Source organism: Zea mays, chromosome 3 (genome assembly GCF_902167145.1).
Source record: "Zea mays cultivar B73 chromosome 3, Zm-B73-REFERENCE-NAM-5.0, whole genome shotgun sequence".
NCBI classification, from domain to species: domain Eukaryota; kingdom Viridiplantae; phylum Streptophyta; class Magnoliopsida; order Poales; family Poaceae; genus Zea; species Zea mays.
The window spans coordinates 51,266,919-51,383,446 of NC_050098.1; the positions used below are offsets into that span (position 1 = coordinate 51,266,919).

The 116,528-nt window shown below is 48.5% G+C and overlaps 1 protein-coding gene and 1 pseudogene across 4 annotated transcripts; one reads left to right on the forward strand and one right to left on the reverse strand.

Annotated features, from left to right (window-relative positions):
* Nucleotides 1-12,724: 12,724 nt before the first annotated feature.
* Nucleotides 12,725-29,960, forward strand: LOC103650075 (nuclear envelope-associated protein 2). Of its 4 annotated transcripts, none has more exons than XM_035966212.1 (6): nt 12,725-13,217; nt 13,289-13,396; nt 13,712-13,978; nt 14,057-14,140; nt 14,229-14,320; nt 29,734-29,960. In XM_035966212.1, the coding sequence occupies exons 1-6, from the start codon at nt 13,020-13,022 to the stop codon at nt 29,735-29,737; spliced, it is 753 nt and encodes a 250-aa protein (XP_035822105.1). In that variant the 5' UTR covers nt 12,725-13,019; the 3' UTR covers nt 29,738-29,960. The 4 variants fall into 4 exon arrangements, with proteins under 4 accessions (XP_035822105.1, XP_035822106.1, XP_035822103.1 ...); XM_035966210.1 differs by having other exon boundaries at nt 12,738-13,217; nt 14,229-14,270; XM_035966213.1 differs by lacking the exon at nt 13,289-13,396 and having other exon boundaries at nt 12,733-13,217; nt 14,229-14,270.
* Nucleotides 29,961-32,210: 2,250 nt separating this feature from the next.
* On the reverse strand, nt 32,211-114,244 carry LOC103636861 (uncharacterized; annotated as a pseudogene).
* Between the last annotated feature and the right edge of the window lie 2,284 nt (nt 114,245-116,528).

Below are 116,528 nucleotides of genomic sequence, written 5' to 3' on the forward strand. Positions count from 1 at the left end.
GCTGAACCGGCCCGGGACAGGGGGGGGCGCGACCAGGGGCCAGGGCGGGCGGCGGGCGCGGCCAGGGGGCCGAGCGGGCGGCGGACGCGGCCAGGGGGCCGAGCGGGCGGCGGGCGCGGCCAGGGGGCCGGGCGGCGCGGCCAAGGGCCAGCGGCCAAGGGGAGAAGGAGGGGAGGGGGAAGGAGAGAGGAGGGAGAAGGGGGAGGGGAGGGGGCTCACCGGCGAGGGGGGTGGCCGACGGCGAGGGCGCGCAGCCGGGGTCGGGGCAGCGGCGACGGCTAGGGCAGGGAGGTGGGTGGGGGCGGCGGCTTGGGTGGGGAGGGAGAGAGGGAGAGAATGAGGGAGAGGGAGAGGGGATTTGGGGAAAAAGAGGGGGGGGTGGGGGGCGGCTGGGCCTGCTTCGGGCCCAAGAGGGGGGGGCGCAGGGGGCGGCTGGGCCGGCCGGGGTCGGCCCAGGGCGCGGGAGAGAGAGAAAAAGAGGAGAGAAAAAGAGAGGGAGAAAAAAGAAAGAAAAGATCTTCTCCACATTTTCGAAATCCGATCTTTCTACATGAATGCATTTGCACTTTCAAAGCAATCAAAAGAAATGCAAGGTTCGGCATGGTGCATCAAACAAAATAAAGCATTTAGGGTTTTTATACGTACGGGAATTCCAAACCGAATCCCGCTAGAACTTTGGAAAAGGTCAAGGTTTAGCGAGGGGAAAAAGAAAAGGAAAAGGTAACGCCCGAATTTTGGCGAGTAAAGAAAAGAAAAAATTCAACTGCAAAATTCGGGGCGTTACAAACCTATCCCCCTTAAAAGAATCTCGCCCTCGAGATTCAGGGCTGGCTAGCAAAGAGCTCCGGGTACTTGGCCATCAAATCGTCTTCACGCTCCCAGGTTGCTTCTTCCTCAGAGTGGTGACTCCATCTGACTTTGCACATTCTGACGGTCTTCCTTCGGGTGACTCTATCTGCAACCTCAAGGATCTGAGCTGGCTTCTCAACATAGGTCAAGTCCTCCTGGACTTCCAGACCTTCCACTGGCAACTGCTCTTCTGGCACACGCAAGCACTTCTTCAACTGAGACACATGAAAGACATCATGCACAGCAGACAAATTCTCTGGCAAACTGAGCTGATAAGCCACTTCTCCTCGTCTTGCAAGAATCTGATACGGACCAATGTAGCGGGGTGCTAGCTTGCCTTTCACTCCGAATCTTCTGACTCCTCTGATCGGTGACACCTTCAGATAAACAAAGTCTCCGACTTCGAAACTCAGCTCTCTTCTTCTTGTGTCTGCATAGCTTCGCTGCCTTGATTGCGCTATCTTCAGATTCTCTCGGACCATCTTGATGTTCTCTTCGGCTTCAAGCAAAATATCTGGCCCGAACACCTGCTTCTCTCCAGGCTGATCCCATTGCAACGGAGTTCTGCAACTCCTTCCATACAGCGCTTGAAACGGTGACATCTTCAAACTGGCCTGATAACTGTTGTTATAGGAAAACTCTGCATAAGGCAATCGCTTGTCCCATCCGGACTGATCTTGCAACGCACAGGCTCTCAACATATCTTCAAGAATTTGATTGGTTCTTTCAGTCTGACCATCTGTCTGCGGGTGATAAGCTGAACTGAAATTCAGATGCGTGCCCAAGGCTTCATGCAGCTGCTGCCAGAAATGAGAGGTGAACTGCGTTCCTCTGTCTGACACTATCTTCTTTGGCACACCATGAAGACAAACGATCCGAGACATATACAATTCTGCCAATACTGCACTGTTGTAGCTGGTCTTGACAGGTATGAAGTGGGCTGACTTGGTCAAACGGTCCACTACTACCCAAATGGAATCGTAGCCGGCTCGAGTGCGAGGCAATCCGACTATGAAATCCATACCAATTTCATCCCATTTCCACTGAGGGATCTGCAACGGTTGCAACAATCCAGCTGGTCTCTGGTGTTCTGCCTTAATTCTTCGACAACTATCGCACATAGCCACATGCTCTGCGATTTCTCTTTTCATTCCGTACCACCAGAATTTCTTCTTCAGATCCTGATACATCTTCTCACTGCCAGGGTGAATCGAATAAGCTGTCTCATGAGCTTCCTTGAGAATCAACTCCCGAATGGACTGGACATTGGGAACACACAAGCGGTCTTTGAACCATACCACACCTTCTGCATCTTCTCGAAAATCTTTGCCTTTGCCTTCTAGAATCAGTCGCCGGATCTCACTGATTTTCTCATCATTCTTCTGCGCTTCTTTGATTTCGCGCTCCAAGGTAGGTTCCAATTCAACTGTGACTCCTCGCGAATTGTTCAGAAATCCGAGACTCAACCTGTCAAACTCCTTGGCCAACTCATAAGGCATCGGATGAGCGACCATCAGATTGACTTGACTCTTTCTGCTCAAAGCATCTGCCACTACGTTTGCTTTGCCTGGATGGTAATGAATCTCCAACTCATAGTCTTTGATCAATTCTAACCATCTTCGTTGCCTCATGTTCAATTCTGACTGAGTGAATATGTACTTCAGACTCTTGTGATCTGTGTAAACATCGCACTTCTGTCCATACAGATAGTGCCTCCATGTCTTCAGTGCGTGAACCACTGCTGCCAACTCTAGATCATGGATTGGGTAATTCTTCTCATGAACCTTCAACTGTCGGGACGAGTAAGCCACAACTCTTCCCTCTTGCATCAACACACATCCCAAACCTGTGTAACAAGCATCGCAATACACCGAGAAGGGCTTGTGCACATCAGGCAAGACTAGGACAGGCGCTGTAGTCAACTTCTCTTTCAGCGCTTCAAAGGCCTCTTGGCATTTCTGGGTCCACTTGAACTCAACCTTGTTGCCTAGCAACGCTGTCATTGGTTTCGCAATCTTCGAAAACCCTTCAATGAATCGCCGATAATATCCGGCCATTCCAATGAAGCTCTTGATTCCTCTAGCATCTGTTGGCGCTTTCCAGTTCAAAATGTCTGCCACTTTCTTCGGATCCACAGCCAATCCTTCTTTGTTGATTATGTGACCCAAGAACAGGACTTCACTGATCCAGAACTCACACTTGCTCAACTTTGCATACAACTGGTGCTCTCGCAATCTCTGCAATACCATCCTCAAATGATCTGCATGCTCTTCTTCACTTTGAGAATAAACCAGAATGTCATCAATGAATACCACCACGAACTTATCAAGATAATCCATGAATACACTGTTCATCAAGTTCATAAAGAACGCTGGCGCATTGGTCAAACCAAAAGACATCACTGTGAACTCATATAAACCATACTTGGAAATGAATGCCGTCTTCGGAATGTCCGAAGGTCGGATCCTGAGCTGATGATAACCTGACCTCAGATCAATCTTGGAGAACACACTGGCTCCTCTCAACTGGTCGAACAGATCTTCTATTCTGGGCAAAGGATACTTGTTCTTGATCGTGACCTCATTCAAAGCTCGATAATCGATACACATCCTCTTGGTGCCATCTTTCTTCTCCACGAACAAGACAGGGGCGGCCCAAGGCGAGGTGCTTGGCCGGATGTAACCTTTCTCTGACAACTCATCAATCTGCTTCTTAAGTTCATCCAACTCTGGTCCAGATATTCTGTAAGCTCTCTTGAAGATAGGGGCGGTTCCAGGAAGAAGCTCTATAGCAAACTCAACTTTTCGCTCTGGTGGCATACCCGGTAAATCCTTTGGAAACACATCTGGGAATTCAGACACAACCTTGATACTCTCAATTGGGTCTGCTTCACTGCTATCAACAGCCATCTGATAACAACTTCCTTTCTTTCGCTCAGGCGGGACTAACTCGGTCACCACTTCCTCTCCTAGTGGGGACACCAACTTGATTGTCCTTTTATCACAACTGATGACTGCCTGATACTTATCTAACCAATTCATCCCTAGGATGACATCTATTCCCTGAGTACCCATTACTATAAGGTTGGCGGGAAATGCTATCCCCCTTATTTTCACACTTATATTCAAACAAATGCTATCGGCTCGAATTCTACCACCGGCTGAGTCAATTTGAATAGGGGTTGACATGGTAGTAGTTGGAAGATTATGTGCTTCTACCCATGATGCAGTAATGAAAGAATGCGTTGCTCCAGTATCAAATAACACTTCTGCAATATGGGAGTCGACTGGGAACATACCTACTGTCATGCCGGGGGTCTCCTGAACTGCTTCAGCCTCCAAGTGATTCAATCTTCCATGATTATAGCGCTGCTGAGAGCGATTGCCTGCTCCAGACTGAGACACATTCTGCTTTGCTGGGGCATTGGGGCCTGACTGCTGCTGGGCTGCCTTCTTCGGACATTGCATCACCCAGTGGCCTTGCTCTCCACAGTGGAAACATGCCCTGTTTCCAACTTGAGCTGGTGCTGCCTGACTGTTCTGCTGATTTGCTGGGGCAGGAAGACGAGGTGCTTGCTGATTCTGCTTTTGAAACTGACCTCCTGACTGATTGCTCTGACGGTTCTGGTACTGATGCTGAGGATACTGCCTTTGGAACTGCTGATACTGCTGACGCTGCTGATGCTGCTGAGGTGGACGCTGGTTCTGCCTGAACTGCTGAGGTTGATTGCCTGAGAAACGAGGACGGCTGCTGCTTCCAGGTTGGGGTCCACTGATCTTGCGCTTACGATCTTCCATCTCCTTGCGCTTCCTTTCTGTCATGATTGCTCTGTCAATCAGGTGCTGGAATGTCGGGAAGGTGTGGTTCATCAGCTGATACTGCAGAGGGTCAACCAAGCCTCTCAGAAAACGGTACTGTCGCTTGGCGTCGGTGTTGACATCTTCAGGAGCATAGCGAGACAATTGCAGAAACCTGTCTCGATACTCACTGACAGACGATGACCCTTGCTTAAGAGCCAGGAACTCCTCCTTCTTCACTGTCATCAGACCTGCAGGCACATGATACTGACGAAAGCTACTTCTGAATTCTTCCCAGGTGATGGTGTCGGGGTTGGCATGGGTGGCGAGGTAAGACTCCCACCATGACTGGGCTGCTCCTCTCAACAGACGGGGACCATACAAGACTTTCTCCCTGTCATCGCACTGAGCGGTATGCAACTCCCGCTCCACAGTGCGCAGCCAATCTTCAGCATCCATGGGGTCAGAAGAGTGAGCGAACGTTGGTGGATGACCTCTCATGAATTCAGCACGCTTGTCTCTAGGCATCTGAGGCATCTGAGGCTGGGGTGGTGCTTGCTGCTGTTGCTGCTGTTGCTGCTGCTGAATGGCGGCCAGAGTCTGACCGATGGCTTGAACTGCCTGAGTCTGCATCAGAAACATCTGCTCAATCGACATCGGGGGCGGGGGCGGCAGGTGCTGCTGCTGGGGCACCTCATCCTGCGGAGCGGCTCGCTCCTGCTGAGCACGCCTTCCTCCTCTACGCCTGTTCTCTGACATCTGCAGAACGCAACCATACATCAGAACTGATCTGGCAAAGCTTGCAGCATAAGAAAAGAGTATAGAATTCTCCAACAGCACTGAACAGATGAGCATCTTCACTGATCTCCAACACAGACCACACAGCTTCTCAGATAAAGAGGAAAGTAGAATAATGGGTTTCCCAACTATATAACTAACTTTATTGACATAGTATGTAAACCAAAATGCAGGGGATACCCACACTCTGGTGACAATCATTACAAAGATCCAAACCAAACATAGTTCATCATGACAAACATAAATGCACAGGATATAGCAAACTACCCTGTCTAACTGAAACTAACTAAGACCGAGACTAACGCTAAGACTGAAGCTTCCATGTATATATTTATTTCGTATTAATTACAAGATCCAACTCTAACGATCTATGGTTCTAGATTTATCTTGGTCTTGCAGGCGGGATTGCCATAAGACTGGTGTCCACGCTGAGGTGAGCGGTACGGGTGCTGAGTCCCAACGGGAGCGGGGGAACCACCGTCCAGAAAACGACGTTCCGCGCGCTCAGCCCGCAGCTGGGCGATCTCAGCACGAGCCCTACTCAGCTCGTCTAATGCATGGTCCAGCTCCGTGTTTAGCACGGCGGCTAGGTTGACTGTGCTGCTCAACCTAGGATTGCTCTCACCGACGGGTGAGACAATCACGCCTCCTGTGCTGCCAGATGAACGGCGGGGGTAATACTTCAGGTCAAGACCGTCAGCTGCCCCACCGAAAACCGAGCAGTAGTGCGAAAGCGCACGCCGTGCAGCATCTTGCATGGCTGCCTCAGCTGAGTCCCGCTCAGAGATAGAATAGTGCTCTGAACAGGCCTCTGCACCCTGGAGACTGTCCTCCGGGCAGCGCACCAAGCAAGTTGCCTCCCAGCGGTCCGGGTAGACCCCGCGACTATGCTGGTAGACCACACAGCGATACTCGACGGACCAAGTATGCCGGTCAAATGCCCGACGTAGCAGGGTGTCGAGCGCATCATGGAAGTGACACCCGCGAGCAGCGTCGCGAGTGATGGGTCGAGCAACCCATCCTTCCGGCTCAGGGTTAGCAGAGAAGTCGGTGTCGTGGCTCGAGCTGTCGTCGCCATCTCCGTCGTCTGGGTCTCCTCCAGCAGCTACTCCAGAAGCTGGGGCGCCCAGTGGTGGTGCAGGGGGCGGCTCCAGAGGAAGCACAGGGGAGCAGCTCCTCACAGACTCTATCTCCTGGTGGAGCGAGAGGGAAGAGCTCTGCTGCTCCTGTCGTCGACGCTCCTGCTCCTCACGCAGGCGGTGGTGTAGTCTCTCCAAGTGGCTGGACTGTCCGGCCACGGGACGGCGAAGCGGATGCTCAGCAAGGCGGGAGGGTAAGAAGGGGATGACTGACTTTCGTGCAGTGTGTCTAAGTCGAGCCATCTACAAAAGACATCGCAAGCAAAAGGGTGAGAACAGAATTAATATGACCAGCAAGTAATGAATCATAAGTAGATGAAGGATTAGAATAAAACATGATTTTCAGCAAGGTATAATATATAGTAGAACATAGGTTTGGTCGGTAGGACCAACTTTTGAAGGGATATCAAAGTCAAGGAAGAGACAGAGATCTATAATCCTTAGAACGACCATTCTACTCTAGGTTAGCGGTCCTACAGTCAGCACGGCTTTGATACCACTTATGTCACACCCGGTTTTAGAAGGCAAACCGAATGCGAACCATGTACGTGCCAGGATCAGTTATTCACGTACACAGCAGTTACATAATATGGACATCATCACACAGTGCTCAAAATAGTATTAATAAGGGAAATAGTCGATTACATCATACGTCTGAGACGTCCATATAGTTCTTACAATAAATCAAAGTGCGGAAAAGAAACGTAGATAACGCGGCCTTCACAGGCAGCCGACTGGGGGTTGCCGCTAACCCACACCTAGAACTCGTCGTAATCTTGGAACTCCTGGAAGTCTCCTTCCACAGCTTCATCTTCGCCTGAGCAGTGGTTGCAATGCTGACAACCTGGGGGGGGGGTTTGGTGTGTAGAGCAAGGGTGAGTACACATCAACATACTCAGCAAGTATCCTGTTTGGCTGTAGTGGACTAGCTTTATGTGGGGATAAGTCAAGCGGTTGCTTTTAGTTGGTCAGGTTATTACTTACTAGTAGAAAGCCAGGTTTTAACATTAACCCAAGTTGTTAACCCGATGTACCCTTTCCAAACGGAAAGAATACCACTTACCAATACCATAATCATAACCAGAACCATCAATCTCATAACCACCTGTACCACAATGTCTCTGATCAAGTACCACTAATCACTGGAGCTCCCTTGGCCGCTCATAACCGCGAGCACGGCTGATATATCAGTTTCATAACACTCTGCAGAGGTTGTGCACTTTACCCACAAGCCGTGATTCCCTCTCTAGCCCGGGCTTGCAAGACCCTTATTCACTCCCGAGGTGAATGGCCAGGGATTCACTACGAAGCCTTTACAAAGATTCCCCGGGGCTGTAGCCACCCGTTAGGTTTCCTAAATGCACCGCACTCCTCCCCAAGGGGCGAACCCAAACTTGGCAGAGCGAGCCGCATACACTGAGCCCCATTGACGGCACGACGGCTAAGTGAACTACACCCCGGATCCTCTAATTATTCAGCTAAGGGCACCCCATTCCACCCTCATGGTTGCACTGTTTTCCCGGGCGGTCATCCATAGAACAGGTCCTTACGGAGAGGCACTCGAGAAACCGCTCGAGTCCCCTTGAAAACCACAAGTATAATCATAAAGAAGAACGGGAAAACAGCGTATCATAGATAATCACATCATGTTCATTGATTAGAGTTGAGCAATAGCATCAGACTAAGTAGTAATAATCCGACCCAAATAGGTAAACAAGGACATGGATAACAAAAGCTAGTCAATCCTTAGGTATAAATGTGTAATGCGGGAGGTGAATTAAAGAATGAATAGGACATAGATAGGTCAAAGGACACTTGCCTCCACCAAACGACTGCTGCTCAGGGGCTTCTCCTGCGAATTCCTCGGGCTCTTCGACCGGATCGTTCTCTATGCGAGCGCAAACATACATACATACATCCACATATTTAATACAAAAGAACAGTACACCATACAAGATAACCAAATAAGCGAATATGCATCAAGTATGACATTCGATAACGCATTTGTTATGGTTAGAAAGAAACGGGAAAGGTCTCGCAGGGGGGTTAAATCTTATGCACTAATGACACAATTGGTTTTTAACAAAATAATTCTGTTATACATATTTATATATACTAATGGAAACCTAATCACTTTTAGTTGATCAACATTGCACAGGGTAAACAATTAACTACGTGAATCAATAGCATAACGGAATTTTAAATTAAACTTCCTATTTTCCCATAGCATGAACAGTGATTAGCCTACTTAAAATACGGTAATTATGATCACAGAAAGTAAATAAAAAAAAATAAAAAAATAAAAAAAAAAACAGAAGGGGGGGGGCGGTTGAACCGGCCCTAGGGCGGTTGAACCGGCCCGGGGGCAGGCGGCCGAGCTGGGGCGGCCGAGCGCGGGGGGGGCGGCCGAGCTGGGGCCGGGGGCGGCTGAGCCGGGGCCGAGGCCGGCTGAACCGGCCCGGGACAGGGGGGGGGCGCGACCAGGGGCCAGGGCGGGCGGCGGGCGCGGCCAGGGGGCCGAGCGGGCGGCGGACGCGGCCAGGGGGCCGAGCGGGCGGCGGGCGCGGCCAGGGGGCCGGGCGGCGCGGCCAAGGGCCAGCGGCCAAGGGGAGAAGGAGGGGAGGGGGAAGGAGAGAGGAGGGAGAAGGGGGAGGGGAGGGGGCTCACCGGCGAGGGGGGTGGCCGACGGCGAGGGCGCGCAGCCGGGGTCGGGGCAGCGGCGACGGCTAGGGCAGGGAGGTGGGTGGGGGCGGCGGCTTGGGTGGGGAGGGAGAGAGGGAGAGAATGAGGGAGAGGGAGAGGGGATTTGGGGAAAAAGAGGGGGGGGGTGGGGGGCGGCTGGGCCTGCTTCGGGCCCAAGAGGGGGGGGCGCAGGGGGCGGCTGGGCCGGCCGGGGTCGGCCCAGGGCGCGGGAGAGAGAGAAAAAGAGGAGAGAAAAAGAGAGGGAGAAAAAAGAAAGAAAAGATCTTCTCCACATTTTCGAAATCCGATCTTTCTACATGAATGCATTTGCACTTTCAAAGCAATCAAAAGAAATGCAAGGTTCGGCATGGTGCATCAAACAACATAAAGCATTTAGGGTTTTTATACGTACGGGAATTCCAAACCGAATCCCGCTAGAACTTTGGAAAAGGTCAAGGTTTAGCGAGGGGAAAAAGAAAAGGAAAAGGTAACGCCCGAATTTTGGCGAGTAAAGAAAAGAAAAAATTCAACTGCAAAATTCGGGGCGTTACACTGAGGCCGACCTCCCTTGGCGCACCGGACACTGTCCGGTGTACACCGGACAGTCCGGTGAATTATAGCCGAGTCGCCTCTGGAAATTCCCGAAGGTAGCGAGTTTGAGTCTGAGTCCCCCTGGTGCACCGGACATGTCCGGTGGCACACCGGACAGTCCGGTGCGCCAGACCAGGGGTGCCTTTGGTCGCCCCTTTGCTCCTTTGTTGAATCCAAAACTTGGTCTTTTATTGGCTGAGTGTGAACCTTTTTACACCTGTATAATCTATACACTTGGGCAAACTAGTTAGTCCAAAGATTTGTGTTGGGCAATTCAACCACCAAAATTATATAGGAACTAGGTGTAAGCCTAATTCCCTTTCACTAACATACCACCAAACTTACCTTCCAACTAAGCCCTTCAATCCACACTACTGCTAGACATCTCGGTTTTTTCACAGATTGATGATGAACCAGAGATCCGATGGACGAACTCAAAGCGCGATGACGAAGCTCTCGTCGAGCCGGACACGGCGATATTCTGGGTTACCCCGAAAGATGAACGGATGAAGAGAAATTACTCGTCGGATTTGTTGTTAGAGTTGGGAAAAAACTTGAACTTCGATGGACTATTGCAGGGTTGTAGATGGAATCAGAATAAACTGTTTTATGTTTTAGGATGGGAAAGCGAGACATATATTTATAGAGATGGCTTGGGTTTATCTAAATTTAGGATAAATTCAAATTTTAAAGATTTTCTATTTTCAGAAAATATGGAAATTCATTTTTAATGCCAAAAAATGTTCAAATGGCTCCAAAAACTTTAGGAAAATTCCTAGAAATGTTTTGGCACCCAACAAACACAAATAAAATATTTTGAGGTTATAAATTTTTTTAAATGTCTCTAATAAATAGATTTTTGCTTTTTGAAAATAGGAAAAGTAATCATAAAATAAGAAAAATTATCGGGCACTTCTATGAGGTTTGTTATCATGTTTCAAATAGGTTTTGCATCTAGAAACACTATGCAACGACATGAATGCAAGAAAGCAAGTTCAACCTTATATTTTGTTTTAATTATTTTATAATAAAATAAAATACTTAAAACTATAACTTGTGATTCTAAACCACTCATATCTTAATAAATCAAACTAAATCTTGGAAATTTTTATTGGTTCAAAAAATTGGGTGTTACAAAGAGCTTCAAAATAGAGGAGATTATATCTAGAGGAAGAAGAAAAGGTAACCTGTGTGGACTGCCTTAGAGCCTCTCATGGCAAAAAGAGCACACACCAAAACAAATCAAAGATCGCCAGGAAGAAATATTTGAGATCCTGTCTCACTGATCTCTCCTAGTCTACAAGTCTCTACTAATCACCTGTGTCTTTCATCAGACCTTGGCGTTAGCGTCGATCTGGGCAATGCGAATCACTAGAGTGTACTGCCTGGCGGTGCTCTCTACGACGGCGTGGACAATTCGTGACTCTAGGCTGAACGGTCCGCGACCTGAGCGCAGGAGCGACGCCTTTCCTGCGTCGCACCAGACGGTCCACGCTCTGGGCCGGACGGTCCGTGATGGCGCAGGGTCGTCTTCCTTCTCGCAGGAACCTATATCTCGTTCCATATGAGAGAGATCTTAGGGTGCTCCGAGTTGACAGGTCACCCGGGGCGTCCACAGACGACGTAGAGTCGCCTATAAATTAAGAGATCAACTCGAGACAGAGATCTCTTGGAATGACAATCAGATCTTGTCCCTAGGAGAGGTAAGATCTTAGGGTCTTCTTAGAGTCGGCAGGCCAACCAAGACGGATCTAGACGACGTAGAATCGAATATGGGTGGAGGTGGATATGCGGAAATCTATAAGTACAACTACGCTACATCTACTTTTAGGGCAAAAATGATAAAGAAAGTAATTGGTTCGATTGGAATATGTTCGGGGTTTTCAATCAGCCATACTCGTTCAGATATATACGGGGAGGTCTGGACACATCCTTAGACGATAGCTAACAAATCCCACGTAATTAGATGCATAATCACGCATAAGATAAGGATAATCGTCCGAGTTAATCTGATCGTAACCGTCCAGGCCCTAAGGCTAAACCGTGGGCCACTTTTGGTGTTCAACACTTGACTTAGCTAATTGATCGTGCATGCAACTATAGTCGATCTGGCTCGACGGTTGAACAAGACCGAAGTGTTCGTTCCGCGATTGAGGGCTTGAGGCGAACCCAAGAAAAGGGACCCTCTCCTTCTTGGGACAATCGAGCGTAGCACTTGGATTTGATGCTAATTGTCATCTTAATTTGGAACAAGGTACATCTTAATTTAACAAATCTCTTTTTTTGGAAGCCTTAACCGGTAAAGATGATTGTGGGGATGGAAACAGATACTTATTCCAATATTTTTTTTGTTTTTTAATTATGAATAAATAAGATATAAATTATACTATATAAATACATATTCTTATTTTTAGTTTGTAAAGATTAATAAAAAATAAACCTTAAAATCATCATATATCTTTTCAAATAATAAATATAAAATTCGAAAAAATTTAGATATAAATATTTTTTCTATTTTTTTTGGTTGTGGGATAAATAATGTATAAAACAATTTATATAAATTTTTCTTTTTATTTATAATAATGTGCTTTAATATTAGCATAAAATTTTATACAAATTTATTTTAAAATATAAAATTTGTTATAACAATTCGGATACCCACATTTATCTCTAACCCTAGCTAATAATGTATAAAATCCTATCTTGTGATATATGTTACTGGATCATATGATTTTTATACTGATATGTCTTGACTCCCTCACCGATCACCACCGCCACAGGATTTCTGAAATGGCTAATGAAAGCAACATATCGGTCATTTAGTAGAAATTGTCCGGCTCCACACAAGTTCGTGGCCTTGATCGAAAGAAAGCGAAGGGTCTCAATTCAGAAGCTTTAGCACAACTACAGCACGATGCTTGCAGCAAGCACAAAACTAGACTGCAGTCTGCAGTGGCCACTGGATGAGAAAACTAAGATGAGTTCCTTGCAGACCCAACATGCAGCGAGTGAAGACGCATCCGTTTGATCAAAGCAGAGTTCAATTCTCTGCTGTCTTTATATTAAGTCTTGCTGCCATGATGCTGAGACTTGTTACTTCCGAGAGCAGTCTTTGTGTTTGATATCCTTCCTGTTGGGTCTGCAAAAGTCCAGCCTTTGGGTGATGCTAGTTTCAGAGAGTACAGCAATTCCTTCATCGTTGTCATGCTCACTTGAGTTGGATCCACTACTGAGGGATCTTGTTGAGAAGAAACTAAGCCTGAAGAGGAATGTGACTGCAATGGCTACCGAGCTCAGGGATGCCAGGAACAGGCTTGCTTCACAGGAACTGTTGCTGGCTCAGGAGATAGAAGCCAGAAAGGTACGTTTCTTTCTGTGTAGTTGGTAAGACTCTGGTGCTCTGTGTCACCATGGATTGGAAATTGTTAAAAGGTTGCTGAGCTAAAGACGAGAAATTTGGAGGATGAGGTGAGCAAGCTGCAGAAATGCTTAGGGGACAAAGATGAGCAGTTGCGTGCATCGCTATGTAGCGCAGATCAGGTCTCCTCCCCTTGCGCTCTCTCCACTTCCTTTGCTTTTCCAGCAGTTACACTTTAAGAAATCATTTTCTCATGTAGTTTTAAATTTAGCGCTTAATAGATTAGCTTCTGGTTAAATGACCATCTGCTATTCAATGATCATGTAGCTTTCACATTTACATACATGACCTAATATTTAATAATGGTGGTGTACTGATCACTTCATGTAAATGTCCAATACCCAGTTTGGATCTATTTATGTTCCTAGTCATTGCTTTTCAGTTAATATTCAAATCAGCGGACAACTCCCATGATGAATAATTCTTCTCATGTGCAGTTCCGCAATGAGTTGGATGGTTTCAGATCACAACTTCCAGTGATGACAACGCTGCTGCACTGCTCATATTTGTTAGGAAAGCTGAATGATAGGAACAATTCGATGAGTGAGGGTGAATTTCCGGTGAACAATTTAGCAGAACAGCTCAATCATCTTGAAAAGTGCCTCGAGAGCAGGGATCCCACACTAAGACAATTCAAAGATTGTTACTCTTTGAGAACCGAGTCTGACATCACGGATGCCTTTGCCAGAGTTGCATTTGATAACGTAAACGAATTCTGAAGATCCATTCTGATGTCCGATCGAAGGAACAGCGAGAACATTGACGAGGATTTGATTTTTCAGGATGATGGTGTGGCCAAGCCGGGAGAGGATATAAGGGCGCTATCTGCTCACTGGGTAAACAGAAGCAAGGAACTGGAATCACAGGTAGACCTTGAGTCAAGAATGCTTCTTCAAAATGTCTCACTTTTAGTGTGAAATATCTCTGTAATATCTAAATTGTGTTGACAAATAGTTGGATCAGCATCGGAGGACAGCCCAGGAGCTGAAGAGGAGGGTAATGAGACTTGAACTCTGCATCCTAGAACCATATGGAAACTCCATAGGGTAATTTTTTTCTGTTTTTTTTAAACATCTAATCAACAAATGACGCAAGTGTTCCTCAAACATAAATCCACAACTCAGGGGTGGTTTAGTGATCAGTGAAATTGAGAGAATCCATGGAGAAAAAATCTCCTTGCTACTCAGTTTAGGATCTATGGGACAAATTGAATAGCAAAGACTCCATCGGAACAATAGGGCCGTTATGTTTATTACTAAACTTGTTGAAGAGATGAAATAGAACCAAGGTCTATCTTTTTTTATCATATCAGAAGAAAATTTAGGTCAAAAATTGTCGGCGTTTCGAACCCGGGGGCCCTGGGCCGACGAGTAAATTGTCGCCACGTGCCCCAGCCCAGATGAGTCGGCGCGAGACGGAGCGCGAAGGGGGGAAGAGAAGCCGGAGGGAGACAGGCGTAAAAGGGGAAACCCGAAGCCTTCGTGTTTGTCCCGCGCCCAGGTCGGGTGCGCTTGCAGTAGGGGGTTACAAGCGTCCGCGTGGGAGAGAGCGAGAGGCTTATGCGCGCCGTCTCGTCCTTCCCCGCGCGGCCAGCCTTCTGTAAGAGGGCCCTGGACCTTCCTTTTATAGGCGTAAGGAGGGGGTCCAGGTGTACAACTGGGAGATGTAGCAGTGTGCTAACATGTCTAGCAGAGAGGAGCTAGCGCCCTAAGTACATGCCGTCGTGGCACCCGGAGAGGTTTTGGCACCCTGTTCGTGTGATGTCGTGGCCGTCGGAGGAGCGCTGGAGCCTCGCGGAAGGACAGCTGTCGGGGCTGTCGAGTCCTTGCTGACGTCTCCTTGCTTCCGTAAGAGGGCTGAGAGCCGCCGTCGTCATGGAGCAAGCGGGGCGCCATCATTACTTGTTTACCGGGGCGAGCCAGATGGGACGCCGATCTTGTTCCCCGTAGCCAGAGCTAGCTAGGGGTAGGGTAATGATGGCCCCACCTGTGACGTGGTCGGTCCGAGCCCTAGGTTAGGCGAGGCGGTGGCTCCTCCGAGGTCGAGGTCGAGTCCGAGCCCCTAAGTCGGGCGAGGCGGAGACCGTCGGCTGAGGCCAGGGCTGAGTCCGAGCCCTGGGGTCGGGCGAGGCGGAGTTAGTCGTCTTCCGGGGCTGAGCCCGAGTCCGAGCCCTGGGGTCGGGCGAGGCGGAGTTTGTCTTCTTCCGGGGCTGAGCCCGAGTCCGAGCCCTGGGGTCGGGCGAGGCGGAGTTCGTCGTCTTCCGGGGCTGAGCCCGAGTCCGAGCCCTGGGGTCGGGCGATGCGGAGTTCGTCGTCTTCCGGGGCTGAGCCCGAGTCCGAGCCCTGGGGTCGGGCGATGCGGTGTTCATCGTCTTCCGGGGCTGAGCCAGAGTCCGAGCCCTGGGGTCGGGCGAAGCGGAGTTCCCTATGGCGCCTGAGGCCGGACTTGGCTGCTGTCAGCCTCACTCTGTCGAGTGGCACAACAGTTGGAGCGGCGCAGGCGGCGCTGTCCTCTTGTCAGGCCGGTCAGTGGAGCGGCGAAGTGACTACGGTCACTTCGGCTCTGTCGACTGAAGGGTGCGCGTCAGGATAAGGTGTCAGGCCACCTTTTCATTAAATGCTCCTGCGATACGGTCGGTCGTCGTGGCGACTTGGCCAAGGTTGCTTCTTGGTGAAGACTGGGCCTCGAGCGAGCCGAAGGTGTGTCCGTTGCTTAGAGGGGGTCCTCGGGCGAGACGTAAATCCTCCGGGGTCGGCTGCCCTTGCCCGAGGCTGGGCTCGGGCGAGGCGAGATCGTGTCCCTTGAGTGGACCGATCCTTGACTTAATCGCACCCGTCAGGCCTTTGCAGCTTTGTGCTGATGGGGGTTACCAGCTGAGATTAGGAGTCTTGAGGGTACCCCTAATTATGGTCCCCGACAGTAGCCCCCGAGTCTCGAAGGGAGTGTTAATACTCGCTTGGAGGCTTTTGTCGCACTTTTTTGCAAGGGGGACAGCCTTTCTCGGTTGCGTTTTGTTCCGGTGGGTGCGCGCGAGCGCACCCGCCGGGTGTAGCCCCCGAGGCCTCGGAGGAGTGGTTTGACTCCTTCGAGGTCTTAATGCATTTCGCAATGCTTCGGCCGGTCTGGTTGTTCCCTCATGCGAGCTGGCTGTAGCCCGGGTGCACGATCAGCTCCCAAGTTCTCGGGCTGGTATGTTGACGCTGTCAACGGTTTGGCCGGAGCCGGGTTTGCGAGAGCAGCCCCCGAGCCTTCGCACAGGGCGAGAGGGCGGTCAAGGACAGACTCGACTTTTTTACATATGCCCCTGCGTCGCCTTTCCGCAAGAAGGAGGGGGGGAAAAGCGCCATGTTGCCCTTGGAGGGCGCCGAACATGGTGTCTCCAGTGAGCTGCTGACGGGTAATCCGAGTGGACGCTCGTGCCCCATTTGTTAGGGGTCGGCTAGAGGCCCGGAGGCGCGCTCCAAAAGTACCTGCAGGTGATCTGCCGGACCTGGTCCCCTTTTGACGGGGTCCGAGGGCTCGATGCCTCCCTCTGATGGGATTCCGTCACAAGATCGTTCCCGCTGGTCTCGGAAATGTCCTAGGGTACCTCGGGAGCGTAGCCCGAGCCTTGGTTATGTATCGAACGTACCCAGGGTCATCCCTCGCTCTGCGTCTGAGGCGGCTGTGAACCCTTCGAGGGCCCGCCTACGAACCCCTGATCAGTAGTGGGCGCGGAGCCCGAGTGGCCTGAGGCGGCCGTTGAACCCTTCCGAGGGGCCGGCCTTCGAACCTCTGACCAGTAGTGGGCGCGGAGCCCGAGCGCTCTGAGGCGGCTGTTGAACCCCTCCGAGGGGCCAGCCTTCGAACCTCTGATCAGTAGGGGGGCTCGGGGCCCGTTTCCTTCGCGGGGAAGGATCCCTTTTGGGGTATCCCCTTTCCCGATCCCTATTGTAAGAGAGAGAAAGAGGAAAAGGATATGAAATCGAAATGACGTGGCGCACCTTTTTTTGACGTGGTCATTATGGCGAAGGCGAAGCGTCGCCTGCTTCTCCTGCCAAAGGTACCGCCTGTCCTGCCGCAGAGTTAATGCGACGGGACGAGTGGTTCACGGGGTAGCCGTTGCGCGCGTGCGAGCCGTTCGAGGAACGGAACACGGGCGCGCCGTCTTCACGCCGCGAGAGAGGGTTCCCTTGCTGTCCCTAGATGGGACGTGAGCTTGGCTAACGACGTGACCGCTGCTTTCGCCCGTCTGCCACCGCCATTACTGCCGGCCCATTTTTGGTCGTATTGGCCGTCGCGCCTTCTCCCACAGCTGACTGACCCGTGACCGACGTGCCTGGCTGGCACTGTTGGGTCATACGCAGGGTTGCCTCGAGTCACGGTACTAGTTCCGCAGTCGAGGAGGCGCGGTAGTGGCGCGAGTGGCGGTGCAGTTGCTCGCACGTAGCAACCGGCGCGCCGGTTGCATGACGTGTGGGCCTGGGCCTCCATGTTGGGCGTGTTGGAGTTGAAGGGGTGTGCCCACTTGGCGCGGTTGCATGCCGCCTGCATGGCTGTCCGCCCTTTCACCCGTTGGTCTGGGCGAAAGTGGAGGAATGCTTGTAACCGCTGGGCAGTTGCGCGCACCGCGCGCGGCGGTTTGGCTTCTTCTGCCCTGGGCCAGCTTGCATGACGCGTGGGACCTAGCCCCCGGGTCGTAGGGGGAGGACCTTGGAGCGTGTTGGAGAAGACTCAGCCCGCGATGGCTGAGGACGCAAGTGGGGAGAGTTGCCTTTAAAAGGAGGGTGACCCCCTTGAAAGGCAACCATGTCTTCGCGCTCCCTTATGCATCGCGTCTTTCCACCTTCCGAGCCCCCGGATGGGGAACACCCTCGATCCTTCCGCTTTGTCGTTGGAGGAACACAACTTCGCGGAAGTTGGTACCTTTTAGCCATCGTTCGGCTTCAAGGATTTTCATCAGGCAGCCCGGCCGCATCCCCTCGCCGGTGGTCACCCAAGACGGTGACCACCAGCCCCTGGGTGGGGAGAAGCAAGCCGGGCTGCGGCCTCTGCCCCTCCCTCAGCTTCAAGGATGTTCATCATCAGTGCTAGGGAGGGGAGTGCGCCGAGTTGGGGTCGGTTTTCGTGCTACCAGCGGCCCGCTCCTCAGCGATCGGGGGGAAGGGCGTTCGCCGTTCGTGGCGCTGGCAGCTGCCGCATGTTCGGCTCTCCAGCCCGAGCGGCTTCGACGCTGCTTCCGGTGCCACCTTCCGCCGCGGCAGCCGGAAGAGGTTTCTCCGCCGACGAGATAATCGGTGCCGCCCGTGGACTGACCTCCAACTCTACGGCCTTCTGCTCGTCCTCGCCTCTCGAGTGAGGACGTGGGTGAGGGCCTTATGGCAGCAGCATCCACCCTGAGGTCATCGCTGCTGCTGTTCGGCCCCTCGGAGCAGAAAGTCATCGTCGTCGCTGTTGGAGCGGGCGGCGGCGAGCCATCCGTCGGCCTTCTGTTGCTCCGCAGGCCCCCCAATCGTGTGGGGTTGTTCGTACCTGCGGAGGCAGAACCGGAGTTCCGTTTGTAATGGCACCTTGAGCGCTGGTGTCTGTTCATTATGGCTGTCGGGGCCTGAACGTGTATGTATTTTCGGCATGGAGCCTTGTTTTTTCCTCATTTCGAGCACTAAGACTCGCTTGTTGCCTATCTGAACCGCTTCACCAAGCGTGAGTTGCCTCGTGCGAAGGTGACGAGTGAGGTATCCGTATCCCTGAGGCGTAGGAGTCCCTCAGCTCGGTCAGCCTTGCCGCCCGAGGCTTCTCTTGCTTAGTTAAAGGAACCCCTCGGCCGCCCTTCGATGAGCCGAAGCCGGAGGTAGCGGTGTCAGCATGGACAGAGGCAGAGTTGGCTCGAAAAAGAAGATTTGGTCGGCCGGAGCCTGGCCGGGTCGTCCACTGGCGGGACCGACGCCAGAGTCGAGTTGCCGAGGCCACGAGCCGGGCTGATGTCCTCGGGGGACAGCTGGCTGAGGCTTCGGGGTGGCCGGCCGAGCGGTCTGCTCGAGCCGGATTCCTGAAGAAGACCCTGGCGGCGATGGCCCAGGCGTGGTGCTGATGTCGTCCTTCGGGGTGGAGATCCTCCGACCGCGTCGCCGTCCGAGGCTAGGCCGGACTTTGCCGAAGGTGTAGTTGACGCCGAGGGTGCTGCTGCTCCCTTCAACTATCAAGGTCCGAGCCTGCAGGATCGGGTCATCTTGTAGTGTATGTTTTCTGCGGCCGCCGAGGCCCAAACATACTGTCGTCGTGTTGTAAAGCTGCGTTTCTTTTCCTCTTGTTTCGAGTATCTGGACTTATTTGTCGGTAACAGAATTGTTTGTCCGAGCGAGAATTACTTTTCACGAAAGGTGATGAGTGAGGTATCCGTATCCCAGAGGCGTAGGAATCCCTCGGCTCGGTCGGCCTTGCCGCTTACATGTACTCTTACTCGTCCGTAGGATTCTGCTGTCGATGTAGCCGAGAAGGCCCGAAAAATCGTTTCGGCAGAAGAATTTTCGAGCGTGAAGACTTGTTCGGTCCGCGGAATCACTTATCCGAGCGCGAGTTACTTATCGCAGAAGGTGATGAGTGAGGTATCCGTATCCCGGAGGCGTAGGAGTCCCTCGGCTCAGTCAACCTTGGCTGCTTACGTGTACTCCGTCGTTTTCAGGATCCACTTTCGAAGTAGTCGAAAAGCACGAAAGACATTCTGGCAGAAAAGATCTTTTTCCGAGGAAAATTTTGACGCAGAGGGGGTTCCCCCCTTTTAGCCCCCGAGGGAGGGTCGGGATTTGCCGAGGCAAGGCTGACCCTTCCTTGATGACTAAACTTTGTGCGTGAGCGAGGTGTATGAACGACTTGAAAGCATCTTAAGGGTAGAAGCGACGTAGCTGTCGGATGTTCCAAGCGTTGCTGTAGACCTCGCCTTGACTGTTGGCCAGCTTGTACGTCCCGGGCTTCAGAACCTTGGCGATGACGAACGGCCCTTCCCAGGGAGGCGTGAGCTTGTGCCGCCCTCGGGCGTCCTGTCGCAGCCGAAGCACCAAGTCGCCCGCCTGAAGGTCTCGAGACCGGACCCCTTGGGCGTGGTAGCGTCGCAGGGACTGCTGGTACCGCGCCGAGTGTAGTAAGGCCATGTCCCGAGCCTCTTCCAGTTGGTCCAGTGAGTCTTCTCGGTTAGCTCGAATGCTTTGGTCGTCGTAGGCCCTCGTCCTCGGGGAACCGTATTCTAAGTCTGTGGGCAAGATGGCCTCGGCCCCATAGACTAGAAAGAACAGTGTGAAGCCCGTGGCTCGGCTCGGTGTCGTCCTCAGACTCCAGACCACCGAGGGGAGTTCCTTCATCCATCGCTTGCCGAACTTGTTGAGGTCGTTGTAGATCTGCGGCTTGAGCCCTTGCAGGATCATGCCGTTGGCACGCTCTACTTGCCCATTCATCATGGGGTGAGCCACGGCGGCCCAGTCCACCCGGATGTGGTGATCCTCGCAGAAGTCCAGGAACTTTCTGTCGGTGAACTGGGTGCCATTGTCGGTGATGATGGAGTTCGGGACCCCAAAGCGATGGATGATGTTGGTGAAGAACGCCACCGCCTGCTCGGACCTGATGCTGTTTAGGGGTCGGACCTCGATCCACTTGGAGAATTTGTCGATGGCGACCAATAGGTGCGTGTAGCCCCCGGGTGCCTTATGCAAGGGGCCGACGAGGTCCAGACCCCACACAGCAAACGACCAGGTGATGGGTATGGTCTGCAGAGCCTGAGCGGGCAAGTGGGTTTGCCTTGCATAGAATTTACTCCCTTGGCAGGTGCGAACAATTCTAGTGGCGTCGGCCACCACGGTCGGCCAGTAGAAGCCTTGTCGGAAGGCGTTTCCAACAAGGGCTCGAGGTGCTGCGTGATGGCCGCAAGCCCCCGAGTGAATCTCTTGTAAGAGCTCCTTGCCTTCGGCGATGGAAATGCATCGCTGGAGGATGCCTGAGGGGCTGCGGTGGTAGAGCTTCTTCTCATCTCCCAGTAGGACGAACGACTTGGCGCGCCGCGCCAACCGCCGAGCTTCGGCTCGGTCGAGGGGTAGCTCTCCTCGATGGAGATATTGCAGGTACGGGGTCTGCCAGTTTCGATTAGGCGTGACCCCGCTCCGCTCCTCCTTGACGCGCAGTGCCTCACCCTCGGGGGCCGAGGGTACCTCGGGCCGAGCCAAGGGTGCCTCGGGTCGAGCCGAGGGTGCCTCGGGTCGAGCCGAGGGTGCCTCGGGCTGGGCCGAGGCCTTCTCGGGCTCGGGTGTGTCGTCGGTCTTGACGGAGGGTTGATGCAGGTCTCGGGAGAAGACGTCCGGGGGAACCGTTGTTCGCCCCGAGGCTATTTTAGCCAGCTCGTCCGCAGTCTCGTTGTAGCGTCGGGCGATGTGGTTGAGCTCGAGCCCGTAGAACTTGTCTTCCAGGCGCCGAACCTCATCGCAGTAGGCTTCCATCTTCGGGTCGCGGCAGTGGGAGTTCTTCATGACTTGGTTGATGAAGAGCTGCGAGTCACCGCGAGCGTCGAGGCGTCGGACCCCTAGCTCGATGGCGATGCGCAACCCGTTGACCAGAGCCTCGTACTCGGCCACATTGTTGGACGCCGAGAAATGGAGGCGTAGCACGTAGCGTAGGTGTTTCCCGAGGGGCGAGATGAAGAGCAAGCCTGCACCTGCTCCTGTCTTCATCAGCGACCCGTCGAAAAACATGGTCCAGAGTTCCGGTTGGATCGGAGCTGTTGGGAGCTGGGTGTCGACCCATTCAGCCACAAAGTCCGCCAAGACCTGGGACTTGATGGCCTTCCGAGGGGCGAACGAGATCGTTTCGCCCATGATTTCCACCGCCCACTTTGCAATTCTACCTGAGGCCTCTCGGCACTGGATGATCTCCCCCAGGGGGAAGGATGACACCCCAGTTACCGGATGAGACTCGAAGTAGTGTCGCAACTTCCGTCGCGTCAGGATCACCGCGTACAGCAGCTTCTGAATTTGTGGGTAGCGGATCTTGGTCTCGGACAGTACTTCACTGATGAAGTATACTGGTCTCTGGACGGGCAATGCATGCCCCTCTTCTCGTCTCTCAACCACAATCGCGGCGCTAACCACCTGAGTGGTTGCGGCGACGTAGATCAAGACGGCTTCTCCGGCAGCGGGGGGCACCAAGATGGGCGCGTTCGTGAGGAGCGCTTTCAGGTTCCCGAGGGCCTCCTCGGCCTTAGGGGTCCAAGTGAAGCACTCGGCCTTCCTTAAAAGGCGGTACAGAGGCAGGCCTCTTTCACCGAGGCGCGAGATGAAACGGCTCAGAGCCGCAAGGCATCCCGTGACCCTTTATACGCCTTTTAAGTCCTTGATGGGCCCCATGTTGGTGATGGCCGCGATTTTCTCCGGGTTGGCCTCGATGCCCCGCTCGGAGACGATGAACCCCAAGAGCATGCCTCGGGGGACCCCGAAGACACACTTCTCGGGGTTGAGCTTTACGCCTTTCGCCTTGAGACACCGGAATGTCGTTTCAAGGTCGGAAAGGAGGTCGGAGGCTTTCCTCGTCTTGACTACGATGTCATCGACGTAGGCCTCGACCGTTGGACCAATGTGTTCGCCGAACACGTGGTTCATGCACCGTTGGTAGGTCGCACCCGCATTCCTCAAACCGAACGACATGGTAACATTGCAGTACATGCCGAAGGGTGTGATGAAAGAAGTCGCGAGCTGGTCAGACTCCTTCATCCTGATTTGGTGATACCCTGAGTAGGCATCGAGGAAAGACAGGGTTTCGCACCCAGCAGGGAATCCACGATTTGATCGATGCGAGGCAGAGGGTAGGGAACTTTCGGACATGCTTTGTTTAGACCAGTGTAGTCTACATACATCCGCCATTTCCCTCCTTTCTTTCTCACAAGCACAGGGTTGGCAAGCCATTCGGGATGGAATACCTCTTTGATGAACCCTGCCACCATTAGCTTGTGGATCTCCTCGCCTATGGCTCTGCGCTTTTCCTCGTCGAATCGGTGTAGAGGCTGTTTCACGGGTCGGTCTCCAGCTCGGATATCCAGCAAGTGCTCGGCGACATCCCTCGGTATGTCGGGCATGTCCGAGGGACTCCACGCGAAAACGTTGGCGTTTGCGCGGAGAAAGTCGACGAGCACTGCTTCCTATTTGGGATTGAGCTCAGAGCCGATCCGAATCTGCTTGGAGGCGTCGTTGCTGGGGTCGAGAGGGACGGATTTAACCGTCTCCGCTGGCTCGAAGTTGCCGGCGTGGCGCTTCACGTCTGGCGCTTCCTTGGAGAGGCTCTCCAGGTCGGCGATGAGGGCCTCGGATTCGGCGAGGGCCTCGGCGTACTCCACGCACTTCGCGTCGCATTCATACGTGTGTCGGTACGTGGGGCCGACGGTGATGACCCCGTTGGGGCCCGACATCTTGAGCTTGAGGTAGGTGTAGTTGGGGACGGCCATGAACTTGGCGTAGCATGGCCTCCCCAGCACTGCGTGGTAGGTTCCTCGAAACCCGACCACCTTGAACGTGAGGGTCTCCCTTCGGAAGTTGGAGGGCGTCCCAAAGCAGACGGGTAGGTCGAGTTGTCCGAGGGGTTGGACGCGTTTCCTAGGGATGATCCTGTGAAAAGGCGCAGCGCCTGCCCGGACCGAGGACAGATCAATCCGCAGGAGCCCGAGGGTCTCGGCGTAGATGATGTTGAGGCTGCTGCCTCCATCCATGAGGACCTTGGTGAGCCTGACGTTGCCGATGATAGGGTCGACAACGAGCGGATATTTCCCCGGGCTCGGCACGCGGTCGGGGTGGTCGTCTTGGTCGAAGGTGATGGGCTTGTCGGACCAGTCTAGGTAGACTGGCGCCGCCACCTTTACCGAGCAGACCTCCCGACGCTCTTGCTTGCGGTGCCGAGCCGAGGCGTTCGCCACTCGCCCACCGTAGATCATGTAATAGCCGTGGACCTCGGGGAACTCTCCTGCCTTGTGATCTTCCTTCTTATCATCGTCGCGAGCCCGGCCACCCTCCGCGGGTGGCCCGACCTTGTGAAAGTGGCGCTGAAGCATGGCGCACTCCTCAAGGGTGTGCTTGACGGGCCCCTGATGATAGGGGCACGACTCCTTGAGCATCTTGTCGAAGAGATTGGCACCTCCGGGAGGTTTCCGAGGGTTCTTATACTCGGAGGCGGCGACAAGATCCGCGTCGGCGGCGTCGCGTTTCGCTTGCGACTTCTTCTTGCCTTTCTTCTTGGTGTCGCGCTGAGTTGACGCCTCGGGGACATCTTCCGGTAGGCGGCCCTGGGGCTGCTTGTCCTTCCGGAAGATGGCCTCAACCGCCTCCTGGCCGGAGGCGAACTTGGTGGCGATGTCCATCAGCTCACTCGCCCTGGTGGGGGTCTTGCGACCCAGCTTGCTCACCAGGTCGCGGCAGGTGGTGCCGGCGAGGAACGCGCCGATGACATCCGAGTCGGTGACGTTGGGTAGCTCGGTGCACTACCTCGAGAATCGCTGGATGTAGTCCCGGAGAGACTCCCCCGGTTGCTGGCGGCAGCTTCGGAGATCCCAGGAGTTTCCAGGGCGCACGTACGTGCCCTGGAAATTGCCTGCGAAGGCTTGGACCAGGTCGTCCCAGTTGGAGATCTGCCCCGGAGGCAGGTGCTCCAGCCAGGCTCGAGCGGTGTCGGAGAGGAACAGGGGGAGGTTGCGGATGATGAGGTTGTCATCGTCCATTCCACCCAGGTGGCAGGCCAGCCGGTAGTCCGCGAGCCACAGTTCCAGCCCTCGTCTCCCCCGAGTACTTTGTGATAGTAGTCGGGGTTCGGAACCGGGTCGGGAACGTCGCCCGTCGTATAGCCCGGTTGAAAGCCTGTGGACCGGGTGGTTCGGGCGAGGGACTCTGATCCTCCCCGCTGTCGTAGCGTCGCCCACGCCTAGGGTGGTAGCCTCGGCGCACCCTCTCGTCGAGGTGGGTTCGACGGTTGCGGTGAGGGTGCTCGTTGCCGAGGCGTCCCGGGGCCGCAGGCGCTGTGTTGCGCGTGCGCCCGGTATGGACCGAGGCTTCCCGCATGAATCGAGAAGTCGCGGCACGATGTTCCGAGGGGTACCCCTGCCTTCGGGAGGCAGAGCTTTCGGCCCGTCGGACCGCGGCATCCTCTACGAGATTCTTGAGCTCTCCCTGGATACGCCGCCCTTCGGTGGTTGATGGCTCCGGCATCACACGGAGAAGTATTGCCGCTGCAGCCAGGTTCTGGCCGACCCCACTGGAAGTCGGTGGCGGCCTTGCCCTGACGTCATCGGCGAAGCGGTGCTGGATGCCCTGGGGTAGATGACGCACTTCTCCGGCGGGAGGATGACCCGCCCATTCCTGCCCAATGTCCCGGCGGAACAGCTCAAGTGTTCCTGCTCCCTCGTCGAGCCTGGACTGCATCTCGTGGATTTGCTCGAGCTGTGGGTCATGACCCCCCAGGACGGGGACCACAGCTAGCTCCCAAAGGATGTCAACGCGAGGCACAGGCCTAGGGGGATCACCGTTCTCCGGCATACCAAGATGGTTGCCTTCGTCGGGACCCCCTAGATCGACGTGGAAACATTCACGACTTGGGCCGCAGTCCTCGTCACCGAGGATGCGACTACCGTCGGAAAGGCAGTAGTCGCATGCGGTCATAAAGTCCCGCATGGCACTGGGGTTACCAAGCCCGGAGAAATCCCAACTAAAGTCGGGCTCGTCATCTTCCCGGAGCCCGAGGGCCCGTAGGTCGAGACGGCTGTCAGCCGGTCCCAGGGTGTCCGCATACGATACCCAGGGGGGTTCGGACTTGCCTCTACGAGAGCGTCCACCGAAGCGAAGTCGCTTGGTGGGTCGAGGCTGAATCCGAAAGGCACGAGATGGGAGTCGGTCGGTACCTCTTGGTCGACGGGCGGTGATGAAGTCACGTCAGGGGTAGACTGCACCGTCGTCTCAGGTACAAGGGTGACGCCCAGCAAGTCCCTCGCGAGCATGCTGGTGTCGTCCGTCCGCTTGGAGTTGGCGTGTCGCGGTGAAACGGCGCTCGTCTTCGTCTCAGACGCGAGGTCGATGCCCGACGTGTCCCCCGTTGGGGCGTCGGCGCCGTCGACTCGCTCGACAGCCGATGAGGTGCCGCCTCCTGCTTGGCCTTAGTTGCCCCGCCTCCTCCTCCGTCGGTGGGGGAGGCGACGGGACAAGCCCGAATGTTGTTCTTCCGCCATGTGGGGAAGACATCGTTGATTCCGCCGCCGGCGGGCGGGTTGTCGGCCGCCATTGTCGCCGTCGTGCGGCGGGGGAAGGAGTATCATGTCGTAGCTGCCGTCGAGGGACATGAACTCAAGACTCCCGAAACGGAGCACCGTCCCGGGCTGGAAAGGTTGCCGGAGACTGCCCATCTGGAGCTTGATGGGAAGCTGTTCGTCAACACGCATCAGGCCCCTACCTGGCGCGCCAACTGTCGGTGTTTCGAACCCGGGGGGTCCCTGGGCCGACGAGTAAATTGTCGCCGCGTGCCCCAGCCCAGATGGGTCGGCGCGAGACGGAGCGCGAAGGGGGGAAGAGAAGCCGGAGGGGGACAGGCGTAAAAGGGGAAACCCGCGGCCTTCGTGTTTTTCCCGCGACCAGGTCGGGTGCGCTTGCAGTAGGGGGTTACAAGCGTCCGCGTGGGAGAGAGCGAGAGGCTTATGCGCGCCGTCCCGTCCTTCCCCGCGCGGCCAACCTTCTGTAAGAGGGCCCTGGACCTTCCTTTTATAGGCGTAAGGAGGGGGTCCAGGTGTACAACTGGGAGATGTAGCAGTGTGCTAACGTGTCTAGCAGAGAGGAGCTAGTGCCCTAAGTACATGCCGTCGTGGCAGCCGGAGAGGTTTTGGCACCCTGTTCGTGTGATGTCGTGGCCATCGGAGGAGCGCTGGAGCCTGGCGGAAGGACAACTGTCGGGGCTGTCGAGTCCTTGCTGACGTCTCCTTGCTTCCGTAAGAGGGCTGAGAGCCGCCGTCGTCATGGAGCATGCGAGGCGCCATCATTACTTGTTTACCGGGGCGAGCCAGGTGGGACGCCGGTCTTGTTCCCCGTAGCCAGAGCTAGCTAGGGGTAGGGTAATGATGGCCCCCCTGTGACGTGGTCGGTCCGAGCCCTAGGTTAGGCGAGGCGGTGGCTCCTCCGAGGTCGAGGTCGAGTCTGTCTTCCGAGGCCGAGGTCGAGGTCGAGTCCGAGCCCCTGAGTCGGGCGAGGCGGAGACCGTCGGCTGAGGCTAGGGCTGAGTCCGAGCCCTGGGGTCGGGCGAGGCGGAGTTCGTCGTCTTCCGGGGCTGAGCCCGAGTCCGAGCCCTGGGGTCGGGCGAGGCAGAGTTCGTCGTCTTCCGGGGCTGAGCCCGAGTCCGAGCCCTGTGGTCGGGCGATGCGGAGTTCGTCGTCTTCCGGGGCTGAGCCCGAGTCCGAGCCCTGGGGTCGGGCGATGCGGAGTTCATCGTCTTCCGGGGCTGAGCCCGAGTCCGAGCCCTGGGGTCGGGCGATGCGGAGTTCGTCGTCTTCCGGGGCTGAGCCCGAGTCCGAGCCCTGGGGTCGGGCGAAGCGGAGTTCCGTATGGCGCCTGAGGCCGGACTTGGCTGCTGTCAGCCTCACTCTGTCGAGTGGCACAGCAGTCGGAGCGGCGCTGTCCTCTTGTCAGGCCGGTCAGTGGAGCGGCGAAGTGACTACGGTCACTTCAGCTCTGTCGACTGAAGGGCGCGCGTCAGGATAAGGTGTCAGGCCACCTTTGCATTAAATGCTCCTGCGATACGGTCGGTCGTCGTGGCGACTTGGCCAAGGTTGCTTCTTGGTGAAGACTGGGCATCGGGCGAGCCGAAGGTGTGTCCGTTGCTTGGAGGGGGTCCTCGGGCGAGACGTAAATCCTCCGGGGTCAGCTGCCCTTGCCCGAGGCTGGGCTCGGGCGAGGCGAGATCGTGTCCCTTGAGTGGACCGATCCTTGACTTAATCGCACCCATCAGGCCTTTGCAGCTTTGTGCTGATGGGGTTACCAGCTGAGATTAGGAGTCTTGAGGGTACCCCTAATTATGGTCCCTGACAAAAATTAGGATAAATTCTTAAGAAAATAAAATTTCCACGGAAGAGAAGCAAATAAAACGTTTACATAAAAATTCTCGTAGAATCGAGAATTAAGTTTCCATTTTGTATATGCTAGATCATGAATTAGTAATTGCAACCAATCTCCGAAAAGGCCCGATTGTTTCGATTTTTGGAATTAGATATTTACAGAATCCCATGAAGAGGAGCAAACCTTATTCTATGCTATTTTTATAAGATTCTTATTTCTTATTCTTAAGCAATCCCGCGAGAGGGCTTAGTTGATCATGATTTTTGTTTTCTTTTTTTTCCTTTTTATTTGTTTTGAAAAAGATATCGTCCTATATTATCCTTATATTGATTCTTTTTCTTATGTATCCCCTCCATTTTATTGGTCACCAAATCAGCTCTCAGTGTTAGGGGTGGATAACGAGCTAGCTCGGCTCGGCTCGTTAAGGTAACGAGCCACAGGGTCAGCTCGGCTCGGCTCGTTTACGAGCTCGAGCTGGCTCGTTTAGCTCGCGAGCCATAGCAGAAAAAAAATAAATTGTACATAATAATTATTTTTAGTTAATTTTAAACTAATTTAACAATAGAAAATAGTAATTATACTCATAGTTTCACAAACCACGTCAATATAACACCAAATTAGCACAATTCACATACATGTTCATCAGTTTAACCCATACCTATATTTGCATAAACCAAATTAACATATAGATATAGTTCATTAATCATTAGTTTAATTCATAGGCCATAGACAACTCACATATATATAACATGTTCATTAATTATTCTGTAAATGATATACATATAGTTTCGTTTTGTTGCAATATGGTAGCTCGTTTAGCTTGCGAGCTGGCTCGTTAACGAACCAAGCTAGGATGTCAGCTCAGCTCGTGAAAAAAATCAAACGAGCCGATCCGAGCCGAGCCGAGCTGACCATGAACCAAGCGAGCCACGAGCATTTCGTCCAGCCCTAATCGGTGTGAGTCAGTGGAACCCAATAGCGCATAATGAGGTTCAGGTACTATTTGGTTCATGAAATGTAACGTAAATGTTAATGATAATGATTCACACTTAAATTCCAACTTTAATAAGTTTGAATAGGTTGGTATCATTTTCTATTGTGATATCTGATTACGGTTAGACTTAATAAATAAATATGATTTAACGTTATCAGTTACCCATTATGTTACAAATATATGAACCAAACAACACCTCAATGTTCAAGTTAAACGGCGGATGCTGACATCCTGCAGCAATGTTCACCGTTGAAACCTTCAAACATACATGTGCCATTTCTACAAACTTGTCAAATTTATCATGTTCACTGCTGCAATGCAAGGTTAGCACTGTCACACTGTATTATAGAAGGGTCTTCCAACTGCATTTTTCTTTGTGCAGCTAAGAAATCAGATGGCCGTGCAGCAGCCCACTTGTAGTGGCTCAGGCGAGAAGCGCAATCTCTGGGAGAGCTCAGCCTTCAAGCTCATAGCATCCGTGTCAATGTTGGTCCTATTTACACTTGCAAACCGATGAGCTCTCACGGTCTCGCTTTTGCGTACAGAAAATATAAACGTTCATGTTTGAATGTTTGAATTGCTGTGAAACGGACATTTGTTCTCAACATCCATTCATGCTAGTTACGTCCATAACAATAAAAATGAATTTCTAGGTCCTTAAGCTTGTTAAGTAGCGCATCACAGTGGTCGGTATAGTCCCAAAAATAGGCTTGCAGTGCACCATTTTTATAAGTTTAGAGGATGTGGTACATCACTTAACAAGTTGAAGTGTCTAGAAATGTATTTTCAAAGTTTGTGGACCTAAGTATCATCCTTTGACGACTTTAAAGGGCCACTGATGCAACTAACTCTTTTTAATACGCGTATGTTTAAAACATACATTTATATATGTATATACATTTTAGGGATCATTAAAAATTACCGTTCTTTTAATCACTTGTTCATTCACTTTTCACTTCAACACATTATCAAAACTTTTCCTCTCAAGAACAAGAGAATAACATAGGCACAAAGGCCTATGTAGTCCTAGATATGTTCAAATACTGGGTCAGGTCGTTGGTTGTTCGGACAATCCATGTTCATCTAGTGTCAGGTCGGGTTAGCCTATGTCTTCTTATTGGACACGTTGGTTTAAGTTTTTTTTGAGTTAGGTCGAGTTTTTTTAGCTTTGGGCTGAGGTTTTTTCAGGTTGTGTTAGATTTTGGGAAAAAATCATGGTTTGTATCCGGTCCGTTAATTATCGCGGGTCAAAAACTATGGCCCTTGCCCGCCCGTTGTATTAGTTTTTTTGGGCGAGTTGGTTTAGGTTGGTCGGGTCGTGTGGCCATGCTCAGGACTGTGTACCATTGTTAAGCATTATGTTAAGAATCGATTTACCTTCTTGGTCAGTGCCCGTACGTTGCAACTGGATCATATAATAGCTCGATAATTTATATATACAAATGTGTGTTATACTGTTATGAGATGGAGAACGACATCCACGAGCCGTCCGGGATGACGTTGAAAAGAAACTCGGGCCTGTGACGCACGAGCACTCTGAGTAGTGTAGTATACAAGATTTAACAAGACAATTTAAAGGCAAAAATTCAAGAATGATCTTTCATAGAACATCATAGTTTAGATATTCAAATCAATAAATATAAAATAAACATAAGCATAATTGTTTATTTAATCTATTTTTTCCATAATAGCTTGAGGTACTCTTGTATATTTCCATAAATGTTAAATCGCGAGGGGAATGGAATGGGAATGGCGAACGCACGAACGTGGAGAGGGCGACAAATGAAACCGTTGCCAGAGAACGACATCATCGGTTGGGAGAAGACTTTGAGCGTCCCTAGCGATGCGGGTGGGCCGCGGGTGGAGGTGGTTGTGGCTGGCGGAGCAAGGATTGCGCGTGATTGATTCAGAGCTTGAAGGCTACTGGGCGGCGGTCAGCTGTGGGCCCATGTGATCGGACGGTCCAGATTGACCGAAGGCAGAACAACAGAACCAGAGAGACAGACTACCCTTGCAGCCTTAATAAGTAGTAGAGGAAAACAGGTGCAGTCTTAGTGATATCCAGAGCAGCTCCATTCTTTAATCATATATCCATCAGAGAAATTATACAATGAGTCAATAACATCATTTCTGTAGGAGTAATGTTGCAAGATGCAAGAGTTTAAAACGAACACCACTGCCTCGTATTAATATGATAAGAGCATGCTGGAAAAATATATAAAGATACATGAGTAGGAAGCTCGTTTCAATGAAGGATTTCCAATATTCTGTATAACATCCCATTTGAAATTGCTAGAAGATATGTAAGTAATCTGAGCATAATATGAGAGGTAACAAATTTAATTTAATAATCAATGTGTTAATAGATGAGGCTCGTGCGTTGCAATGAGAACATATAATATCACAATAACTCATATACAAATGAGTGTTATACTACTATGAGATGGAGGACGACAGAGTTGAGACCTTTGACTCCGATTGTAAATACACGAGTCCATACAGAAAGCAAAAGTGTCGACAACAACACGGCGTCACTTCGTCGCATGACACTATGACAGCAGGATCCGATTCCTCCGGCTAAGAGCAGGCACTCTGTATTGGAGGGATCAGGCTCTGTTGAATCATGATCTTCAGGTTCAGAATAGCATGAATGAAGGTTTGCAAGGGGCTGCATTCTTTGATATGAAAAAGCAAACGCATACATCAAATGAAGGTAAAGCTAAGGTGAAATTCTGTAAAAAAATCTTGAAATGCCTCATGTAGCAACAAAATGATGGAATGGCCAAACAAGGAGTACCACCTAATACTTGCATAACTTGGTAATACACAATGTTATTGATATACACAAATTGAATTGTGCGGCAATCTTATGGAGCTTACATGTATCGAATGTCACTTGGTCAAAGGGGTACATTTAAAAAGGTGAGTCTCTCCTTAGTCCTTACCCTCTGGAGAGCCCAGTATTTCATGAGCTGTACACAACAGTATTTCATGAGCTGTACACAAATTGAAAATAAAAATATTGTACAAGGGTGCATTTCGTGGCATACAAAGTCACATTGATTCTAGAGCTCGTGGTTCTTGCATATATATCTTAACAAGATGATGGATCCATCAACTTCACGAATGTAGTTGTATACTTGGTTGGCTGTACCAATCACGAACTGACAGGTTCCCCTTAAATCAGCATATAGTGTGACACTGTAGTACTCAAGATGATCTGCTACGCTCATCCCATAGACCCACTTTTTCAAGAAAACACAAATAATATGAAACACACATAGGAAATAAATGTCCAAAATAGATAGACTGATATGTACCTGCTATAGGTCGGGTCCTCACCAGAATCATCACATACAATCTCATTTCTGGCAACTACATTTCCATCTATGCTCTCATGAAGTCAAACCTAAAGATAAATAAATACAGAAGAAATGGATGGACGCTAATCTAGGAAAAGTATGCATCTCTATAAATTCTTTTTGATTATAATCAAATACATAGCTCTCTAGCGAAGTGTTGGTATGTCCATTCACTTAGGTAATAATAATACGGTGGTAATTGCGGCACAATATCGTTCTGATGGGTCACATGGATTGTTCTTGGGACTTGTTCGCCAAGGCATACAGCAAAAGCAGGATTGCTTATTCGAGGCTGTCCAAAAGTCATGTGCTCAACGTCCTATGATCCAAATTTAACATGTAAAAAATGTAGAGATATCAATGAAGCCAACCATCTGATATATTAACAATACATGCGATGGTATCACAAAACAAGTATAGGTTATTTGTAGAGCATATATTGAAATTTGGTATAATAAATCAAGTACATTAAAAATACTTACAAATAGACCAAGGGCACAAAATGAAGCTAGATCCCCTCCAATGGAGTGTCCCACAACATTTATATGTAGATTTCCATATGTTTTTCTTGCCCATTTAATAGACTTCAGGATCTCATATAGCAGAGTTGTATTATCATATGCAGAATAAAACCTATGATGGACCTGCAACATTAGACAGACAAGCAACAGGCAAACACAAGTCTGGCATAGGAAAAATGATAATAAAGAGTGACATATTCAAAGATGCATATATGCTATCCCAAACCATTCGGTTTTTCCAAGGGACTCCATGTATGGCACAGAAAAAACTTCACAAGTGTTAATCTTTTGTCATCACTTAGAGCAACTATACATGTGAGAACGATTCTGTTTCCATGCTTAGCACATATCACCACCGTGAAATCTGCACATCACATCGTCTATTACCAGGAGTTGGCATCAGGACTAAAGAGTGAAATACTTGACAAATTGTTAGGCCTAAATGTGTTAAATTTTGTTATGAGTCCAGTCAAGGTTAGTAGCCACTCTGCACATAGACAGAAACATGACCCCCATTCACCTCTACTGGGCAAAATAGTTATACTGACTCCGTCAAAAATTAAAATTTGTTTTACCTTTAAATGAATTAATACAATAATTAATGTATGTGTTTCATATATGTGTCTAGATTCATCATCGTCCTTTTGAATATAGACATAAAAAACAAGAGCTACAACGACTAATATTTTGGGATGGAGAGAGTATTTGTCTTGGTTTAGAAGAACTACGGATGGCAGACTCAAACTCTGAAGCAGTGAAGCCTCGAGGAGGGTGTTCATTGCTCTGTTATCTGGATCATTTTGAATGAAACTACGATAGAATTGAGCCTTCCAATGTTCGGGGTTTCCTAACCACAATCGTGTACTGCCTTACAATCCTCTCTAGAGCAAGGAGGGCCTCTCGGTACCAAAACATCCCATATAACATTAGCTTTCAAGGCAAAAAATATATTTTCCTTCATAAGATAAAATGATAGTAACATTACACAAAGAACTCACAAGGCAGAAGGAGCAACGATAATAGCATACGTGGCCCAATTTATTGTCTTATTTTGCTTTTATATTACTTTGTGTTGATCTTCTACAACTACTTTTGTGTGATATATCATGGCTTATCAACTCAAGGCAAGAAGCAAGGCAGAAGGAAATCAGTGCAGCCTAGCAGTAGCAGCTCTAATGTTTTAAAATATCATAAGTTAATGTCAAGGATATTAGCTTTGACATGCTTGAAGTTTTATAGACCAATATAAGATTATCAATCGTGAGCTTGTGATGAAGTTAGAAACTAATTTCACCTGATGCATTTGATTGTTGTCCTCAGCAGCAGGCTCACTACTTCCATCACCCATATAAAAAGCCCAACAACCTGTACAAATAATGTTGTTTAGGAATTCAGACATATATAGAGGTCAAATAGAGGAATCTCAGACAATGAACAATTATCATCATCAATAAGCTAGAGTTCAAATTCTTAATATATGAACTTGACATATAATAGTGCCTCTAGTAGTGTCGCCTTAGTTTAAAAGCAGTAATATGGCATAGAGAGGAGTGGAGAGGAGAGGAGAGAAGAGAAGAGAGGAAATAAACAATATCTATTGCTTTCCATATAAACTCACAAAGTTATATATATTCCAATCCCATGGAGAGATGAGGGGAGGAGAGCTACAAAAACCAATCCTGTTATGTTTCTCCTTTCAGGCCTAACCCTATGCAGCAGCATATTCATCCAAGAAACCAACAACCTGTAACATATCCCTTATTATCCTACCCATTACAAACTTGTCATTAAAATTAAATTCAGTACTGACTAATATTATCTTGATCAATCTTCAAGGACATCGAGCTCGATTTTGCTATGCCACAGAGAATGGTGCATGTGGACCCTTCTTCCTTATATGCATCAGGTGGTCTAAAGTTGGCTTTAACCTTTAGCCCACCTTACATTAGAGATTTGGACATCAAAAGAAAGCTGTCGGCGTTTCGAGACCGGGGGGTCCCCGAGCCGACGAGTGAGTGTGTCGCGTGCCCCAGCCCAGATGGGTCGAGCGCGTGGGCGAGCGCGACTCTCCCTACGTGCGCCCCCAAACGCCACGGGCTGAGTCTTCTCCAACACGCTCCAAGGCCCTCCCCTGCGGCTCGGGGGCTGGGTCCCGCATGTCATGCAAACCGGCTCAGAGCAGAAGAAGCCAAACCGCCGCGCATGGTGCACGCGATCGCCCAGCGGTTACAAGCGACCCCCCACTTTTGCCCAGACCAACGGGCGGAAGGGGCGGGCAGCCATGCAGGCGGCATGCAACCACGCCAGGTGGACGCGCTTCTCCGACTTCTGACACGCCAGCTTGGAGGCCCAGGCCCACGCGTCACGCAACCAGCGCGCCAGTTGCTGCATGCAAGCAACCGCACCGCCACTTGCACCACCGTCGCACCTCTTCGGTTGCGGAACCTATGCCGCGACTCGAGGCGACCCAGCGCACGACCCAGCAGCGCCAGCCTGGCGCGACGGTCAATGCGGCCGAAAGTGGGCCGGCAGTAATGACGGTGGCAGGCGGGCGAGAGCAGCAGTCACGTCGTCAGCCAGGCTCACGTCCCATCCAGGGACAGCAAGAGAGCCTCCTCCCACGGCGTGAAGATGGTGCGCCCGTGATCCGTTCCTCGAACGGCTCACGCACGCGCAACGGCCGCCCCGCCAACCACTCGCCCTGTCGCATTAACTCCGCGGCGGGACAGGCGGCGCCTCTGGCAGGAGAAGCGGACGACGCTTCGCCTTCGCCGTAATAACCGCGCCAAAAAAGGTACGCCACGTCGTTCGATTTCGTATCCTTTTCCTTTTTTCCTCTTTCTCTATCTCTTGCATCAGGGACCGGGAAAGGGGGATACCCCGAAAAGGATCCTTCTCTGTGAAGGAACCGGGCTCCGAGCCCCCCCTACTGATCAGAGGTTCGAAGGCTGGCCCTCCGAAGGGTTCAACAGTCGCCTCAGATCGCGTGGGCCCGACACCCACTACTAGTCAGGGGTTCGAAGGCCAGCCCCCCGAAGGGCTCCATGGCCGCCTCAGGCTACTCGGGCTCCGCGCCCATTACTGATCAGGGGTTCGAAGGCTGGCCCCCGAAGGGTTCACAGTCGCCTCAGACACCGAGCGAGGGATGACCAGGGGTACGTTCGATACATAACCGAGGCTCGGGCTGCTCCCGAGGTACCCTAGGACATTTCCGAGACCAGCGGGAATGATCTTGTAATGGAATCCCATCGGAGGGAGGCATCGAGCCCTCGGACCCCGTCGCCAGGGGACCGGGTCCGGCAGATCACCCGCAGGTACTTTTGGGCGTGCCTCTGGGCCCCTAGCCGACCCCCAACGAACAGGGCACGGACGTCCACTTGGATCACCCGCTTGCAGCTCACCGGAGACACCATGTTCGGTGCCCATCGAGGGTAACATGGCGCTCTCCCCCCCTCCTCCTTGCGGAAAGGCGACGCAGGGGCGTATGTAAAAAAGCCGAGTCTGTCCCTGATCGTCCTCTCGCCCTGTGCGGAGGCTCGGGGGCTGCTCTCGCAAACCCGGCTCCGGCCAGACCGTTGACAGCGTCAACATACCAGCCCGAGAGCTTGGGCCCCGACCGTGCACCCGGGCTACGGCCAGCTCGCATGAGGGAACAACCAGACCAGCCGAAGCATTACGCAAGGCATTAAGACCTCGAAGGAGTGAAACCACTCCTCCGAGGCCTCGGGGGCTACACCCGGCGGGTGCACTCGCGCGCACCCACCGGAACAAAATGCAACCGAGAAAGGTTGGTCCCCTTGCAAAAAAGTGCGACGAAAGCCTCCAAGCGAGTGCTAACACTCCCTTCGAGGCTCGGGGGCTACTGTCGGGGACCATAATTAGGGGTGCCCTCAAGACGCCTAATTCTCAGCTGGTAACCCCCATCAGCATAAAGCTGCAGAGGCCTGATGGGTGCGATTAAGTCAGGGATCAGTCCATACGAGTGACTCGATCACGCTTCGCCCGAGCCTAGCCTCGGCCAAGGGCAGCCGACCTCGAGGGACTTCCGTCTCGCCCGAGGCCCCCCTTTTAACGGCAGACACATCTCCGGCTCGCCCGAGGCCTTGGCTTCGCTAAGAAGCGACCCTGACTAAATCGCCGCACCGACTGACCGAGTTGCAGGAGCATTTAACGCAAAGGTGGCCTGACACCTTTATCCTGACGCGCGCCCCCCGGCAGAGCCGAAGTGACCGCCGTCACTCCGCCGCACCACTGACCGGTCTGACAAAAGGACAGCGCCGCCTGCGCCACTCCGACTGCAGTGCCACTCAACAGAGTGAGTCTGACAGGCAGTCAGGCCTTGCCAAAGGCGCCATAGGAAGCTCCGCTCCGCCCGACCCCAGGGCTCGGACTCGGGCTAAGACCCGGAAGACGACGAACTCCGCTCCGCCCGACCCTAGGGCTCGGACTCGGGCTAAGACCCGGAAGACGACGAACTCCGCTCCGCCCGACCCCAGGGCTCGGACTCGGGCTAAGACCCGGAAGACGACGAACTCCGCTTCGCCCGACCCTAGGACTCGGACTCGGGCTAAGACCCGGAAGACGACGAACTCCGCTCCGCCCGACCCCAGGGCTCAGACTCGGGCTAAGACCCGGAAGACGGCGAACTCCGCTCCGCCCGACCCCAGGGCTCGGACTCGGGCTAAGACCCGGAAGACGACGAACTCCGCTTCGCCCGACCCCAGGGCTCGGACTCGGGCTAAGACCCGGAAGACGACGAACTCCGCTTCGCCTGACCCCAGGGCTCGGACTCCGCCCGGGCCTCTGCCGAATGATCTCCGCCTCGCCCGACCCGGGGGCTCGGGCTCGGCCTCGGCCACGGAAGACAGACTCGACCTCGGCATCGGAGGAGCCCCCACGTCGCCCGACCTAGGGCACAGGCCCGCCACGTCAACAGGAAGCGCCATCATCATCCTACCCCGAGCCGACTCGGGTCATGGAGAACAAGACCGGTGTCCCATCTGGCTAGCTCCGCCAGATGGGCAATGATGGCGCCCCACAAGCTCTGTGACGACGGCGACTCTCAGCTGTCTTACGGAAGCAGGTCGACGTCAGCAAGGACTCGACCGCTCCGACAGCTATCCCTCCGCCAGGCTCCGTTGCTCCTCCGACAGCCACGACATCACGCCAACAGGGTGCCAAGATCTCTCCGGCTGCCACATTGGCATGTACTTAGGGCGCTAGCTCTCCCTCTGCTAGACACGTAGCACTCTGCTACACCCCCATTGTACACCTGGATCCTCTCCTTACGCCTATAAAAGGAAGGACCAGGGCCTTCTTAGAGAAGGTTGGCCGCGCGGGACGAGGACGGGACAGGCGCTCTCTAGGGGTCGCTCGCTTCCCTCACCCGCCTGGACGCTTGTAACCCCCCTACTGCAAGCGCACCCGACCTGGGCGCGGGACGAACACGAAGGCCGCGGGATTTCCACCTCTCTCACGCCCGTCTCCGGCCACCTCGCTTCTCCCCCCTTCGCGCTCGCCCACGCGCTCGACCCATCTGGGCTGGGGCACGCGGCACACTCACTCGTCGGCTCGGGGACCCCCGGTCTCGAAACGCCGACAGTTGGCGCGACCTGGGCGCGGAACGAACACGAAGGCCGCGGGATTTCCACCTCTCTCACGCCCGTCTCCGGCCACCTCGCTTCTCCCCCCTTCGCGCTCGCCCACGCGCTCGACCCATCTGGGCTGGGGCACGCGGCACACTCACTCGTCGGCTCGGGGACCCCCCGGTCTCGAAACGCCGACAAAAGCTAAAACATTCTAAAGCTTTTAGATCTCTAAGTTTAGAAGAGGGAGGCAAACATGCCCTAGAATATTGGAGATCACAGCTGCTGCTATCACCAAGTAACACACTAAGATATCGAAGACCGCAACTGCTGCTATCACCGTTTAAAGTACAGGATTCAGTGGTGGTGCTTTTGCTTCTACCTTAACAACTAAGATCTCAATCCATCTTAATTTGTCCAACCAAACTCTGAATGAAAAAAAGGAATCGCATTTCAGGAATGATTGACGAGTTAGCACAATGCAGGTTCAGAACCTTTGGTTATTTCCAAAATAAAGACTTGCATGTATGGCTATAACAATTTATACTTTTAAAAATGGATACTTATTGAGACCTGATAACCACATTTAGCTAGCTTAGCAGGAGGGAGCATGCTAACTAATAATGCCTTGTAATTATTGAATACTGATGAACCAACAGAGCCATACCTCATTGATATCCTCAAGTAGCTCTGACAAACAAATTAGGGGACATGACAAACAAATTAGGAGACACTACCTCTGCGTATTTGCACAAGGGCCCAAGAGAGGTGGGGCCCGGTCATAGGAACGGAGCTCTCAGCTCCCACACCGTGCACCAGTGAATGCGAGCAGCTGGTCTGGCCTTCCAGTAATCCGATCTGCATGTAGGGTGATCTAGGATTCACGTGGATAAGGATGAAATCAAGAGAGCGCTAGCTAGGATCACACGCCAATAGCACAAGGAAGGAAGGAATGAGCGAGCGAACCTTGAGGAAAACATCGCAGACGAGCTTCTTTGTGTGGCTCTCCGTCGTTGGTCGCAACCCCCGCCACCGCCCTCACTCGTCGCACATCGCGCTGTGGTCACGGTCGGGGCTGCCCTTCCGTCCGGTCGACCGGTCGAGCATGGGGCGATCAAGCAGGACTCGAGGAGGAGGTAGCAGATTTATGGCGACGGATCGGGGTAGCGGGGCCGAGTGTGGGTTGTTGTCTTGTTGCGCCCATGGGCATGGCAGGCGGGGGTGGGGGCGGGCGGAGGGATCATGAGCTAGAGGGGGAGATCGTGGAGGGAGTGGGCAGTTTGGAGGGAGATCGTGGGGGATTCCTTTGCGCGGGCGTTTGGGAGTGAGCGGGTGCTCCTGAGATGGCTGAGATCGACGATGAACAGGAGAGCACGGGACGGAGACGGCGCTAGCAGGAAGAGCTAGAGGGCGAGGGCTCGCTGGGCAGAGAAAGCAAGGGAGACTGACCCTAAAGCCAAGCTGGGTCAGGGTAAGAAGCATGCGGCCTCCTGGCAGCTACTTGGGCCGCACCAAAGAAACACAGCCCACACGACCTATGTCATCGTCACAGCTTGCACATTTTTATGACCATACCGGCCAGCCAACATAGCTTCTACCGGCTTATAAGCCTTCCTTCTTCAAAGAAAGCAATCGTGGTCAAATGCTCCTGCCAGTGTCAAATTGAGGCAACTTTTTGCGCGAGCAGACGTGGGTCCGGTGTGTGCAAAACTAAGGGTGGCTGTCACGTGGCGCTCGTAGTCTGCAATGTGGGCCCAACGTCCGGAGTGTGTGATGGCTTGCACGATAGGAATGACTGAATGGGAATGGGGGATTTTGTCACATGGGACCGGAGTGCCCCAAGTCAGGAGTTGCTCGACGTCCCGCGTCACAGAATGTGATGGTTTGCCGGACAGCAGCGGTGGAGGAGCCATTATGGCTTAGTGTGGCATCAGCCATATCTTACTTTTAATAACTCTCATATCTTCTACTGTAACAACAAAATAAGATATGGTGTGGTGGATATGTTGTCTCTAATCTAGCAACGGGTCTTGAGTTTGATTCACAATTCTTGCAAATTTCATTTTTTGAGTGCCGGACAGGGATGAGGGCAAAACAGGAAATGAAAAAAGGTAGAACAGAAAATGACAGGCTACTCTTACCGCCTTAATAAGTAGTAGAGATGTGTCATTTCTATAAACTTGTCAAATTTATCACGTTCACTGCTGCAATGCAAGGTTAGCACTGTCACACTGTATTATAGAAGGGTCTTCCAACTGCATTTTTCTTTGTGCAGCTAAGAAATCAGATGGCCGTGCAGCAGCCCACTTGTAGTGGCTCAGGCGAGAAGCGCAATCTCTGGGAGAGCTCAGCCTTCAAGCTCATAGCATCCGTGTCAATGTTGGTCCTATTTACACTTGCAAACCGATGAGCTCTCACGGTCTCGCTTTTGCGTACAGAAAATATAAACGTTCATGTTTGAATGTTTGAATTGCTGTGAAACGGACATTTGTTCTCAACATCCATTCATGCTAGTTACGTCCATAAACAATAAAAATGAATTTCTAGGTCCTTAAGCTTGTTAAGTAGCACATCACAGTGGTCGGTATAGTCCCAAAAATAGGCTTGCAGTGCGCCATTTTTATAAGTTTAGAGGGTGTGGTACATCACTTAACAAGTTGAAGTGTCTAGAAATGTATTTTCAAAGTTTGTGGACCTAAGTATCATCCTTTGATGAGTTTAAAGGGCCACTGATGCAGCTAACTCTTTTTAATACGCGTATGTTTAAAACATACATTTATATATGTATATACATTTTAGGGATCATTAAAAATTATCGTTCTTTTAATCACTTGTTCATTCACTTTTCACTTCAACATATTATCAAAACTTTTCATCTCAAGAACATGAGAACAACATAGGCACAAAGGCCTATGTAGTCCTAGATATGTTCAAATACCGGGTCAGGTCGTTGGTTGTTCGGACAATCCATGTTCGCCTAGTGTCAGGAAGGGTTAGCCTATGTCTTCTTATTGGACACGTTGGTTTAAGTTTTTTTGGGTTAGGTCGAGTTTTTTTAGCTTTGGGCTGAGGTTTTTTCAGGTTGTGTTAGATTTTTGGCAAAAAATCATGGTTTGTGTCCGGTCCGTTAATTATCGCGGGTCAAAAACTATGGCCCTTGCCCGCCCGTTGTATTAGTTTTTTTGGGCGAGTTGGTTTAGGTTGGTCGGGTCATGTGGCCATGCTCAGGACTGTGTACCATTGTTAAGCATTATGTTAAGAATCGATTTACCTTCTTGGGTAGTTCATTATATGTTTTTCTCCCCCCGGGTAGCGTCTCCCTTCCCTTCGGCGGCCGGCGGCCCCGCACCCCATGCTCGCGACACTGACGGCCGGCTTGGCCCCCTCCTCTCCCCTCTCCCTCGCATGGTTGAGAGGAAGTAGAAGCAGGAGGATGAAGAAGATGGAGATTTTGCGATTAGGTCTCTGTTTTTTTAATTTGTACGCAGAAATTTGTTTTAATTTAAAAACGCGATAACTTTTGCGTTTTAAATTCGATTCACTCCGTTCAAGTTGTGTTAGATTTATATTAAAATTTTCTACATGTTAGAAGTAATATTCTCTGTTGTTGCATATTTTATTTAATTTATTTAGACGTTTGTTTGACCGAAGGTTAATAGGATGACGTTTTATTTTGAATCTAATCTAGAATTTTAATTTGCGCATTTATAAATCCACATCAGTGTGGTTAATCTTAACTAAATTATTCTTTATTAAATACTTGTTTAGTTTAATCATGCTATAGATTAATTAGTTCTCGCGTGTAGCGTCGGCCTGTGCGTCGTACGCGTGTTGTGCGTGTACCGTACACGTGCTGTCGTGCTGTTTTCGCGTTGCATTTTTCGTCTCACGCTGTTATTTCGTCTCGTTTATAGTCGCTAACGTTATTTGAATTATTTATCTAATTGAAAGTTGTCGACATAGCAAATTAATTAAAAACTAGGCGATATCTTTAGTTGCATTTAATAAAGGTTGATTAATGCGGGTATGTCGAATTAAATGTTCTATTTCATATTCGTATAACGTAGACGCAATAACTTCTCAATCGTTGTTTCGATCTCGGCGTTTCTTTCTCTCTTGTGACCGTAGAAGCGAGCGCTATTTTGTATTGCACATGTTTTCCCTTGTATGGTGTACTGTTTCTTTCTGTTCCAAAAATATTGAATGTATGTCCGCACTCGCTTAGATAACGTTCCATCCATGGAGGCCATGAAAGTTGCAGAAGAGGCCCCTGAGCAGCAACAGTTTGGTGCAGGCAAGTGTCCTCTAACCTATTATATCATATGTACTTTATAATTCATTGTCTCGCATACTATGATTAACCTAAGAATTGACTAGCTTTTTACTTATCATATCCTTGATCACCTTTTTGGGTTGGGTTATTATAATTAGCTACTTCCTAGCGCTTTACCCTAATCAACGAACATGATGAGAATTACTTTATGATACTATAATTTATTATGATTATGATTATGAACTTGTGTCATTTTAGGGGGCTCGGGCGATTTCCTGAGTGCCTCTCCGAGTAAGGGCCTATTCGTTGAGAGACCACCCTGGACAACAGTACAACCATGAGGGTGGAATGGGACGCCCTTAGCTGATTAATTAGAGGAACTTGGGGGTGTAGTTTGCTTCGTCGTTGTGCCGTCAATGGGGTCTGGGGCATAGTGCCTGTCCCGTCAAGGGTGGGTGCCGAGGTTCATTCGATTTGGTTTTGTTAGTCACCCACCTTAGGGAGGAGTATTGTGTTTGTACGACTGACGAAACCTAACGGGTGGCTACACACCAGAAGAATCTTTGTAAAGGCTACATAGTGAATTCCTAGCCATTCACCTCGGTAGTGAAAATCGGGTCTTGCAAACCCAGGCTGGAGAGGGATCACGACTCGTGGGTAAAGTGTGCAACCTATGCAGAGTGTCAAAATTTGGTATATCAGTCGTGCTCAATGTTAAGAGCAACCTTGGGATCCTCTTTGATTAGAGTTACTCTGGATTCATTTATGTTGATGGTTTAATAATGATGGTTATAATTATGTTATTTGGTACTTTCCACTTGGAGGAAGTGCTCTCTTTTGGGAATATCAACTTGGGTTTTATGACACAACTTGGCTTCTATTAATGATAAATACCTGACCAACTAAAAGCAACTACTTTGAGCTTAACCCCACATACAGCTAGTCCACTTCAACCAAACGGGACATTTGCTGAGTACGTTGATGTGTACTCACCCTTACTTAAACACCAAACACCAGGTTGTCCTTATTGCAACCATTGCTCAGGAGAAGATGAAGGAAATGCTGAGGATTTCCAGGAGTTTCAGGACTTTGAGGAATTCTAATCTAGACTAGCGACAACCCCCCTTGTCGGCTGCCTGTGAAGGCCTTATCTTACTACGTTTTGTTCAGCACTTTGATTTATGTTTAAGTTAATGATTATGCGGATGTTTTGGGCATCATGATGTAATAAAGTTATACATAGTTCCGCTGTTATTTGAGCATTGTGTGATGATGTCCAATTATGTAATCGATGTATACATGAATTTCTGATCCTGGCACGTACATGGTTCGCATTCGGTTTACCTTCCAAAACCGGGTGTGACACAAAGAGACTAGACTTAGGCACTTTGGCGGCCTGGTGCACCAGACCGTTTGCAACGAACCACTTGTATGGTTGAACTTTGAGGCCTCATGATTTTATTTTTAAAATCACTGGGCCAATATTGTAGACAGTCCGGTGATGCACTGGACTGCCAAGTAACGACTATCTCCAAGTGCCAACAACTACTTCATGGGGAGGCAACACGTGGCAGTCTGATGGTGCATGAATCCAGTATGATGTTCTCCCCAGATGTAAGGAGGATGTCAGGATCTCGGAGAAGGTACACAGACTGGTCTGGTGCCCTCGCAGACAACAGACTTTCAATACCATTTTAGAAGGAAGGGGCAACGATTATGGGGCCTCTTGGGCTATAAAAAGGACCCCATGACACACTCCTTCAGCACCCAAGCACTCAAAGAGCAATACTTCACTCTGACACTCTGCCACAATATGTTCTAGCGATTCTAGTGAGATTTGAGCGTTGTCTGACTCGTTCTTGTTCTTTTATAAGACCACACTCTTGTGATCTTGATTCTAGGTTGTGTGACTGAATTTGCTCTTGTGTGTGTACTCTCTCCTCGCTCTTGTGTTGTGCTTTGAGTTGTAACTTTGATTTCTATGTACGACTACAAGAAACTCCAATTTGTGGAGATTCCTTGCGAGGAGATTACTATTGAAAGGAAGAACGTGGCACCCAAGTTGACAATAGGATTGCTTGAGAGGGGTTGAGAGCAACTCTTGTCCATTGGGACACCACAACATGGACGTAGGCAAGCATTTCATGCTTGGTCGAACCATGGGATAAAAGCTCTTGTCTCTCTTGTGCATTTACTTTCTTGCGATTTTATTCTTCCTCTCTCTCTCTAAATTCTATCGTTCACTTGCAATATTGGTCTTAGTTCATTATTATCTTGGAAGAGGAATCAAGTGAAGAGAACTTATCTCTACATTCTCACTCCAACTTGGTCTTATTTTGTACTAACTCTTAACTAGAACTGAGTTTGTGTTTAAAGTTGTGTTTTATAGGCATCTCCTATTCACCCTCCTCTAAGAGACCCTCAATTGGTATGAAAGTAGGTCTCTTCATTTTGGATCTAACAACCCGAAGGGATGGCAGGATAAGACACCAAATGGAAGGGGAAGGTGGCCGACATACACGACGAGAAGGAGAAGATCCCCATCGATGATGAGCCCAAAGACGAGAATCGTCGACTTATGATCGAACAACAAGGAGGGCAAGAAGAAGAAGCGCATCAAGAAGATCATCTACTACAAGAGTGACACTTCTTCTTCGCAAAAGAACGACGACTCCTCTTCTTCCAAACAAAAGACGATAAAAAACACATTCAATTGCACTCCTTTTAATTATTCGTGCATTTCTGTAAGGCCTAAAATTGGTAGAGGGAAAAATGATATATCATAAAATAATAAAATAAAGGAATAAAAATATCTATGATAGTGGTTCTAGATTTTTTGAAACATTTGAAATTTGGTAGGACATTTTCTTTTCATAATCAATTAATGGTACTAAATTAGTTAAGTAACCAACACATAGATAAAGAAAGGTTGATCTCCTACTAATGATTTTTGTGGTAATGCACTTTATTGAAAACATGAACTTGACCTCAATTTATAAATTAAAATATAAAATAGAAAATGAATGACAAGGAAAGAAGAAAGAATATACACTATATATAAAAATATTCTTAATGCAAATAGTAGAGTTTAAATTCCCATTAGGATTATGTTTGATTTTTGGATCTGAAAATTCAAAACAGAAATTAAATTTGAAATAAGAAGTTATAAAAATACAAAAAAAAGAGAAAGAAGAGAAACAATCTGAAAAATACAAAAGAAAAGGGGCAACAAACCCTGTACTGGGCCCAAATTCGTTGCTCGGCCCATCTCCCGCACTTAAACCGCACGGGCCACCTTCCCATTTCCGCACCGCGCTCAGCCTCTGAAAACCAGATCCCACGTGCCATTGACGCTGTGACACACCCCACTCCGTTCTCTCACTGGCAGGCGGGTCCTACAGCCGACTCCCCTCTCTCGCGTACACTGGCGCTGATCCGTGGGTCCTAGTGGTCAGCATCGCCCCCAAGCTCTATACCGGGATGCCGAGGTTACCACGGGGATCTCGGGCCCAATCCCTTGAGTCGCGCTGGCTCGGATCCAAGCCCGTCTTTGGCTATAAAAGGATAGAGCCCCGGGCACCTATTTTATCGGTGGCACCAACCCAATACTTGGCCATGAGGAATAGAGGCCACCGGTGAGACAGAGGGGGAAGTCACTGTCGCCGCAGAATTGTTGTTGTGCTGCGCCTCCGCCCTTCAGTGGAACATCTAGAGCATTGTCGGGTCACGGCAGAAGGGTATACACACTCGCTTTAGGAAAACATCAGCCAGTGCTCCGGGAATTGGTCACCAGAGATTGCCTCCACGATCGCACCGCGACCAGCGTCTCCATCAGTGTAATCCTTGGTAAAAAACACACTCCCTAGCTCCGTCGTCCTCTCTTATACGCTTAGAACGCATCGTCTGACCGATTTTGGGCCGGTATCGCCGGTTGACCGCATGCCGGCCATGGCGTCGCCGCGGGCACGCGTGCGCTACCGCCCGACTATGGCCGGGATGATGGAGGGGGGTCGACCATCATTTGATCAGCTGGGTACGGCTAAGATTGATCCCTGGGTACCAGTTCGGCCAGGGCCCTTCTTGGTCGTTGATCCCGGGATGGGCGATCGCGTGTAGAAGATGGATCCGGGCCATGGATCCTCTGGTGGACGGTGCAGATTAGGGGATCCCATAACCGTTTGGGTTAGATATGGATCGTGCATGCTTAATCTAATGGATCTAGTGCAAGTGCGGGTGTATAAAATCTAAACCTTAGATCCCAGATCAGGCGGCTGCGAATCGATGCCGAGCGTACCCCTTCGGCTTATGATTTGTGCCGCGTACGTCCAATCCAACGGCCTAGATCAGCCCATACCTCTTCGTTGTGGCGTTTTCGCATAAGAGACCCTAAGAAAAGAGGGTAATACTCCGCCATCCACACATGTGTAGGGAGTCTTGCGCATAGGTCCTGGTATAGTGGTATTTGTAGATTTGACCCTGGTATTCTAACAAATTGCAGCCGCAGTCCATACACCTCTAGATATGGATAAATTAATTCAAAATTGATTTTTAAATGCAAAAGGAATTCTAAAACCTTAGAAAATGCATAACTAATTCGTGTTAAATCCTTTTTGATCCATTCCAGTTGCATTAGATCCATAATAATATCGTGTATCCCTTGGTAGCTTTATTTTGTTATCAAACCTAAACTGAAATTATGTGCTTACTTTCTTTTGTACCCCACTCCTAAATCTTTAGAAAATCATAACTTCATAATCGTAGCTCCGAATTTAGCGGTTCTCAAACCTACGATCTCGTCACGACACGTAGAGTATTATTATGCAGTTTGTGCTTATGTTTCGTGTGATGTTAATTTTGTTTATACCATGTTTGTTTGTATTGCTACGAATAGCAGTGAGGTCATAGGAATCTGAAGATCATCCTGGTGCCTGGAATCTCAAGCCCCAGGCAAGTTGTGCCCTTGACCACTTCTATTTACCAAATAATGTTCTTGTTAATCATAATGATCTGCATAGGTTAATTTTGATAGGACCCAATAGGTTACCCTAGTGTGGCTATCTTTATACCTTGTTTACCACTAAATTTTTGGGTAGTACCTGCTATTGCTTTATGTGGTTTTGGATATTGAGATACACATTATTCCTGATCATGCTTTTATTATAAGTTTGTTATTTACTGTCCATGATAAGATCATTATGTTAATTCGAACATGGAGCGACCACCCGGGAAAACAGTGCTACCACAAGGGTAGAATGGAACGCCCTTGGCTGACTAATTAGGAAAGCTAGTGGATGACTACTGAAAGGGAAATGGGCTTAAAACATTTCCTATAAACGATTTTGGTGTTTGACGTCCATCACAAACAATGTGGACTAACTAGTTTGCCTACATGTCATTTATGTTAGGTTCATAAGGTTCAACATAAACCAAGAAAGAAATTAAGTTGGGGAAGTCTACAAAGATTGGAGCAAAGACTAGCAATGGTGCTGCCAATGGCGCACCAGACACTGTCTGGTGTGCACCGGACAGTGTCCGGTGCCCAGCCCAAGCACCTCACGAACTGGCCACTCTCGGGTTTCTCTGGGAGACGCTCCGCTATAATTCACCGGACTGTCTGCTATGCACCAGATATGTCTGGTGAGCCAACGGAGCAACGGTCATCTGTGTGCAACGGTCGACTGCGATGAACAGTAAAAGCGCACAGCAGAAGTCAGAAGTCAGAGCTACGAAGTCAGAACGCACCGGACTGTCCGGTGCAGCAAGAAGACAAAAGACTTCAACGGTCAACTGCTCCAAACCCCAATGGTCTACTGACGTGGCAGGCACCAGGCAGTGAACAGTGTCCTGTCCGGTGCACCACCGGACTATCCGGTGTGCCATTGACAACAACAGCTAGAATAGTGGTTGGGGCTATAAATACCCCCAACTACCTCCATTCAAGCCATCCAAGTTTTCTGAACTTCACATTCAATACACAAGAGCAAAAACATTCACTCTAAGACACATCCAAAAGATCAAAACCTCTCCAAGCCTCAAAATCAACTCAATCGCTTAGTGACTTGAGAGAGGGTGTTTTGTGTTTCTTTTGTTGCTCTTGTTACTTGGATTGCTTTCTCCTTCTCATTCTTATTCTTCTAAGTTCTTTGTAAAGCTAGCAAGAGACACCTAAGTGTGTGGTGATCCTTGAGGGGTATTAGTCACCCAAGTCATTAAGGAGAAGCACTCGACCGATCTATGTGACCGATTGAGAGAGGGAAAGGGTTGGAATAGACCCGGCCTTTGTGGCCTCCTCAATGGAGACTAGGTTCTTTGGAACCGAACCTCGATAAACAAACCATCGTGTTCACTTGTGTTGATCTCCACTTAATTTGTTTCCCCTTCTTTCCTCTCTTTAAAAGTTCCCTTGCTCATATTAATTTGAGTTGGCTCCCAAAGTTATCCACATTGATTGAGCAACTCATAGCAAGGAGAACTATCTTTCACACACTGAATTATTTCTAACCCTAACCCCGAGCATAGTGCGTGTTTAAAGTTTCTAAATTTCGGGTTTCGCCTATTCACCCCCTCTAGGCGACTTTCAATTGGTATGAGAGCCTAGTGCTTCATTAGAGTCTAACAACTCGAAGTGATGTCGGGAGAACACGCCAAGAGGGTGATGGTCACCGACGAAAAGCTTTAAGGCTTGGGAAGGAAAAATGAGGAATGGACTCCATCAAAGGAGATCGGCAACAAGCACAAGGATGAATCTGCTTCTTCCATCAAGTCACATAGGAAGGGTGATAAGAAGAAAAAGAAAATGAAGAAGGTGGTCTACTACGAGATTGACCCTTCATCACCTTCCACATACGGTGCCGAGTCCACCACTTCGAAGCGCCAAGAGCGCAAGAAGTATAGTAAGATGCCTCTACGCTATCCTCGCATTCCAAAACACGCTCCTCTACTTTTCGTACCCTTTAGCAAACCACCATATTTTGATGGTGAATATTATTGTATGTGGAGTGATAAAATGAGGCACCATCTAACCTCACTCCACGAAAGCATATGGGATATTGTTGAGTTTGGAGCACAGGCACCACAGGTGGGCGACGAGGATTATGACTCTGATGAGGCTGCCCAAATAATGCATTTTAATTCCCAAGAAACTTCTATACTCCTTGCCTCCTTGTGTCGAGAGGAGTATAATAAGGTGCAAGGGATGAAAATGCCAAAAAAATTTGGGACGTCCTCAAGACGGCGCATGAAGGGGACAAGGTGACCAAGATCACCAAGCGAGAAACGATCGAGGGAAAACTCGATCGATTTGTCCTCAACGAAGGAGAGAAGCCACAAGCAATGTACAACCGGCTCAAGACAATGGTCAACCAAGTGCGCAACCTCGGGAGCACCAAGTGGGATGACCATGAAATGGTCAAGGTTATTCTAAGATCTCTCGTTTTTCATAATCCTACTCAAGTTCAATTAATTTGTGGAGATCCTAGATACAAACAGATGTCCCCTGAGAAAGTAATTGGCAAGTTTGTGAGCTTTAAACTTATGATCAAAGACTCCAAACACATTGTCAACTTGGAGCAAGGTGCCACCTCCACACCCAAGGTACAACCCATTGTATTCAAAGCAACGGAAGAGAAGAAGGACTGAAGGAGTCTACACCAAGTAGACTACCAATTGACGCCTCCAAGCTCGATAATGAGAAGATGGCTCTTATCATCAAGGGCTTCCAGCAAATCCTCAAGCAAAGGAAGGGGAAGGACTATAAACCCTGCTCCAAGAGGGTTTGCTACAAGTGTGGTAAGTCTGGTCACTTTATTGCAAAATGTCCATATACAAGTGACAGTGACAGTGCCAGGGACGACGACAAGAAAGGGAAGAAGATGAAGAAGAAAAGATACTACAAGAAGGGTGGCGAGGCACACATGGGGCAGGAATGGGACTCCGACGAGAGCTCCACCGACTCCTCCTCCAATGAGGACACCGCCAACATCACCATCAACAAGGGCCTTCTCTTCCCCAACGTCGGCCACAAATGCCTCATGGCTAAGGATGGCAAGAAGAAGAAGAAGGTACATTCTAGAGATTCCCCTAAATATACTACATCTGATGATGAGGATAGCTCTAGTGATGATAATGATGATTTAACTTCTCTTTTTGCAAAACTTACCAAGGATCAAAAGAAGAAAATAAATGAATTGATAGAAACCATTAACGAGAAGGATGATCTCTTGGAATGCCAAGAGGACCTGCTCATTAAGGAAAATAAGAAAAATTTTCAAATTGAAAAATTCTTATGCTCTAGAGGTAGACAAATGTGAAAATTTATCTAAAGAGCTTAATATGTGCAATGATTCAATTTCTTGTCTTAGACTTGAGAATGATAATTTGATTGCTAAGATTAAAGAATTGAATGTTTGCAAACCATCTACATCTACTATTGAACATGTCACTATTTGTACTAGATGTAGAGATGTTAATGTTGAAGCTATAGATGATCACCTTGCCATGATTAAAAAACAAAATGATCACATAGCTAAGTTGAAGGCTAAAATTGCCGAGCATGAATTAGAGAATGAAAAATTTAAATTTGCTCGAAGCATGCTTTATAGTGGGAGACGTCCTGGCATTAAGGATGGCATTGGCTTCCAACAAGGGAGTCAAAGCAACATCAAGCTTAATGCCCCCAAGAACAAACTATCTAATTTTGTTAAGGGTAAGGTTCCTATGGTTCGGGATAGAGAGGGTTACATTTTATATCCTGAAAACTATCCTGAGCATAAGATTAGAAGGATACATGCTAGAAAACCTCATTCTGTTTCTCATCATGCTTATATGTATAGTAATGAGGCATCTAGCTCTAAGCATTCAACTCATATCAAAATGCCTAAAAAGAAAACTGTCAATGCATCAAATGAACATTGCATTTCATTTAAGACTTTTGATGCATCTTTTGTGCTAACTAACAAATCAGGCAAAGTAGTTGCCAAATATGTTGGGGGCAAACACAAGAGTCCCAAGACTTGTGTTTGCATACCCAAGGTGCTTGTTTCTGATGTGAAAGGACCTAAGACCGTTTGGGTACCTAAGAACAAGGCCTAAACTTGTTTTGTAGGTTTATGCATCCGGCGGGTCAAGTTGGATAATTGATAGCGGGTGCACAAACCACATGACAGGGAAGAAAAGGATGTTCTCCTCATATGAGAAGAATGAAGATCCCCAAAGAGCAATCACATTCAGGGATGGAAATTAAGGATTGGTCAAAGGTTTGGGTAAAATTGCTATATATCCTGACCATTCAATTTCTAATGTTTTTCTTGTAGATGCTTTAGATTACAACTTGCTTTCTGATTCTCAATTATGCAAAATGTGTTACAACATTCATTTTACTGATGTTGGTGTTACAATCTTTAAAAGAAGTGATGATTCAATAGCTTTTAAGGGAGTGTTAGATGGTCAGCTATATTTAGTTAATTTTAATGATAACAATGCTGAACTAGACACTTGCTTAATTGCTAAGACTGATATGGGCTGGCTCTGGCATCACCGACTTGCTCATGTTGGGATGAAGAATCTTCATAAGCTTCTAAAGGGAGAACACATTTTAGGATTAACAAATGTTCATTTTGAGAAAGACATGATTTGTAGCGCATGTCAAGTAGGGAAGCAAGTTGGAGCTCATCATCCGCACAAGAACATCATGACGACCGCTTATATAAGCATCTGCGGGAGTAAGTATTGTCTTGTTATTGTGGATGATTATTCTCGCTTCACTTGGGTATTCTTTTTGCAGGAAAAATCTCAAACCCAAGAGACATTGAAAAGATTCTTGAGACGGGTTCAAAATTGTAACGCCCTGAATTTGGGGGTAGATTTTTTTCTCTTCTTTTCTCACACCAAATTTAGGCGTTACCCTTTCCTTTTCCCTTTTCTTCTCGCTAAGCCTTGATCTTTTCCAAAAGTTATAGCGAGAATTAGCTCGACATCTTGTGTAAGCAAAACCTAGAACTATTTTTGGTTGTTGCATCATGCCGGATTATGCACTCTTTTATTTGTGGTTGAGTGAATTGAAGAGTTAGGCATATAAGAAAATATAGAAATTAGAAAAAGAAAAGCCTTTTCTTTTTCTCTCCCCCTTCTCCCTTTTGGCCCAGCCGCCCCATCCCCCTTCGCGGCGGCCCAGCCGCCCCCCTTCCCGTGTGGGCCCCGCGGCGGCCCAGCCGCCCCCCTCCCCTCCCGCCATGGGCCGCCCAGCCGCTCCCCCTCCCCCCTTTGGGCCCAGCTGGCCTAGCCGCCCCCCTCCCCACCCCTTTTTTTCTTTTTTCAAAATTCCCTCCCCGCGGGCCCCGCCCGTCATTCTCCCTCTCTCTCTCCCTCTCCCTAACCCTAGCCGCCGCCGCCCTAGCGCCGCCGCCGCGCCCTCCCCCGCCCCCGGTGAGGCTCCTCCCCCTTCTCCCTCTCCTCCCTCCTCCTTCCCCCTCTCGTCGGCGCCCTCCCCCGCGCCATGGGCGCGCTCGCCCGGCCCCAGCGAGCTCGGCCGCCCGGCTCGGCCGCTCCGGCGAGCCCGACCCCGCCCTGTCGCGCCCGCCCCGCGCCGTCCCGCGCCCGCTCGGCACCGCCCCGCCTCGGCCCCGGCGCCCCGCCCCTCCCCGCGCCCGGCTCGGCCGTCCCCCGGCGAGCCCGCCTCGGCCTCGCCTCGCCGCGCCCGGCCGCGCCTCCGGCGAGCCCCGCCCCGCCCCGACCCCGCCCGGCCCCGGCTCGGCCGCCCCCAGCCCGCCCCCGCGCCGCCTCCCTCCGGCGAGCCCCGCCCCTTATCCGCGCTCGGCTGCCCCCGTCGCGCCCCGGCTCGGCCGCCCGCCCCCGCGCCCGGCCGTGTCCTCGCCCGGCCGCGTCCTCTCTCGCCCGTGCTTGCTTGCCCGCTCGCCCCGCTGTGCCTTGCTCGCGTCGTGATGGCCCCGGCGTGGCCTCGAGTTCGGCCCAGCGTGCCCATGGCGCGCGGCCTTGAGCTCGGCTAGCGCACGGCCCCGACGTGCGCACTGCTAGTTCGTGGCGTGTGCGTGCGGCCTCGCGCGCGTGCTCGCGTAGTGCGCGTGCCTTGGCACGACCCGTCGTGCCCCCGTCTACCCCCCCCTGTCCTATGCGCGCTAATCACGTGTTTTTATTAATAAGGTAGGAGTCTCAGTTTGGAAATTGGTTACGTTAGTTAATTTGTATAGCTAATCGTCTATCTCATTCAATGTTAATCTACTAAAAGTGGTCACGTTTATATTAGTGCATGTCGCTAATTCTTTTGTTAGAACCAATTGGAACTAGAGCACGTAACGTTTAGTTATTCGTTTACCCGTAGTGCGTCTCGGGCATAAGCTTTATCTCTCGCGAGACCTATCACCGCCTCTTTCTAACCATGGTGAATTCATTATCGTATGTGATATTCTATGCATATTTACTTTATTTGTTCTCTTGTATGGTGTACTGTTTGTTTCCTAATTTGAATGGATGGATGTATGTATGCTTGCAATCGCATAGAGAACAATCCGGTTGAAGAGCCCGAGGAACTCACAGGAGAAGCCCCTGAGCAGCAGTCGGTTGGTGGAGGCAAGTGTCCCTTGACCTATCTCTGTCCTATTCATTCTTTAATTCACCTCCCGCATTACATATTTATGCCTAAGGATTGACTAGCTTTGTTATCCATGTCCTTGTTTACCTATTCGGGTTGGATTATTATTGTTTAGCTTTATGCTATTGCTCAAACTCTAATCAATGAACATGATGAGATTATCTATGATACGCTGTTTTCCCTTCTCTTATTATGATGTTGTACTTGTGGCCTTTAAGGGGGCTCGAGCGGTTTCTCGAGTGCCTCTCCGTAAGGACCTGTTCTATGGATGACCGTCCGGGAAAACAGTGCAACCATGAGGGTGGAATGGGATGCCCTTAGCTGAATAATTAGAGGATCCGGGGTGTAGTTCGCTTAGCCGTCGTGCCGTCAATGGGGCTCGGTGTATGCGGCTCGCTCTGCCAAGCTTGGGTTTGCCCCCTTGGGGAGGAGTGTGGTGCATTTAGGAAACCTAACGGGCGGCTACAGCCCTGGGGAATCTTTGTAAAGGCTACGTAGTGATGCCCTGCTAGGCCACCTAGGTAGTGGTCAATGGGGAGTAGCTCTCTCCGGGCAGAAAGGGAATCACGACTTGTGGGTAAAGTGCACAACCTCTGCAGAGTGTTTGAAAACTGATATATCAGCCGTGCTCGCGGTTATGAGCGGCCAAGGGAGCTCCAGTGATTAGTGGTACTTGATCAGAGACGCTTTGGTTTACAGGTGACAATGAGACTGATGGTTTTGGTTATGACTATGGTGCTGGTAAGTGGTATTCTTTCCGTTTGGAAAGGGTACATCGGGCTAATAACTTGGGTTAATGCTAAAACCTGGCTTTCTATTAGTAAATAATAATCTGACCAACTAAAAGCAACTGCTTGACTTATCCCCACATAAAGCTAGTCCACTACAGCCAAACAGGATACTTGTGAGTATGTTGATGTGTACTCACCCTTGCTCTACACACCAACCCCCCCCCATCCCTAGGTTGTCAGCATTGCAACCACTGCTCAGGAGAAGATGAAGCCGTGGAAGGAGACTTCCAGGAGTTCCAAGACTACGACGAGTTCTAGGCGTGGGTTAGCGGCAACCCCCAGTCGGCTGCCTGTGAAGGCCGCGATTATCTACGTTTCGTTTTCGCACTTTGATTTATTGTAAGGACTATATGGACGTTTCAGACGTATGATGTAATCGACTATTATTTCCCTTTTTAATACTATTTTGAGCACTGTGTGATGATGTCCATGTTATGTAACTGTTGTGTACGTGAATTACTGATCCTGGCACGTACATGGTTCGCATTCGGTTTGCCTTCTAAAACCGGGTGTGACAAAAATGAGTTTAGATTGAGAATCAAAAAGATCAGAAGCGACAATGGAACGGAGTTCAAGAACTCTCAAATTGAAGGATTTCTTGAGGAGGAGAGCATCAAGCATGGGTTCTCTTCTCCCTACACACCTCAACAAAACGGTGTTGTGGAGACAAAGATTAGAACTCTATTGGACATGGCAAGGACCATGCTTGATGAGTACAAGACACCGGATCGGTTTTGGGCGAAGACGATTAACACCGCCTACTACTCCATCAACTGACTCTACCTTCACTGAATCCTCAAGAAAACATCATATGAACTCCTCACCGGTAAAAAGCCCAATGTTTCTTATTTTAGAGTTTTTGGGAGCAAATGCTTTATTCTTATTAAGAGAGGTAGAAATTCTAAATTTGCTCCTAAAGCAGTAGAAGGTTTTTTACTTGGTTTTGACTCAAACAAAAGGGCATATACAGTCTTCAACAAGTCCACTGGATTAGTTGAAGTTTCTTGTGACATTGTGTTTGATGAGACTAATGGCTCCCAAGTGGAGCAAGTTGATCTTGATGAACTAGATGATGAAGAGGCTCCGTGCGTCGCACTAAGGAACATGTCCATTGGGGATGTGTGTCCAAAAGAATCTGAAGAGGCTCCACAAGCACAAGATCAACCATCATCTTCCATACAAGCATCTCCACCAACTCAAGTTGAGGACAAGGCTCAAGAAGAAGAGGATGAAGATCAAGACGATGAGCCACCTCAAGAGGAGGACATTGATCAAGGGGGAGATAAAGATAATGAAGACAAGGAAGATGATCAAGAGATTCAAAATCAAAGAACACCACACGCAAGAGTCCACCAAGAAATTCAAATAGATCACCCCGTCAACTCCATACTTGGTGACATTCACAAGGGGGTAACCACTAGATCTCAAGTTGCTCATTTTTGTGAACATTACTCTTTTGTGTCCTCTATTGAGCCATACAGGATAGAGGATGCACTAAGAGATCCGGATTGGGTGATGGCAATGCAAGAGGAGCTCAACAACTTCACGAGGAATGAGGTATGGCATTTAGTTCCACGTCCTGACCAAAATATTGTAGGTACCAAGTGGGTATTCCGCAACAAACAAGATGAGCATGGTGTGGTGACAAGGAACAAAGCACGACTTATTGCAAAAGGTTATTCACAAGTCGAAGGTTTGGATTTTGATAAAAACTATGCACCAATAGCAAGGCTTGAGTCAATTCGTATACTACTTGCCTATGCTACTTACCATGGCTTTAAGTTATATCAAATGGACGTGAAGAGTGCCTTCCTCAATGGCCCTATCAAGGAAGAGGTATATGTTGAGTAACCTCCCGGCTTTGAAGATAGTGAGTATCCCACACATGTGTATAAGGTCTCAAAGGCGCTTTATGGGCTCAAGCAAGCCCCAAGAGCATGGTATGAATGCCTGAGAGACTTTCTTATCACTAATGGCTTCAAAGTTGGTAAAGCTGACCCTACTCTCTTCACTAAAACAATTGCTAAAGACTTGTTTATATGCCAAATTTATGTTGATGATATTATATTTGGGTCTACTAACAAGTCCTCTTGTGAAGAGTTTAGTAGGATCATGATACAGAAATTTGAGATATCTATGATGGGGGAGTTGAAGTATTTCCTTGGATTTCAAATCAAGCAACTCCAAGAGGGCACCTTCATCTGCCAAACTAAGTACATTCAAGACATACTCAAAAAGTTCGGAATGAAGAATGCCAAACCCATCAAGACACCCATGGGAATCAATGGGCATCTCGACCTCGACACGGGAGGTAAATCCATAGATCAAAATGTATACCGGTCGATGATAGGTTCATACTCTATTTATGTGCTTCACGATCGGATATAATGCTTTCAGTATGCATGTGTGCAAGGTTCCAGGCAAATCCTAAGGAAGTCCACCTTTGGGCCATGAAAAGAATTATGAGATATTTAGTTTACACTCCTAAGTTTGGGCTTTGGTACCCCAAGGGATCTACCTTTGATCTAATTGGGTATTCCGATGCTGATTATGTCAGATGTAAAATTGACAAGAAGAGCACATCAGGGACTTGTCAATTTCTAGGAAGATCTCTGGTGTCTTGGGCTTCAAAGAAACAAAACTCAGTAGCTCTATCCAACGCCGAAGCTGAGTATATTGCTGCAGGACACTGTTGTGCGCAATTACTCTAGATGACGCAAACCCTTAGGGACTATGGCTTCAAGTTGAGCAAAGTCCCTCTCCTATGTGATAATGAGAGTGCAATCCGCATGACGGATAATCCCGTTGAACACAGCCGCATTAAGCACATAGACATCCGGTATCACTTCTTGAGAGATCACCAACAAAAGGGGATATCGAAATTGCCTATGTTAGCAACCACAACCAATTAGCCGATAACTTCACCAAGCTCCTAGATGAAAAGAATTTTAGCAAACTTAGGAATGAGCTCAATATTCTTGATTCTCAGAACTTTGATTGAAACATGGCACACATTGCTAATTTATATACCTTTGATCATGTCTCTTTCACTTGGTACAAATACATATCTCTTATTCTTCTTATGCCAAGGCTAAGACTAATATATTTCCATGAGTATCTCTATAGTTAGTCTTAGATTGAAAGGAAAATGGAGTATTCGGCAAAGGCAAGACTTCCACTTCAACTCTGTCGGTATCATTTATCCTTTGCCTTACTCATCAACTTCCAATTGGTATGTACTTTCACTCATATCCTTTTACCCAAGGGGGATAAAATAGGCCTCAAGGGGGAGAATTAGTGGTCTCTCATGTTTCTTTGTTTTTGGCGATCAATGCCAAAGGGGGAGAAAGTAATTAGGCCCAAAGCAAAAGGACCGCACCACCATTTTCAAATTTAAAACTATTTCACAAAATGAAAGAAACTATTTCAACTGGTATCTATTTCACAAAAGGGAAGAAATCATTTCAATTGCAAAAACCTTCTTGACAGCTAAGGGGAGAACCTGTCACACCCGGTCTTGGAAGGCAAACCGAATGCGAACTATGTACGTGCCAGGATCAGAACTCACGTACACAGCGATTACATAAATGAACATCATCACACAATGCTCGAGTAATAACATAAAAGAGTACTTGTTACATCATAGAGTCATAGACATCCACATAGTCATTGTCTTAACAAGTAAATCAAAGTGCTAGCGAAACGCAGTAAAGATAAGGCCTTCACAGGCAGCTGACTGGGGGTTGCCGCCAACCCACACCTAGAATTCATCGTAATCTTGGAACTCCTGGAAGTCTCCTTCCACGGCTTCGCCTTCTCCTGAGCAGTGGTTACAATGCGGACAACCTGGTGTTTTGTGGTAAAGCAAGGATGAGTACACATCAACGTACTCAGCAAATGTCCCGTTTGGCTGAAGTGGACTAGCTTTATGTGGGGTTAGGCTCAAGCAGTTGCTTTTAGTTGGTCAAGTATTTATCATTAGTAGAAGCCAGATTTTAGCATTAACCAACCCGTGAACCATTTCCTCATTGAGGAACAACACCATCATAGTCGAACCAAAACCATAACATAATCCTTGTATCTCGAACCATCTGTATCTCTAATCAAAGAGGATCCCAAGGCTGCTCTTAACCGTGAGCACGGCTGATATACCAGTTTCACTACCCTCTGCAGAGGTTGCACACTTTACCCATGAGTCATGATTCCCTTTCTACCCGGGGAGAGCTAATCCCCATTGACCACTACCTAGGTGGTCCGGCAGGGCATCACTATGTAGCTTTTACAAAGATTCCCTAGAGATCATAGCTGCCCGTTAGGTTTCTCCAGTTTGATAAACACAGTACCCCTCCCCGCAGGAGAGTGACTAACAAAGAGCAAAACGAAAGAACCTCGGCACTCAGCCTCGGCAGAGCAAGCACTGTGCCTGGACCCCATTGACGGCACGACGGCTAAGCAACTACACCTCTAGTTCATCCAATTAATCAGCTAAGGGCATCCCATTTCACCCTCATGGTTGCACTGTTATCCCGGGTGGTCTCTCAACGAACAAGTCCTTACGGAGAGGTACTCAGGAAACAGCCTGAGCCCCCTAGAGTATCACAAGATCATCAACATCATCAGGATAACAGTATCATAAATAGTCACATCATGTTCATTGATTATGTTAAAGCAATAGCAAAGTGCTAACCATAATAGCCCATAAGGTCATCAAGGATAAAGTAAAATGTAAAGCTAGTCAATCCTTAGGTTTCGAGTAAGTAGTGCGGGGTAGTAAGTTATAAATGAATAGGACATAATGGGACAGAGGACACTTGCCTTCACCAAACTGCTGATCCGGGACTTCCTCTGCAACCTCCTCGGGAAACAAAGACTGCTCGTTGTCTACGTAAAGTAATCATTCACACTATGCACTTGGGAAAATAACAAACAGAAAGCAACATACCAAACATATGCAGCAGAGAGGGATCACAAGTTCATAGCAGAAAAGGATGGGCACTCTGGTGTTCCTTAGGTCTGGGGTAGAGGACTATACAAAGTGATTCACTATCCACTAATCAGGTTTAAGTCAATGGTGGGATTAAATTATTACATGGTTTTAAGTTACTAAACTTAAGTGTTTAAGTCCATAAAGTTAAGTAATCCAACTTTTATTAAAGTCTACCAATTTCTAATTATCTCAAATAGGGTTCCAATAGCCTTAATCCTATCCTGGTGATTAACTTATTAATTGGTACATGGAAACAGCAGAGAAACATTGTTTGAATAGATAGACAAAAACATCATGAGCATTTTGCAATTTGAAGCACCTAATTTGGAGTTCATATGACAAAGTTATGAATTTTACAAGTTTGGGGATTAAAAATATACCCTAAATACCTATTTTGAATTAAATAAAAGGTCCAGGGACTTATCTGCGAGAAACCAGGGACGGCGGGTTCAAATTCCAGAAAACCGGGGGTCTCTTTAAGAAAACGCGCGGGCGAAGGGGTATCGGGCTACTACGGCCGTCAGATCTAAAGCGAACGGCCAGGATTAGATCCTGCGGGCGGGCGCGCGAGCGCGCGGCGGCCTGGGCGACTGACAGGCGGGACCGGGCGGGCAGCGCGGGGCGCGGGCAGGCTGACAGGCGGGGCCGGCGGGTAGAGCGCGCGTGCGGGCGGGCTGACAGGCGGGGCCCAAACGGCAGGGAGACGGGGTGCAGGGAAAGTGGGCCTGGGCCGCTGGATCTCCGGCGGACGGCCAGGATTGGGTTTGGCCTGATTAAAACGGGGCCGCCCGATCTGGGACGGACGGTGGGGATCGGGTGGCCGGCCTGGGCTTATCCTACGGCTAGCTGGGGCGGCGGCGCTCGTCCCCGCGGCGGAGAACTCGCCGGAGACGAGGGGCGCGGGCGTTTGGCGGGGCTCCGAGGCGACCTGAGCGGCCGGGAAGGTTGGGGAGGGCACGGGGAGTCCTCTGGTGGGGTCTGGGTCGGGGCAGGGGCACCGGAGGGGGGCGGTTCACGGCGGAGCGGCTCGGCGGCGGGATTACTCTACTCCGGCGAGGAATTACACGCGGCAGAGAGCAAAACAAAGGTCGATAGGGGCGGGAGAGGTTCCTTACCTCAAGGCGGGCTCCGGGGACTCCTCGGTGGCGGGAATGGCGCGACGGTGGCCCGGGGCGACGGTGGCGGACCTCCGCGGCTGCACGGGGAACGGCGGTTGAGCGCGGGCAGAGAGAAATAGGGAGGGGAAGGGGGAACTTGGGCGTGTCCCGGGTTGCGGACGCCGGGGCGAAGCTCACCGTGGCAACGGACACGGCGGAGCTCCAACGGCGGCCGAGAAACGAGCTCGGGACGGCGGGGATTCGTGGCGGCGGCGCTCTGGCGTGCGCGCAGCGAGGGAGAGGTGGAAGAGGGGTCCGCTAGAGCGCAAATGGGGGAGGGGGCGAGGGCGAGTGGGGCTCGGGGCTCAAGTGGCCAGGGGCGGGTCAGTTGTGAGCTCCACGCGCGACGTGGGCGCGGAAAAAGCGGGCGCGCGCAGCTCGGCGGCGGTTACGCGGGGACGACGGGGCTGACAGCCTGGGCCCGCGAGCAGAGAGAGAGGGGAGAGCAGAGGCGGGCGCGCGAGAGGCGGCTGCGCTGACGGGCGGGACCAGCAGGGCAGAGAGAGAGCGGGGGGGGGGGAGAGAGGCGCGCGCGCGGGATGGGCTTAGTGGGCCGAAAGGCCGAGGGGGCGGCGGGGTTGGGCTTCTTTCCTTTTCTTTTTATTCTGAAATTTGTTTTCTCTTTTCTTTTTTATTTTCTCTATTTGATTCAAATCCAAATGAGCCACAAATTCAAATTAAACTTTCCAAGAATTATGCACCAAGCAAAAGTGAAATCTAGGGTTCAACATGATGCAACCATTCATACTCCCTTAGGGTTTAACATATTAAACTATATTACAAATAAAATAAGCCCTTTTCTCCTATAAAAATGAGAAAGAAAAGGGTGAGGAAGGATGAGAAAAGGGAAGTAACACCTGAATTTGTGAATATGAGCAAAGAAATTTTATACCCCCAAATTCAGGGTGTTACAAACCTATCCCCCTTAAAAGAATCTCGCCCCGAGATTCAAGGTTGGTCAGCAAAGAGTTCAGGGTATTTGGCCTTCAGATCATCTTCTCATTCCCAGGTTGCTTCTTCCTCAGAGTGGTGGCCCCATCTGACTTTGCACATCCTGATGGTGTTCCTCCGGGTGACTCTGTCTGCAAACTCCAGAATCTGCATTGGCTTCTCTATGTAGGTCAGATCCTCCTGGACCTCCAAACCCTCCACTGGCAATTGTTCTTCTGGTACTCGCAGACACTTCTTCAATTGTGACACATGGAACACATTGTGCACTGCTGACAAGCTCTCTGGTAGGTCAAGCTGGTAGGCCACTTCTCCACGCTTTGCTTGAATCTGATATGGTCCGACGTACCGGGGTGCTAACTTGCCTTTTACTCCGAACCTTCTGACTCCCCTGATAGGTGACACCTTCAGATAGACGTAGTCTCCCACTTCAAAACTCAGTTCTCTTCTCCTTCTGTCCGCATAGCTTCGCTGTCTTGACTGGGCTGTCTTCAGGTTCTCCCGAACCATCTTGATATTTTCTTCGGCTTCAAGCAAAATGTCGGGGCCAAACACCTGTCTCTCTCCAGGCTGGTCCCAATGCAGCGGAGTCCTACAACTCCATCCATAGAGCGCCTGAAACGGTGACATCTTCAAGCTGGCCTGGTAACTATTGTTGTAGGAGAATTCTGCATAAGGTAACCTTTTGTCCCATCCTGACTTGTCTTGCAACGCACAGGCTCTCAACATGTCTTCTAGGATCTGATTAGTTCTTTCAGTCTGACCGTCTGTCTGCGGGTGATAAGCTGAGCTGAAGTTGAAATGCGTGCCCAAAGCTTCTTGTAGCTGCTGCCAAAAATGAGAGGTGAACTGCGTTCCTCGATCTGACACTATCTTCTTCGGCACACCATGAAGGCAGACTATCCGTGACATGTATAACTCAGCTAACGTTGCTCCGGTGTATGTTGTCTTCACAGGTATGAAATGGGCCACCTTTGTTAAGCGGTCCACAACCACCCAGATGGAATCATAACCGGCGCGGGTATGAGGTAGGCCAACTATAAAATCCATCCCGATCTCATCCCACTTCCACTGAGGGATCCGCAATGGCTGCAACAATCCGGCGGGCTTCTGATGCTCTGCTTTGGTTCTCTGACAGCTATCACAGATGGCGACATATTCCGCGATCTCTCTTTTCATGCCATACCACCAAAACCTTCTTTTTAAGTCCTGATACATCTTCTCACTTCCAGGGTGTATGGAGTAGGCTGTCTCATGAGCTTCCTTGAGGATCAGCTCCCGAATAGGTTTGAGGTCAGGGACACACAATCGGTCCTTGAACCATATTACTCCCTCTTCATCCTCTCGAAAGTCTTTGCCTCTTCCTTCTAAGATCAGCTGCCGGATCTTGTTGATGTTTTCATCATCCTTCTGCCCTTCTTTGATCTCCCGCTCTAGGGTGGGCTCTAATTCCACTGTTACTCCTTGCGTACTGTTCAGGAAACCGAGGCTCAGTCTGTCGAACTCTTTGGCTAACTCGTACGGCATCGGGTACGAGGCCAACATATTAACTTGACTCTTCCTGCTCAGAGCATCTGCAACAACATTGGCTTTGCCTGGATGGTAATGTATCTCCAGCTCATAGTCTTTGATCAATTCCAACCATCTTCTGCCTCATGTTTAACTCTGACTGGGTGAATATGTACTTCAGACTTTTATGATCTGTGTAGATGTCGCACTTCTGCCCATACAGGTAATGTCTCCAGGTCTTTAAGGCATGAACCACTGCTGCCAACTCCAGGTCATGTGTGGGATAATTTTTTTCATGGATCTTCAGCTGTCGGGACGAGTACGCTACAACCCTTCCTTCTTGCATTAGCACACATCCCAATCCGGTGTACGAAGCGTCGCAATACACTGAGAATGACTTGTGAACGTCAAGCAGGACTAACACAGGAGCTGTAGTCAATCTATTCTTCAGTTCTTCAAATGCTTCCTGACACTTTTGGGTCCACTTAAACTCAACTTTCTTCGCTAGCAACGCTGTCATTGGTCTAGCAATCTTTGAGAAGCCTTCAATGAAACGCCTATAGTATCCGGCCATTCCGATGAAGCTCTTGATCCCACGAACATCCTTCGGTGCTTTCCAGCTCAGGATATCTGCTACTTTCTTTGGATCCACTGCCAACCCATCTTGGTTTATGATGTGACCCAGAAATAAGACTTCATGAATCCAGAACTCGCATTTGCCCAGCTTGGCATACAACTGATGCTCTCGAAGCCTTTGCAATACCATCTTCAAATGCTCCACATGATCTTCCTCACTTTGAGAGTATATGAGAATGTCATCGATGAACACTACCACAAACTTGTCTAGATAGTCCATGAACACGCTGTTCATCAGATACATAAAGAAGGCTGGCGCATTTGTCAATCCAAAGGACATAACTGTGAACTCATATAACCCATACTTGGTGATGAATGCTGTCTTCGGTATGTCCGAGGGTCGGATTCTGAGTTGATGGTAACCAGATCTCAGATCTATCTTCGAGAATACGCTGGCACCTCTGAGCTGGTCGAACAAATCTTCTATCCTTGGCAGGGGGTACTTGTTCTTGACAGTGACTTCATTCAAGGCTCTGTAGTCTATGCACATCCTTTTGGTACCATCTTTCTTCTCTACAAACAACACTGGAGCGGCCCAAGGCGAGGTGCTGGGCCTGATGTAACCCTTCTCTAACATCTCATCTATCTGCTTCTTGAGTTCCACCAATTCTGGTCCAGACACTCGATAGGCTCTTTTGGAAATGGGGGCGGTACCAGGGATAAGCTCTATGGCAAATTCGACTTTTCTCTCGGGTGACATGCCCGTTAGCTCCTCGGGAAACACATCCGGAAAGTCTGACACAACCTTGATAGCCTCGAGCGGGTTGGGCTCTTTACTATCCACTGAAATCTGGTGACAGACTCCCTCTTCTGATTTAGGCATCCATAGCTTGGCCACTACCTCTTCTCCTGACGGGGACTTCAATGTTACGGTCCTCTTGTCACAACTAACATTTGCCTCATACTTCATTAACCAATTCATCCCTAGAATAACATCTATCCCAGGGGTGTCTATTACTATTAAGTCACTGGGGAATCCTATCCCCCTTATTTCCACCATTATACTTGAGCATATTTTATCTGTTTGCACTTTGCCACCAACCGAATTAATCCTCATGGGCGGCATCATTGCCTCTACTGAAATATTATGCAATTCTACCCATGTTGCAGTGACAAAGGAATGAGTTGCACCAGTATCAAATAGCACTTTCGCGGGATGAGATTCGACTGAGAACATACCTACTGCCACATCTGGTGCATCCTGGATTGCTTCGGCCTCCAAGTGGTTCACCTTTCCACGGTTGTACGCTTGGTTACGATTGCCTGTTGCCGGCTGCAGTACACCTTGCCTTGTTGGAGCATTGGGGTTGGTCTGCTGCTGCGCCAATTTCTTGGGGCACTGCATCGCCCAGTGGCCTTGATCTCCACAGTGGAAACATCCTCTGCCTCCTCCTTGTGCTGGGGCTGCTTGGTTGCTCTGATTTGCTGTTGGGGCAGGAAGGCGAGGTGCCTGGTTGTTCTGCTTCTGATACTGATTACCTCCCTGCTGGCTGTGCTAACGATACTGCTGCTGCTGCTGCGGGTACTGCCTCTGAAACTGCTGCTGATGCGGACGCTGATTCTGATTCTGATGTCCCTGTGGGTGACCAGGCCTGCCTTGCTGAGACGAACTGCCTGAGAAACATGGACGGCTGATGCCTCCGGTCTGGGGTCCACTCATCTTGCGCTTCCGATCTTCCATATCCTTACGCTTCTTCTCAGACATAACTGCCCTATCGATCAGGTGCTGGAAGGTGGGGAAGGTGTGATTCATCAGCTGGTAATGCAGGGGATCCACCAAACCCCTCATGAACCTGTACTGCCTCTTGGCATCAGTGTTGACATCCTCAGGTGCGTAACGAGACAGCTGCAGAAACTTGTCTCTGTACTCACTAACAGACAGGGGTCCCTGCTTCAGAGCCAGAAACTCCTCCTTCACGATCATCAGTCCCTCTGGCACATGGTACCGACGGAAACTCTCGCTGAATTCCTCCCACGTGATGGCTTCAGGGTCAGCATGGGTGGCGAGGTAGGACTCCCACCAGGACTAGGCTGCTCCCCTTAGCTGGCGGGGACCATATAGAACCTTCTCCCTGTCGTCACATTGGGCGGTGCGCAGCTCCCTTTCCACTGCGCGCAGCCAGTCTTCTGCATCCATGGGGTCGGCAGAATGGGCGAAGGTAGGAGGGTGCCCTCTCATGAACTCACCACGCTTATCTCGTGGCATCTGGGGCATCTACACTTGCAATTGGGGTTGGGGTTGCTGTTGAGCCTGCTGCATGGCTGCCAGAGTCTGCCCAATGGCCTGCACTGCCTGGGTCTGCATCAAGAACATCTGCTCCACTGACATCGGGGGTGGTGGGGGAGGCTGCCTCTGTTGTTCCTCCTGCTGGTCATGCTGCTCCTGCTGAGCACGCCTGTTGCATCGGCGCCTGTTGTCAGACATCTGTGGAATACATTCATACATCAGCATTGATCTTACAACCCTTCAGCATAAGAAAAGAGAATACAGAATTCTTCATGACACTGAGTGAACAAAGAGCTTCACTGATCCTCATTCATGATTCAACACAGCTTCTCAGATAAGAAAGGAAAGTAAGAGTAAAGGGTTTCCCAACTAAACAACTGACTTCATTAACATTACTAGCTAAGCCAAACTGCAGGGGAAACCCACATGTTGGCTACAGTCATTACAAAGATCCAAATCCAACACAGGTTCATCATAACAAGCATGCGAACAACTGATAAGCAAACTAAACTAAATGGAAGCAACTAATAAGCAAACTAAACTGACTACCTAAGACTGAGACATCTAACTTAAGAATTATTACAAACTCCGACGCTAACGATCTAAGGATCTAGATCTATCCTGGTCTTACAGACAGGGGAACCATAAGTGTGGTGACCACGTGGCGGGGAGCGGTAAGGGTGCTGAGTCCCAACAGGTGCGGGAGAACCACCCTCCTGGTGATGGCGCTCTGCCAACTCAGCACGCAACTCCACAATCTCCGTTCGAGCCCTGCTTAGCTCGTCCAGAGAGTGGTCCAGCTCAGTGTTAAGCACTGCGACTAGGTTGACTGTGCTGCTCAACCTAGGGTTACCCTCACCAACAGGTGAGACAACCACACTCTCTGTGCTGCCAGTAGGGCGGCGGGGGTAGTACCGAAGGTTAAGACCGTCGGCCACCCCACCGAACAAAGAACAGTACTGGGAGAGTGCACGTCGTGCTGCATCCTGCATAGCCGCCTCTGCAGTGTCCCTCTCGGAGATGGAATAGTGCTCCGAAACGGCCTCCGCACCCCGGAGGTCATCCTCTGGACGGCGAACTAGGCAGGTAGCCTCCCAGCGGTCCGGGTACCTCCCGCGACTGTGCTGGTAGACTACACAACGATACTCGATCGACCAGGTGTGCCGGTCGAAAGCCTGGCGCAGCAAGGTGTCGAGTGCGTCGTGGAAGTGACAACCGCGAGCGGCGTCACGGGTGATGGGTCGGGCGACCCATCCTTCCGCCTCCTGCGGCTCAGAAGACTCCGTGTTGTGGTCTGAGTCGTCGTCGTCGGGGTCTCCTCCAGGAACTCCACCAGTAGCTCCTCCAACAGCCGGGACGTCCCACGGTGGTGCAGGGGGCACCTCTAGCTGGGCCACAGAGGAACGGGGCCTCACAGATTCCACCTCTTGCTGGGGTGGGGAGGAAGAGCCCTGCTGCTCTCTGTGCTGACGCCGGCGTTCCTGCTCCTCACGCAGGCGGTGGTGCAGCCTCTTCAGGTGACTCGACTGACCAGACACGGTGCGGTGCAGAGGACGCTCCGCAAGTCGAGACGGCAGGAAAGGAATCACCGACTTACGTGCAGTGTGTCTAAGACGAGCCATCTACAAAAGACACCGTAAGCACAAGAGTAAGAGCAGAACTAATATGACAAGTGAATAAACCAAAGATAGAATAAGATAAAAAATTTTAACAAGGTATAGTGTAGATAGATAGTAAAACATAGGGTTGGTCGAGGTGACCGACTTTTGAAGTAACAACAGAGGTCAAGGTGAGAGGGAAGGTCAATAGTCCTTAGTACGACCAGTGCTACTCTAGGTCAGCGGTCCTACAGTCAGCACGGCTTTGATACCACTTATGTCACACCCGGTCTTGGAAGGCAAACCGAATGCGAACTATGTACGTGCCAGGATCAGAACTCACGTACACAGCGATTACATAAATGAACATCATCACACAATGCTCGAGTAATAACATAAAAGAGTACTTATTACATCATAGAGTCATAGACATCCACATAGTCATTGTCTTAACAAGTAAATCAAAGTGCTAGCGAAACGCAGTAAAGATAAGGCCTTCACAGGCAGCTGACTGGGGGTTGCCGCCAACCCACACCTAGAATTCATCGTAATCTTGGAACTCCTGGAAGTCTCCTTCCACGGCTTCGCCTTCTCCTGAGCAGTGGTTACAATGCGGACAACCTGGTGTTTTGTGGTAAAGCAAGGATGAGTACACATCAACGTACTCAGCAAATGTCCCGTTTGGCTGAAGTGGACTAGCTTTATGTGGGGTTAGGCTCAAGCAGTTGCTTTTAGTTGGTCAAGTATTTATCATTAGTAGAAGCCAGATTTTAGCATTAACCAACCCGTGAACCATTTCCTCATTGAGGAACAACACCATCATAGTCGAACCAAAACCATAACATAATCCTTGTATCTCGAACCATCTGTATCTCTAATCAAAGAGGATCCCAAGGCTGCTCTTAACCGTGAGCACGGCTGATATACCAGTTTCACTACCCTCTGCAGAGGTTGCACACTTTACCCATGAGTCATGATTCCCTTTCTACCCGGGGAGAGCTAATCCCCATTGACCACTACCTAGGTGGTCCGGCAGGGCATCACTACGTAGCTTTTACAAAGATTCCCTAGAGATCATAGCTGCCCGTTAGGTTTCTCCAGTTTGATAAACACAGTACCCCTCCCCGCAGGAGAGTGACTAACAAAGAGCAAAACGAAAGAACCTCGGCACTCAGCCTCGGCAGAGCAAGCACTGTGCCTGGACCCCATTGACGGCACGACGGCTAAGCAACTACACCTCTAGTTCATCCAATTAATCAGCTAAGGGCATCCCATTTCACCCTCATGGTTGCACTGTTATCCCGGGTGGTCTCTCAACGAACAAGTCCTTACGGAGAGGTACTCAGGAAACAGCCTGAGCCCCCTAGAGTATCACAAGATCATCAACATCATCAGGATAACAGTATCATAAATAGTCACATCATGTTCATTGATTATGTTAAAGCAATAGCAAAGTGCTAACCATAATAGCCCATAAGGTCATCAAGGATAAAGTAAAATGTAAAGCTAGTCAATCCTTAGGTTTCGAGTAAGTAGTGCGGGGTAGTAAGTTATAAATGAATAGGACATAATGGGACAGAGGACACTTGCCTTCACCAAACTGCTGATCCGGGACTTCCTCTGCAACCTCCTCGGGAAACACAGACTGCTCGTTGTCTATGTAAAGTAATCATTCACACTATGCACTTGGGAAAATAACAAACAGAAAGCAACATACCAAACATATGCAGCAGAGAGGGATCACAAGTTCATAGCAGAAAAGGATGGGCACTCTGGTGTTCCCTAGGTCTGGGGTAGAGGACTATACAAAGTGATTCACTATCCACTAATCAGGTTTAAGTCAATGGTGGGATTAAATTATTACATGGTTTTAAGTTACTAAACTTAAGTGTTTAAGTCCATAAACTTAAGTAATCCAACTTTTATTAAAGTCTACCAATTTCTAATTATCTCAAATAGGGTTCCAATAGCCTTAATCCTATCCTGGTGATTAACTTATTAATTGGTACATGGAAACAGCAGAGAAACATTGTTTGAATAGATAGACAAAAACATCATGAGCATTTTGCAATTTGAAGCACCTAATTTGGAGTTCATATGACAAAGTTATGAATTTTACAAGTTTGGGGATTAAAAATATACCCTAAATACCTATTTTGAATTAAATAAAAGGTCCAGGGACTTATCTGCGAGAAACCAGGGACGGCGGGTTCAAATTCCAGAAAACCGGGGGTCTCTTTAAGAAAACGCGCGGGCGAAGGGGTATCGGGCTACTACGGCCGTCAGATCTAAAGCGAATGGCCAGGATTAGATCCTGCGGGCGGGCGCGCGAGCGCGCGGCGGCCTGGGCGACTGACAGGCGGGACCGGGCGGGCAGCGCAGGGCGCGGGCAGGCTGACAGGCGGGGCCGGCGGGCAGAGCGCGCGCGCGGGCGGGCTGACAGGCGGGGCCGGCGGGCAGAGCGCGCGCGCGGGCGGGCTGACAGGCGGGGCCCAAACGGCAGGGAGACGGGGTGCGGGGAAAGTGGGCCTGGGCCGCTGGATCTCCGGCGGACGGCCAGGATTGGGTTTGGCCTGATTAAAACGGGGCCGCCCGATCTGGGACGGACGGTGGGGATCGGGTGGCCGGCCTGGGCTTATCCTACGGCTAGCTGGGGCGGCGGCGCTCGTCCCCGCGGCGGAGAACTCGCTGGAGACGAGGGGCGCGGGCGTTTGGCGGGGCTCCGAGGCGACCTGAGCGGCCGGGAAGGTTGGGGAGGGCACGGGGAGTCCTCTGGTGGGGTCTGGGTCGGGGCAGGGGCACCGGAGGGGGGCGGTTCACGGCGGAGCGGCTCGGCGGCGAGATTACTCTACTCCGGCGAGGAATTACACGCGGCAGAGAGCAAAACAAAGGTCGATAGGGGCGGGAGAGGTTCCTTACCTCAAGGCGGGCTCCGGGGACTCCTCGGCGGCGGGAATGGCGCGACGGTGGCCCGGGGCGACGGTGGCGGACCTCCGCGGCTGCACGGGGAACGACGGTTGAGCGCGGGCAGAGAGAAATAGGGAGGGGAAGGGGGAACTTGGGCGTGTCCCGGGTTGCGGACGCCGGGGCGAAGCTCACCGTGGCAACGGACACGGCGGAGCTCCAACGGCGGCCGAGAAACGAGCTCGGGACGGCGGGGATTCGTGGCGGCGGCGCTCTGGCGTGCGCGCAGCGAGGGAGAGGTGGAAGAGGGGTCCGCTAGAGCGCAAATGGGGGAGGGGGCGAGGGCGAGTGGGGCTCGGGGCTCAAGTGGCCAGGGGCGGGTCAGTTGCGAGCTCCACGCGCGACGTGGGCGCGGAAAAAGCGGGCGCGCGCAGCTCGGCGGCGGTTACGCGGGGACGACGGGGCTGACAGCCCGGGCCCGCGAGCAGAGAGAGAGGGGAGAGCGGAGGCGGGCGCGCGAGAGGCGGCTGCGCTGACGGGCGGGACCGGCAGGGCAGAGAGAGAGCGGGGGGGGGGGGGAGAGAGGCGCGCGCGGGGGATGGGCTTAGTGGGCCGAAAGGCCGAGGGGGCGGCGGGGTTGGGCTTCTTTCCTTTTCTTTTTATTCTGAAATTTGTTTTCTCTTTTCTTTTTTATTTTCTCTATTTGATTCAAATCCAAATGAGCCACAAATTCAAATTAAACTTTCCAAGAATTATGCACCAAGCAAAAGTGAAATCTAGGGTTCAACATGATGCAACCATTCATACTCCCTTAGGGTTTAACATATTAAACTATATTACAAATAAAATAAGCCCTTTTCTCCTATAAAAATGAGAAAGAAAAGGGTGAGGAAGGATGAGAAAAGGGAAGTAACACCTGAATTTGTGAATATGAGCAAAGAAATTTTATACCCCCAAATTCAGGGTGTTACAGAACCTCTTCAGGGGGGAGCTTTTTATTTAGCCAAAAGAAAAGCATTTGAAACAGGGGGAGAATTTCCAAAAATCTTGAAAATGCCTTTTGAAATCATATTCTTATACCATTGGCTATTTGCAAAAGGATTTGAAAAAGACTTTTCCAAAAGATTTGCAAAAACAACCTAAGTGGTGCAAATGTGGTCCAAAATGTCAAAATAGAAGAAAGCAATCATACACATGTAGAAATCATTTCAATTGGTTTGATTCTAAACAACTTATGCACATCTGTCTCAATTGCAAACTAGTTACATTTTTTTACTTTATATTTGCTTTAGTTTGTGTTGGCATCAATCACCAAAAAGGGGGAGATTGAAAGGGAAATGGGCTTAAAACATTTCCTATAAACGGTTTTGGTGTTTGACGTCCATCACAAACCACGTGGACTAACTAGTTTGCCTAGTTGTCATTTATTTCAGGTGCATAAGGTTCAACATAAACCAAGAAAGAAATTAAGTTGTGGAAGTCTACAAAGATTGGAGTAAAGACTAGCAATGGTTCTGCCAGTGGCGCACCAGACATTGTCTGGTGTGCACCGGACAGTGTCTGGTGCCCAGGCCAAGCACCTCGCGAACTGGCCACTCTCGGGTTTCTCTAGGATGTGACAGAACCTCTCAAGTCATTAGGCTCACCTACAGTTGTCCTTGTCCAACGGACCTTGGACAACCATGTAGATGCACATAATCACTCGACAAGTTCGATCTCTGTTTTCCTTGCCCAAGAGCGTTTCACCCGTCACATAGATATTACAACACATCGGAGGAACGAATAAGCGGAAGCGAATTACAATAACTTAATTTACATTCATTAAAATATAGAAAGAGTATTATTATTACATCACTAGTTCATAAGAGTGCATAAGTATTATTATTACAAACTTGGGAGGCAAAAACCCCTCCCGCATAAAAGTATATTGTTTTTCAAAAGAGAGGCCATCATCCTCCCGCAACCACTTCATTGTTGAGGTTCGTCCTTGGGCACCACCTTAGTGCAAAAACACCAAAAGTATGCTGTTTCCTCACCTACAACAACATGGGTTCGAAAACCCTGAGTACGGAGTGTACTTTCGCAAGTCTTACCCATCAAAATAAAAGACTCTCAAGGATATGCTGGCTTTAAGGGAGTCAAGGTAAGGCTGATCAAGTAGCAAAGACTCTGTTTGCAAAAATGCTTAATAAAAGTGGATCCTTAAAAATCCAGTTTTATTAGCAAGTTAAGTCATTACCTGTCACTAGAGTTCTTTCTACCCTAGTTCAAGCACTTGGCCTATACTAGCCATCCTTTTATCAACCCCTTCTTATTTACTGGAATGCTACGTGTAAGTCAGTGACCAAGTCTTCATGTCCGAGAAGTAATGGTGATCCGAATAGATTAATACCCAGCTGGGGATCTCCAATCACATGACATATGTAGCACTTAACCCTTGCATATGTCAACTCGCCACCGGTTTTCTTAAGACCAGACCGGGTTCACGCCAACCGAGAGCACGGATACACCACCGTCCAGCCTCTTGCCACAGAGGGTACACGCTACTCTCGCCATCTCTCCACTCCCATTGCGTGTTGGCCTTTCTGGTATTAGTCTGCCCGAGCCAAAGCTTACCCATGATGAGGCATGTGACCAGTTAAAAGGTCCTCGATCATTAGGCCTACATCGACAAGGTCCTTAATCGACTCAGACGGAGACACTACACCGAGACTCTCTTCTCGTGCAAGTCACCCGCCCGGTCTCAGCTTTATCATTTAAAACCCAAAGTTTGGTACCTAACAGAGGTACATCTTTTCCAATGTTGAACCCATCATGTCCATGATGGATCCACCATCAAGTTTTATTTTTGAAAACATCCCATCCATTGTGAAGCATCACCTTTTGTTTTAAAACAAAACATTTGTTTTTCTAAAGCAGGACTAAGCATCAGAAAACCTTTTAATAAAACAGGCAATCAAGGAATGGTAAATAGATCCAAGGAAGGAAATGCAGCAATTGGTTTAACACACAACTCCTATCACCTAATGCATCATTCAAGTGATAAAGAGTTTAAAACAACAAGGAGGTGGCAAATGCACCGGGGCTTGCCTTGTTTTGTAGGTGAGTCGGGCTCTATTCCACAAATATCAAAATAGAAACAGTTCTCGGTAGGTGGATTCTCTGTCGATGGAGTAGTCTCTTCCTCTTCAACAATCACTTCTTCTTCGTTTTCTATATATAACCATATATAACCATGAATGCTCATGTAATGCTTATGAAAATGCAATAATAGAAAAGATGTATCAAATTGTATCTTGAATACAACTTTCCTTCATGGAGCTTTAGGGAAACTAAGGTCTTCTGGGTCAACACCCTAGTAGGGTTAGATAGTTTTACCCTAAGGAGCTAGGGTTTTTGGTTTAGGCATCAAACAATGTCCAAAGCATATCAAACTTTACCCATGGGTTCTAAGTACCAAAATAAGTTCACCCAAAAAGTTTTATGATTTTTGGAGTCATTATATAATTTCTAAAATTCCAAGAGACTAGGTTTTAGTCTTTTTAAATACTACATAATTCCTAGTTTAGACTAAAAATCTTGGAACTATTTGTATTCGATACTGGAGAAATTTGTCCGACAAAATTGGTCTCATATTTTTATCATTTTTCTATAATTTTCTATGGATGTCCTAAGTCTGGTAGAAAAAGAAAAAGGAAAAGCATAAACAGTAATGGGCTCAATTTAGCCCGAGCCAGCCCATTACATGCAGAACGCGCCCGCGTTGCCAGATTTACACAGGGGACCCTGGTGATTTGAAAAACCCGTAAAGAGTCATGTGCACTATTCCTATGTGTCACTGACACTTTGCGTCGAGGCCCTTCACTTTCTAATCCTTCACGAATTGAAGTCCTCGACCGTGGACGGCGGAGCAGTGGCTCCGGCGAGCCCATACCGACCGGAAAACACAATAGCTATGCTTCTCCATTGCACAACACCTAATTCTACCCCTAATGACCATTTCCCTTCGATCAATTGCAGGGTTCTAGCTCCTAATTTCTCTGCCCACGGTGAAAGCGCGAACAACGGACAAATCGAGGTGTTCCCGGTGATCCTATGTGTTCTAGCTCAATTGGTTGGACCGATGAGCATCAAGAGCACACAGGAATGCTAAAACAAGAGCGAGGAGGGCATGATCAGACCTGTGGAGAGCTGGCCACGGCGAGCTCACACACTGCGGTGTTCTGGACAGAGTTGGGGGAATCCCAAATTAGAGCTCTCTGGTGGACAATCCGAGACACGAGTGGGTGCGCTGGATGCGTGACTACCTAGCAGAGCTGATGGCACGCTCAATTTATAGGGCCCGAGGGCGGTGGCTCTTGAATTTGGCATGGCGCGCTGGCGGCCAGAGAAGAAGAAAGTCACTGGCGCAAAGGATGCATGGCCTTCACCGTGGCAAGGTCACCGGCGACGAACGGACACACTTAAGACGAGTTACTGCGACGTGGTAGAGCACCTAGGCACGTGGCATCCGATCGGCAGGTGGCCAACTCCGGCGAGCTTATCTGAACCGGCCGTAAGGCAAGGGGGGTACGGCGGCCAGCCCGATGACCACGCCCAGGTTTATCCAACGCCAAGATCTTTTCACCACCGTCAATATCTGCACATCGAGCGCACAAATCGCGACATCGGCGAGGATCACGGTGCGGAGCTCACCGGCGGCACGTTCACGGCATCTGAAGATCTTTTGTTCACTGTACCATTAGGTTCTTATTCAGTCTTCCTGATAGAGCAATTTGCAAGGCGATTTGCTCCAAAATTCATGTAGTAACTTGACCATCTCTCTGTATCAAAGTTGTAGCTCTATAAACCAGCTACAAATCGACTATAGAGATCTAGCTCATTTACTTACTCCTTTGAGCTTGAATCGAGTCCAAAGTTGAGCAGATCTCACTGTCAGTAAAAATTCAGACTATAGGGGTGAATAACAGCAATACTTTGAGTCCATCTAACTCCAACTTTTGTACAGCACTTATGTCTGATGACTTTAACAAAGTTATACTCCTTTAGTAGCTCTATAAATTTTATGTATTGACCCTAGACAAATTCCTTGTAGATTTAAAAATATAGAGCTCCAAAGTCAGCCCTATTCAACTGAATTTGGACTTAGGCATATGAATTGCATGGGGTGCCTTTTTGCAATTAAGCCCAAATCCCACGATTTGACTTGCAAATCCTCAAATGTGAGAAACACATGATTTGTGGTGTTCTATTACTTTGGTATTTGCACTTGGGTCCAAAAGTGCACAAAATTTACACTTAACCCCCTAGGGTTCCAATTTAGGGTTTTCCAGGGGTCTTTTCAGGGTTTTTAGCACTTTAGGGTTTTGGTGTAACTAAAGTCCATCGAAGATGATATCTTATGATCATTTCTCATGTATTTTGAGGTTTTCACATATTTGGGCTTCACTTTCACCCATAACCCCTAAGTTAGGGTTAAGCACTCTGTCCTAGGGTTTATCACACATCAAGTTACATCAGTACAACTTGTTTGAAATTTTTACCTAGTGAATGCACTCTAGGTGTAACAAACACATGATATGCCAATGCTCATGATGTTATGCTCAAGTTTTAGTGACAGTAACTGAAAGTCGCCTAGAGGGGGGTGAATAGGGCGAATCTGAAATTTATAAACTTAAGCACACTACAAGCCGGGTTAGCGTTAGAAATATGAACTAGTCCGAGAGAGAGGGTGAAAAACAAATCGCAAGCAAATAAAGAGTGAGACACAAGGATTTGTTTTATCGAGGTTCGGTTCTCGCAAACCTACTCCCCGTTGAGGTGGTCACAAAGACCGGGTCTCTTTCAACCCTTTCCCTCTCTCAAACGGTCACTTAGACCGAGTGAGCTTCTCTTCTCAATCAAACGGAACACAAAGTTCCCGCAAGGACCACCACACAATTGGTATCTCTTGCCTTGATTACAACTGAGTTTGATCACAAGAAAGAATGAGAAAGAAAAGAAGTAATCCAAGCACAAGAGCTCAAATGAACACAATTGTCGCTCTTTCTAGTCACTATTTGATTTGGAGTGATTCCGAACTTGGGAGAGGATTTGATCTCTTTGGTTGTGTCTAGAATTGAATGTTATAGCTCTTGTAATGTGTTGAAGGTGGAAAACTTGGATGCCATTGAATGTGGGGTGGTTGGGGTATTTATAGCCCCAACCACCAAAAGTGGTCGTTGGGAGGCTGTCTGTCGCATGGCGCACCGGACAGTCCGGTGTGCCACCGGACACTGTCCGGTGCGCCAGCCACGTCACCAGGCCGTTAGGGTTCGACCATTGGAGCTCTGACTAGTGGGGCCTCTGGGCTGTCCGGTGGTGCACCGGACAGGTCCTGTAGACTGTCCGGTGCGCATCCTGCACGTGCTCTAACTCTGGCGCGCACTGTAGCGCATTTAATGCGGTTGCAGTCGACCGTTGGCGCGAAGTAGCCGTTGCTCCGCTGGCACACCAGACAGTCCGGTGTGACACCGGACACTGTCCGGTGCTTCACCGGACAGTCCGGTGAATTATAGGGGAGCGGCCTCCCATTTTCTCGAAGGTAGCGAGTTCAGCGTCGAGTTCCCTGGTGCACCGGACACTGTCCGGTGGCACACCGGACAGTCCGGTGCGCCAGACCAAGGTGCCTTTTGGGATGTCTTTAGCTCTCTTTATTTGAACCCATCTTTGGTCTTTTTATTGTCTTGTTGTGAACCTTTGGCACCTATAAAACTTATAGACTAGAGCAAACTAGTTAGTCCAATTATTTGTGTTGGGCAATTCAACCACCAAAATCAATTTAGGAAAAAAAGGTGTAAGCCTAATTCCCTTTCAATCTCCCCCTTTTTGGTGATTGATGCCAACACAAACCAAAGCAAATATAGAAGTGCATAATTGAACTAGTTTGCATAACGTAAGTGCAAAGGATACTAAGAATTGAGCCAATATAAATTTTTCAAAAAATGTGCATGGATTGTTTCTTTATATTTTCAACATTTTGGACCATGCTTGCACCACATGTTTTGTTTTTGCAAATTATTTTGTAAATTCTTTTCAAAGTTCTTTTGCAAATAGTCAAAGAATAAATGAGTAAGATTTTGAGAAGCATTTTCAAGATTTGAAATTTTCTCCCCCTGTTTCAAAAGCATTTTGACTAAACAAAACTCCCCCTCATTAAAATCCTCCTCTTAGTGTTCAAGAGGGTTTTAAATATTAGTTTTTGAAGAGGGTGTTCTAATTTGAAATTCTATCAAAAATAAGATACCAATTTTTGAAAAATTCATCATTTCAAAATCTTTTCTTAAATTTTGAAAATTGGTGGTGGTGCGGTCCTTTTGCTTTGGGCTAATACTTTCTCCCCCTTTGGCATGAATCGCCAAAAATGGATACTTGAGTAAAATATAAGCCCTTTTAATCCTCCTTTGGCGAACAAAATATGAGTGAAGATTATACCAAAGTTGGAGAGATGCTCGGAGCGACGGCGAAGGATGAGTAATTTGATGGAGTGGAGTGAAAGCCTTTGTCTTTGCCGAAGACTCCAATTCCCTTTCAATCTATGACTTGGGTTGAGATATACTTGAAAACACATTAGTCATAGCATATAAAAGAGACATGATCAAAGGTATATTAATGAGATATGTGTGCAAAACATCAAAAGAAATTCCGAGAATCAAGAATATTTAGCTCATGCCTAAGTTTGTTAAAAGTCTGTTCATCTAATGGCTTGGTAAAGATATCGGCTAATTGTTCTTTGGTGTTAATATAAGTAATCTCGATATCCCCCTTTTGTTGGTGATCCCTAAGAAAATGATACCGAATGGCTATGTGTTTAGTGCGGCTATGCTCAACGGGATTATCCGCCATGCAGATTGCACTCTCATTATCACATAGAAGAGGAACTTTGGTTAATTTGTAACCATAGTCCCTAAGGGTTTGCCTCATCCAAAGCAAATGCGCGCAACAATGGTGTCACACCCGGTTTTAGAAGGCAAACCGAATGCGAACCATGTACGTGCCAGGATCAGCAATTCACGTACACAGCAGTTACATAACATGGACATCATCACACAGTGCTCAAATAGTATTAAAAAGGGAAATAGTAGTCGATTACATCATATGTCTGAGACATCCACATAGTCTTTACAAATCATCAAAGTGCGAAGAAGAAACGTAGATAAACGCGGCCTTCACAGGCAGCCGACTGGGGGTTGCCGCTAACCCACGCCTACAACTCGTCGTAGTCTTAGAACTCCTGGAAGTCTCCTTCCACGGCTTCGCCTTCTCCTGAGCAGGGGTTGCAATGCTGACAACCTGGGGATGGGGGGGTTTAGTGTGTAGAGCAAGGGTGAGTACACATCAACATACTCAGCAAGTGTCCTGTCTGGTTGTAGTGGACTAGCTTTATGTGGGGCTAAGTCAAGCAGTTGCTTTTAGTTGGTCAGATTATTATTACTAGTAGAGAAAGCCAAGTTTTAGAGTTAACCCACGTTATTAACCCAAACGTACTCCTTTCCAAACGGAAAGAGTACCACTTACCATTACCAGAGTCAAAACCAAGAACCATCAACCTCGTTGCCACCTGTAATCCGACCATCTCTGATCAAGTACCACTAATCACTGGAAATCCCTTGGCCGCTCATAACCACGAGCACGGCTGATATATCAGTTTCAAACACTCTGTAGAGGTTGTGCACTTTACCCACAAGCCGTGATTCCCTTTCTGCCCGGAGATCATGACTCTCCATTGATCACTACCAAGGTGACCGAGCAGGGTTTCACTACGTGCCTTTACAAAGATTCCCCAAGGCTGTAGTCGCCCGTTAGGTTTCCTAAATGTACCGCACTCCTCCCCAAGGGACAAATCAACCTTGGCAGAGCGAGCCGCATACACCGAGCACCATTGACGGCACGACGGCGAAGCGAACTACACCCTGGATCCTCTAATTATTCAGCTAAGGGCACCCCATTCCACCCTCATGGTTGCACTGTTTTCCCGAACGGTCATCCAACGAACAAGTCCTTACGGAGAGGCACTTGAGAAACTGCTCGAGCCCCCTTAAAGGCCACAAGTATAACATCGTAATAAGAAGGGGGAAAATAGCGTATCATTGATCATTCTCATCATGTTCATTGATTAGAGTGGAGCAATAGCATAAGACTAAGCAATAATAATCCAACCCAAATAGGTAAACAAGGACATGGATAACAAAAGCTAGTCAATCCTTAGGTATAAATGTGTAATGCGGGAGGTGAATTAAAGAATGTATAGGACAGAGATAGGTCAAGGGACACTTGCCTCCACCAACCGGCTGCTGCTCAGGGGCTTCTCCTGCGAGTTCTTCGGGTTCTTCAACCGGATCGTTCTCTATGCGAGCGCAAACATACATCCATCCATCCATTCAAATTAGGAGACAAACAGTACACCATACAAGAGAACAAGTAGATTAAACATGTATAGAATATGACATACGATATTACATTTACCATGGTTAGAAAGAAACGGGGGAAGGTCTCGCAGGGGTTAAAGCTTATGCCCGAGGCGCATTACGGGTAGACGAATAACTAGACATTACGTGCTCTAGTTCTACTTAGCTCCAATAATAAGGATTAGCTACATGCACTAATAGAAATGTGACCACTTTCAGTTGATCAACATTAAATGAGATAGACGATTAACTATATGAATTAACTAATGTAACCAATTTCCAAATTGAGTTTCCTATTTCATTAACATGAACAACGTGATTAGCGCGCATAAAATATACGGGGGGTAGACGGGCACGTCTAGGGGTAGACGAGGGCACGGCGAGCCGTGCCAAGGCACCGCGCGCATCACGCGAGCAGCGCGCGCGCAAGGCCGCACACACGCGCCGCGAACTAGCCATGCACACGTCGGGGCCGCGCGCTGGCCGAGCTCAAGGCCGCGCGGCATAGGCACGCTGGGCCGAGCTCGAGGCTGCGCCGGGGCCATCACGACGCGAGCAGGACACGCCGGGGCGGGCAGGCGAACACGGGCGGGCGAGCACGGGCGGGACGGGCGACGCCGCGGGCAGGGGAGCGCGCGCGGGCGGGGCAGGGCACGTCGCGCGGGCGCCATGGCCGGCGAGGCCACGGCCGGCCACCACGCCGGGGCAGGGGACGGCGCGGGCGCGACGGGCAGGGGCCGCCATGGCCGGGGCGGGCGCGGCCGGGGGCGGGCGCGGCCAGAGTTGGGCGTGGCCAGGGACGGGCGCGGTTGGGGACGGCGCGGCCGAGGGCGGCGCGGCCGGGGCAGGCGGGGTCGGGGGCCGGCGAGCGTGGCCACGCCGCGGGGAGAGCGCCGGTGGGCGGGGGAAGGAGGAGGGAGGGGAGAGAGAAGAGGAGAGGGGGAGGGAGGGGCTCACCGCGGGCGGGGAGGGCGGCGGCGGCGGTTTCGGGCGAGCAGGGGGGTCGGGCGGGTTGGACAGGGGAGAGAGAGATTTGGGGGAGGGGAGGGGGATGATAGGCGGGGCCCGCAGGGGAGGGTAGAGAGATTTGGGGGGGAGGGGAGGGGGGCGCGGCTGGGCCGCTCTTGGGCCCAAAGCGGGGGCGCGAGGGGGGGGCGAGGCGGGCCGCGGCCACGCCGGCCCGCGCCGCGAGGGGAAAGGGGGCGGGGGCAAGGCCGGCTGGCTGGGCCGGGCGCCAAGGGGGGCGGCTGGGCCAAAAAAGGGGGAGGAGAGGGAGGGGAGAGAAGAAAAGATTTTCCTTTTTTTGATATCTATTTTCTATATGAATGATTTCACACTTTCAAACAATCAAAGAAATGCATGGTTCGGCATGGTGCAGCAATCCAAAGAAAATAACTCTAGGATTTACTATTGTCACATGACCTAAAGTTTTGAAGACGGGTGAGGTTTTAGCGAAAAGAAATGGAAAAGAGGGATAACGCCCGAATTTAGCGAGCGATAGAGAAAAGAAAAAAATCAACTTGAAATTCGGGGCGTTACAAACCTATCCTTCTTAAAAGAATCTCGCCCTCGAGATTCAGGGTTGGCTAGCAAAGAGCTCAGGGTATTTGGCCATCAGATCATCTTCACGCTCCCAGGTTGCCTCTTCCTCAGAGTGATGATTCCATCTGACCTTGCAGATTATGATGGTCTTCCTTCGGGTGACTCTGTCTGCGGTCTCAAGGATTTGTGTTGGCTTCTCAACGTAGGTCAAGTCCTCCTGGACTTCAAGACCTTCAACTGGCAACTGCTCTTCTGGCACACGCAAGCACTTCTTCAATTGAGACACATGAAAGACATCATGCACAGCAGACAAATTTTCTGGTAGGCTGAGCTGATAGGCCACTTCTCCACGCCTTGCGAGAATCTGGTACGGACCGATGTAGCGGGGTGCTAGCTTGCCTTTCACTCCGAACCTTCTGACTCCTCTGATCGGTGACACTTCCAGATAGACAAAGTCTCCAACTTCGAAACTCAGCTCTCTTCTTCTTGTGTCTGCATAGCTTCGCTGCCTTGATTGTGCTATCTTCATATTCTCTCGGACCATCTTGATGTTCTCTTCGGCTTCAAGCAGAATGTCTGGCCCGAACACTTCCTTTTCCCCAGGCTGATCCCATTGCAACGGAGTTCTACAACTCCTTCCATAAAGCGCCTGAAAAGGTGACATCTTCAAACTGGCCTGGTAACTGTTGTTATAGGGGAACTCTGCATAAGGCAATCGCTTGTCCCATCCGGACTGATCTTGCAACGCACAGGCTCTCAACATGTCTTCAAGAATTTGATTGGTACTTTCGGTCTGACCATCTGTCTGCGGATGATAAGCTGAACTGAAATTTAGATGTGTGCCCAAGGCTTCATGCAACTGCTGCCAGAAATGAGAGGTGAATTGCGTTCCTCTGTCTGACACTATCTTCTTTGGCACACCATGAAGACAAACGATCCGAGACATGTACAACTCTACCAATACTGCACTGTTGTAGTTGGTCTTGACAGGTATGAAGTGGACTGACTTGGTTAAGCGATCCACCACTACCCAAATGGAATCGTGGCTGGCTCGAGTGCGAGGCAATCCGACTATGAAATCCATGCCGATTTCATCCCATTTCCACTGGGGAATTTGCAACGGTTGCAACAATTCAGCTGGTCTCTCGTGCTCTGCCTTGATCCGCCGACAACTATCACACATAGCCACATGCTCTGCGACTTCCCTCTTCATTCCGTACAACCAGAATTTCTTCTTCAGATCCTGATACATCTTCTCACTACCAGGGTGAATCGAATAGGCTGTCTCATGAGCTTCCTTGAGGATCAACTCCCGAATAGACTGGACATTGAGAACACACAAGCGGTCTTTGAACCATATCACACCTTCTGCATCTTCTCGAAAATCTTTGCCTCTGCCATCTAGAATCAGTCGCCGGATCTCACCGATCTTCTCATCGTTCTTCTGCGCTTCTTTGATTTCCCGCTCCAGGGTAGGTTCCAACTCAATTGTGACTCCTCGCGAATTGTTCAGAAATCCGAGACTCAACCTGCCAAACTCCTTGGCCAACTCATAAGGCATCGGACGAGCGACCATAAGGTTGACTTGACTCTTCCTGCTCAAAGCATCTGCCACTACGTTCGCTTTGCCTGGATGGTAATGGATCTCCAACTCATAGTCTTTGATCAGCTCTAACCATCTTCGTTGCCTCATATTCAACTCTGACTGAGTGAATATGTACTTCAGACTCTTGTGGTCTGTGTAAACATCGCATTTCTGTCCATACAGGTAGTGCATCCATGTCTTTAGTGCGTGAACCACTGCTGCCAACTCTAGATCATGGATTGGGTAATTCTTCTCATGAACTTTCAGCTGTCGGGATGAGTAAGCCACAACTCTTCCCTCTTGCATCAACACACATCCCAAACTAGTGTAACAAGCATCACAATACACCGAGAAGGGCTTGTGCACATCAGGCAAGACTAAGACAGGCGCTGTAGTCAACTTCTCTTTCAGCGCTTTGAAGGCCTCTTGACATTTCTGGGTCCACTTGAACTCAACTTTATTGTCTAACAACGCTGTCATTGGTTTCGCAATCTTCGAAAACCCTTCAATGAATCGCCGATAATATCCGGCCATTCCAATGAAACTCTTGATTCCTCGGGCATCTGTTGGCGCTTTCCAGTTCAAAATGTCTGCCACTTTCTTTGGATCCACAGTCAATCCTTCTTTGTTGATTATATGACCCAAGAACATGACTTCATTGATCCAGAACTCGCACTTGCTCAACTTTGCATACAATTGATGCTCTCTCAATCTCTGCAATACCATCCTCAAATGATCTGCATGCTCTTCTTTGCTTTGAGAATAAATCAGAATGTCATCGATGAATACCACCACAAACTTATCGAGATAGTCCATGAATACACTATTCATCAAGTTCATGAAGAAGGCTGGCGCATTGGTCAAACCGAAAGACATCACAGTGAACTCATACAAACCATACTTGGTAATGAATGCCGTCTTCGGAATGTCCGAAGGACGGATCCTGAGCTGATGATAACCTGACCTCAGATCTATCTTGGAGAACACACTGGCTCCTCTCAACTGGTCGAACAAGTCTTCTATTCTGGGCAAGGGGTACTTGTTCTTGATTGTGACTTCATTCAGAGCTCGATAATCGATACACATCCTTTTGGTGCCATCTTTCTTCTCCACAAATAGCACAGGGGCAGCCCAAGGCGAGGTGCTTGGCCGAATGTAACCTTTCTCTGACAGCTCTTCAATCTGCTTCTTAAGTTCAACCAACTCTGGTCCGGATATTCTGTAAGCTCTCTTAAAGATAGGGGCGGTGCCAGGAAGAAGTTCTATAGCAAACTCAACCTTCCGCTCTGGTGGCATACCCGGTAAGTCCTTTGGAAACACATCTGGGAACCCGGACACAACCTTGATACTCTTAATTGGGTCTACTTCACTGCTATCGACAGCCATCTGATAACAACTTCCTTTCTTTGGCTCAGGCGAGACTAATACGGTCACCACTTTCTCTCCTAGTGGGGACACCAACTTGATTGTCCTCTTATCACAACTGATAACTGCCTGATACTTATCTAGCCAATTCATCCCTAGGATGACATCTATTCCTTGAGTACCCATTACTATGAGGTTAGCGGGAAACGCTATCCCCCTTATTTCCACACATACATTCAAACAAATGCTATCGGCTCGAATTCTACCACCGGCTGAGTCAATTTGAATGGGGGTTGACATGGTAGTTATTGGAAGATTCGGTGCTTCTACCCATGATGCAGTAATGAAAGAATGCATTGCTCCAGTATCAAATAACACTTCTGCAATATGGGAGTCGACTGGGAACATACCTACTATCATGCCGGGGGTCTCCTGAACTGCTTCAGCCTCCAAGTGGTTCAGTCTCCCATGATTATAGCGCGGCTGAGAGCGGTTGCCTGATCTAGGCTGAGACACATTCGGCTTTGCTGGGGCATTGGGACCTAACTGCTGCTGGGCTGCCTTCTTCGGACATTGCATCACCCAATGGCCTTGCTCTCCACAGTGGAAACATGCTCTGTTTCCAACCTGAGCTGGTGCTGCCTGACTGTTCTGCTGGGTTGCTGGGGCAGGAAGACGAAGTGCCTGCTGATTCTGCCTCTGAAACTGACCTCCTCCTGATTGATTGTTCTGACGATTCTGATACTGATGCTGAGGATACTGCCTTTGGAACTGCTGATGCTGGGGTGGACACTGGTTCTGCCTGAACTGCTGAGGTTGATTACCTGAGAAACGAGGACGATTGCTGCTTCCAGGCTAGGGTCCACTGATCTTGCGCTTACGATCCTCCATCTCCTTACGCTTCCTCTCTATCATGATTGCCCTGTCAATCAAGTGCTGGAATGTCGGGAAGGTGTGATTCATCAGTTGGTACTGAAGAGGATCGACCAAGCCTCTCAGGAAACGATACTGTCGCTTGGCGTCGGTGTTGACATCTTCCGGAGCATAGCGAGACAACTGCAGAAACCTGTCCCGGTACTCACTGACAGACGATGACCCTTGCTTGAGGGCCAGGAACTCCTCCTTCTTCACTATCATCAGACCTGCAGGAACATGGTACTGACGAAAGCTACCTCTGAATTCTTCCCAGGTGATGGTGTCGGGGTTGGCATGGGTGACAAGATAAGACTCCCACCATGACTGAGCTGCTCCTCTCAACAGACGGGGACCATACAGGACTTTTTCCCTGTCGTCACACTGAGCGGTATGCAACTCCTGCTCCACAGTGCACAGCCAGTCTTCAACATCCATGGGGTCAGAAGAATGAGCAAACGTTGGGGGATGACCTCTCATGAATTCAGCACGCTTGTCTATGGGCATCTGAGGCACCTGAGGCTGAGGTGGTGCCTACTGCTGCTGCTGCTGCAGAATAGCGGCCAGAGTCTGACCGATGGCTTGAACTGCTTGAGTCTACATCAGGAACATCTGCTCGATGGACATCGGGGGCGGGGGAGGCAGTTGCTGTTGCTGAGGCACCTCATCCTGCTGAGCGGTTTGCTCCTGCTGAGCACGCCTTCCTCCTCTGCGCCTGTTCTCTGACATCTGTAGAATGCAACCACACATCAGAACTGATCTTGCAAATCTTGCAGCATAAGAAAAGAGTATAGAATTCTCCACAACACTGAACAGACGAGCATCTTCACTGATCTCCAACACAGACCACACAGCTTCTTAGATAAAGAGGAAAGTGGAATAAAAGGCTTTTCAACTAAATAGCTAACTCCTTTAACATATAACAGGTAAACCAAAATGCAGGGGATACCCACACTCTGGTGATAGTCATTACAAAGATCCAAAGCAAACATAGTTCATCATGACAAACATAAATGCACAGGATACAGCAAACTATCCTGTCTAACTAAGACTAACTAAGAGCGAGACTAACGCTAGGACTGTAGCTTCTACGTATATATTTCGTATTAATTACAAGATCCAACTCTAACGATCTATGGTTCTAGATTTATCTTGGTCTTGCAGTCGGGATTGCCATAAGACTGGCGTCCACGCCGAGGTGAGCGGTACAGGTGCTGAGTCCCGACGGGAGCGGAGGAACCATCATCCAAGTGACGACGTTCCGCGCGCTCAGCCCGCAGTAGGGCGATCTCAGCACGAGCCCTACTCAGCTCGTCTAGCGCATGGTCCAGCTCTGTGTTTAGCACGGCGGCTAGGTTGACTGTGCTGCTCAACCTACGATTGTCCTCACCGACAGGTGAAACAATCACGCCTCCTGTGCTGCCAGATGGACGGCGGGGGTAATACTTCAGGTTGAGACCGTCAGCTACCCCACCGAGCACTGAGCAGTAGTGCGAAAGCGCATGCCGTGCGGCATCTTGCATGGCCACCTCAGCTGAGTCCCGCTCAGAGATAGAATAGTGCTCTGAGCAGGCCTCCGCACCCTGGAGACTGTTCTCCGGACGGCGCACCAAGCAGGTCGGCTCCTAGCGGTCCGAGTAGACCCCGCGACTATGCTGGTAGACCACACAGCGATACTCGATGGACCAAGTACGCCGGTTAAGTGCCCGACGTAGCAGGGTGTCGAGCGCATCGTGGAAGTGACACCCGCGAGCAGCGTCGCGAGTGATGGGTCGAGCAACCCATCCTTCCGGCTCCTGGTCAGCAGAAAAGTCGGTGTCGTGGCTCGAGCTATCGTCGCCACCTCTGTCGTCTGGGTCTCCTCCAGCAGCTACTCCAGAGGCTAGGGCGCCCAGTGGTGGTGCAGGGGGCGCCTCCAGAGGAAGCACGGGGGAGCAGCTCCTCACAGACTCTATCTCCTGCTGGAGCGAGAAAGAAGAGCCCTGCTGCTCCTGTCATCGACGTTCCTGCTCCTCATGCAGGCGGTGGTGCAGCCTCTCCAAGTGGCTGGACTGACCGGCCACGGGACGGCGAAGCGGACGCTCCGCGAGACGAGAGGGTAAGAAAGGGATGATAGACTTCCGTGCGGTGTGTCTAAGACGAGCCATCTACAAAAGACACCACAAGCAAAAGAGTGAGAACAAAATTAATATGACCAGCAAGTAATGAACCATAAATAAATGAAGGATTAGAATAAAACACAATTTTCAGCAAGGTATAATATACAGTAGAACATAGTTTTGGTCGATATGACCAACTTTTGAAGGGATATCAAAGTCAAGGCAGGGACAGAGGTCTATAATCCTTAGAACGACCATTCTACTCTAGGTTAGCGGTCCTACAGTCAGCACGGCTTTGATACCACTTATGTCACACCCGGTTTTAGAAGGCAAACTGAATGTGAACCATGTACGTGCCAGGATCAGCAATTCACGTACACAGCAGTTACATAACATGGACATCATCACACAGTGCTCAAATAGTATTAAAAAGGGAAATAGTAGTCGATTACATCATATGTCTGCGACATCCACATAGTCTTTACAAATCATCAAAGTGCGGAAAAGAAACGTAGATAAACGCGGCCTTCACAGGCAGCCGGCTGGGGGTTGCCGCTAACCCATGCCTAGAACTCGTCGTAGTCTTGGAACTCCTGGAAGTCTCCTTCCACGGCTTGCCTTCTCCTGAGCAGGGGTTGCAATGCTGACAACCTGGGGATGGGGGGGGTTTGGTGTGTAGAGCAAGGGTGAGTACACATCAACATACTCAGCAAGTGTCCTGTCTGGTTGTAGTGGACTAGCTTTATGTGGGGATAAGTCAAGCAGTTGCTTTTAGTTGGTCAGATTATTATTACTAGTAGAGAAAGTCAAGTTTTAGAGTTAACCCACGTTATTAACCCAAACGTACTCCTTTCCAAACGGAAAGAGTACCACTTACCATTACCAGAGTCAAAACCAAGAACCATCAACCTTGTTGCCACCTGTAATCCGACCATCTCTGATCAAGTACCACTAATCACTGGAGCTCCCTTGGCCGCTCATAACCGCGAGCACGGCTGATATATCAGTTTCAAACACTCTGCAGAGGTTGTGCACTTTACCCACAAGTCGTGATTCCCTTTTTGCCCGGAGATCATGACTCTCCATTGATCACTACCAAGGTGACCCAGCAGGGTTTCACTACGTAGCCTTTACAAAGATTCTCCAGGGCTATAGTCGCCCGTTAGGTTTCCTAAATGTACCGCACTCCTCCCCAAGGGACAAATCAACCTTGGCAGAGCGAGCCGCATACACCGAGCCCCATTGACGGCACGACGGCGAAGCGAACTACACCCCGGATCATCTAATTATTCAGCTAAGGGCACCCCATTCCACCCTCATGGTTGCACTGTTTTCCCGGGCGGTCATCCAACGAACAAGTCCTTACGGAGAGGCACTCGAGAAACCGCTCGAGCCCCCTTAAAGGCCACAAGTATAACATCGTAATAAGAAGGGGGAAAACAGTGTATCATTGATCATTCTCATCATGTTCATTGATTAGAGTGGAGCAATAGCATCAGACTAAGCAATAATAATCCAACCCAAATAGGTAAACAAGGACATGGATAACAAAAGCTAGTCAATCCTTAGGTATAAATGTGTAATGCGGGAGGTGAATTAAAGAATGTATAGGACAGAGATAGGTCAAGGGACACTTGCCTCCACCAACCGGCTGCTGCTCAGGGGCTTCTCCTGCGAGTTCTTCGGGTTCTTCAACCGGATCATTCTCTATGCGAGCGCAAACATACATACATCCATCCATTCAAATTAGGAGACAAACAGTACACCATACAAGAGAACAAGTAGATTAAACATGCATAGAATATGACATACGATATTACATTTACCATGGTTAGAAAGAAATGGGGGAAGGTCTCGCAGGGGTTAAAGCTTATGCCCGAGGCGCATTACGGGTAGACGAATAACTAGACGTTACGTGCTCTAGTTCTACTTAGCTCCAATAATAAGGATTAGCTACATGCACTGATAGAAACGTGACCACTTTCAGTTGATCAACATTAAATGAGATAGACGATTAACTATATGAATTAACTAATGTAACCAATTTCCAAATTGAGTTTCCTATTTCATTAACATGAACAACGTGATTAGCGCGCATAAAATATACGGGGGGTAGACGGGCACGTCTAGGGGTAGACGAGGGCACGGCGAGCCTTGCCAAGGCACCGCGCGCATCACGCGAGCAGCGCGCGCGCAAGGCCGCACACACGCGCTGCGAACTAGCCGTGCACACGTCGAGGCCGCGCGCTGGCCGAGCTCAAGGCTGCGCGCCATAGGCACGCTGTGCCGAGCTCGAGGCCGCGCCGGGGCCATCACGACGCGAGCAGGACACGCCGGGGCGGGCGGGCGAACACGGGTGGGCGAGCACGGGCGGGACGGGCGACGCCGCGGGCAGGGGAGCGCGCGCGGGCGGGGCGGGGCACGTCTCGCGGGCGCCATGGCCGGCGAGGCCACGACCGGCCACCACGCCGGGGCAGGGGACGGTGCGGGCGCGACGGGCAGGGGCCGCCATGGCCAGGGCGGGCGGGGTCGGCGAGAGCGGCCGGGGCGGGCGGGGCCGGGGACGGCGAGCTCGGGGCGGGCGCGGCCGGGGGCGTTGCGGCCGGGGGCGGGCGCGGCCAGGGCGGGCGGGGTCAGGGGCTAGCGAGCGCGACCACGCCGCGGGGAGAGCGCCGGCGGGCGGGGGAAGGAGGAGGGAGGGGAGAGAGAAGAGGAGAGGGGGAGGGAGGGGCTCACCACGGGCGGGGAGGACGGCGGCGGTGGCGGTTTCGGGCGAGCAGGGGGGGTCGGGCGGGTTGGGCAGGGGAGAGAGAGATTTGGGGGAGGGGAGGGGGATGACAGGCGGGGCCCACAAGGGAGGGGAGGGGGGCGTGGCTGGGCCGCTCTTGGGCCCAAAGCGGGGGGGCGAGGCGGGCCGTGGCCACGCCGGCCCACGGCGCGAGGGGAAAGGGGGCGGGGGCAAGGCCGGCTGGGCCGGCTGGCTGGCTGGGCCGCGCGCCAAGGGGGGCGGCTGGGCCAAAAAAGGGGGAGGAGAGGGAGGGGAGAGAAGAAAAGATTTTCCTTTTTTGATATCTATTTTCTATATGAATGCTTTCACACTTTCAAACAATCAAAGAAATGCATGGTTCGGCATGGTGCAGCAATCCAAATAAAATAACTCTAGGATTTACTATTGTCACATGACCTAAAGTTTTGAAGACGGGTGAGGTTTTATCGAAAAGAAATGGAAAAGAGGGGTAACGCCCGAATTTAGCGAGCGATAGAGGAAAGAAAAAATTCAACTCGAAATTCGGGGCGTTACAAATGGCATGCGGCAATATACTCGGCTTCGGCGGTAGAAAGAGCTACAGAATTTTGCTTCTTTGAAGCCCAAGACACCAAAGACCTTCCCAAGAACTGGTAAGTCCCTGATGTGCTCTTTCTATTAATTTTACACCCCGCCCAATCGGCATCCGAATAACCAATTAAATCAAATGTGGATCCCCGAGGGTACCAAAGCCCAAACTTAGGAGTATGAACTAAATATCTCAAGATTCGTTTTACGGCCGTAAGGTGAGCTTCCTTAGGGTCGGCTTGGAATCTTGCACACATGCATACGGAAAGCATTATGTCCGGTCGAGATGCACATAAATAGAGTAAAGAGCCTATCATCGACCGGTATACCTTTTGATCGACGGATTTACCTCCCGTGTCGAGGTCGAGATGCCCATTGGTTCCCATGGGTGTCTTGATGGGCTTGGCATCCTTCATCCCAAACTTGTTTAGAATGTCTTGAATATACTTCGTTTGGCTAATGAAGGTGCCCTCTTGGAGTTGCTTCACTTGAAATCATAAGAAGTACTTCAACTCCCCCATCATTGACATCTCGAATTTTTGTGTCATGATCCTACTAAATTCCTCACAAGTAGATTCGTTAGTAGACCCAAATATAATATCATCAACATAAATTTGGCATACAAACAAATCATTGTCAAGAGTTTTAGTAAATAAAGTAGGATCGGCCTTTCCGACTTTGAAGCCATTAGTGATAAGAAAATCTCTTAGGCATTCATACCATGCTCTTGGGGCTTGCTTGAGCCCATAAAGCGCCTTAGAGAGTTTATATACATGGTTAGGGTACTCACTATCTTCAAAGCCGGGAGGTTGCTCAACATAGACCTCTTCCTTGATTGGACCGTTGAGGAAGGCACTTTTCACGTCCATTTGATAAAGCTTGAAGCCATGGTAAGTAGCATAGGCAAGTAAAATGCGAATTGATTCTAGCCTAGTTACGGGTGCATAGGTTTCACCGAAATCCAAACCTTCGACTTGTGAATATCCCTTGGCCACAAGTCGGGCTTTGTTCCTTGTCACCACACCATGCTCATCTTGTTTGTTGCGAAAGACCCACTTGGTTCCTACAACATTTTGATTAGGACGTGGAACTAAATGCCATACCTCGTTCCTAGTGAAGTTGTTGAGCTCCTCTTGCATCGCCACCACCCAATCCGAATCTTGTAGTGCTTCCTCTACCCTGTGTGGCTCAATAGAGGAAACAAAAGAGTAATGTTCACAAAAATGAGCAACCCGAGATCTAGTAGTTACCCCCTTTTGAATGTCGCCGAGGATGGTGTTCATGGGGTGATCTCGTTGGATTGCATGGTGGACTCTTGGGTGTGGCGGTCTTGGAACTTGTTCATCCTCCTTATCTTGATCATGGGCATCTCCCCCTTGATCATTGCTCTCCTCTTGAGGTGGCTCAACTTCTTGATCTTCTCCTTCATCATTTTGAGCCTTATCCACATCTTGAGTTGGTGGAGATGTTTGTGTGGAGGAAGATGGTTGATCTTGTGCATGTGGTGGCTCTTCGGATTCCATAGGACACACATCCCCAATGGACATGTTCCTCAGTGCGACGCACAGAGCCTCTTCATCACCTATGTCATCAAGATCAACTTGCTCTACTTGAGAGCCGTTAGTCTCATCAAACATAATGTCACAAGAAACTTCAACTAGTCCAGAGGACTTGTTAAAGACTCTATATGCCCTTGTGTTTGAATCATATCCTAGTAAAAAGCCTTCTACAGCCTTAGGAGCAAATTTAGATTTTCTACCTCTTTTAACAAGAATAAAGCATTTGCTAGAAAAGACTCTAAAATATGAAACATTTGGCTTTTTACCGGTTAGGAGTTCGTATGATGTCTTCTTGAGGATTCGGTGTAGATACAACCGGTTGATGGCATAGCAAGCGGTGTTGACCGCCTCGGCCCAAAACCGATCCAAAGTTTTGTACTCATCAAGCATGGTTTTTTGCCATGTCCAATAGAGTTCTATTCTTCCTCTCCACTACACCATTTTGTTGTGGGGTGTAGGGAGAAGAGAACTCATGCTTGATTCCATCCTCCTCAAGAAAGCCTTCAATTTGAGAGTTCTTGAACTTCGTCCCATTGTCGCTTCTAATCTTTTTGATCCTTAAGCCGAACTCATTTTGAGCCTGTCTCAAGAATCCCTTTAAGGTCTCTTGGGTATTAGATTTTTCCTGTAAAAAGAACACCCAAGTGAAGCGAGAATAGTCATCCACAATAAGACCAACTCCAGCAGACTCCCTCTCCGTATCCCTAAAACGCGCGGCCAACACATTCTCTCTCCTCTCCGTATCCGTCTCCGTTTCCAGCAACACTCCCCATCCCACTCCGCATGCAGTCTATGACACCTGGGGCCCGCGAGCAGCCGCGCGCGCACGCAGAGAGCTGCGGAGAGGAGAGAGAAAGCGTGGAAATGGGGAGTGCAGGGACACGGCGTCTATTTTGCGGAGACGGATGCGGAGCCTGCTGGAGAGCGCAATAGTGCCTCAGACCGTGCAAAATGTGGATGCGGAGTGGGATGGGGAGTGTTGCTGGAGTTGGTCTAACTATACAGTACTTACTCCCGCCGATGCTTATGTAAGCAATCGGGCCAAATAGGTCCATGTGTAGGAGCTCGAGTGGCCTGTCAGTCATCATAATGTTCTTGTGTGGATGATGAACACCAACTTGCTTCCCTGCCTAACATGCGCTACAAATCCTGTCTTTCTCAAAATGAACATTTGTTAGTCCCAAAATGTGTTCTCCCTTTAGAAGCTTGTGAAGATTCTTCATTCCAACATGTGCTAGTCGGCGATGCCAGAGCCAGCCCATGTTAGTCTTAGCAATTAAGCAAGTGTCGAGTTCAGCTTTATCAAAATCTACTAAGTATAGCTGACCCTTTAACACTCCCTTAAATGCTATTGAATCATCACTTCTTCTAAAGATAGTAACACATGTATCCGTAAAAAGACAGTTGTAACCCATTTTACATAATTGCGAAACTGAAAGCAAGTTATAATCTAAAGAATCTACAAGAAAAACATTGGAAATGGAGTGGTCAGGAGATATAACAATTTTACCCAATCCTTTGACCAAACCTTGATTTCCATCCCCGAATGTGATATCTCTTTGGGGATCTTGGTTTTTCTCATAGGAGGAGAACATCTTCTTCTCCCCTGTCATATGGTTTGTGTAGCCGCTATCGATGATCCAACTTGAGCCCCCGGATGCATAAACCTACAAAACAAATTTAGTTCTTGATTTTAGGTACCCAAACGATTTTGGGTCCTTTGACATTAGATACAAGAACTTTGGGTACCCAAACACAAGTCTTTGATCCCTTGTGTTTGCCCCCAACATATTTGGCAACTACCTTGCCGGATTTGTTAGTTAAGACATAAGATGCATCAAAAGTTTTAAATGAAATATTAGAATCATTTGATGCAATAGGAGTTTTCTTTTTAGGCAATCTAGCATGGGTTGATTGCCTAGAACTAGATGTCTCACCCTTATACATAAAAGCATGATTAGGGCCAGAGTGAGACTTCCTAGAATGAATTCTCCTAATTTTGCTCTCGAGATAACCGACAGGGTACAAAATGTAACCCTCGTTATCCTGAGGCATGGGAGCCTTGCCCTTTACAAAGTTAGACAATCTCTTAGGAGGGGCATTAAGTTTGACATTGTCCCCCTTTTGAAAGCCAATGCCATCCTTGATGCCAGGGCGTCTCCCACTATAGAGCTTGCTTCTAGCAAATTTAAATTTTTATTTTTTAAGTCAGGCTCATTAATTTTAGCATTAATTTGAGCTATGTGATCATTTTGTTTCTTAATTAAAGCTAGGTGATCATGAATAGCATCAACATTAATGTCTCTACATCTAGTGCAAATGGAAACATGCTCAATGGTAGATGTAGAGGGTTTGCAAGATTTAAGTTCAACAATCTTAGCATGTAATATGTCATTCTCACTTCTAAGATTGGATATGGTAACATTGCAAACATCTAAATCCTTAGCCTTAGCAATCAAGTTTTCATTTTCATTTCTTAGGCTAGCAAGAGAAACATTCAATTCTTCAATCTTAGTAAGTAAACTAACATTATCATCTCTAAGATTGGAATTTGAATCATCACAAACATTTGAATCAACCTTATGAATTAATCTAGCATTCTCATTTCTAAGGTTGGCAATAGTGTCATGGCAAGTGCTTAGCTCACTAGATAGTTTTTCACATTTTTCTACTTCTAGAGCGTAAGCATTTTTAACCTTAACATGCTTCTTGTTTTCCTTAATTAGGAAGTCCTCTTGGGAATCCAAGAGTTCATCCTTCTCATGAATAGCACTAATTAATTCATTTAATTTTTCCTTTTGTTGCATGTTTAGGTTGGCAAAAAGAGTGCGCAAATTATCCTTCTCATCACAAGAGTTATCCTCATCACTAGAGGTTTCATATTTAGTGGAGGATTTTGATTTTACCTTCTTCCTTTTGCCGTCCTTTGCCATGAGGCACTTGTGGCCGACGTTGGGGAAGAGGAGTCCCTTGGTGACGACGATGTTGGCGGTGTCCTCGTCGGAGGAGGAGTCGGAGGAGCTCTCGTCGGAGTCCCACTCGCGACACACATGGGCATCGCCGCCCTTCTTCTTGTAGTATCTCTTCTTTTCTCTCCTCTTTCCCTTCTTGTCGTCGCCCCTGTCACTATCACTAGATAATGGACATTTAGCAATGAAATGACCGGGCTTACCACACTTGTAGCACACTTTCTTGGAGCGGGATTTGAAGTCCTTCCCCCTCCTTTGCTTGAGGATTTGGCGGAAGCTTTTGATGATGAGCGCCATCTCCTCATTGTCGAGCTTAGAGGCGTCGATGGGTTGTCTACTTGATGTAGACTCCTTTTTATCCTCCGTTGCCTTGAATGCGACCGGTTGTGCTTCAGGCGTGGAGGGGCCATCTAGCTCGACGATTTTCTTTGAGCCTTTGATCATCAACTCAAAGCTCACAAAATTTCCTATCACTTCTTCGGGAGACATTAGTGTGTATCTAGGATTACCACGAATTAATTGAACTTCCGTAGGGTTAAGAAAAACAAGTGATCTAAGAATAACCTTGACCATTTCATGGTCATCCCATTTTGTGCTCCCGAGGTTGCACACTTGGTTCACCAAGGTCTTGAGCCGGTTGTACATTGCTTGAGGGTCCTCCCCTTGGTTGAGTCGGAACTGACCGAGCTCCCCCTCGATCGTCTCCCGCTTGGTGATTTTAGTCACCTCATCTCCTTCGTGTGCGGTTTTAAGCACGTCCCAAATCTCCTTGGCGCTCTTTAATCCTTGCACCTTGTTATACTCCTCTCGACTTAGAGAGGCGAGGAGTATAGTGGTGGCTTGAGAGTTGAAGTGTCAGATTTGGGCGACATCGATCGAATCATAGTCTTTGTCCCCTGGTGATGGTACCTGTACTCCAATCTCAACAACATCCCAAATGCTAGTGTGGAGTGAGGTTAGATGATGCCTCATTTTATCACTCCACATATTATAATCTTCACCATCAAACATAGGTGGTTTGCCTAATGGGACGGAAAGTAATGGAGTACGTTTGGAAATGCGAGGGTAGCGTAGGGGAATCTTACTAAACTTCTTGCGCTCATGGCGCTTAGAAGTTACGAACGGCGTGTCGGAGCCGGAGGTGGATGGCGACGAAGAGTCGGTCTCGTAGTAGACCACCTTCCTCATCTTCTTCTTCTTGTCACCGCTCCGACCCGACTTGTTGTGTGAAGGGGATCCCTTCACCTTGTTGGCGGACTCCCCGGATGGAGCCTTCCCATGGCTTGTGGCGGGCTTCTCGCCGGTCCCGATCTCCCTCTTGGCGGATGCTCCCGACATCACTTCGAGCGGTTAGGCTCTAATGAAGCACCAGGATCTGATACCAATTGAAAGTCGCCTAGAGGGGGGTGAATAGGGCGAATCTAAAATTTATAAACTTAAGCACACTACAAGCCGGGTTAGCGTTAGAAATATGAACAAGTCCGAGAGAGAGGGTGAAAAACAAATCGCAAGCAAATAAAGAGTGAGACACAAGGATTTGTTTTACCGAGGTTCGGTTCTCGCAAACCTACTCCCCGTTGAGGTGGTCACAAAGACCGGGTCTCTTTCAACCCTTTCCCTCTCTCAAACGGTCACTTAGACCGAGTGAGCTTCTCTTCTCAATCAAACGGAACACAAAGTTCCCGCAAGGACCAGCACACAATTGGTGTCTCTTGCCTTAATTACGATTAAGTTTGATCACAAGAAAGAATGAGAAAGAAAAGAAGCAATTCAAGCGCAAGAGCTCAAATGAACTCAATTGTCACTCTCTCTAGTCACTATTTGATTTGGAGTGATTCCGGACTTGGGAGAGGATTTGATCTCTTTGGTTGTGTCTAGAATTGAATGCTATAGCTCTTGTAATGTGTTGAAGGTGGAAAACTTGGATGCCATTGAATGTGGGGTGGTTGGGGTATTTATAGCCCCAACCACCAAAAGTGGCCGTTGGGAGGTTGTTTGTCGCATGGCGCACCGGACAGTCCGGTGTGCCACCGGACACTGTCCGGTGCGCCAGCCACGTCACCCTGCCGTTAGGGTTCGACCGTTGGAGCTCTGACTGGTGGGGCCTCTGGGCTGTCCGGTGGTGCACCGGACAGGTCCTGTAGACTGTCCGGTGCGCCTCCTATGCGTGCTCTGACTCTGGCGCGCACTGTAGCACATTTAATGCGGTTGCAGTCGACCGTTGGCACGAAGTAGCCATTGCTCCGCTGGCACACCGGACAGTCCGGTGTGAAACCGAACACTGTCCGGTGCTTCACCGGACAGTCCGGTGAATTATAGCGGAGCAGCCTCCCATTTTCCCGAAGGTAGCGAGTTCAGTGTCGAGTTCCCTGGTGCATCGGACAGTCCGGTGCGCCAGACCAGGGTGCCTTTTGGGATGTCTTTAGCTCTCTTTATTTGAACCCATCTTTGGTCTTTTTATTGGCTTCTTGTGAACCTTTGGCACCTTTAAAACTTATAGACTAGAGCAAAATAGTTAGTCCAATTATTTGTGTTGGGCAATTCAACCACCAAAATCAATTTAGGAAAAAATGTGTAAGCCTAATTCCCTTTCAGTAACACCAGGGGTGTTACATGGGAGACGTTCCGCTATAATTCACTGGACTGTCTGGTGTGCACCGGACATGTCTGGTGAGCCAACGGAGCAACGGTCATCTGCGCGCAACGGTCGACTGCGATGAACAGTAAAAGAGCACAGTGCAGAAGTCAGAAGTCAGAGTTGCAAAGTCAGAACGCACCGGACTGTCCGGTGTGCCAACGGACTGCCCGGTGCAGCAAGAAGACAAAATACTTCAACGGTCAACCACTCCAAACCCCAACAGTCTGCTAACGTGGCAGGCACCGGACAGTGAACAGTGTCCTGTCTGATGTGCCATCGACAGCAACGACTGGAATAGTGGTTGGGGCTATAAATACCCCCAATTACCTCCATTCAAGTCATCCAAGTTTTCTAAACTTCACATTCAATACAAGATCAAAAACATTCACTCCAAGACACATCCAAAAGATCAAAACCTCTCCAAGCCTCAAAATCAACTCAATCGCTTAGTGACTTGAGAGAGAGGGTGTTTTGTGTTTCTTTTGTTGATCTTGTTGCTTGGATTGCTTTCTCCTTCTCCTTCTTATTCTTCTAGGTGCTTTGTAAAGCTAGCAAGAGACACCTAAGTGTGTGGTGATCCTTGCGGGGTCTTAGTGACCCAAGTGATTAAGGAGAAGCACTCGACTGGTCTGTGTGACCGATTGAGAGAGGGAAAGGGTTGGAATAGACCTGGTCTTTGTGGCCTCCTCAACGAGGACTAGGTTCTTTGGAACCGAGCCTCGGTAAACAAACCACAATGTTCACTTGTGTTGATCTCCACTTTATTTGTTTCCCCTTCTTTCCTCTCTCTAAAAGTTCCCTTGCACATATTAATTTGAGTTGGCTCCAAAAGTTATCCGCATTGATTGAGCAACTCATAGCAAGAAGAACTATCTTTCGCACTCCGAATTATTTCTAACGCTAACCCCGAGCATAGTGCGTGTTTAAAGTTTCTAAATTTTAGGTTTCGCCTATTCACCCCCCCCCCTCTAGGCGACTTTCAATTACCTTACCTGAAAGGGGCAAGGGCAGTAGGGGAGTGGTTGGTGTAGGGAGGTCCTCGGGTTAATTTTGCTGCGATGGCAGTCGGGCAAGGGATCCCTGCATTGGGACTTTCTAGAAACTGTAGCGCGTTTTCTGAAGCTAGTGGAACTTTGTAAAGGCCTCGTAGTGTTACCTTGCCTCGCTTCCTTGGTAAAGGTGTATGGGATTCATGAACCCTTGGTAGATGGGTAACATGACTTGTGGGTAAAGATGTGCAACCTCTACAGAGTGTAAAACTGGTATATCAGTCGTGCTCACGGTCATGAGCGGCTTGGATCCTCACATGAGTAATTTATGGAACTAAACTTAATTTGTCATATGCATTGCATCGCGGGTGTTGTTACCAATTTTGATCTATTACTTATTTGGGTTGGTATCTACTTACACTTAGTAACTACTAATAAAATTTTGACCAACTTTAAAAGCAATGCTCAGCTTTAACCATCCTCTTTGGTAAGCCTTACACTTTACATGAGCTCCGACCTTTGGTGAGTTCATGCATATTATTCCCCACGACTTGTTGAGCGATGAACGTATGTAGCTCACCCTTGTTGTCTCACACCCCCCATAGGTCAAGAACAGGTACCGCAGGATGAGGCACATGGAGGATGTTGTGATGAGTTCGTGAGAGGTCTAGGCCATCGTCTCCCAGTCAACTTTGGGTTGCTGGCTCGTTGTCCTCATATGATGTAATTATTTAACTATTTTGTATAAGACTCCATTATATATAAATGATGTGACATTCATTTATGTACCATGATTCATCATATGTGTGAGACTTGGTCTCAGCACACTAGGTGATTGTATCCCACGCTCGGGTCTTGGTGCCCCCGAAACCGGGTGTGACAATTTCCCGTTCCTCAAATGCTCAATTACTTTCACTACAACACACCTTAACTTCTATAACATTCACCTTGTGTCTTTGATAACTGAATATATGGCATAGATTGAAATCTATGATGCTTGTGTGACGTTTTTTGGTTCGTCATCTATGTGACGTGGCTAAACATGTTCTATGATGAATTAAAGTTTTTCTGTCATTAAAATTGTGACGATTCTACTTCGTCATAGATTTTATGATGTTTGCATATTGTCATTACTCTAAAGAAAAACGTCACTAATAATCAGCTGAGCATTGTATCCCACGCCCAGGTCTTGGTGCCCCCGAAACCCGGGTGTGACAATTTCCTGTTCCTCAAATGCTCAACTACTTTCACTACAACACACCTTAACTTCTATAACATTCACCTTGTGTCATTGATAACTGAATATATGGCATAGATTGAAATCTATGACGCTTGTGTGACGTTTTTTGGTTCGTCATCTATGTGACGTGGCTAAACATGTTCTATGATGAATTAAAGTTTTTCTGTCATTAACATTGTGACGATTATACTTCGTCATAGATTTTATGATGTTTGCATATTGTCATTACTCTAAAGAAAAACGTCACTAATAATCAGCTGAGCATTGCCATAATGGACCACATTTTGTCATAAAATCATGTGTAGCTGTGATGTGGAGCTGATGTGGCAAATGGTTATGACGTTTATCAATATGACATGACACTTTTCAATGACAAACTTTGTTGTGATAATTTATAAAATGGCCCATGCTAGTGGTGGGCCAAATTTGTGGCCTCATTAAATCTAATTTGTAATTTTCTATGAATACCCATTTTATATTATCAAAATATGTAGCCCATTTTAAGCAATCTCATTCAACCATACATATGTTACATGACATATTTCACAAAATTTACACATCCAATGACCAAAATTATAGCAGACACAAGTTCAAATTCATAGATCACAATATGTCTTGCAAGAAGCAATAATGTTCGACAAAACTTAGAGGTACCCATAATAAAAATCAACAAACTTGGACTAAGTCCTACTTGTAAACAACTAGCGACCAATTATTGATAAAATAACTAGACATAGTTCAACCAACAACCAAATTTTAGAACAGGAACATCTTGCAATAGTTCATTGTTGGGGCTTAGGAACTTTATGGCCCTGGATTGTGCTGACCCTGGTTGAAGCTTAGCAACTGGCGAAGGAGGCCATGCATTTCTTGTGATGTCTTCTTTAAAGCCTCTATTTCCTCAGAATGTTTTACCCTTGAAGTTTCTGATTCCATCTTCAAGTTATCCAACTCTTGTCGAAGTTCTGCTTTTTCTTGCTTCTCATTCTCAAGCTCAACCTAAAGATCCTGGACCTATAAATAAACATAACTTATTACTTCATATCATGCACACACAGACAAGAAAGAACAAAAACATAATAAATAATATATAAATATGTAATCAGACACTAAAGCATCAAGTGATCTACATATATGGGCAGTAACAAGAACCAAGCATCAAACAAGATAAACAACTACTAATTATTTTTCCATTTCTTTGTCTGCTACCTCCTATTGTTTTCTACTACAAGGGTGAAAAGAAGAGTGAAAGGTGGATGCATAGATGGAGCCAAGGACAAGGAGTGCTGCTGGATGCGTACATGACAAGAGCATGGGCGAAAGGTGAAGCACAATGTTTTTCAATTGCATGAAAATATACCACACATTGTTTCCATATAGTTTTAAATTTTTCTGGATACTTTCTCTATGACAAGTCCTTTAGAAAAGGTATAGGTTGCAAGTACAACTTATCCAAAGAAAGAAGGGAACATAGTTGGTATGTACAACACTTGTACCTGTGACGATATTGCACCTCTAGAGGTGCTCTTGGAGATTGAACAAACACCTACAACACGAAGAAAAGTAGTTGATTTGACAACCTGAGAAACAACTTCATTTGCTGACTTTGGTTCATATCCATTTTGTATTGGTTCACTCATGATGCCTTCCATATCATCCTAGCAAAATGACAGTAGAAGATTTTCTTCTTACATAGTACTATTCATGTATACTTTATGTAGACAAAGAATAAAAGTAATCAATCACTTACAATTGCTTTATGTACAAACTCGGTAAATCCATTGTTTTTGCTACAATGGAAGTTCTTGAATAGATCAACTGAGGTGGGCTCTACATCTTTGAATATATATTTCTTCTAAAATAATTGCAAACAACTACAAGCTATTATCTTGAAACAAGAACATGGTCTCAAGTATAGTGATCATACACATTACTGTTTCATTTCTTACAATAACATGGCTCTGTGCAATGTAGCATGGAGATTCTGTGTGCTGATGTAACCGGACATTCTCTCGATTCAGTTGGTTTTTGGTACACTTTTCCTGCATATGATACATGAGTGATATGAGAAAATAAAATATCTAGATAATATAAATGATTGAATGCAAGATAGCATGAATGAATAAGTTGTGAGATGTTAATCTTTCACAAGCATTCACCCTCTCTGATTATCTGTCCTTATCTCTTACTACAATCCTACGACTTTCATGTCTATGCGTTTCTTTCAGCTGCTTCATATGAGTTGGAACCATTTTAGGACATGCTTTGATTTTAGATATAAGAAAATGAGCAACAAAATTTCTGCTGTAAACTAGAGACAATTTACAATGGTGTGATATTCCACAATTTCAATCACTGACCAGATTTGTTTTTAGATAGGAATGCTAAATTCTCTACACATATAAACTACCTCTCCTAATTTCACCTTGGGCCTGACACTTTCGAAGCTAGAGGTGGAGCTGACATCAGCCTTTTCTGTGATGTGCGACGTTAACTATTTGGGAGCTAGATATCCAGGTGTGCCTCTCATTCTAGTAACCACTTGGCTCTTATCCCGGTCGATCAGCTACTTGGTCTACAAAGTTCATTTCTAAATCTTTACTATTTTGCAATTGGTTTGAGCAGCAGTTGAAGCTGAGCAAGTGAGCATCTGAGGCTCTGAATAGCAGCTGATCTCAGCATTGTATTTCAATTTTATTTGAGCAGCACCTGATCAAATAATCTCATCATTGTATTTCAGTTTTGTTGTTGTAAGATTGCTAACTACAGCCTACAGTGAACCAAAATCAGCAACTGAGCGTCTGCGTGAAGTGGTTTAAAATTTTTGGGCTAACTCGACTGCCCATAGCTAGGACCTGCTGCTGCTGTTCCTATGGATCTAGCTGATGATGGTGCTTTTGTATGGCTATCTGTAATGCTCGGTAAATTATTATATCTCGGCTCGGCTTATAAGGGGGGCACGCGCGGGTACGGCGGCTTGGTTTTGTGAGCGGGCTGGGTGAGCTAGCTTGGCTTGTGGCTGGGGCGTGGGCATCGGCTCGGCTCGTTGGCGGGCGCGGGGTGGTATGTGGGTAGGGGTGAAAACGGAAACGGTAATTTTCAGATGCCGGGAATCGTTTTCGAAGTTTTATCGAAATTTAGGTCTAAACGGAAACGGTTACCGAAAATACGGAAACAGAATCGGTAGAAAAACTCGGAATCGGAAACGGAAACGGTTTGGATCTCTTCCGATCGTTTCCAGAAATTACCGTTTTTATTCGGAATTTTACCATCGGTATTTTTCAGAAAAATATTAAATCTTAAATGATCTTTATAAATTCATAATAAATTCATCTTAGCTTAGAAAAATATTAAACTAGTTTTATTATTTTCCTAAAATCAAGATCTATATAATGGTATATAGTTTAGAATCGTTTGAAACTTTTATAAAACTTTCATAATTTGCACGAGAACTTAAGAATGACCAAAACACTAATTATATTGACTATGCCAAGTAGTAGGAGTACAAATACAATGTAAGTGTTATATCATTATAACATCTTGATTCTACTTTATTTAAATACATAATGATGAATTTATTATTGTATGACATCTTACTTTATATATTTATTGTGACCTCCTACCTTATATACTATTACTAATTTTATATGAATGTATGACTTGCTTGAATTTTTGAAGTCAATTGAGGGTACATGTTACGGTTTTTACCGACCGAATTTGAGATTACGATCGTAACTGGTGTAATTTTCGTACCGAACTTTCGTTTTCGATGTTTTTGAATTACCAATGTCGTTTTCGTTTTCGAAGTTACCGTTTTCGATCTCGTTTCCGAGGAAAAAATCTGAAAACGAAAATGGTTTTAGTGTTTACCAATCGTTTCCAACCGTTTTCATCCCTATATGTGGGCAGGGGCACATGGTCGGGACGTGGGTGGGCACTTTTGGTCGGGTCTAGATGATGAATAGATCTCACCACGTTTGAATAAGTCATTATGAGCAAATGTGTGAGAAATGCAAATCAAAGACGAAGGTATGGTTCTAGACTTAGTATATTGTTTTATGTACTAACATGGTTATCTAAGTGCTAGAAACAGAGCTAAAAAGAAGAGAAGAAAAGGAGAAAGAGTTGGCAAAGGTTCAGCCAACACCAACACTGACCAGGCACACCGGACTGTCCGGTGCGCTAGGCTGGTCTCCGGTAAAATGGCTGCTCTCGGGAATCGACGGCGGTGTACGGCTATAATTCACCGGACTGTCTGGTGGTGCACCGAACTGTCCGGTGAGCCAACGGTCACCAACGGTCGGCCGCGCAATCTTCGCGCGACACGTGCACTGCTCCAACGGTCAGCTGGTGCACCGGACTGTCTGGTGTGCACGGGACAGTGTCCGGTGCGCCAATCAGCCCAGAGGAGCAACGGTCGGATATGCCAAATTTGGAAGGAGATCATGCACCGGCAGTCTACAGGACCTGTCCGGTGCGCCACTCGACAGAAGGCAAGGATGGCCTTCCAAGTTTGCCTCCAACGGCTCCTAGCTGCCTTGGGGCTATAAAAGGGACCCCTAGGCGCATGGAGGAGCTACCTAAGCATTCACTAAGAATTCTAAGACTCCCACACTCCGCCTCCGCGCATTTGATCGATTGTGTCAGTGATTTGAGCTCCGTTCGAGTTGTGAACTATGTGTGCTATGTTTCGAGCTCAAGTCTTGGCTTGTGTGCGTGTGTGTGCTGCGGATTTGTGTGTTGTGTGTGTTGCTCTCCTAGCCTTACTCTTGTGCCTTCTTTGTGATCTTTATTGTAAGGGCGAGAGGCTCCAACTTGTTGAGATTCCTCGCAAACGGGAGAAAGACTATAAGGAAGAAAGTCGTGGTATTCAAGTTGATCATTGGATCACTTGAAAGGGGTTGAGTGCAACCCTCGTCCATTGGGATGCCACAACGTGGAAGTAGGCAAGTGTTACTTGGCCGAACCACGGGATAAAATCATGTGTCTCTTGTGTTGCTTTCTCTGTGATTGTTTTGTCCACAAGAACTCGCTTCAGAACTACTTAGTCGCACTAACACTTCTATAACTAAGTTTTGTGGCTATTTAGTGTTTAATTTTATAGGATCACCTATTCACCCCCCTCTCTAGGTGCTCTCAATTGGTATCAGAGTTGTACTCTTCATCTAAGGGACTAACCGCCCGAAGAGATGGATCCTAAGGGAAAGGGGATGGTGGTCAACGACAAGGAGAAGGAGTCCCTCTTCAACGAGCCAAGGGACGACAAGCCCACTGACTCAGGATCGAGTCACAAGAAGAGGGACGGGAAGAAGAAAAGGCGCATCAAGAAGATCATTTACTACGACAGCGATGCCTCCTCTTCTTCACCAAGAGACGACGACGACGACTCTTCGTCGAAAAAGAGAACGATTAATCAAAACTACTCTTTTGACTATTCTCGCATGTCGTACAATTCAAATGCGCATCTACTTTCAATTCCCCTTGGAAAACCTCCACACTTTGATGGAGAGGACTATTCATTTTGGAGTCATAAAATGCGTAGTCATTTATTCTCTCTCCATCCTAGCATATGGGAAATTGTAGAAAATGGGATGCACTTTGACAGCACTGATAATCATGTGATTATTAATGAGCAAATCCATAAAAATGCCCAAACTACTACTATGTTGTTAGCATCTCTTGACAGGGACGAGTATAACAAAGTGAGTGGCTTGGACAATGCCAAACAAATTTGGGATACCCTCAAGATATCACATGAGGGAAATGATGCCACTATGATCACAAAGATGGAACTAGTGGAAGGCGAGCTGGGGAGGTTCGCAATGATCAGGGGAGAGGACCCAACTCAGACCTACAACAGGATCAAGACCCTGGTCAACAAAATCCGAAGCTACAGAAGCATAAGATGGACGGATCATGATGTCGTCTGACTCATGCTAAGGTCATTTACTATAATTGACCCCCATCTTGCAAATCTTATTCGTGAAAATCCCAGGTACACCAAGATGACACCCGAGGAGATCCTCGGAAAATTTGTGAGCGGGCGCATGATGGTGAAGGAGGCACGATACGTGGATGACACTTTGAATGGTTCACTACCCATCTACGAGTCGCAGCTCGTTGCTCTCAAAGCAACAAGCAGCAAGGAGGCACTACCAAGCAAGGTAGCTCAAGTGGAGGCTGCCGGATTCAACGAAGATGAGATGGCGCTTATCATCAAGCGCTTCAAGACCGCACTTAAAGGACGCAAGGAGTACCCCAACAAGAACAAAAATAAGGGGAAAGCGCTCCTGCTTCAAATGCGGTAAGACTGGTCATTTTATTGCTCAATGTCCTGATAATGAAAATGACCAGGGACAAGAAAGACATGAGAAGAAGGAAAAGAAGAAGAACTACAGGAAGGCAAAGGGCGAGGCGCATCTTGGAAAGGAATGGGACTCTGATTGCTCCTCATCCGACTCCGACGATGAAGGATTGGCTGCCTCGGCCTTCGACAAGTCTTCGCTCTTCCCCAATGAACGCCACACTTGCCTCATGGCCAAGGAGAAGAAGGTTTATGCATCCGGGGGCTCAAGCTGGATTATCGACAGCGGATGCACAAACCACATGACGGGGGAGAAGAAGATGTTCACCTCCTACGTCAAGAACAAGGATTCCCAGGATATGATCATCTTTGGAGATGGGAACCAAGGCAAGGTCAAAGGCTTGGGCAAGATAGCCATCACCAACGAGCACTCCATATCGAATGTATTTCTAGTAGAGTCGCTTGGTTACAACCTTCTGTCTGTAAGTCAATTGTGTCACATGGGTTATAATTGTCTTTTTACAAACGTTGATGTATCTGTCTTTAGAAGGAGTGATGGTTCATTAGCTTTTAAGGGTGTATTAGACGGCGAACTCTACTTAGTTGATTTTTCAAAAGAGGAGGCCGATCTAGATGCATGCTTAATAGCTAAGACTAGTATGGGCTGGCTGTGGCATCGCCGTCTAGCACATGTTGGGATGAAGAACCTTCATAAACTTCTAAAGGGAGAACATGTGTTAGGACTAACCAATGTTTGTTTCGAGAAAGATAGGCCTTGTGCAGCATGTCAAGAAGGGAAACAGGTGGGAAGCACTCATCATAGCAAGAATGTGATGACAACATCAAGACCACTAGAGCTTCTTCACATGGACTTCTTTGGACCCGTTGCCCTACCTTAGCATCGGGGGAAGTAAGTATGGTCTTGTAATTGTTGATGATTTTTCCCACTTCACTTGGGTGTTCTTTTTGCAGGATAAATCAGAAACCCAAGGGACCCTAAAGCGCTTTCTAAGGAGGGCTCAAAATGAATTTGAGCTGAAGGTTAAAAAGATAAGGAGCGACAATGGGTCCGAGTTCAAGAATCTGCAAGTTGAGGATTATCTTGAGGAGGAAGGCGTCAAGCACGAGTTCTCCGCTCCCTACACACCACAACAAAATGGTGTGGTAGAGAGGAAGAACAGGACGCTTATCGACATGGCGAGAAAGATGCTTGGAGAGTTCAAGACGCCCGAGCGGTTTTGGTCGGAAGCTGTGAACACAGCTTGCCACGCCATAAACCGGCTCTATCTGCATCGCCTTCTCAAGAAGACCTCCTACGAACTCCTTACCGGTAACAAACCCAACATCTCCTACTTTCATGTATTTGGGAGCAAATGTTACATTCTAGTGAAGAAAGGTAGACATTCTAAATTTACTCCCAAGGCTGTAGAAGGGTTTTTACTAGGGTATGACTCAAATACAAAGGCATATAGAGTCTTCAACAAATTATCGGGTTTGGTTGAAGTCTCTAGAGACGTTGTATTTGATGAGACTAATGGCTCTCCAAGAGAGCAAGTTGATCTTGATGACATAGATGAAGATGATGTTCTAACAGCCGCAATGTGCACGATGGCGATTGGTGATGTGCGACCACAGGAACAACAGGAGCAAGATCAGCCATCTTCCTCCACAATGGTGCATCCTCCAACTCAAGACGATGAACAGGTACCTCAAGAAGAGGGATAGGATCAAGGGGGAGCACAGGAAGAACAAGTGATGGAGGAAGAAGCACCACGTGCCCCTCCAACTCAAGTCCGAGCAACGATCCAACGACATCACCCCGTTGACCAGATTATGGGTGACATAAGCAAGGGAGTAACTACTCGCTCAAGATTAGCTAACTTTTGTGAGCATTACTTGTTTGTCTCTTCTATTGAGCCTTTCAGGGTAGAAGAGGCCTTGCAGGATCCGGATTGGGTGTTGGCCATGCAGGAAGAGCTCAACAACTTCAAGAGAAATGAAGTTTGGAGCCTGGTGCCATGTCCAAAGCAAAATGTTGTAGGAACCAAGTGGGTGTTCCGCAACAAGCAAGACGAACACAGGGTGGTGACAAGAAACAAGGCTCGACTTGTGGCAAAAGGTTATGCCCAAGTCGCAGGTTTGGATTTCGAGGAGACTTTTGCTCCTGTGGCTAGGCTAGTTTCTATTCGAGTTTTATTAGCCTATGCCGCTCACCACTCTTTTAGGCTATTTCAAATGGATGTGAATAGCGCTTTCCTCAATGGGCTAATAAAGGAGGAGGTATACGTGGAACAACCCCCTGGCTTTGAGGATAACAGGTACCCTGACCATGTGTTTAAGCTCTCTAAGGCACTCTATGGACTTAAGCAAGCCCCAAGAGCATGGTATGAATGCCTTAGAGACTTCTTAATTGCTAATGCCTTCAAGGTTGGGAAAGCCGATCCCACTCTTTTTACAAAGACTTGTGATGGTGATCTTTTTGTGTGCCAAATTTATGTCGATGACATAATATTTGGTTCTACTAATCAAAAGTCTTGTGAGGAGTTTAGTAGGGTGATGACACAAAAGTTTGAGATGTCGATGATGGGCGAGTTGACCTACTTCCTTGGGTTCCAAGTGAAGCAACTCAAGGACGGCACCTTCATCTCCCAAACGAAGTACACCCAAGATCTTCTCAAGCGGTTTGGGATGAAGGACGCCAAGCGTGCGAAGACACTGATGGGAACCGACGGGCATGTTGACCTCAACAAAGGAGGTAAGTCCGTTGATCAAAAGGCATACCGGTCCATGATAGGTTCATTGCTTTATTTATGTGCTAGTAGACCGGACATTATGCTAAGTGTATGCATGTGTGCTAGATATCAATCCGACCCCAAGGAATGTCACCTTGTGGCCGTTAAGCGAATTCTTAGATATTTAGTTTCTACGCCTTGCTTCAGGATCTGGTATCCAAAGGGGTCTACCTTAGACTTGATTGGATACTCAGACTCCAATTATGCCAGGTGCAAGGTTGATAGGAAGAGCACATCAGGGACGTGCTAATTTCTAGGAAGGTCCCTGGTATCCTGGAGTTCAAAGAAACAAACATCTGTTGCCCTATCCACCGCTGAGGCCGAGTATGTTGCCGTAGGATAGTGTTGCGCGCAACTACTTTGGATGAGGCAAACCCTCCAAGATTTTGGCTACAATCTGAGCAAAGTCCCACTCCTGTGTGACAATGAGAGTGCTATCTGCATGACGGATAATCTTGTTGAACACAGCCGCACTAAGCACATAGACATCTGGCATCACTTCCTGATAGACCACCAGCAAAAGGGAGATATCGAGGTGTACCATATTAGCACCGATAACTAGCTAGCCGATATCTTTACCAAGCCGTTGGATGAGAAAACCTTTTGCAGGTTGCGTAGTGAGCTAAATGTCTTAGATTCGCGTAACTTGGATTGATCTATAGCATACATGTGTTCTATGCCTTTGATCATGTTACTTTGAAGCATTTACATTACTCGTTGAATATTTGTGGTGCTCAAGTTGTACAAGACCCCCCGGACCTCACAAGTCCATATGCAAATGGTGCACATATTTAGGGGGAGATATGCTACAACTTGACCCTTTGAGACTAACCTTTGTGTTTAAGTATATTTGATGTAGTCTCCAAAGTGCATTGCAAGGGAAATGTGGACTTGGACGATGCAAAGACTTCCACTGCACTCCGGTATTAGTGTAATTTATTCCAAGCTCATTCTTATGCTCTATTTGCCTTTTTGCTCTTAATTGACATTTTGGTGAGGCAGTGGGGTTAGAGGGCCAAAAATGATCCCGTTTTGGTGCTTAATGCCAAAGGGGGAGAAATTAAAGCCAAAGCAAATGGATGGATTAGCTACCACTTGTGAATTTTGAAAACAATAGAGTTAGAACTTTTGATTTGTCCAAAATACTCTTATTGCAAAATCTGGTCTCTTGTGGGAGAGAATTTTGATTATGGGAAAAAGGGAGAGTTTCTGGCACTTGATTGATTTTTCTCATGGAATATCTCTTGATTTGCTCAAACAAGTTTGTTTGACTTAGAGATAGGAAAAATGATTTGATTTACAAAAACAAACCAAGTGATGGCAAAGAGTGATCCAAATATGCCAAATCATTAGAGAAAACAATTTGATCTTCAATTGCACTGATTCTACACTTCTTTTGTTGCTTTCTGATTTGTTGGCATAAATCACCAAAAAGGGGGAGATTGAAAGGGAAATGTGCCCTTGGGCCATTTCTAAAATGTTTTGGTGATTAAATGTCCAACACGTTTGAATAAGTCCTTATGAGCAAATGTGTGAGAAGTGCAAATCAAAGATGAAGGTATGGTTCTAGACTTAGTATATTGTTTTATGTACTAACATGGTTATCTAAGTGCTAGAAACAGAGCCAACAAAAGAAGAGAACAAAATGAGAAAAAGTTGGCAAAGGTTCAGCCAACACCAACATTGACCAGGCACATCGGACTGTCCGGTGGGGCACCAGACAGTGTCTGGTGCGCCAGGCTGGTCTCCAGTAAAATGGCTGCTCTCGGGAATCGACGGCGGTGTACGGCTATAATTCACCGAACTGTCTAGTGGTGCACCGAACTGTCTGATGAGCCAACGGTCGCCAACGGTCGGCCGCGCAATCTTCACGCGACACGTGGACTGCTCCAACGGTCAGCTGGTGCACCGGACTGTCCGGTGTGCACCGGACAGTGTTCGGTGCGCCAATCAGCCCAGAGGAGTAACAGTCGGATATGCCAAATTTGGAAGGAGATCGCGCACCAGACAGTCTACAGGACCTGTCCGGTGGTGCACCGGACTGTCCGGTGCGCCACTCGACAGAAGGCAAGGATGGCCTTCCAAGTTTGCCTCCGACGGCTCCTAGCTGCCTTGGGGCTATAAAAGGGACCCCTAGGCGCATGGAGGAGCTACCTAAGCATTCACTAAGCATTCTAAGACTCCCACACTCCGCCTCCGCGCATTTGATCGATTGTGTCAGTGATTTGAGCTCCGTTCGAGTTGTGAACTCTGTGTGCTACGTTTCGAGCTCAAGTCTTGGCTTGTGTGCGTGTGTGTGCTGCGGATTTGTGTGTTGTGTGTGTTTCTCTCCTAGCCTTACTCTTGTGCCTTCTTTGTGATCTTTATTGTAAGGGCGAGAGGCTCCAAGTTGTGGAGATTCCTCACAAACGGGAGAAAGACTATAAGGAAGAAAGCCGTGGTATTCAAGTTGATCATTGGATGACTTGAAAGGGGTTGAGTGCAACCCTCGTCCATTGGGACGCCACAACGTGGAAGTAGGCAAGTGTTACTTGGCCAAACCACGGGATAAAATCGCGTGACTCTTGTGTTGCTTTTTTTGTGATTGTTTTGTCCACAAGAACTCGCTTCAAAACTACTTATTCGCACTAACACTTCTATAACTAAGTTTTGTGGCTATTTAGTGTTTAATTTTACAGGATCACCTATTCACCCCCCCCTCTAGGTGCTCTCAAAATCACCACCCCACTTGTGTTGATGTGATGCTCTATAAGTGAAGTAACATGCGCTCTGAACTTGGGTTACCGTAAGACTGAAAGTCCAATCCTCCAGCAGCATCACCCTATTCTCGGCATGCTGCAGTTTGGGTTTTAAGGATTTGTGATCTGTCAGAAGGGATTTCAGTGCCTCGCTACGAGCAAATTGATCCTTGGCTAGGAGTGTCCAATCGTGTGAAGCTCTTGTAAGGATAAAACACTGAATTTTTGCCTCCATCTTCTCCAAGAGCAGCGGGTCTACATCAGACTGTAGAGACAGCATATCGTTGTTACATGCTATGGTATTATGTGGTTGTACATGGTTGAGTGCTTCTAGTTCAAGTATTTGTGAATCTCGCTCCTTGATGAGCATGGTGGCTTCTTCCGGCTTCGACTCGAGCATCTTTATCTTATCATTTAACTCTTCTACAGGTGAGCTGTTCCATTCTATTTCACTTTGGCTACTTGTGGAATCTTTGTCAGTTTCTTTCCTGATTTCCACAAACTTTTGAATCTCATTCTCAAGCGCTTCCTGTGCCGGCTAAAGCAGTGCCATTGACTCAACATATGGATCCAAATGTGAATGAGTCTCTCCATTCTCAAACTTGCCCACACTCTCTTCGTCAAAGGTATGATTGTTGGAACCAGAGACACTGTTCCCCAATCTCCCTACTACACTCCCATTCTCCTTGTAGACACCTCCTGTAGCATACCGGAGGCCTGCACTTGGAGGTTCGTTGTCACTTTGTTGACCAACAGGGAATAGAACCTTATGAACACCATTGTTTGTAACGCCAGCAATAGATTGTCGTGCATGAGAAGCATTAGAGCTTTAAAGGTTGGCCTCGACGCTGGAGCGAGAAACATCCTGCTCCTGGGAGAATCCCCAATTGATCTCCATCTGACAACACCCATCATAAATATTCTGGCCATGTAAATCACCACAGGCTTCTGCAACTTCATGCTTTAATTGGAATACTACCTTAGCCAACACAGGATCTAAACCCTCAATGACATGGATGCACTCGACCCTTCCATAAGGAGCAAAAACTGCATGAAGCACAATCTCAGACATGGGGTAACAGACCTGGCGTATAGTGACGTCGAGGACGCGGTCTGGTGATCTCCGGTCGCTTGTGGGCATTTCATCGAACAACTTGCGAGCAACGGTCTTCGAAACCGAAGGGTCCGTGGACGCCCTCTGCCTGAAGTATGGATTACTAGAGCAGTACTTCCCCTCCTGGTCGTGGCGTGCTGCTTGCTGTGGTAAGCAACGACCATGCCGTCCAGGGGCTGGTGTTGCTGCTGTAATACCCAAATTAATAATAATAATAATAATAAAAGGATAAATTATTTTCCTTTTATGTGTGTGTACCTCTATTTATCATCACATGTGAAAACCTCACTTAAACAAATAAGCAATTAACAGAAGACACCTAAATAACATATGCATCATATTGGATTTATTTGTTTGTGTATTTAATACCAGCAATATTAATAAAAAAATATATTATTATCCAAATTCGAATTTAACCTAAGTTACCATATAGGAATTTGGAACATAACATAGAAAAGGAAAAGAAAGAGAAAGAATATAGAAATTTATAGAATATATATATATATAATATGTATCTTTAAAATCAGTACTTTAATGGCACAATATAAACCTAAGGATAAAATTTCCACAAGAATGGAATTTAAATTTTAAATGAGTTTGAAATAGAAAAGGAGGAAAAGGGAGATGTAAAACAAAAAGAATAAAAGAAAAACGAAATTGTGCCATCATGGGCCGACTAAACCCTTTTGGGCCCAACTCCAATTTACCTCCGCGCAGCCTATTACCGGGAATAAGCGCCGACAGGTGGGTCTAGGAGACCAGACTTCACACGCGCGCGCTAACCACTGAGATGTGGGACCCACATGTAAGAGAGCCCCTTCCTCCGCTTTCCTCTCACGCCGCGCGCCCTGTGGACCTGATGCACTGACCCCACCATTCATTCGTTTACCGCGCTCCTCTTTACCACTGTCGCCGCCATATGGGCCCCACTTGTTGGCCGAGTCTTCCCTACCGCAACGGCCGTTGCCGAGAAGTTCGCCGTCGCGGAATCCTAGCTAGCTAACCCCATGTCGACCTTTGGGCGGTCATAAAAATGGAGCATCGGGTCCCGCATCCCCTTTTTCCCACACGCACACCAAAGGCCAGCGCCAAAATCGCGAGGAGAAGTGCGTAGTCGCCTGTGCGCAGGGAGTGGCGTGGGGCCGCCACCGCGGAGTCTTGGTTCGGTGGTGCCTCTGCCCCAATTTGAGTCTCCCATGCATCGCCGGTGAGAGTCGAAGCTATCAGTGGGAAGAATCGTGCGGGGGTGTTGCTGTGGGCTCGGGAATTTCTCCCCGGAGTCCAGCCGCCACCGTAGAGCCGTGCGTGGTCGGGGCCAGGCTGAATGCTGTCGCGATCCACGGTGAGGCATCCTCCAACTGGTTCGTTTATGCATTCACTTACATTTGTGCGCGATAGGGCTCGGGTGGGGACCTAGTGCCATGGTTGGGTGCTTCATCGGTGTAGCGCCTCCGTGTGGGTGAACAGGGGAGCTGCCGCGCCGGCGTTTGGATTGGGGAAGAAGGTCCCTGGCCACTGATGTTGAAGCCAACAGTTACGATTAGATCCGGGCGTGGGGGGAATTTCAACCATTGATCATAACTCCAGTGGCTAGGATTAGAAGGTTGGCATCGGTTCGGGTGATCCGGTGTGAGCCGTTGATCTGTCCCTATACGGTGGATATTGGGCGGCAATCTCGACCACAGATCCGGGATCCAACGGTTGCGATCTAATTCCTGTTCGATCCGCGCTCGATTTGTTCGGGTCGGTTCAAATGTAATCTGACGGCCCATAGTGCACCGTACCCCTTCGCTTAACAAGTTTTGCAAAAGAGCCCTTCGGGTATTAGAAAACCAACCCGCGGTCCACAAGAACAGTGCGATGAGTCTTGGGAAATCTTTCACGTTAGCCCCTGCACGTCTTGGTATTTGAGGCCCAATCCAAAGACTTGGGAAAATAGGAAATAATCACAGAAATCGATTTTTAATGCATAAATAAATGTTAAAACTTGTTTAATTTGTAGAAAATACATATGAACTCCAAATTGGTCCATTCCAGTTCCTAATTTTTTGTAATATTATTGTCTATCCATTAGTGTCACTGTTTTTACATGAAAGACACATTAAAATTTATCTAGTACTTAATCTTGTATTAAATACATATAACCTTCAGAAATTCATATCTTAAAACCTATAACACTAAAATTAATGGTTCCTGTTCCTAAGATCTTATTTTATGGTGTAGATTTTTATTGTGCATTTTATTCACATGTTTGGTGTGATGTTAATTTCTACTTTATACTATGTATGTTTGTACTGATGCGAGTAGACGAGCAAGTCACTGAGGATCCTGGTGCCCAGCAGATAAAAGTTGCTGAGCAGGAGCTCATTGAAGGCAAGTTGTGCCCTTGATAACTTATTTTTACCCAATCATGTTCTTATTAATCATAATGATCTATATAGGTTAATT

Bases quoted from the DNA above. Each gene is read 5' to 3' on its own strand.
- LOC103650075 (XM_035966210.1), top strand. From the start codon at position 13,020: ATGCTAGTTTCAGAGAGTACAGCAATTCCTTCATCGTTGTCATGCTCA. The intron at 13,397-13,711 runs GTCTCCTCCCCT...TCTCATGTGCAG, and splicing joins CGCTATGTAGCGCAGATCAG to TTCCGCAATGAGTTGGATGG. The intron at 14,141-14,228 runs GTAGACCTTGAG...GTTGACAAATAG, and splicing joins GCAAGGAACTGGAATCACAG to TTGGATCAGCATCGGAGGAC.